The 144,179-nt window shown below is 42.8% G+C and overlaps 1 protein-coding gene and 1 long non-coding RNA gene across 2 annotated transcripts; both read right to left on the bottom strand.

The window, feature by feature from the left end:
- Positions 1 to 12,837: 12,837 nt before the first annotated feature.
- LOC128628440 (uncharacterized) lies at positions 12,838 to 15,408 on the bottom strand. The gene is made up of 3 exons (XR_008392817.1): positions 15,328 to 15,408; positions 14,193 to 14,316; positions 12,838 to 12,914 (listed from the first exon to the last, which is right to left on the bottom strand). It is a non-coding gene; the product is annotated as an uncharacterized LOC128628440 (long non-coding RNA).
- Positions 15,409 to 31,383: 15,975 nt separating this feature from the next.
- ADGRA3 (adhesion G protein-coupled receptor A3) lies at positions 31,384 to 133,210 on the bottom strand. Its single transcript, XM_037140736.2, has 19 exons — positions 132,709 to 133,210; positions 102,402 to 102,473; positions 96,476 to 96,547; positions 91,681 to 91,752; positions 86,699 to 86,770; positions 84,089 to 84,249; positions 82,171 to 82,384; positions 77,588 to 77,752; positions 75,697 to 75,898; positions 74,597 to 74,752; positions 65,030 to 65,191; positions 62,552 to 62,755; positions 55,191 to 55,404; positions 54,777 to 54,985; positions 46,240 to 46,364; positions 44,916 to 45,039; positions 36,544 to 36,689; positions 33,098 to 33,193; positions 31,384 to 32,954 (listed from the first exon to the last, which is right to left on the bottom strand). The coding sequence occupies exons 1-19, from the start codon at positions 132,951 to 132,953 to the stop codon at positions 31,712 to 31,714; spliced, it is 3,954 nt and encodes a 1,317-aa protein (XP_036996631.2). The 5' UTR covers positions 132,954 to 133,210; the 3' UTR covers positions 31,384 to 31,711.
- Positions 133,211 to 144,179: the final 10,969 nt, after the last annotated feature.

The raw sequence follows: 144,179 nt of genomic DNA, 5'->3' as shown, positions 1-144,179 counted from the left end.
ATACAAAGCTTTATTACATCTGTGAGTGTGTGAGTGTGTAGTGATGCATGTGTAGGGGCAGAGGTGAGGAGGCACTGGGAAGAAAAAATAAACAGATGAAGGGCCAAGACAATTTCAGGTATTGGTAAATGCTACTCATTCAGGACAAGAAAAAGCAAGTCACTGTTAGAAGTGACTTCTGAGCTAAGATCAGCAAGAAAACAAGGAGCCATTCATGGGACTATTTATAGGAAGAGGATTTCATTCATAAAATTTAAGGTGAGAGCAAGGTAGACACATTTCCAAACAGAAGGGAGGTGGGTGTACACACAGCTGCAATGACTCATAGCGACTAGGAAGGTACAGAAACTGCATACTCACCAACTATTATGTAGTGGGGCTGATAAGAAAAGGGGACAAGGTGAGGGAAAGGCACGGGACAGATCGTGTTGGACCTTCCAGGTCTTAGACATGTCATGAGAACTCACTGAAAAGGCTTTAGGCTGTAGAACGACATGGTTTGATTTAAGTTTTTGAAAGATCACTTTTACTGCTGTGTGGGGTATATATTATGGAGAGGCAAAAACGAGAGTGGGGAGACCAGGGGAAGGATTATTGAATAGGACCAGAGGAGATTCGCTAGGAGCTTGAATTTGGGGGACAATGACTGGGGAGAGAGGAGACTCGATGGGTTTAGACTTCAGGAGGGTTTGGCTGGACCAGGTGATGGACTGGATGTGGGAAGGCAAGGAAAGGGCCAGCCAGTTCATGGGTGATGCCTAGGTTTCTGGCTTCACCAACTGAGGACACGAAGGAAGGAGGAGTTGGAGCAGAAAACCAAGGGATTTGTCCCCCCCCAGCTCTCTCTTCTATACCAAGAGTAGCCTCTTTCCCATCTGAAACACACCCCTGTTGCTGGACATATCATAGTTTTTGTAATTTGTACATTTAATGGATTTTGAGTCCCAGGAAAATAAAGATCTTGTTTCATTAATATCCCAGATACTACCAAAGTGTCTGGTACATAGTAGGTGCTAAAAGGCACTTATTCAATAATGCATGAATTAACTTAAAATGTTTCAAATCCAGTGACTTGCTTTTTTGGAAAAGCAGTTTCCAAACTACTCAGTTTGCAAAACTGAGCACAGTACATCCTTCTACCCTGATTTATGAACTATTCTGTTCACACTGGAAAACACACGCCACAGAACATGAAAAGGGCTATGATTGCAGTTTGGATGTGCCATTATGAAAAGAAACCTGTGTATGTAAATCAGGTTATATTTTATATAGGCAAGAGAGCAAATAAGCTGTTTATGAACTGAAAATCTCTGGAGTCCCTATAGCACTTAGCTTAGTCCCTCTGAATTTAGTGGAGGTTCAATAAATTTTTATTTAATAAATGGAATTGAATGTGATAGAGCATTTTACCCACGTGCCTTCATTGGTCCATAAAATATATATAAGAAGAGTAATTCAGAATAAACTATTAAAATCTTGGGAGGATTTAAATTTAATACCTTGGGAGAGAGAGCCATTGATATTTAAAGGTCCCAGTAACAAATCAGTCACTTTTTACAACAATTGGCCACTAAAGATTGAACTTTCAGGGACTGTACAGCCTTTGCCATTTCCGTACAGCATTCCCTCCACATAACTTACTGTTTTTTGTTGTTTGTGGCTTCGCTGTATCTCATACTTACAGGGAAATAAAATGTTTGAACCACAAAAACCCAGATCGTTCAGCCCACAGGTGTAAAAAGCAACGTGATACCGAAATAAAACATCAGGTTAGGTTTCGATTAATGGGAAGAGAAGTTTTGATACACACCATGCAGTTTTGAGTGTTCTATATGATTCCCAACTACACAACCATCACCAAGCCCACAGAAATAATTCTCTGATTGCCTTAAAGAATACACTGGCAAAAATGCCGGTCTTCCTTCAGTGACAGCAGCACAGTAGCTAATATACCAGAAACTATAGAAACACAAGATTCAAGATGGGGCAACAGGGCGGATGCAAACTCTGTGGTTTATAGCTAGAAATGGGAGCCAAGACAGGCTGTGAATTCCACGTTTCCTATCTATCGGGGGCCTAATCAATCTGTCACAGAGTAGGATGGGACACAGAGGAGGACAATGACAAAAAGGACAACAGTGATAACAGCGCTATTCATCAGATCTTTTAGCAAACACCCTCTCTGTGACACGCCGGTCACCAGAAGCTTCACATTTGCCCTAATTCCCACGGTCCTCCCATAAGGTAGGCTGACTATCCTCACTTTTAGCTGGAGAAACTACAACTCAGAAATGGTTGAGAAACTCACTCAAAACTGTACTAACAAACAAGCAAGCAGAAAAAAACAAAGACACTGAAATAGAGAACAAGGGGACAATGACCAGAGGGGAGAGGGGAGGGAATTTAAGGGGGAAAAAGGGGAGGGATTTGGAGGAACAAGTATGAAGGACACAAGAACTAAGGGGGGAGAAAATGGGAGGGAGGTGGGGAGCACGGGGTGGGGGGCGGGGCTGGGAAGGGAGAAATAGACAAAACTGTACTTGAAAAATAACTAAATAAAATAAAATTTAAAAAGCTGTACTAGTATGAAGCAGGCCCGAACCCAAACCCAAGTGCTTCTGGATCCAGAGCCCCATCATGCTGCCACTGTACGGCAGCAAGGAGGACCGGGAAACGCTGCTGAGCGCACCTGACAACCGCCCCTCCTGCTGCAAGCAAGGAAACCCCAAGCGTTTAGGCGAACACTGTACTTTCCCCCAGACGGCTGGATGCAGACAACCTCACCGAACCTTTTACTTCGTCCTGCACAATGTTCCCTGCAGTTTAGCTGCTGCCCCCACATTAATGTGGGGTGTGAATTTGGTCATGGCTGAGAGTGTCCGGTTGTTAACGTTTCTTGTTTTGTAGATTACAAAGTGACAACTCATCTAAAGCTAGAACTAGTACATAGCACTGTGCTATTTATCAGAAATATCAGCAGTATCAGAGGTGATTAGGAATGTCCGAGAAGCCTCCTGCTAGTTAAAGGTTCATGGATAATAAAAAGGGAAAAAGGTCATAAGTAATAAGGGAGAGAAATAATTGAATCCAGATTTGCTTGATGATGTTGAAATTTATATGTATTCTTTTATAAATATAAAACCATCTTTATTGTTGAAATACTTATAGTAAATAAACCTTACAATAAATAAACTTTTTGGTCATTTCAAGTCTAAGAATAAAACCCCACCCACTCTGAACCAACTAGTGATGTGAAAACAGATAACATCTGAGGACCCAGAAGAAAACCAGAAACACTCCCTTAGCCACATCTGGCAACGGTTCTGCCAGTTCCTAGAGAGAAAGAACTGATTTAACCCAAGAAGTACAGCACACTGAGAAGAAGCATTGGATAGAATACTCATTGTTTTGTTAATTTATTTAGCATACACAGCTCCTTTCTATGTACCGAGCATACCACCATTGGGGTATCGCTGAGAAGCATACCTGGTAAACTAGCCCATCTGACCATGGCAGTCAGGGTTCCACTCCCAGAGGGGCAACGGTGAGCAGAGCCCCTCAAGAAGGTGTTAGCAGAACCGCGTCCATTGGTACCCGAGGGTGCCACACTTTACAATAGGTAAAATTATTCTCCCTCCCCGAGCCCCCCTAAACTGTAAATAGCTGAAGCATTTAGCATCTATCTATACATGTTTGTACTAACATAGCTTCTCTGGGATTGCTTTCTTGGAAGTGTTCTTTCAAAAACCATGCTAGGCCCCTGAGTGAACCGAGGGGGAAATGCCAAGTCAAACACGAGCTTTCTGCCCATGACCTGAACCACCCCAAACACATGCCATCGCTCCTGAAGAAACACCACGCAGAGGGCCGGGCCCTGAGGACCACTGGGCTCCGGAGTGAGCAGAGGGAACGTGTGGTGAGCATCCAGGTCCCCCGACCCCAGAGCTGACCCCCGGGTGACGGCAACATTTCAGGAACTCTTCGTTCCCCCCAGTAACGACTCTTGCATCAGTTAGAGATTCAGTCTCTGCCACGCACCTTGGTGAGAACTTCAACTGGTTTCTTCTAACACATGGCTATTCTTACCTTCGTGGAAGCAAAGAATAGTGTTTAAGACAGAGGGAAAATTATTTTAGGGGATATGGGGAATTCAGGAAAGAAAGTTGAAGAAGTCCTAGATAAATCTAATAGGGCACGTACATGGGGACCCAGATCATCTTAGACTTGGTGAGAAGGCTCTAGACCTTGGAGAGAGTGTTGAGACAGGGGGGATTTTCAAAGTCAAATAAACTTCATTTCTCATTTCTCATCATTCCCATTCACGGTCTCCTGCTGTCACTCCACTCAAATTTACCAGCCTCCCTGACACCCCTGCACTGTCCCAGGCATGTCACCTGCCTCTGCAACAGATCACTACACAGCTCGCCCCTCAGCCTCTTGGGGCACTTCACAAATGTCACTTACTTCCCTGTGGGGTTTTCTTTGTACCTCCCCAACTCCAAAAACTCCCTAAGCCTTTCCTTATTTTTCTCTTTATCTGTCATCTAACATATATATTATACATTTTACTTCCTCATAAGCAGACTTTCATCTGCTTTGCTCCCCACGAAAGCCCCAGGGCACGGAGAAGTGGCTGACCAGAACAGACTCTGAGTTTTTGTGGACAGAAAGCTTGAATGACTGCACAAATAACAGCCTGGCTGTGGACGGCAGCTGTTTCAGGATTCGACCTATCCTGTCTCCCTTCAGACACTGCAGTTTCACTTTTTTATGTTCGCCAGAGCAAAAGTAAACACTGATCACTTATTACTAAAACAAAATGAGGTGTCACTTTCATGAGAATCTCAGTGCTAGACTAGACACACCAGGCAAAGGTAAGGGGGTGTCAGTGCGGGGGCATGACAGATTCAGTAAACTAGCAAGGGGTGTGTTGTGGGGGGGGACATAGAAAGAGAGAGGTGGGTGGAGAGGGAGAGAGAGATTTGTAGTTTCACTCATTTATGCATCCGTTGGTTGTATCTTGTGTGTGCCCTGACTGGGGATCAAACCCACGACCTTGGCCAACATTCCAAGGGACGTGGACAACATTCCAGTGAACTGAGCTACACAGCCAGGACAAGAATAGGGTCTTAAAATAACCTGCATGACGGACTTTAGATACCAGAAGCCACCTGGCGCTGCTGGCTGCTCCTGAAGCATTGGTTGGCATCAAAGACAGGCGTGAGAACTAGGATTAACTCTGTGCTGGTCTGCACCCGGGCAGCTTCTGCAGCTGGGACCTCCCCAGCAGGGATTCTGGTTTCTTCCTTCAAAAAATGTTTAGGCACAATTTTGATGTCCAGGCAGGACTGGTGAGACAATACATCCCTGTTCTTTACTTTGCCCGCATCCCTCCCCCATGTCTCCTGGGCCTGAGAACCAGCAGAATGTCCCCAGGAGCTAGTGTGCAGCCATGGGTCGGTGTGTCAGGCGTATGAAGCACAGCCCGGGACTGTCACAGAGAAACTGCCAGGGAAAAATGTCAGATGTTTCCAACTTCCACTCTGAGTGGGTCCAGTGCCCAGGGAAGTGGGTTAAACCATTTATAACTCTCTTTTGATGTGAAAAACATTCTCATTTCCAAACAATAAGGTCACAAAATACATTTTGCAAGGAAATTGGTTTCTAATTTGGCACTTGCCTATAATACCGGAGATTTAAAATTTTCAACACAAGGCTAATCACAGATTATGCTGGCAAAGACACGTTTTGACAGGTATACAAGGCAGTTTATGAACAGTTTACATTGGTTTTATTGAAACAGGGGCAGCAGATGGAGGTGGCAGCCTGTGTTTGCCAGTTTGTCGTAAGAGCTCTGGCAATAGCAGCTACCATTGCAGAAGGACAAAGGCCAAAGACGATGGTTGTTGCTTGACACCTAAGCCACCATCAATGGTGGTTTTGGGAACTGCACTTTATTTATTTATTTATTTATTTATTTATTTATTTATTAATATTAAATTTTATTTAGTTACTTTTCAAGTACATTTTTTTTTATCTATTTCTCCCATCCCATCCCACCCCCCCCGCCCGGTCTCCCCCTCCCTCCCATTCCCCCCCCCCCCCCAGTCCTCATCTCTGTGTCTTTCATACTTGTTCCTCAAAATCCCTCCCCCTTTTTCCCCTTAAGTTCCCTTCCCTCTCCCCTCTGGTCGCTGCCCACTTGTTCTCTATTTCAGCGTCTTTGTTTTTATTCTGTTTGCTTGTTTGTTTTATTCTTTAGCTTCCTGTCAAAGGTGAGATCATATGGTATTTGTCCTTCAATGCCTGGCCTATTTCACTCAGCATAATGCTTTCCAGTTCCATCCATGTTGTTGCAAAAGGTAGTAGCTCCTTCTTTCTCTCTGCTGCATAGAATTCCATTGTGTACATGTACCACAATTTTTTAATCCATTCGTTTACTGATGGGCACCTAGGTTGCTTCCAACTCTTGGCTATTGTAAATTGTGCTGCTATGAACATTGTGGTGCATAGGTTCTTTGAAATTGATGTTTTAGGATTCTTGGGGTATAATCCTAGCAGTGGAATTGCTGGGTCAAAAGGCAAGTCGATTTTTATTTTTCTGAGAAAATTCCATACTGTTTTCCATAATGGTTGTACCAGTCTGCAATCCCACCAACAGTGAACTAAGGTCCCCTTTTCCCCACACCCTCTCCAACATTTGTTGTTTGTTGCTTTGTCTATTATAGCCATCCTGACTGGTGTAAAGTGGTATCTCATTGTGGTTTTAATTTGCATCTCTCTGATAGCTAACGATATTGAGCATCTCTTCATGTGTCTCTGGATATTCTGTATGTCCTCTTTAGAGAAGTGTCTGTTCAAGTCCTTTTCCCATTTTTTTAATTGGGTTCGATGTCTTCCTAGAGTGGAGTCGTGTAAGTTCTTTGTATATTTTGGAGATTAAACCTTTGTCTGAGGTATCATTGGCAAATGTGTTTTCCCATACAGTTGGTTGTCTTTTTAATTTAATACTGTTTTCTTTAGCCATGCAGAAGCTTTTTATTTTGATGAGATCCCATTTGTTTATTCTTTCCTTTATATTCCTTGCTCTAGGGCACATATCTGTAAAAATGTTGCTGCGTGGAATATCTGAGATTTTCTTGGCAATGTTCTCCTCTAGGACTTTAATGGTGTCATGGCTTATATTTAAGTCTTTTATCCACCTTGTATTTATTTTGGTGTATGGTGTAAGTTGGTGCTCAAGTTTCATTTTTTTGCACGTAGCTGTCCAGTTCTCCCAACACCATTTGCTGAAGAGGCTATCTTTACTCCATTTTATGTTACTGCCCCCTTTGTCGAATATTAATTGACTGTAGAGGGTTGGGAACTGCACTTTAGAAAGATTTCAGATTGCTGCCCCTTTTGCTAACTTAGGTGTATTTTTTTCCTTAAGCTTTCATCTCGTTTTGGTTCTAGATGGGGGTCTCCTATGAATTTTGTACCTCTTTTCCACATGAAGGTACCACTTGCTATGGGACTCTGAGGATGTCTATGAGGTTTTCCCAGGGGTGTTATTTGCACTAAAGAGAAGAGGTTTCCTCAACAGTCCTCAAATCTCCAGTCATAAGAAACACTTCAGATACTGCCCTTGCCACCCAGTCCTGGAGCTGGAGGCGCCTCACATGGAGAACTGGTCGGAGGCAGAATGAGTGAAACAGACTCAGAATTGTAATTACACACTGAGCTTTCTCATCCCCACCTTTTCCCCACGTTGGATGTTTACCTCCTCATAATTGCAAGGCTCCACAAGGCCCTTCTCAACTGGATTTTCCCCTTCCCTCCTCTGCCTCTGGCCCCTGCATCTCTGAACTGTGTGTGCCCTTGGCTATGTATATATGCACCCTTGTAACATTATAGAGGTTGTTTTATGTAAACATATGGTCTTGCTTTATCATTTCTTATGAATTGCATTGACCTATAAATCTGGTTCTATTTCCTTCTTATTTTGCACTCAGCAACACACTTTCAAGATGTACAGAGTCAGCTGCAGGTAGCACTCTGAGGACTGCTTCTAAAGGCGACATACATAACAGGCCTTTGCGTGCATCTGCCTCGTTTTGGCCATTCTTTCCCCAGTGTGAGTCCCTCCAGTTCCTCGTTACTGCAGACGGTGATGCCATGAACACCCTACACTTGCCGAAGAGGAGTTTATAACCCAGAGCAGTGTTATGGGGCTTTGGGGTGCACACATACATTACTTCATGGGGTACTGCCAGATATCTCTCCCCAGTGTTTCAGCCAGTGTGCACTTTCTCCAGAAGAGTCTGAGGCTTCCAAGTTCATTACCATTACCAATGTCTGCTATTATCCTAATTTCTAACTCTTTCCAATCTGACCAGTATGAAGAATTATCTCATTACTTTTTACACTTACATTTCTCTGATTATTATTGAGGATAAGAAACTCTCATATGTATAAGACATTTAGGTTTCCCTGTTTGTGAACTGCCAATTCACATCTGTTGACTATTTTCTATTGTTTTATTTTAATTGCAGATTAATACATATTTCTATTATGTTCTAGATAATAAGCCCTTGGTTTTTAATGTTGCAAACATGGTTCCTAGTTTGTCAGTTGTTTCATAACCTCCATGTCCTTCACTGGCAACAATCTCTAATTTTGTGTAGTCAAACTCTAACTCACTTACTAAAGTGAGTTTTCTTTTCTTTTTTTTTTAACATTTATGAATTTACATCGTGGAAAGATATCCACAACTATATTATTAAGGAAAAAAAGCAAGTTATAAAACAGCATGTACACTATGATCTTATTTAATGTAAAATGACACATAAGGAATGCCCTGTCTATGGGCTTGTGTATAAAATTAAGTCATGCTTCCTTTACTGTTCAAATTGTAACAACCCCAATCCTATGCCACTTAGTTGAGCAGAAAATTCGGTTTTCCTTCCTGGGATTCCTGCCTCAAGACTCCTCAATGATGTTTCTCAACTTCAGTCTTATTGATCTTTACACAGAACCAACTCCTGATTTTGTTCATTTTTCCCCTGCTATCTTCTATTCTTTTTTATTTATTTTGTTATTCTTTGTTGCATCTATCTCTGCATTATCTTTATTATTTTTTCCTTCAGCTAGCTTTGCCCAACCTTCTTCTGACTTTTAGGGTATGCACTTTAGGGTGTTGTCCAAAAATAATATTTTTAAAATTTAGATTTCTAATTGGTATAGACTTTAAAATTCCAAATTTAATTTTCCCCACATAAAAAGCCAATTTCTTCATTGCAGACTAAAAATTCCTTCCTTTCCCCATGATTTTTGGTGCAACTTGTACCACATAATAAAAACTAGATTCTGAATTCTCCATGATATTCCATGGGTCCTTTTAAATTTCTTTATTCTATTATCAATTGATTTATTTCACAAATATTTATTGAGCATCTATGACAACCAGACATTGTTTCATGTGATGGAAATAGACAAAACTTCCTGACTACTACAGAGCTTACTGTGGAAGTGAATAGTGTAGAATGTTAAAGGCCCCTCTAGGGATTTTTTTTCCCTAAAATAACAATAATAGCTGACACATATATTGTACTACTTTTTGCCAGGCACTGTTCTAAGGAGTTTACACATATTAATTTCTGGAGTCCTCTGAATAATGCTTTGAGAGACTTCTCGCTATCATGCCCTGTCTTGCAGATGAAGAAACCATGCATGACACAGCAAGCTTAAGAACCTGCCCAAGATGGTACAGGTGGCGAGTGATGAAGCTGGGATTCAAACCCCATCAGTCTGGTTCCAGGGCCTGTGCTCTACATACTGCTCTGTACTGCCTCTGAGTGCGATGGGAAAGCACTGCAGAAGTAACATGATTTACCCAGATGTTCGCTTTACTAAGGCGGCTATATTGTGACTAGGCTGTAGGAAGGGCACGAGTAGAAAAAGAGAGCAAGACCTGAGGGACTATTGCAATGGTCTAAACAAGAGATAATGGTGATTTGGACTAATGAGTAGCAATGGAGGAGGTAAGGAGTCAGATTCTGGATTTGTTGACAAATGGGCTGTGGAATATGGAAGAAAGAAGAATCACTGATGACTCTAGAGTTTCTTATCTTGAATTGCCCGAAGAATGGAATTGCCCATTACCGAAAGGGGAAGACTACCTAAAGAATAAATTAAGGGGCGAAAACTCCCTAAATCTTTTAGACGTCATTAGACACTAAAGTGGGATTTGAATAGACACTTATATATGTCAGTCTGGAGTGCAGAAGCAAGATAGTCCTGGAGATATAAATTTTAGCAATATTACCATATACACTTAAAAGACTGGAGTAAATCACTAAGAAAAAGAGAATGGGGGAGAAAGTGGCCCATGGACTGACCCTGGTATGCTCCAAAATTTCTCCAGAGATGCGGAGGAAATGAACCAGAAAGATGCGGAAGAGGAGCCCGTGAAGGTGGAGTCAAACTTCAGTTGTAGAGAAGTCAAGTAAACAGAGGTTTGGAGGATCTGATCTACTTTATCAAATCAATGACAAGGTCAAGACAGAAAAGACTTGAGAACACACTACTGGGAGTCACTAGTCACCAAGGAAAGAATGGTGCAAGATTGTGGGTTTGAGAGGCAAAGAAAGGAAAGTCACTGGAAATGAGAAAAGGCACTGTTTCAAGGGGTTTTGCCTTTAAGAGAGACAAGACAGTGGGGTGGAAGCTAAAGGTGGATGTGCCATCAATAAATAGAGGATTATTCCTAAGATCTGAGAATTCATAAAATGCCTGCATGCCAATGAGAAATATTCCAGGATGAATAAAAATGGAGAATTGCAGTCTTCTTGATTAGGTGAGAGATTACAATTTGGTTCTGCAGGGACAAGAAGCACAACTATTTCACCCATAATAACAGGAGAGAAGGCAATGGACATAACACTGGTGATGCTTGGTACTCCTGTTTGTTTTTGTAAACCAATCATATATTCCCCAACAGCGCCTCAAGATCTTATTAATTATACTAATCAGTCTGTTGCTTTTTGTGTAGTTCTTGTTCATTTATGGAAAACACTCACGCATCTACAAGGGAGAACAATTTTGTATCTTGTCTTCTTTTCCAATATACCTCTGTAGTAGTCATTAGTAATGCCCACCGATATTTCCACACCTTCCCCTTTCTGGGTCAAAATTAAGGCTTTACTTCCTAGCTCTCCTGTTCCTGAGCGGGACTGGGTGACTATTTCAGCCGATGGAGTTTTGAGCCAAGTTACATGTATCACCTTGGAACCTGCAGATGCCAGGCCCTCCCAGCTTGCAATTTTCCTTTACACACAATAATTGGCAATGCTAAAAATGGAGGTATTCCACCAGCCTGCTCTCTGAGGGCTGAGCCCAGTCCCTCTGCCAAACCATGGAGAGTTTAGCATGAGCAGGAAATGAATTCTCATGGTTGAGCAACTAAAATGTTTAGTTTTTATGAACTGGAGCATAATCTAGCCCATCCTGACTGATATGTCTCCTATTTGTTCTTCTTATCTGGTTGCCTTGGTCAGGACTTCCAATACGATAATTAAGAACAGCAATTTTCAATGAGCGCGCTACAAGAATTTTTAAAACATGCAATACTATTTAGTCAGGGGCACTGGCCTCTTTTTTCTCTTAGATTGTCAAATTTTAAAAAATGACAATAGGAAACACAGCAATAGTCATTCAGTGTGAAAGAAAAAAATTATACCAATTTTTTGTCAGATCAGCAAAAACTGTATTTTTTTGGTGTGCTATGGAATTTTAGTAATTAGTTTACATGTTCCATGAAATACAAAAGGTTGAAAATCACTGATTAAAAATAATGATAGGATTGTAATTGCTTTTATTATCAAATGGCATTAAGTAATGTTTGTACTTGGTTTTTATCAAGTTAAATAATTTTTCATTTATTTCTAGTTTTATATAAATATGTATTTTTATCATAAATAGGAATTGGGTGCTAGCAAATGAGTTTTCTGCTTTGGTTCAGAAGACATTAAAATTATCATGGTAGGAATTATCTATTTTATGATAATTTGATAGAACTTAGAAAAAATGTCCTATTTTGATTTATTATTTTTAAATAATTATTTTAACTTTTGGTTTGATTAATGTCCTCTATTATTTTTACTCAATTACATTGACTTCTATATTTATCTTTATTATTGTGAATCAAGTGAGTTAAGTATTAACAATGCCTGGGTCAGTAAATATTAAATATATTTTAATTTTCTTCTTTATTTCTTGTTTGCTCTTGTTTTGTATATTATTCATTATTTTCTTAATTGAACAATCAGTTCATTTGACCTCAGTTTTATTAGAATAAATGTCTTTAAAGCTATAGATTTCACTGAATACTGACTGAGCTATATTTCATAAATTTTATGTAATGATTTCCTATAACAGTTCTAATTATTATATAATTTTAGCATTATTTGTGGTTTTACCCACAAGGTTAATAGTATGATTTTTGTTTCCAAATATGTTTTAGTTTTCTAACTTTCCTTTTGTCCTTGATTTCTAATTTTATTGAAATCATCTATGTGAGTGTTGATTCTTTTTATTTACTGGAACTTCTCTATCACAAAGTATTTGTACACTTTTGTGAATATTTTATGAGTGTTCAACAATACTCAATTTTTTCTGTGTATACTTTACATATCTATTTATGTATAAATCTATTCTCCTGGGATATTATTTAATTATTTTATTTTGTTTAATGTCTGTTTGAGCAATAAGTTTCTAAAAACATGTGCTAAAACACTGCTTGTCTTTCTTTATGCAGCATTGCTGTCAAAACTGATCCCCTTACCTGCCTCTGATGGTCAATGCTCCCAAACTAAGCGGAATTTGGGCCCCACTTGAACTTGACTCCACGGACTCTAGCCAGCACTGAGCTGCATCTGTGGGCACAATGGTTCAGGCATAAACAACAAGGCACCAAGTTAAAAATAAAAACTAGAAAGATTCCCCAATCTCTTTCCCACCCATATCACTCTGTATACTCTTCCTTACATCTCCCAGAAGATTCTTACAGTTTTACATTAGTTCCTCAGTTTTCAACACAACGTACGTTCTATAGAGGTTCACATTCAAACTCAATAGGCATAGAAAGACCTAGAAGGTGATTAAACAGAGTATTGAATAGACTTCTCTAGTCCTATTCGATCCACAGCAACTTTGGAGTTGAGTTCCGGTGGGAAGTCTGTGGCACAAGCAAATCTGCCGTTTTGTCAACTACAGCACTCAACATGTCTCTGTCCCTGTTCCTCTGCTTAACTGGGGCAGGGGTCTCTACTGCAACACCATGTGTCCCTACTCTGGGGTCTTGCTCCGCTAATCACTTCCCTTTTTTTGTTTGCGTGATAATCTCTCTACTGGCTTCATCTCTTTGGCCCAGAAACATGTTCATATCCTTCCATATAACTTGTCATTTCTTTCCTTATTCCAGGACTCCATTCAACTATTTTTAATGACACCAATACCACATCACTTTGTAGTACTTTGTACTTGGGCTAGAGCCACGGGATGGGGTGAAGACAAAACAAGGGTGGAATCAAGGGTCCCTGAACAGGTAGGGCAAGTCCAGGTAAAGTGGAAGGGAATTGGGACAAGGTGTGGCAGCAGTGAGGATGGAGGAGAGGCCAAGGGTCAGAGTTTGGACTGAGTTTGGTACCTCAGAAGTGAGGTCCTAAAGAACACTATCAGGATGGTCCAGCAATGCTGTGTAACCACTAGAGGTTAATGAACATAAATTTACCAATATATCTATTTTCCCACTAGTATGATTTTCTCAGACAATTCGCAGGTGCATGGATATGTCAGTCGTGAAATTAGTAAATGATTTAAGAATCCATGGTCAGCTAGCCATCATTTTTAGATTAATCTTCTTAAATTAAGTTTGATTTACTTTATTTCTCTGTGGAAATATGGACAGTGGTTATCTAGCTATTGTTTACAAAATAAAATCTAAATATCTCTTGGCTTGGCATTCAAGATCTCTCCACAATCAAGCCAAAATTTAAAAGTTCACCTCTACCTTTTCTATACCCTTTTCTTCCTGTCACATTGAACCACCTGTCATTTTCAAAACATATCCTACTATTCTTTACATGGCTTTGATACTGCCTTTCCATACACTGACGAGGACTTCGACTGTCCTTTATGCTTACCAGCCTTACCTCTCAAAATCATCCTTAACGTCCAGTTCTATCCCATCTTCTCAGTGAAGCTCTCTTCTGCCTTCCCAAGGAGTTTGGGCACTTTATTGTTTTTAAATCATCATCCAAGGATATGTTTATTGGACTTAGAGAGGAAGGGAAAAAGAGAGGAACATCAATGTGAAAGAAACATTGGTTGCCTCTCCTACATACACACAACCTGGGTATGTGCCCTGACTGGGAATTGAACCCACAGTGTTTTGGTGAACAGGATGACAATCCTACCAACTGAGCCACCCAGTCACGGCAAACTTAGGCACTTGTACATGCTGCTGCCTTAATTGTAGTTATCTCTGTTACCTGCCTTGCCGGTTCCTCAATATATCACAGGGTAATGCAGGAACTAGGGATCTCTTGATTTATTTTTTTCCCCAGAGTTCATCTCTCTTTCCTCTAGCATCTGCACTTAAATTTTCGCTTGGAAACCACCTTTCCTAGACTTTTACTCCATGTAATTTTGGAAGAGATGCCCTTCTAGTGTGAGAGATGCATATAAATCCAGGTAAACACAGGATAATTAGCCAGGGAAGCAGATCTGTCCCTAAAGCCATGGGAATTAGTCAGTGAGCCTTAGTTCCAGAACTGTTTCTGGTAACACGGAGCAGGATAAGCTCCTTCCTGGCAGTGACACAATGTACTTTGGAACCAAGTGACAATCGGGATCCCACAAAGAGGACCATACTGAGAATTAAGCCAACAGAGGAAAAACTGCCAGGATCAGGAAGGAAACATATTCTGGGTAACATCATTCATGTCCTTGGGTACTCCATTCCAGAAGGTAAACTCCTGGGTTTTTTTAGCTGTATCACTGATGAATTTCCTTTGTTTATATGTTCGAGTTTGATTTTTCAATCCCTCTAATCATAGAACCTCTACAAACAGCCCCCCACTGCATGCTCTCCCAGCTGCACACCTGAGGCATCTAGCCTGTCCGTATAGCCGCCATTCAATATTCTAGACCAAGTGGGTTATTTGGTCATTTATCTGGTCACTACACTGCCTGCCTCCGCTCCTAGGAGCAGGTTATCTGAGAGCAGTTTCCTGCAGACCCCGAAGCCAGACTTCCTGGGGTTTGAATCTTGACTCCATTGCCTACCTGCTGAGCGATACTGAGCCAAACACCTCCCTTCTTTGTGCTTCTGATTTGTCATCCATAAGATGCGCAGTTAGAATGGTTAACACCTGAAAAACAAAAACAATAACAAACAAGCAAGTGGTTAATGCTTCACAGATGGTAAGGAGATAGTAACTGCAAAGCCTCGGAAAAGTATCTGGTACAAAATACATGCTGCACAAGTATGTCCTGTGTAAGTGGCAACTATTTTATGACTATTACTGTCACACTGATGATCATTATGATTATCACTATTACTTGTAACTCTAATGCCTGATGCAGTGCCCCTCAATTGAAGAGAGTGAATGATTCTTCAGTATTACATGACGGGGTTTTACTACGGTACTCACCCGATCCTGCAGTTCACCCATGGACTAAACAACCGAGGCAGCATGAGGGAGCTGCAACCACCTCAGCCGAGAACACTGCGAAAGTCCCCAGTCTTCCCGTCTGGTGCCTGCTACTCTCCTCACCCTCCCCCCACCCTGCCTGTGCTCGGTTTCTTGCCCTTTCATTCCATCTCTCATGCCCAGGGTCCAAGAAGCTCTAGAACCTGATGACAGAGTTCTCCTTGGTCATTTTGGGGTGTCAGTTCTCTCTTTTATCTTTCTCTCCATCTTATGAGAGTTTCTTTGCATGACTTCTCCCTGGGCTTCTATACCAGGGGATCAGCTATCAATACAGTACAAGAGCATCTACCCCATAGTAAGGCAATGAGGCTATCATCGGGATTCAAAATGTAACCCCCAAGACACAGGAAGTGTCTAATACCATGTATTTCAAAATGGGTTAAAAATGAAAGTATAATTTCTCTTCACCTAAGATCCCCCCTCCCTATGTCTGCTTTCTCTACAAGTTCAAGGACAATTTCCAGGTTAGGTAGCCCCATTTCATGCCAGCAGTAGTCAGTCACTTAAGTAGGATCAGGATGCTGATGAGGTCACATGAGCCACTTATAATCTAAGGAAGGTGGCCAGAGGGAGGAGGGGCCAGTCAGTTTGCAAACCACAGGGCTCACCGAAATCCATTTAAAAGAATACAAGACATATTTACGACCTGGCCATTTGCTCCATGCTGTCCCCAGAGTGGATGCAGAAGAAACAGCTGTCATTCAAAATGTCACCTGAGACGACACGTGGGATATATTTAGCAGAAGGCACAAAAATCATAAAAATATGTATGATGTAAACATGAGACATTTCCAAGGTGCTAAATTTGGAATGATCTGCTTCTCCATGGTCCTGCTGGAGGAAATAAAATGCTGGGAGATGAAGAACGGAAACTTCAGTGTTCTGCTCCTAGTGCCTAAGTCACAGGGGCATCGCATACAGCACGGTGACTGCAGCTGGTCCCACACTGCGTACGTGAGAGCAACTAGGCGAGCGCATCCCGAAGGTCCTCCTCACCAGAAAAAGTTCTGCAACAATGTGTGGTGACATTACCAGGATTTACCATGTCGATCATCTCATGATATATACAAATCTCAAATTACACGGTACCCCTGAAACTAATACAGTGTTATGACAGTTATGTCTCAAATAAAAAAAACAACCTCAAGATACTATTGAGAACAAAAAGGGGTAGGAAAATATACTGAGAACAAATATATTAATGACCTAAGAAATAATAATGGCTAACTGTACAGAGGGCTTACTATGTGGTAGACATTGGTCTCAGTATATATGTAATCATCACAACAAACCCACGAGCGAGGGGCAGTTATTTCACTTTATTTTATTTTTGCCATTTTACAGATAACGAAACTGAAGCACAGGGAAGGTAAATATCCGTAGGTTACTCAGCTAAGAAGCCGAGAATGGAATTTTGAGTCCAGACCATCCAGTCAGTTCCAGAGTCAACACTCCTCATCAACACGCTACGGGGATATAATTGTCTTAGTTTGGCTGAAATACTGTTTCTCCTAATCATGACAATAGTTCTGGGTGATATTTCAAAAGCAGGTATTAGTTGAAAAATGAAGATTCTTTGGCTCCTCTGCTGTTCTGGCTCCACAAGCATAAAGTGTAATTGTTGATGACCGGTGAATGCAGTCATTCTGAGGACACTCCCGTTAGATTCCGAGTGGTGCAGCGGTAAGTGATTACATTAATTACCCTGATTTACCAAACTGCCTGTAACTGGCTGTGCAAGTGTCTGAGTGGTTGTTAGATACATGGAGAAATGTGGAAACAGACAAAATAGATTTGTCTCAGTTGTGTAATTTCAATAGAGATTTTTAAATAAGTGCTTTACACAGTACGCAAGCGATGTGAAAATCATCCGCGGATGTATAGCCTGGTTAGGCCACGTGGCTTCTCAGGTGGATAATCACAGTTACCTCCACAAGTACGCTGTAACTATCTCAACATTCGTGAAGTCTTCCTGAGAGAATCTGCCATGGAGAAAAATAAATAGAGCTACGGCGGTAATACTAAAAAATGGTAATTATTTCTTGGTTTCCCACGGCATTTCTCTATAGAATCATTCCCCTTAATGTAGGCAGTAGCTGAAACAGTAATTCTCAACCTCTAGCTTATGCATTCAAAGAAGCTCATTGTGTCTTTAGAAGACAGATTCCTGGGCACCTCCAAGAAGTCTGACTCATTAAATCTGAGCAGGGCCCCAGAGTCCATATTTTAAATGAGTTCCTCTGAGGATTCCGAGGCAGATTCAGGTTGCACCCAGACAGAAGGCTGGACACCCGGCTTTGCTGACTCTTCAGACCAGCCCCTGCCTGAATGGCCAGTATGGAATGTTTGCTTACACTAACTACTGAATAAATACATAGCACAGACTTTGCTCTGTACTCCAGGTTCCATTCTTCTAAACGCAACCATGTGTTGATTATTGAAATCTCAAGTCATTGACCCCTTCAGCAATGGTTCAGAGGAATGGCTCTGCTCGGTCACTTTTGCTGGTTTCCCAGTGAGTCACATGGTTAAGCTGAAATTCAAGAGGTAGAGAAATAACTCCGTGTTTTGAAAGAAAAATCTTTAAAGCATCATGGCTCTTTTGCAATCTGTCACTGTTTATCTTCTAAACAAAATCATTTCAAACCTTCCCCAATGTAAAATAAGTAAACCCACATCCTCAGGACCCTCAAAGTCTCAATTGATTATGGCATTAGATTCAAGGCCATGATGTCAAGACCTATTTTGAGTTCAGATGCAGATGAGTCTACTTGGATGCAAAGGATCAAAGGACAGGAACCTAGTCAACAAAACAAGCAAGCAAAATATAACCAAAGACACTGGAATTGAGAACAGGCTGACAGTGACCAGAGGGGAGAGGGGAGGGAATTTCAGAGGAAAAGGGTGAAGCGTTTACAGGAACAAGTATAAAGGGCACATGGACAAAAATGGGGGTGGGGTGGGGGTGGAAATGGGAGGGAGGTGGGGAGGGCTGGGGGGGTGGGGGGGAAGGCAGAAAACTGTACTTGAACAACAATTAAAATTTAAAAAACTAAATTAAAAAAAAAGAGCAAGTCTTCTTGAACCAGAGACCCGAAAACTAAAAAGAGAACTTAGGGCCTCTCGTCAATGAACACTGGTTGATAAGAAAAGAACAGGATGACCAATGATGGGAATAAGGACACTCCCATTCAGAAAGAGGGACATGAGGAGACAAACAGCAGTCACTGCTCTGTCAGTGAGTCAGTGCCCGGACCGCCAGGCAGGCCTTGTTCACGAGGCAGGAAACAGCATTTCTGGGGGCCCAGCTCTTCTCCGTGGCAGTGGTTGCTCTTTCCTCCAGCTTCCAAATCCTTGGCTCCGCCCTCTGAAATGTGACTTTTCAATGAGAAATATTTTTTGTTTACAGATGATGGTTTTCAGGCTTCTTCCTGACTGTAGAAGATGGAAATTCCAGAAGCCTTTCATCTTTTTATTGTTGTTCAATTACAGTTGTCTACATTTATGACCCCCCACCCCAGCCATCCCCACCTCCCTCCCCTGCTTCCACCCTGCCCTTAGTTTTGTCCATGTGTCCTTTACAGTCGTTCCTGAAAACCCTTCCCCCCATTAATCCCCTCCTATCTCCCCTCTGGTTACTGTCAGCTTGTTCTTCATTTCGACGTCTCTGATTATATTTTGCTCGCTTGTTTGTTTTGTTGATTAGGTTCCAATTAAAGGTGAGATCATATGGTATTTTTCCCTCACTGCCTGGCTTATTTCAACTTTGTCCTTTTTAGTCCTAGCTGACAGTCCTTCTCCTAGCATAATTCCCTTAAAAATTAGGTGCATATCCCATGAAAATTACTCCATACCCTAAAAGCCACATCCACAATTATTCCAGAGAGGCGTCTGTACATCGGGCCACACGTGAAATACTGAAGCAATGACCGTGCTAAATCGGATACTTGGGTAGATTTGTTTCTGGTTCTGATTTTTGTTATTCCTGAATGGCTGTGTCCACACTAGTACCAGTGGTGTAAAAGCTGGGTTTCATCTTTAAGGTCCCTAGATTTAGAGATTTATATTAGGTTTAAGAGGTCGAGAATGGGTATGACAGTAAATACAGAATCTGGTACACTTAGTAGCCTTTTGTTTGTTTGTATTTGTTTTTATCTATGGGAATATGGGCTCCTTTAACTTGAAAGAGTTTCCTTGCTTCATCCAAAATTGTCTAGCCTTTTATATTTTCACTTATTATGTGTCTAATATTTTAAAAACCTGTGAAAATCAAGTTTCCATACTAAAGATGAAAAGAACCCAAATCTATAGCAGGCTCCATTTGATTTCTCTAAATGAATAAATAATTCCAAATTAATGTTCCCTAAGGTTCTTTAAATACAGCTAAAGAAAGAAAAGAAGTTGATATCATTTCAAATTACACAAGTTGGTCCAGAAAAATAAGGGTCTCTAAAAGCCATGTGAACCAAGAACTAATGGTGCCCCAAATATAATCAAGCTTAGACTTCAAAAAAAGATGAAAATCAATGACATGAAGGCATAAGAGCACACAGATCCTCAATAATGATGCTTCCTCAGTCCATCTCATGGTGCTTAATTATGTGATTTTGCCTTAACTGAGAAACATACTTAATAGCAGCTGACACTTCCACTTCTGCCTTAAGATCAGTAGTTATCACAACTAGCTCCCCTAATTTTCAAGAGTTAATGCAGCTTTTATTTTATGAATAGGAAATATATTTTGAGCAAACAGTTTGATATAGCTTGGTTATATACAAAGCAAATTAATAAACCCCATTATAAGTTATCTTAAAACATAACGGAATAGGAGATTTCACATCCGGTATCCAGATCGGACTTGCCCACCCATCGTAAAGAACTATACACATGCACAACATGTGTGAAACAACTGTTTTTTAGATACTGGAGAAGATGCAGCAGCAAACTACCATTCCTAAGAGAGGAGAAACAAGCAAAGCAGGCAATACAGTCACCCCAGCTTTTCTGCTTGGAGGCACCATGCAGACCAGGCTGAAATTCAGGGATGCTCCTATGGCTGGAATTCTGGGAAAGAATCAGAGATGAGAGGCTATATAAAAGAGAGTTTCAGGAACCTGCACAGGGATCTACTCCAGACTATACTGAACACTAGTTTGTGCACACATAGGGTGACATTTCACCAAGTCAGGACAGAAAATTGAGAAATTGTAAAAGCTCACATAGGACTGAGAGATGTTTGAGTTTTAACCAGCCAGTGAGGAGAGGCTGTGTTGCCCACCTAGAGTGGAGACCTGAGAAGTATTACTGCAAAGAAGTAGGTGTAAACTGGCCTTATAACAAAGGCTACACAAGACAAGCCCTTAAAAGCAAATCTATTTAACTTAAACAAATCCACAAGCAACTTAACTGCCTTCCAGAAAAAATAAAAAAAGAGAAAGAACCCAAACCAAAGCTCCATAAGAGAGACAACAAACACTCAACACCATAGAATCACAACGCACAACCTCCAATTAAAATTACTAATAAACTAAGAAGCTGAAAAATGTGATCTAGTTACTAGGTGGGGGGGGGGAATCAGTCAATGGGAAAGAACACTAAAAATGACTTATTTAATGGAATTATCAAACAAACTTAAAAAGAGCTATTATAAAGATGATCAATATTTTATTTTAAAGAAAAATATACACATAATAGAATATGCAAAGAAAAACCAAAATAAGTTCTACAAATGAAAAATACAATGATTTGAAATGCAAAATTCACTGGATGGCCTTAATAGAGATTAGACTCTGCAGAAGGAAAGATTAGTGAACTTCCAAATATAGCAACAGGGATTACCCAAACTAAAGCACAGAGAGAAAAACAGACAAAAAATGAACAGAACTTCAGTGATTTTTAGATAATATCAAGCTGAAAAATATTCAAAAAGGAGAAAATATCCAAAGATATAAGGCTGCAAATTTTATAATTTGATAAAAACAATGAACCCCAAGAAATACATACAGAAAGGAAGAACACAGAAAAGCCATAATGAAATTGCTAACATCAATAATAAAGAGAAAAATCTTAAAAGCAGAGTAAAAGAATACATTTCATAATAAAATGATCAATTTATTAACAGGCATTATTGTCCTAAGCTTTGGGGTACCTAATTACAGTTTCAGATACATGAAGGGGAAAAAGTGACAGAACAGAAAGAACAGACAGATTCAAAATTATATTTGGGAAATCAATACCCATATCTCAACAAGTGCTAGCACATGTGGAGAGAAATCAGTAAGAGCAGCATTTTGGAAAAAAAAACCCATAAATCTAATGAATCTGATTTACATTTACAGAATATTCTGTTCAACAACAGCATAATGTACATTCTTTATACATGCTCCTAAACTGTTCAGCAAGATAGATCTATGCTGGGCATAAAATAGATCTCAAATTTGAAAGGACTGAAGATTTACAAAGTTTGTTCTCTGATAAAAAAATTAAATTAGAAGTCAACAACAAAGATATATGGAAAAAGCTAACACACGTCTAAGCAATACATGGGTCAAAGAAAAATCAAGATTTTAAAAAATATATATTTATTTATTTTTAGAGAGAGGGGAAGGGAAGGAGTGGGAGAAAAACATCAATGTGTGGTTGCCTCTCATGTGTCCTCCACTGGGGACACAGCCCGCAAACCCAGGCATGTGCCCTGACCAGGAACCGAACCAGCTACCCTTTGCTTCACAGGCCCGTGCTCAATCCACTGAGCCACACCAGCCAGGGCAGAAAAATCAACATTTTCTTAAATGACTTGAAAGTGAAAAAAATTGGGGAGATGCAGCCAAAGCAGAATTTAGAAGAAAATTTATAGCTGTAAATGTAAGAGTCTTTTGTCCCCTACTGTTTATACTTTATTCAATGAGAGAAAATGTATTCCCTACAAGAAAATTCTGGAAGGTACTATGGTCCCTTTACATCATTAAAATTTCTTAAGTAATTAGAAAATCCAGTTCAAGATCGTAAAGCTATAAGTTTGCTTTGCTGTCCAATCTTCTACTGTCTTCCAGGTTGTTGGAGCCGCTATACTTCAGAGCCTGCAGTAGGAAAGGGGTGGTGGTCAGCTCTCCATTTCTGCATCTTGTCTCCCTCATCGATCTGAAGGGGCACTTTGGGAAAGAGGCAAGGAGTTTTACTCAAATCAGAACTCACATGTTGGTATTGAGCTCTCTGAGTCCTACTCTGCTCCAGTTTCCCTAAACTAGATGTATGCTTAAGGTCATTTAGAATCCCATTCTTAACAGCAAGTCAATGGCATACCTCCAGACTCTTCCTGGTAAGACCACCTTGCTCCTACAAGAGGGCACTGTTGAATTAGCCTCTCAGAAAACTTGCCATTCCTCTCCTGTGAGGTTCATATCTGGTCCATGGAAAATATCTGTTCCTCTCTCCCCACACTAAGTTCCAGTCCACCTACATCACAGCAGCAACACTTTGAGCTCTGTCATCAAAGCACCTGCCTACACACTAATTAGCATCACAACAAATTGCACAGATTTGGTGTTTTACAGTCATGGAGGTCAGAGGTCCAAATTATTTCCCTAGGTTCCAGTCAAGGTTCTGGCAGGGCTGTGTTACTTCTGAAGGCTCTGAAGAAATAGGGAAAACCCATTCTTGCCTTTTCCAGATTCTGAAGGAAGATTCCCTGCCTCACGCCACATTGCTCTGATCTCAGCCTCCATCCTCACATCTCTGACTCCAACCCTTCTGCTTCCCTTTTCAAAGGACCCTGTGATTTCACTGGGCCCATAGTTTACCCAAGATAGCCTCCGCATCTCAGGATCCTTAACTTAATCCCACCGGCAAAGTCCTGTTTGCATGTGAGGTAATGCATTCCCTGGTGCCAGGGATTAGGATGCAGACATGTTTGGAGGGCCATTTCTTGAGGGTAAGGGTGAACTGGACCCCAATTTGTTATGGAGGAAGTGGGGGCTCACAGCACCCCTTTCCTGAAAATGGCAACAGCTCTGCCTAAGCTCCCTTTCCTTCAGTCTCCTTCACAAGTCTATCTGAGCTCTTCTGTGACCTATCTGAGCATGTCAGACAGGAACAGACTTGCGGAACAAGGTCCTCTACACTTCCTTTATAAAGTTTGCACGTGACGCTTTCACTCCGTTTGCTTTCCTAATATTCAGATTCATCACCTTAGTTAAAATTGAGGCAGCGGAGTTCCATTCTAACATCTTGTCTACAACAATTAGCTTAAAGTAGACATATTAAATTATAAATAGATCATGAGTTGTTTACTTCTTAAATGTCTTCTATTTTGTGACAGGAAAAAATGTGTTTGATGAGTCAAAAATAATTTCACTATTCAAAGGTGAATATAAATGAATAACATTCTACAGAATACAAAGATATTTTTAGGAGAGTAATTTTTGCATCTGAAAAGCTTTTTCAGTCAGTGATACTGGTGCTTCTTGAATTAATAACTATCACTCAACCAATCTTTTGTTCATATGAAAAAGAGTAATTTTGGCTGAAGAGCCAGCCTCACCTGAAAAATGTTAAAAGTGGTATGTGACGTTGGCATACTCTTTATTCACTAAAGAAATGTCTTTTTTTCATTCTTATAACTCTCTCCACTAATGGCTAAAATCATTTATAAAACCCACAAAATAATGATGCCAACAATTATATTCACATTATACTAGACATTTTTACTCAAATGATGAGAATGAATTAAGAGTGTTTATCCAATACTGGAACAGCAGCATTTAATCGTAAGATCTGAGTACTTCTTCCATCAAACAGAGGCGTCTAATTTTGGAGAACATGAACAGAACAAAATGGGAAGAAGGCTCTACCGGTGTATTTCCTTGAATTCCTGGGATGGAAGCAACAGGAAATGGCAGGTTTAACAACAACAGCAACAACAACAAAGTAGTGGTTGGAGAGACTGAATGACAGAGTGTATGTCACAGAATTCACAGGTAGAAAAGACTTCAGGGAATTTCTAAACCCAGGCACTCAAAAGTATTTGGGACTGTTCCTTGTCTCCACTCCCTCTGGTTCTTTACACTGTTCTTTCTGGCTGCAGGGTTGCATGGCAGGAAATACAACAGGTTTAAGGATCCTGAGTCTTTAAATGATCAGTCAAGTGACTAAAAGAAACTTCTTCATTCAGATTTCCAGACAAGAGTTCACCTGCCCTGGCATGGGTCATTCGTGTCCATGTAGATGGGGGGCAAACAGGAGGGTGTAGAAAGAGAACCAGGAGTCACCCCACAAGTGTCTGGATAGAGTAATGCTGAACACCTGATGTGTGCACTGGCTCACAGTGCCCGCGGTGTCATGGATGAGGCATGAGACAAATTGATACAGACTACCACATCCTATCAAGGAAAAGGGACTGCACAGCTACTCCCTCAAGGGGGGGGAGCGCCTCAGAGCAGCTTAGCCACTCTCTCAAGGGGTGGCTGACCCTTGCCCAGATAGGCTTTTATTGGTTTTTTTGCACAGGAGTTCAGGTACAACTTATTAATCATTGTCAGGCAGTAAACAGTAGATAGTACACAAAGAACCATTAGGGCTTCTAAATCAGGGTCTATCAGCTAAAAGGCTATGGAACTTTGGGAAAACAAACTCATTTTCAGCTTGGGCCTTTATCATTTAACTAAAAGCATTCTAAGCAAAGCAGGCTTCACAGGATTGTTAGGAACTCTTTCTTATGCCTGATCACCTCAGACCCTGCTCTAGCTGGCAAAGGGCTGCACCGCCTCCCCCATCACAGGTTTTCAGACTTAAGTGGATTAGAGCCAGGAAGTACTTCTCCCAGAGGACATGGGGACTGGACTATGTCAGAATAGCCAGGGGGCGAGGGTCCAACACTCCCTCTTTATTGCAGCCCCCCAAGTCCTTCCATGATGGCCTCCCAAGTGATCGTGTCTGGCTTAGTTTGCCCCTCCTCCTCTGAGGGGTCTTACCCGTCATTGACCATCGACCATGCTTTGGGGGCAGGGGAGTTAAGTCAAGGCAGCGTTTGCTACCAGAGACAAGCTTTGTCTCTTTACTGGCTTGCATTCCGGAGGTTGCTCACTCATCCTTATGGGGGGGCGGTTTACAGCTCTTGAAACCAGGCAGAGCGGTTCCCAACAAACACCTAAGAGGCTCTTCACTTCTGGGCACAGAAATCCTACAGGTTGTTGAGGGTGGGCATTTCCAGGGTCACATTTTGTTTGCTTATTCTGTCCACAGAAGTGGCACCTAGCGAGGCCATAGTTGAAGTTATCACCTCTGGGTGGGGATCATTATGAAAGGATGCAAGCAGTAAAGAATTAAAGACCAACCCCATGTGGTTATAAACTTGCAGAGACAAACCAGGGCCCAGGCCATGACTGATGACCTTCCTTGTTTTCTATCCCTAAACGTGGGGGGAGGGGGGATTTCTTCCTATAATTGGAGCCTGTGGAGGGACAGCTTGTGTGGAGACATTGCCTGCAAATCCTTGCCTCCCTTGGTACTAAGGCATCTGTCCTGTTCCAGTATGGGTCAACAGCCAAGTCCATGGCCGTCACAGTGTCAGCTTGCCAGTGTAACCCTGAAGTTTGCAAAATGTATGAAATCTCCTATTGAAAACCACTTACCAAACATGGTTTGCATTCAATGTTAGGATCTTTTTAAGTTGTAATGAAAACACCTATGCAACTCAAACCAGTCTTTTAAAAGTTTCCTGTTGCTGTTGATTGTAATTCTAAAGCTACAGAGTTTTCTTCAGTGTGCCATAAAGCTAAACTATTTTGGGGAAGATTGACCAGCATGTCTCCAGAGACATGATTATTACACAAGTACAGGGGGATACTCTGTTAGTGTTTTGCCTACACTGAGGGGTCTGTCATGCAACGTCTCCTCAAATGAGAACACATTCAGGCATCATTAGCACACAAAATTCACCCTGGAAACTCCTAATGACATGCAAGGAAAAAAAAAAAAACTATTGAACTGAGGAGTTATGAGATTTAAGCAGGTAATGGTTCAAAATAAAAAATAATAATAAATAAACTTTAAACAATAAAGCAGTTTCTCACTACAAAGGAATTCAGAAGAAAGAATAATGAATTTCCATGTTATTTGCTGAATTCTTTTCAAAATATCAACCATCCAAAATTTAAACTGACATGAAATCTAGCATTTTTTTGTTTGAAAGCCATAATGCGCCAGTGCTTAAAACTAGGATTTTAATGGTCTAATGTAGGCTAGGTGGGAACAGGCTCACTGTTGTATAAACAGGGAGTCTGGTTATTTGTTTGCCAACCCATCTTTCTTTCCGTTCCTGGGCACACGGCCAGACTACATTTCCCAGCATCCTTTGCAGTGGGCGTGGCCACAAATGTGCTCGGAATGTGCATTGTGGGTAGAAATGCCATACACCATCTCTAGGCATCACGCATACAAATCTCCCAATGTGCTGTCTTCCATACTCAGAGAAAGGGCACTGAGAGGGGCAGAGAGCTGGGTGAGACCCCCTGTCAGCTGGGAAGTGCTGTCAGGTTAGGGATGCAGGGCAAACCATTACTTCAGTAAGAAACTTTTACTGTGAGAAGGCCCTAAACATTTAAAAATAGTTTACAAAGACACAACATTTCCTAGAAAAAAACAACTAAGCAATAAGTTGTTAATCATAGTTGACCACTAAGTTAATACTTTTACTCAGTTGTATAAAGGGATGGATATTGATAACAGAGCAAGCACCCTGTTGAGTGCGGGAGCTCATTACTTTCACATAGAAAGTCTTCCTAACCACAGTCTTCAACCTGAGCTGACACACCGGACCACACGTAGCTCTGCGAGCTACCTTATCTAACATACGTATCTGAACACTAAATTTACCCATGTGAGCAAACCTTCATTAAAATATCACATGCCAAGGCAGAGTTGAAAACAAGATTGCAAAACTGAAGATGTGAGTTGGTAGCTGGCTTCCTTACACTGTTGGAATAACCCAGTTAGAAGTGCACCTGAAGAGCGCTCTGAAAATATTTTGAATATGTTAAAAATACTTAACAATACTTCACAAAAGTCTTCATCAGTACCTTCTCCCATGAAACAGCAACAGCAGATAATGGATTACACTTCCTCCCTCCCTCTCATCTTTTACCATGTTGTAAACATGACACAATTAGGACAGTATGTTTTCCAAACAACATGAAACTAAAGTTCGAAAAATCTAATAAATTTTGACCAGAAGTTTAGCGAAGGTAGCGGTCCATCATGGATAGATGAATGGGGGCTTCTCAATACCACTCTGAGTGCCCATCTGCGAGGCCAGGGCAGCCCCAGTAAAAGGAAGCCCCAAAACAACTACGACCAAAGGCTTCCAGGGGCTTCCCTGCATAGCGAGCTGGGTGCACCAAGGAGGCAGCAAGACAGGACACAATCAGTACACAGGGACTAAACGGATGTAATCCTCACTGTGTGAGTTGCATTTGTCAATCAATGCCTCCTGTAGCGCAATATCGTGACTGGCCAGGAGCTTTAATGACCAATATGAGACATGGTTCTAGACTGGAGGCCCCAAGGTAGAGAGGTTGGGAAGAAGACTCAAAACAATTAATACCGAAACCAAAAAATCAGAATCTTGCTGATTGCAATCTCGCCTTTGTCAAAAGCCAAGCACCATGTAATCAGAGGCGTTTAGTATTGACAGATTAGAAGCAGTTACAAATTTGTCCTTGAAGAGTTTGCTTCATTTACACAAATAAATCAGTTGGATTTATTTTTACTTGTACTTCAGGGAAAAAGAGTGAGTTGACCCACATGACACTATTAATACAAATGTTAGGGAAAATACGGCAAAGTTGGCAAAGTGCTGGAATGACTCAAATCTAGGAAACATTATCATAAGTACTTAAGAATTATCAAATCATCTTTTACATAAAGGGCTGAAGTGAACACTAAAATAATTAAATGATCCTGTGAATCTGAAAAGAACAAAATTAACATTTGCTTTAAATTGTGGATTGTGGTTGCATGAACCACTTTCCTTGACGTGATTAGTTTAATTCCTACATTAAATGCTTTTGGTTAATTTTTTACTTCCTCAGTCTTTATGATTTTAACCCACTCTAGTGGGTTAAGCATTCCGAACTCCATGCCTGAAACACACAAATCCAAATGTTTTAACACTGTTGTTTCTCAATAATGAACACAATCTAAATATCAGCATCTATATATTAGGGACCGTCTGTTTAGAGGGTTACATCCATTTATATAAATGGGGTGAACGTGGGTAGAGTTAGACTAAATTAAATGTGCTGAGATTTAGAAATGACTTGCTGCCTATTAATAGCCTGAAATAATAACATACATTTACACACATCTATAAATCTACTTACAAAAATACTCATATACCAACCCGATTTCTAATTATCACCTAAAACATAGGTTAGCATATAACAGGCAGTTATGGATCTGATGTGTGTATATCATACACATTCTATAGTCTGTAACGACATGATTAAGAATGCTGTCATGGAATAAAAGAATAAATCCCATGTGTGTCCTTCGATAGATATGCCTGGTTATGAAGTTTAAAATCAAAAACATCACTGGGATGAGAACAAATTTTGGTAAATCACAGCGAATAATCACTGCAGAGCACTAGTGGGCGCCTCCAGAGAAACAAGGAGACGGGCCCCTGGTGGCCACGGCCCCTGCAGACGACCCTGGTCCTGGCCGCAGCATGGCCTGCTGCCGCATCCAGCTCATCAGAAATTCTTTGGACCTCAGTTGCCAAAAATTGCGAATCAGGAAAATGCATAAACCAATCTCTAAGAAAACTGAAACATCTCTTGAGAGTTTAGGACTCTTTGAAAAACAGAGAAACTTCAACCAGCAACAAACCATAAATCATAAAAGACAAAGATATGGGTGATATAATGTGTTACCCACTCCTACAGGCAAGCACCACAGTGTCCTTCAATCAAATGCTAAGAGCACAATATGCATAAAAGCCTCACTCACCACTTTTATGCTTTGAGTATCAAAACACCCTGAATATTCTGTGGACTCTTCATTTCATTCCAAGTATTTGACTTTGTCCCCAGTCCGCCACCCCCTGGCCCAAGCTTCAATTCCCTCTGTTATCTATAGGAAGTTATGTTTAAAGTAGTACATATGCTTACTGAATGGTGAACATTTTCAGGAAGGGAAATTCATTACTTCCCATGGAGAGGTAGGAAAAAAAGAGAAAGACATTCTCTCCCTTCATGTAGTACTTGCCTGTGGGTCAGAGAAACAGGTTAAACATTGGAATAATGAATGAATTGCAAAATCACAGAGCAAAATTAAATAGCAATAAAAATAATTATTCGCTCCACTTCTTATTAGTGTATCTTTGCCATTTCTAAACTTCATCCTGTACGTATACATCAGCTCACCAGGAGACCCCAGGCCAGGCAGTGGTTCAATGTCAAAAGGCACATCTATCCATCTGGAGGCCTTGCTCCCCCCACCAAAAAGAACATCTCTATTACCGCCTGAAAGTCATAACTAGAACTCCCGGTTTTATTATTGCACAGCAAAATGATTTACTTCTTCCCAATGCGGTAACCACTGAAAAGAACATTCATACTTTAACCAGTGACCTCATGGTAGCTGTGATAACTGCTATGTAAAAATAAGCAGTGAATCAGATTTTGAGGTTCACCCAGGTACACTTGACTCTGACCATGGCTTCCATGTAAATGTTTAAATCTGATCTTACTTAAACCTCCAGACTGCTGTCAACATGGATACACACACACTGCAATGTACATGATATATTCCAGAAGGGTATACTTGGAACCTCTATCATTTTATTAACCAGTTTCACCCCAATACATTAAAAAAAACACACCCAGACCGAAGCCGTGTCGCTCTTTTCAGGCACGTCTTGTGTGTCAGAGGGACAGCACGCACAAAGGCGTCAGGGCAGACACCGTCTCACCCTCGGGGGCCCCAGGACTGGGCCCGGCGAGACTGGGCACTGGGGACAGAAAAGAACTGTGGTGCACGGGTGACCAATGTTACCTTTCGGATTAGACCTGCTTTGACCTTGGCAACAGAATTAAAAAATCAGAACATTAGCAGGAATCTAACGAACTTCCTCTCTTTAAGAACGAATCAATAGGCAACGTAAGAGCAGAACTGAAGAATCCAGAATAAGTGAATGTGAACTTTATATGGTAGCTCTTCTTTTAACATTAAAAAATAACGTGCTAGGACAAAAAAAAATCAAATAAGAAAATTAAACCCCCAAATAAACCACTGAAAAGCTACAAGAGTGGTAAAAATAGTATTAGTGGGATCTAAGTGATACGGCAAAAGTAATGACATTTAGGAAGAGCTTTTCGGGCATTTGCATTTTCAGAAAGCATTTTGTGATGCTCTAGTAAGCATCTTATTAAAAAACTTGTAGCATTTAAAATTACATTTATAAAATACATCAATCTAAGAGCCCTTTGATTTATATGTCATAATCAGCGGAGCTAATCACAAAAAAACCTGGTAACTGACTTACACATCCATCTCATCAAACTATCCCAATGTATAAACATCATTAAAACAGAACTAGATGCTCCCACTGTAAATAAAAATATACGACTGACACAATGACAAACACCTATTTATTGTATTAAATACAAGTCTGAAATGTTAAGTTGCTATTACAGATTTCAAAACACTACGTCTCAGATTCCCAAAAGGTCCTGCTGGTGGTTTGACAACTAAAACGATGCTTCAGAGGTCTTCTTTCTTTCCTTAAAACAGCAACAACGGGGGCATAGAAAATAAGTAAAATCCACAACTCTGAAGTTAATTCAAATTCCTCTTGAATTCCTAAGGGGGCTGTAAACAGTGTGTTCTGACGTGTTCGTAGCTTAAAGGAATGTGACTTTGCGAGCCCGCTCGGGGCTCTGCCCAGGCAGCCGTCTCCACTACACAGTAGTTTCGTGTTTCCACAACCCAGTCCTCACGTTGCCGGTGCTGTCCGTACCCAGCAAGGCCCCGTCCTGCCCGCTGCTTTGGATCGGTCCGTTCTGAACGGCCAAGTTGAGGCCATAAGACTTCTGCTGACTTTCGAGTTCAACTGCAGTTGGCTTCCTTACAGCATCTTTTTTGCCACTAGTCGAAACTGGCTTTTCCACATTTCTGCTGCTTTTGGGGAGCGTGCTGCAAGCATCGCTGCTATCTGGTTGGGGCGGGTTGTACTGTCTCTCTCTGTAGGCCAGGTAAGCTCTCCGACTCCTCGAGTGGCCCTCGCTGGTGCCCGGCCGACTTTTCGGTAGGCCATTCTGCACGCTGCCCTCCACACTTGTGGGGACGTCGTAGGCGTACTCTCTGAGGACTGTCAGCCGGCTGGCCCGGTGTCCTTTACTTCTGTTTTTATGATGGCGGCTTGGGTGCACGTTTGTTCGGAACTGAACTTCCAGTGGGGCCACGTGCATCTTAATATCGTTGTCCATCGAGTGTTCCGTCAGACTATTATCAAGCTGAGGTGTGGCGTTCAAAGGCAGAGAATTGGCACGGCACTGGGCGGCCGCAGCCTGCAGGTTGGTCAGTTTGCAGCCCTGAGACGAATTTTTGAAGCTCGAGGCGCTCTTGTTGGTGCATGAAGATTCCGCGCTGCTGTTGGTGCACTTCGGGGCCTCGCCATTCGTCCCGGTGGCGTTGGCAGGCTGCACGTTGACCTGCACTGAGTACGAGCTCCGGCCTGGGCAGCAGGTCATGATCCATGCAAGTCTGACGTCCTCCCGATTGACACAGTGGTGAACCACGATGAACGCGCTAAGGCTCAGACACGTGGCTCCGAAAAAGAAGCTGAAAACCAAGTCCAGAGGGTAATACAAAGAGACAGCCAAGGCCCCAAACATCCACAAAGTGACATATAAGAGCAAAGTGAGGCTGGCCCCCAAAAGCTGAGAGTGAAAAGTGTGCTCGTTTTCCAAGGCTGATGTGGAAATCAGAGACAAAGACATCGAATCCGGCTGGTTGACTTCGCCGTTTTCCGTGGCTGCCAACCTCTGTTGCTCCTCCGTGGGCTCCTTCAGCTCATACTTGCGCTCAGGGTGTCTTTTCAGCTGAATAAATATGCTGAGGAAGTACATACAGTTTACGAAAGTGATGAAGCTGGCAGGCCCATAGAAGGCTCCCAAGGAGGGCTCCCACGCCATCCAGCAACTGCAGGAGAGAAAACGGTGAACCAGCTCAGATGCCACGGAGATCAACAGGCTGTTTATGAAACGGCAGTACGCTTTTCTGCCTGGGAAAAGGTTACAAGGGAAGCAACTGGGTCAGGCTCACAGACAATGCAAACTACTCACTAGGGCGCACTTGGCCGACTGCCGTAATTCTTGATGTTTGCTGCTGCTGTTATGCCACAAACAATGATGGGTATACCGCCTCCAATCAGGTAAAACCTGGCAGGAAAAATAAAAGAATAACTTATTGTACAATTAGTTACCATGAAGGCATCTTTTTACTGCAAAAGATTATTCCTTAAAGATCACTATTCCTATTCCAGTAGTAACTGGAAGGTTAACTTTCAGAGGCTGCTGTTTTAGCGGTAATGTTTTTTAAATTTTTATTAAATTTTTGTTTCGATTTCTTTTTTTTCAAAGCCCAAGGTCTACCAAGTTTCCAAGCTAGGAAAGCTGGTCATCTTCTGCCACCCTGTGGACAAGCAAAGTAACGCTCAGCTCCAGCAGGTAGAGTTTTAGCTGACACTTTTTCTTTCAGGGGGAACTAGGTTTTTTGTTTGTTTGTTTTTGCTTTTTTTTTTATTCAGCTCGTGAACTGGAAAGTTAGTCCATTACAAACTGGACTTTCAGATCCCACTGTGCCATAGTCCAGACAAAATACATAACAACATGGTAATTATTATTAATGTCCAGCCGAGCATGCATTTATCCCCAGTCAGCTGAGACACCAGGATCCTGGCAGCCTCCCACAAAGGTTGTGCCCTCCCCGGCCCCTTTCCCACACTTGGACTTGCTGAGAAGAGCAAGACAAACCAGGTGGGGTAGGTGGGCACTAAGCACAGAGGGTGACAGAGTGGTAGCTGGTCCTAGGTACAAAAACTTCTTTTTTCTGGCTGCAGCTTCTTTGAGTTCTCTGAAAAAACAGGCAACTCTGCGCCCTGGCTGGGTCCGCTGGGTACGGCTGGAATCTTAACCCTGCATTTGCTACTTCTTACGGCATAGCCCAAATCCTGAATTGGCTGGATAAAGGCAGTATTCATAACACATTTTTCCATAGATTGTTTCTTAGTCATGCTCACAGGTACTAAAATTCTTAAATATGATGTTAAAATTCTTAAATATGAAAAGCCTGTGAATTATACTATAAAACCATAACCCTGTCTTCTATTTCACACATCCAGGGAGGTTAACATCTGTGACCCTCCCTGCTAAATTGTTTCCCGTGGGCTTCTTCTAGAAAAGAAGGCATCGTTTCCCAAATTAATCACAGGTTCTGCATCCCTTCCTGCCCCTCTTACCCCTCCCACGACCAGGACGTCCTGTTATCAATTAACCCTCATTTTGCAGCTTAAAAATCTTCTCCACTGCCTCAACTTTCAGCCTAGATGCTGTCCAAGTTTTCTCCTCTCTTCTGAAACTTGCCTTGACCTACCACCTTCTCACTCTCTCCCTTCCGTGACAAACTCCTGGAAATAGTACCATCATCTGCTTCACCTTCATAACCTTACTGTGAGGCCATTTCCAAGTAGTGCTACTGAAACTGCCCTCTCTGGGGATAGGGGAGACACAGGCTCCCTCTGCCCACCCTCCAGGGGCCAGGCTGTTGGGCCTTCCTCAAGCTCAAGGTCATGGGATGAAGGACATACTAGAGGGAGTAGCTTGCACTGTCTAAAGCTAAAAGGGGTACTTGGGGGTCTCAGTCAGGGACTGCATAGGGTTCGGGGTCCAAGCTGTGTTCTACTTAACCGTTTGTGGTTTTTTTCTGAGAACTCAACAGACAGGAACAGCTGCCTGAGGATAAGATCCCCAAGTCTCTTAGCCAAACACCGTCTCCCAGTTCTTACAGTGTAAGTGACAGAGGTGCCAAGCCTCACACTCCATAATCTGAGTCCGGCCGGGCACCACTGCTGCCCCTCGTTGTTCTGCTTGAATCTTAAATGTTCTCCTGCAAGTGTTATTTTTTTTGTCATCAGAGTATTCTTATTTATTTTTAAAACCTTATTTCATCTTATTTTTAATTAAATCCATTGGGGTGACACTATGCAATCAGATTATATAGGTTTCAAGAGTACGTTCCTATGATTCATGATTCTCCCTTTTATTTTCTATGGCCTGTCTACTAAACATACACAGAGCCCAGGAATCACTCTTTCCTTAACCACCTCTCTCTGCGGATCTCGTTCACAGGACCACACACATAAATATGTCCTGTCCCATCTATGGTATGTCCAGCTCGTCTTCTCTGCTAAGCGCCAGGCTTCCAAAAATGTCACCTTTCCCCAAAACAGGAGTGCTGAGCCTATGTCCCCTGTGCTTACCCATTCCCGCCCCCCCCACCACCTCCCATTTACTTTTCTTACAGGATTTTCTCAATGGATGGAAGCGCCTTCGGCTGAGCCAACCTAGCTCCCCGGAGTAGACAGTCTGCAGGCATCTTTGTGTTTCTCTGCCTTGCTCACCTCTTAAATCCGGCTGGCCGTAGCCCCTGGAGAAGCTGCCCCAAGTCTCCCGAACATGTGTCCCCCCTGTTCCCTATGTCACTGTTTTGGTTTCAGCCCTCATGGGGCCCCCAAATGCCCTCAGTGGAGTTCTTTATCCTCAGGCATTCCAATTTACCGTCCAGACGAATGCATGCTGTCCTAAAAAGCCACCTTGCCGGGTTATAATCCCTTAGAGTTAAAATTCTACAACGGCTGCCCCCATATTCACACCCATGCACCTGAAATGCTGAATTCACCCCAAATTCACGCTACTGTATGTCTTTCACCTCAGTTCCAGCCGAAGTGCATTTCTCCAAGTTCCTCACCACACAATCCTGTATCTAAGATGCTGCGTCTACCCTTCGCTCTCAGCACCAGCGGAGGTTTGTGCCCGAGGCCAAACGGTGAGTAGCAGGCCTCCGCTTCCCAGCCTCCCGTTCACAGCTGCTTTGTTGCACTTTCAAAAAGCGTACCCCACTGCAGTTCTTCAGCTGTCATCGGTAAGTTCTTCACACGCCTGTCTCCTCAAAGACTAAACTCCTCAAGGAAGGGAGGGTTTCTTTAAGTCAAGTACATATTCGGCATTCAATAAGCTCAGAGACATTGATCAATTTTTTACTCATCAAGCGTGATAACCCCCTGACAATTTTTTAATGATAATTGGTAAAAAGGGCCTAACTCCAAAACTATTTTGTCTTTTGCAGAGAATAATAAAACGGGTGCATGCTTGAGCAGATTAAACTCTATGACCTGACCCTGGGAAAATAAAAACAGCTGACATCGTCACAGAGCCTAGTGTGCAGTCAGCACCTTCTCCACTGCTCTACAGATTAACTCATTTCTTCTCAAAACAGCTGTCTCGGGGAGAATCGTCCCCACTTTACAGAGAGAGACAGGCACAGGGAGGGTCAGAACCCCAACAAGGACTCCGGGCTGGAAGAGACACAGCCAGTATGCAACACCAGAAGCCCGCCTCTAAGTCCATTCTTCCACTTTCCGAAACTCCCGCAGGAGCCAGGAGTTTTGTTAGGACGACGCTTCGGTGAGCGTGACAGGTACCATGATGCACTTCAGAGAGATACGAGGTACCTGAGCATTGGTCTGGGGGGAGGTGGCAGTTCATCAGGATCCTGGCATCTTTTAGCTTTCTTCGTGACTTGTTTGTAGATGTTTCGGGCTGTTACCCCCACCCATAGCACCGTGGCAAGGGTAGAATAATGAAGAAGTATTCCAACCTGGAAAGAAGATGAAAAAAAAAAAACCATAAACTATAAAAGACAAGTACAATTCTCCTTTTCCATCACAAAGCATAGTAGCTGCTAGTGAGGTTTATCACGAAGATTGATGAGTAACTTTCAAATAGAGGATTCAAAAACAGAATGAAGGTATATTCTAACGATGAACTCCTTTGCCTGCTAATGAAACAAAGAAAGCACTGTAACCAACATATAAGAGAAGACTGTGTCTTCTAAAAGCAAACTGACAGTTGCATGTAGGTGGCCCACAGCTGATACCAAGGTGACCCTTAATACACCATGGAATTGGCTACCGGACAACGATGAACCACAGGCATGTTTCTCAGACATGCAACATTATAAATTAGAGTTCAGTTTCTAAACCCCATTTTAAGGAATAACATAGAGGGTAAGGTAACTAAGTAGAGGGCAAAAGTTACAGCACACAAAACAAGCTTTAGAGTAAGAGACCCAAGTTCTAATTCCGAGCTTTTATGTACGATCGTGGTAAGAGAGCGACATAACATATTGGTGGTTAGGAGGGAGAGATCTGAAATCAGAACGTTCTGCCTGTTCTACCCCTCACCTGCTATGACACCTTACAGCAAATCAACTAAAATCTCAAGCATTGTTTTCCTCACTGGTGAACTGGGAATACCAGGAAAGTCCTGTGAGGTTCAGGTCAATGCTATAAAGCATTCAGCACATGTCCTGGTACATTAAAAGCAATTGGTAAAAAAGATACAGATTTTTACTATAATTTACTAGGCATGTGAACAGTGGGGGGACTATGAAAACCATCTCTAGGGTTTTTGTAGGGACTGAATGGGCAGCATCTGGAACAGAGTAAGTGTTCAATAAACAGTGAATAACTATACTACATGTAAAAGATGACACTAATCCAGTCTCTTTGAGAGGGCTGACCTGTGTTTGAAACAAACCTAGTTAAGGAGACCATTCTAGATGAAGGTGTATGTGAGGCTGAAAGAGCTTTAAAATCTATTTTTTTTAAAAATAAGCATACGTGTCATTGAAGCTTTCTTTGACTAATTACTTACTATCTCTGACCATTTCTTATGTAATTATTATAGGTAAAATTCTATTAATAAAAATCTCCAAGAAAAAGCTTTTCATTCTAAAAGGATGGCTCTCCAATCTCAAGAAAATCAACTTGATGGACATTATCAAACCTAGGTTAATAATAGTAGCATTTAGGCACAGCTCAAAGTTCATTTTAATCAGAGCCAATCTCCAGGTAAAACTTGGTGACATGAAGGCACAAATGTTATTCTGCAGGACAAAAAAGGAGGAGGTCACGGTCCTTGCAAGGACCCCAAAGTGCTGAGAGTGTGGATCCGGCTGGGCTGAAGGAGCAAAGGCAGAGTTACACTCTTCTCAGGGAGAAAAGTGGCTGGTTGGTTCCTGTTCGTTTCCCTGACTGCACTGTGAAAGCAAAATTTACAGGCAGAAGTGGAACAAAAGGCAAAAATAACACGTCGAGTTATCTGGAGTCGCCCCAAATGCTGCACGTAAAAATAGTGTAAGTGGATTTGGCTCACGAGAACAGAAGCAGTCAAGACAAAGTGCTGATACTGACTGAAAATGTCAGGCTCCGCTACCGCTGGTGTTTTTTCTTTGATGCCCGGGTCAAAAGAACGAGACAGGGCTGTAAAGTAAACAAGTTTAAAAATAGAAGTTGAAAACATTTCCACCCCAGGAGGTGCAAGATAGAAAATTCTCTTTATTGATGTGTAACTGACATACAATACCGAATTAGTTTCGGGTGTACATCATAGTGATTCGATATTTGTATACATCACAGAAAGAGCCCCGCAATAAGCCTGGTCATCACCATCCACCGTCGGAAGTTATTATCGTACTGACTTTACTCCTTATGCTATAGATGACGCCCCCATGATTCATTTATTTTTATAACCGGAACTTTGTACTTCTTCATCCCCTATTTTGATTGCCCCTAAACCCCTCCCCTCTCTGATAACTACTGGTTTCCTAAAAATTCCAAAAATGTGTATGGAACCGTAGAAGACATCTTGAAAAAGTTATCTTGAGCAAAACTGGAGGTAGCTTGCTCCCTGATTTCCAACTATCCTACGTGGCTATAGTAATTGCTACCATTTGGTAATATGGTAAGTAGGATGAAAACTGACACACACAGATCAATGGGACTGAACAGAGCACCAGGAAGAAATCCATGTATACATGGTCAATTAGTCTATGACAAAAAAGGCAAAAACATACTATGGGGACAAGACAGTCTCTTCTACAAGTGGTGTTAGGAAAACTGAATAGCTGCATGTGAAAGAAGGAAACTGGATCATTATCTTAAACCACATACAAAACTTCAAAGTGGATCGAAGACCTGAATGTCAGACCTGAAACCATAAACTTGCCAAGAGAAAACAGGCTGTGACATGGATCTTAGCAACCAGTCTCCCCAGGTAAAGAGCACAAGTGAGACCACACCAAACTCAAAAGCCCCTGCCCAGGGAAGGAAACCAGCAGCACAAAAGGCAACCTACGGAAGGGGAGAAAGTATCTGCAAAACCTGCATCCGGTCGGGGATAATTTCCAAACTATATAAAGCACTATATAAAGTGTTAATAACCTTGAGATACAGAGAAGGAGACTGAGGCTGAAAGCAGTCGTCCTCTGCCAGAGGTCACATGGTCCGTGGCAGGACCACAGCTCAGAACCATCAGCCTCCTTTAATCTGGTTCTTGTGGAATATTTGGTGATTTCCTTATGTGGCTGATGACATCAGACTCCTAAAATTCCACTACTGGTAACAATTGTTTAACTGAAAGGCTTTGGTATCTGGTTTCGTAAGTCCACGCCCCTTCTATTATCCATGTTGGTCCTCACTGAGGAGTGAAACCCAGGGACCACCCCTGGGAGCGAGGGATGCTCTGAGTGAGGACCGGAATCTACAGCACGCCTCTGCTGTCAACAGGCCCAGTGATTCGGGGCGAGTGAGTTCAGCCTGTTAGATGCTATTTCTGTACTTACAAAATACATGAGGAACAAGCATATTCTAAAGTTAATATGAATGTTAAGATAACACATTTGCCGTGGTTGGTAAGTAGAAAGCGCACACCATTCCCTGATTACACTTCCCCGATGCACCTCGCATGCCCTGGCAGCAGTCTGAGATAACAGAAGAGGACACTTCGAAGTCAGCTGGTACTATATTTAGTTGATTAAATCATGGAGTGGTAGAGCCACAAGGTCACTAAGATGAGACCCAGCCAAATCCTTTCACTGCACAGCTAAGGAAACCAGGGACCAGAAAATTAACGACCCAGCAATTCTTTGGCGGCACCTCATGACCGGGAACCCAGATCCCTTCCAACTTGGAGTTCACAGCCCCTGCAACTCCATTAACACTCACTCGGCTCCTTTTTGTGAAAGAGAGTTAAAGGTTCTAGAAAACACCCAAGGTACCCCCTGGGACTGACTTAAGAACTACAGTGGGAAATACCTGGCTGGTGGTTCCTTTTATAACCTCACCCAGTCATTGTGGGGTGAAAACTATGCCAGGACCTGGGTGCACTGTTCACAAAATACAGGAGGAGTTCTACAATGGAGACAAGAAAGACGGGACCATACCGATTACGGGCACATAGAAAACTGTGTGTAAAATATGTGTACTTTAGGGTTCGGTTGTAGAAATGGAAGAACCTTGCTGATCACTTAACTAGCCCAACCCATTATTTCAGATCCGAAACACTGAGCCCCAAAGAGGTTAAGCGACTAGCCAGAGAGGCTGTTGTGAGTCATGTCTGAGTCAGAAGGAAGGAGATGAGGTCCTGTCTCTCACTGAAGGCGGGGACATTGTGAAAACTGAAGGAAAGGACAGGGGCAAACACATGAAAACTTGCACTTCCCCTTTTCATGTCAATCTTTAACAAAGGGGCATTGGATCCAACCCATGAAAACTTCCTGTAATTCTCCTTTTCTTTCTAGAGAGGGTATAAAATACCATTCAGGACAATGCCAAGCAGCCATCTTTACAATGGTTTTTTTCTGTTCAAGTCCTCAGCGAAATACACCCGTGTGCCTGCTCCAGGAAGTCAATGAATATTTTCCGATACAATTGAGACTATTACCACCATGGTGTGTTAAGTACTCTCCTAATTGTTTATGCTCAAAATGGCTCCAGGGTTGAACGATTTCTACTGTTTGCAAACAGAGGCCTTTTTGTTCATTCACCCAACAAATATTTGCTAAACACCTACTAAGCCAGGTCCTGTGCTGATCCTTAAATCAAATCAATGTAAGTCCTGCCCCTGCAGAGCTTGGAGGCCAGAGACAATAAGTAGGTAAACACCAGTCAATTACGAAGTTTTGTAGGCACCGTGGAATTTTAATAAGACCACAGGATAATGAGGGGAAGTGAAGGACAGTACCTCTGGAACAGTTACAGTGAACTGGGGCCTGGAATTGGGCGTCAGCCATGTGAGGAGGGGAGAATCAGGAAGCAAGCTCCATTTTCTTTTGGTGCAGGTACTGAATCGACCAGAGAGAGGTCGGCACCTAACTTCTTGGAGGCTCCAAACGAGGCTGCTTTCCAATGTACAGTAACAGCCTAAGACAAGGAAGTGTTCTGCACAGCTGAGAGGCAGCTTCATCAATAAAAACAGGAGGAGGAAGAGCTAACATCTACTGAGCACTTACTGTATGCCAGGTGCTGTCCAGTCATTGAATTATCTCAAAATTCTTATACACACTGATATTTTCAATTATATCTCAGATATAGAATATTGGATAAATCTTCTGCCTTAGGTTCATGGGAGAGGTTAATGATTGGGCTGAGGATGGCCTGCCTTTAATTCGTTGTTTCCTTAGCTATTTTTAATAATGCATATCGAGAATCCACCAGCAAGACAAAAGACCCTGACAAAACCCACATCGATGCACATGACCCCCTGCACCCAAGGTAAGCATCACCTTTTATCTTGTGTTTAGCATCCCCTTGCTCTCCTTGACAGTTTTATTGCACACTATATTAAAAGTGTACCATTTCCTTTTAGTTACTTTTATCGTTATAAAAAAAGATAACAGGAAATGTAATTTATGACACCAAGACATATTCATAGTTATGCACTGTTGTAATTCATTAGTTTTGACTCTTGCATAATATCACAGTTTATTCATTCACTCTCTCAGTGATAGGCATTTGGGCTGCTTCCAGGATTTTGCCGCTGTGTATAGTGCCGCAATGAATATTCATACGCACATGCATACTCCCAGGCACACCGCTGTTACATAAGGGCGAGCTTACTCTCCGAGCCCAGGAGTGGGCGTGCTAGGTCCCAGGGTGCGTGGTGTGCTCACCTGGGGAAGATACGGCCTCCCACGGTCATCCACGGACGTTCCCACACACAACATACAGAACCTGTGGGCCCACCTGCTCGACACCTGGCATTGCCAGGCTAGAGTTCTGCCCACAGAGGAGGCTTAGAATGGGTAACTACTGGTGGTCTTCATTTGCATTTCTGTGGCCACCGATGATGTCGAACATTTGTTTACCTGTATATGGACCCTGTGTATTTCCTCTTATGTCATTTGCTTTTCTACTGCATTTTCAGTGGCCTTCTCATGGATTATATTTGATATATTTTTATTCTAACGCTATCAGTAGTATATATGGAGAACATCGTCTTGTGTTTTCACTTTTGTTAAGGAATCTTAAACAAATGCTCTTATTTTTAATTTAATCAAGTTTTATCTCTTTTCTAGTCAATGTGTTATTTGCTAGTGTCGTATTAAGAAGCCCCTCCTTTCCGCTTTGTGGAGGAGGGTTCCCTTAAACATGACACTAATGCCACATGGTAAAACTGAGACAACTGTAACTGAACAACAATAAAAAAATAATTCCCTACCTAATAAACCATCAATTTAATTATAGAAAAAAAGAAACCCTCCTTATCCCAAGAACTGTAATATCATTGAATATAAACTTTAACATTTTGTTTTAGCCATGTAAGTTTTAATCCACTCAGAATTGACTTCTTTTTATCTTCTTTATTTTTAAACATGGCACAAGGCATAGGTCCACTTTCGTTTTTTTTCCGAAAGGACTTCCCCGGCTCCCTTTAGCATATAGCGGGCTCTCTGTACCCGACCTGTGTCTCACATCACAGTTCCACTCGGGTCTGCTTCTGACCTGTCTATGCCACTACATCAGCCAATTTACGATCTCTAAACCAAATGTTACAGTTTCAATTACGGCAGCTTAATTAGCCCTGATGACTAGAAGAACTACCTTCCCACTCTACACTGCTTTTTCAGAAGTGCCCTGGCTATCTTCAGTGCTTTACTTTTCCATAAATCCTAAAACCATCTGTGGAAGAGAGAAGACTGTGATTGCTGCTGGACCCATGAGCCAGACTGGGGCCAGAGCGGAGATTACTTCCTGTCACCCTCTCCGAGACTGATCTATCATCCTGCGTGCTTGCCTGCTGACAGGAACCAATCCCGCTCCTGTGTCCCACAGCACGCTGGTTCCCGGAACAAGACATTGCCCGGATCTGGTCAAGCGTACGAGGCATCTCCGGCACCTGGGACTGGTGAATGGACCAGCACTGCTGGCCAACCTGCCCGTTCCATGTGATTCTTTGGCACTTGCCAAGCAGAGTGGAGGGTATTCAAGTCATCTTAGCAGAACTTGCCCCTTTCTGACAGTACCTGTTCCTATCTTTGGGCATAGAGTATGTTTTCATGTATGTCTCTTATTACAGATTAAAATTTAACCTGTAAACCTTGAACATCTTTTATTACTTCTAAGTACTTGATATTCTTTGATACCATAGAAATGGTATCTTTTCATTAATTATATTTTCTCCTAATTGCAGTTCTGCATAATAGCAGAATTTTTTAAATAATAAACTTATATTCACTCTGTGCTGTACTTTCCTATTATTTCAAATATTTTTCCTGTAAATTACTTTAGGGTCTTTTTTCTATAAAGAATCATACCACCTGACAACTATTATTATTATTCTTCCCAAATTACAGGTGAGAAAACGGAGACACAGAAGAGTTAAGTACTGAAATGAAGGCTTCGATGAGCCATCCGTACTCCCACGTACCCTGCAGCATCATTCACAGAACCACGAGGTAGAAACGACCTCCACATCTGTCGGCAGGCGGAATGGACAAAGCAATGCAGTACACGCCAGCAATGGGATATTACTCAGCTATTTAAAAAGAAGAAAATCCTGATGTACACAACAGGATGAATGAACTTTGAGGACATTATGCTAAGTGAAGTGAGGCAGTCGCGGAAGGAAACAGACTTCATGACTCCACTTACAGGAGATTATCTATGTAGTGAAGGTGACAGAGAGACAGGAAGTAGAATGGAGGCTGCCAGGAGCTGGGAGGAGAGGGCACCGTGGAGCTGCTAGTCAACGGCGGGAGAGGTTTAATCATGCAGGATGAAAAAGTTCTAGGGCTCTGCTATACTTACAGTGAATACTGTACTGTACACTGAAAAATTTAAGATGTTAATTTGCATCTTGTTATACGTTTTTTTTGCAATTAAAAAGAGGATAAATAAATTGCTCATAAAAACAGTTAGTAAACAGAACTGAGATCCAAATCTAGGCAGTCTGAATTCTTAATTACTATGTTGCTTACTATCATGCATATCAAGACAATATGCAAATACAGGTATAAAAATTTACATATTTTCTATTCACATATTTAATCGCTTCAATTTTATGCTTATTCAGCAAGAATGCTATTCACTAAGGCTACATACATAATAATTCATTTAAAATTAAAAGTTTACTATCTTTAACTCTTCATATTTACCACACCTAAGAAGCAACGCTCTACTGTTTTCGTCAACAAATGAAATAATTTTTAAAATCCTACTGTCAGAAAATGCTATGTCCCCTTCAGCCAAAGTCAGGATTTGGTAAGATTTTTAAATCAAATGCTCAGCATTATAATAGACATAACAAGTACCACTGAATTCCGACGGATAAAGAGACCAGCTCTGTAAGTCATATATTCCCTTATGAACTGACAATGCAAAACCTGAAGTATTCTGGTAAACCGTTTAAGTGACATTCAGTTCAACTTAAAGAAAAAAAAAACTTTTAAGAAAACAATTTGCCTTTTGTAGTTTATGCAACATATGAAATTACTTTCCAATATCAGTACCTTCTTCCATTTCGTTTTTTCACTAGGACTTACCGCCTGGCAAACGCTGGCGTTTCTGGTTTGGGTTATTCCTCCCACAAAGACCACACAGGTCAGGAAAATGTGGAAGCACAAGTTCACAAGCATGTGCCAGCCCTTGAGACTGATTCGAATCAAACTGTTAAAAAGAAAACATTTATATTCAGGCCAGTAATCTCAAGCAAGACACTATACTTTTTGCCTTCAAGTTAACTATTTCAATAGCATAAAATGCCACATTTCAATGCTTATACATTTAAGAAAACAAATACCATCAGACCGCCAGACACACGCACGTTTTGAGAAATCATTTGACTCAGTACAGATTCTTAATGTTTAACTTGACACATGAAATAAGACAAGTCATATATGGAACCATTGCCCCCACTAAAGGCTAAAGAAATTCTCCATAATAAGAAACATGTGAGCATTTGTTAGATCCGAAGTCTTATGACAGATGAATTACTTGTTTCCTAGAAATTTCTGCAAGGCACCAATCTCTATTTCCCTGAACTGCTACTTCTCAGGGCCTTTCTTCTTGGCCTTTCCTAATAAAATGTTGAAATCTTTCTTTCTTTCTTGTATTGTAATATCAAAATCTCCTCTTGTTTCTTTACTAAATGTCAAGAAATGCCATACAGGTTCAGCTTAAATACATTCTAGGAAAATACATTCTAGCAAAACCTCTTATAAAGTTTCTGCCCAGTGAATTCTTTCAGTTCACTATTTCCTACCATAAAATAAATTTCTGTAGTTCTGCCTCCAATTAACAAAAACCATATCCCGTGCTTAAATGCCACAAACTTTCTTAAAAATGCCATCTATAAAATAAAGAAGATCACAACAGGGAAAAAGTCATAAACCAGAAATAATACCGCAGTCCGGTCCTCAAAGGCATCTTTCCAGGTAACAAGCCTCCACGTGACCTCACCCACCCCCAGCCCATTGCTCCCCACTGGACCTCCCAGCCCCCCTCCACGTGACCTCACCCGCCCCCAGCCCATTGCTCCCCACTGGACCTCCCAGCCCCCCTCCACGTGACCTCACCTGCTGGCTGCTCCCCACCTGACCACCCATCTCCCACACAGACTTCCCACGTTCTCTCCCTGACACCCACCCAGAAAGCTGACTGGATGCTGTGAATGATGAACTGACCATCTCATGTATTAATTATTTATGTCTCAAACTTCACGGAATGAACAAAGCTTGTATGTATTCTAAAGTAACTGTTCTTACTTTGGAAAGATGGCATGGCATACAACCCAAGAGTCATCCTGTTCAAATGTGAAATAAACACCTCTACATCAAAGTCCTGCACTTGTCAAGCTTTAGTTCTTACCTGTGGTGGTACAGGTAACTGACGATGACCGCTAAGAGGCACAAGAGAAGAATGACAGCCGTGGTGTAGACCACAGGGTGCAGGAGGCCAGCGGCCTGGGTGTAGAGTTCCGATCCTGTTAAGTCCTGAGTGGAGGCGAAAGAGCATCATTCTAGCTGCATGTTTCTGGACACAGAACTACTGCGATTTTCTCTAGTAACTAAGACACATTGATAAACAAGACTCCAATCCTTACATTTCTTCATGGACTAATGCATTGTGCTTTTTTGTCTTACTTTGTCTTCCTAACTTCCACTGTGTTAACTACTCATGGTATGTATATATGTGCACATACACATGCACACATACATGTGCATATATGTGTGTACATGTGCATACATGCATATACTTATATGTATGGGGGTGTGTGTGTGGACACAAACTCTTGTGTTCTACACTCTACTACTGTTGCCCTACATCTGCTCTGTAAAAGTGCTATGAGGCCAATGGAGAGAGAACAGAAGCCTGCGTGTGGGAGACTTAGAAGGGCCGACCAGGCTTCACCCTCTTTAATGTCCTTTCACCCCACTTATCGATCGATCTGCGTATTTACCAGCTGATACGGCAGACGACGGCACCATCTCTAGGTCAACAGAGCTTAATCAGACCTTGCTAACCACCCACAGTCAAGTTGAACAAATATGAATGGACCACACACTGTAAGGCACTGGGGACATAATGGTAAGACATGGTTCCTGTCCTTGAAGAGCTGAAAGTCACAGGGGCGACGGACACAACAAGATCACAACAATGTCTGAGGAAGGTAAGGGCAGCGTGGTCACGGGAGAGAAGTGTTTGAAAACCAGTTAGTGTGAACAGTGACAGCAAGTCACTTACATGGCATTGACCATAATCTGGGCACTGTGCAAGCACTTGGTAGAGTAACCGCAGGAGCTAGATCATAGGATTAGCCCCATTTTATAGCCTAAAAAACTGGGGCATGAAGCGGTTAACTGCTTAAGGATTAGATCTGGAGGAGGGTGGCTGCCAAGTCCATACCCCCCACACAGTGTAGACAGCACCCCCCAAAGAGGAAACAACTGACATCTTAAGGCTTCTTTCCTTGTAAAGGACCAGTGCGGGCCGGGAAAAAGCCTGCATCCTGGAGCCGGCCACGGTGTCTGAGAACTGGGGCAGCAGGAGTCGAAGCTGTCCGCTCACCACACCCTGCCACTAAATTATCTTTGCAAACAGACTGGGGGGTAGATGAAAAAAAAAGGATGTGAACGATAAGGAAAATGAAGATGGTGTGTAGGGAAGGGGATATTCCCCTGAAAGAATCTTTTTTATTTATACCAGAATAGCCCCTCACTGGACCAAATGATGAACGGAGACCCCCAGAGCCCCACAAACATCACAGTGAATCGGAAATTAATGGCACGGCATGGAAAATGCGTACCCCATCGAGCTGCAGTGAGTCTCAAACCCAGAACGCGTCTATGCCTTTGATGAGTGAGTGCCCACCGTGAACAGGCGCCATGCCAAGCACCGGATCCTTAGGAAAACACAGAACACAGGCACAGCCCTTGAGGGCTGACAGTGGGTGAACGGAAGCCTATCACCAGGAATTTGGAACAACTGGCCCTTGTGAGATGCCTCCAAGATTAGTCTGTGGTGTGTGGTCTCAACGTATGTGCATTCTGGTAACGATCCAGATTGTTAATGGGAAAATGGAAAAAAAAATGGAACAGTGAGAACCAGTGAGATACTCGTTAGGAGCAGACACGTTCTCCCTCAATTCCTATGAGAAGTGACTATTCCTGTGCAGAATGAGTAACAGAATAAACTTTCAATACCTAGAAGTTAGCCTCAGGGCCAGTTCCATGCACTGCCTGCTTTGCATTCCTCTGGGAACTGCCCAGTGACATGCAGCCACTTCCTTGCTAGCCATTTAGTTTGGGGGCAGTTACAGTGGGAGACACCCCCAACCTGTTAGGTTTGGGGTAAGGGTCAGAGGAGGGTGTGTGCCTTCCACAGACCTTGGCAGAGAGTAATGCACGAGGTACCTGGATATTATCTAGTAAGACATCAAAGTGCCCATTCAGTTCCCAAAATATATTATATAGTGTATACAATGTCTATGCTTCAAAGAAATCAGCATTTTTCTGAAGCCAAATGAATGTGACGTCGTACAAGAAAGAAAGCAGGTTTTGAAACAGAGGCCAATGACTCCTAATTCAAAGTCGCGACTGGAGAAAAGCACAAGTCCTACGTCCCTGGTCACAGAGGGCACTGCTTCTCCAGGGCCAATCCGGGTTGTCACAACAAATTGACCTGCCCAAGTGCAAGAGACCCCCTGCCAGAGAGTAGATGTTTCAGGCTTCGCAGGCAAGAGGCGAACCGAGGCTATTATGTAGGTACTTATTAACCACGAACCATTAAACAATTCTCAAATCACTCTTAGCTTTCCAGAATTAAATAAAACAAACAAACCAGCAATGACTCAACTGAGCCCATGGGTCAAATGTCTGCATTGACAGGCCCCTGGTTCAGGGAGAGCAAATAAGATACGAAAAACCTATCTTGATGGCAACGAATTCTTGAGAATATAAGACTGCTTAAGACAGTTGAGAAAATAAGGACAGGAAATATGTTAGGGGTCCCAAACAAAAGAGGTAAAGCAGAAATCTGAACCAAAATCATTTTTCACGGTACTAGTAAGCAGATACAGGCTTCGTGATCCTATAACCAAAACATTACTAAATGCACTGTGCCAAAATGGCCACTAGGAGACGCCCACGAGAAGAAAAAGTGAGACTGTCATTCACAGACGCAAACAGTGTAAGACAGGAAGCCTCTGAGGCCAGTGTCTACAACAGCCCGTCACTGAACTACATGGTGACCCAGTCACTCTTCTACATGGTCACGTCTGTGCAGATAACGGAGCTAGGCACTGAGAAGCCCAGTGGTCCAGAAACACTGTGCAGTATCAGAACACTTGGCGGTGTTAAAAATCAGAGATCATTATTACTGAGGACCCCATAAGTGAAAGACGGACTGATAATATTTGTTTTCTTGACAGAGATCCATACCTTTTCAGGTTATCTCTAGCCTGAGAATTACTACATATAAAATATAAAGTCTCTGGCATTTTTAAAGAATTCATTAGCATCTCATCAATAACAAGGATAATTATAAATCAGTAATTCTCTCTAATCTTGCCAGGATCCGAAGAAGTTAAATATATATATATATATAAAGGTACTCTCTGTCAGAACATAAAGAATTACAAAAAGAGCTTACCAATAAATTAAAATGTAAAAACAGATCTGAAATCAGAAACAAACAGTTCCCCCAAGACACAGAGAATAAAGACTGTGCCCGCCCCCCCCCCCCCCCCCGACATCACTATGTACACCAAGTCACTTCAACTCCACTCAGGGGCCTGAATGGGAAAGATTAAACACTCAAACAAACATAAAAAGCACTCGCTATTAAAAAAGACAACTTCAGGAAAATTAAGAAACTCTGTCCATGAAAAAAAATTAAGAGAAAAAGGATAAAGGCATTTCTACAGGCTAAATGTGTGTGCTCCTCTCATTCACATATGTTGAAATCTATTCCCCAGTGTAATGTGTTAGGGGGCGAGATCTCTAGGAGGTCATGAGAAGGCAGTCCTCCCAAATGGGATTGCTGCCCTTACAAAAGAGACCCAAAGAGCCCCCTCGTCCCTTCCCACATGTGAGGAGAAAAACTGGGCTCTCATCGGACACTGAACCTTGGTCTTGCACTTCCAGCCTCCAGGGCTTCGAGAAATAAATTTCTGGGGTTTACAAACTCCCTAGCCTGTGGAATTCTGTTACAGCAGCCTGAATGGACTGGCAGAAGACATCTGCAACACAAAAATCCAACAAAAACTTCTGTTCACAGTTCATAGCAAGAATCCCTATAAGTCAATAAGTAAACAGTAGACAGCCAAACTGAAATAAGCAAAGACATATGTGAAATCTGAACGAAACACAACAAAATAAAAACAAGAACCCTCATAGACAAAGAGGAGAGAGGCAGAGGGTTGGGAGGGTGGGGGAACTGGATAAAGGGGGTCAAAGGCACAAACTTCCAGTTATAAAATGAGTAAATGCCGGGGATGTAAAGTACAACATGATGAATAGAGTTGACATGGCTGCGTACAGTACATTTGGAAGTCGATGACAGTAAATCCTAGAAATTCCCATCACAAGAAAAAGAGTTTCCTTCCTTAAAATTCTTAAGAGATCGTGGATATTCAGTAAACTTATCGTGGTTATCATTTCACCATATGTATAAGTCCTTATGCTATACACCTTCAACACACCCAGAGCTGTATGTCAAAGAAAAAAGGAGTCAACAATAATTTTAAAAAGGTTAAGGCTTGAGCGAGAATGTCACAGAAGGATACCCAAACTGACAGTAGGAAACTGAAGAGGTGCTTAGCACCACTGGTCTCCAGAGAAAGGCAAATCGAAACCACAACGATGTATCATAATTCCAGCACCAAAGACTACAATTAAAGACTCAGAATACCAAGCACTGGGAAGGATGTGAAGCAACGAAAACTCTCATTATGGGTCAGACCGTAAAACCAATACGGCCACTTTGGTCAGCTGTGAGGTATTATCTACTGAAGCTAAAGATAGGGATAGCCTACAATCCAACAATTTTATTCCATCAACAAATATGTACATGAGTAATAGTAGCATTTTCTTGAGAGCCAGAACCTAGCATCAACCTGAATGTCCACCCACAGTGGAATGCTTGAGTTTGGGTATTTTCATACAATGGAGGACTAGGTAGGAATACTGCTACATGAAAAAAACGATATATCTCCCAGACCTCTGTGATGAGAAAGACACTGGACACACAAAAGTACCTACTGTGCAATTCTAATGATACCAGCAACCTCACTGTGACTGGCATCAGAAGGGTGCACATCTCTTGACAGGATGATGGGAATTAACTAATAAGAAACATGGGTGAGCTACCAAGTGCATGAAGTAAGAATCTCGATTCTGATGGCGACAAAATGTGTTTTCAATGGAAAAATATCAGAAAGACACACATTTAAGATCTGTGCGCTTTGCTCAATATCTCAATTTAACAAAAAAAAAAAAGAAAGAAAGAAAAAGTGTTGGTTGATCCCCTGTGACTACAAATTCCACTTAGGAATTTATCCTGCAAGATTTCCTATTAAATGTGTAAAATAATACAGTATAAGCAAATTATTGGAAATAAAATAAATAGGTCAATATTGCTTCTCGGCCTTTTGGCTAAGATCAAGTGTAGGAATAGGTCAATAAATTATAGGAGGGACATAAAATAATATTCAAAGATGAAAGCAAATGAGGAAGCTCTTTTATACTGATGTGAGATTTAGAAAGGAGATTTAGCAAAGATTAAGAACACAAATTTCTGAAATTTGCATTCAAATCTCAATTCCAGTGCTAACTAAATTTGTAAACAGTGGCATACTGCTTAAGCTCTCTATGCCTCAGTTTCTCCAACCACAGACAAAGTTGGGAGGGGGAATGATAACAGTTACTACAGTTCATGAGGTATTATGATGACCACATAACTTAACACACATACAGACTTCAGAACATGCGCTGAGTGAAAATTCGCCCCTGCCATCTCCACTAACATAAGGTCTCATCATCAAAAATCTACTGTCCCGTGGAACCATCATTATCATAAAACATAATTTCATTAAAAAAAAAGCCTGGTTTGCAACAATGTTTGTAGCATGCAGCCTTCCTGTAAAAATGGAAGGAAATGTATTCATTTTGTTTTACTAAACCTGAAACTCTCTCCAACAATATTCAAGAAACTGGTATTAGGGGCTGCCTACTTTGTAAAGACTGTGACAGAAGACAGAGGTGGAAGTCAAGTCTTCACTATACTATATATTAATGTACAGGAATGTATACTATATATTACTGTGAGGAAATAATTAAAATGCCTGCTCTGTCTGAATGTAGCACCTACTTAACAGAAACATGGCTACAACTCATGTTCAATTACAGAGCAAATGGAACCAAAGTTTGCCTTCATTCAGTAAGTTTTACATACACAATATATAAAAGCAACATTAGCGAGATGTAAAGACAAATGAGCACTCTCTAGTTTTATATATTTCTAGGTGAATACAACAACAAGTGGGAATCAAAGTACAGAGGTTATCTTACCTTCACTGCCATTACCATTAAAGCATCAAGCACTACATAAGCGTTTGACCCTAATCATTACCTTCATGCTATTTATGTTTCTTCTTTTTCTTACTGGCCCAGGTCCTAGAATTCTTACCAACAAAACTGGCTACCTCTGATCATCCAACTCAAACAGACCCAATTTCTGCTTAACTTTAAACTTGGTCTGTGGCTCCCACAGACACCTTAGCAGTCTGTCTACAGCACTGAATTACGGTATCTGTTTGAGATTTACAAACAAATATATTCTTTTTGTCTCAGCTTTTAATACAAAATTTTTTAAAACCAGATCAGGAAAAGATTTATGCACTACCTGAAAAAAAAACCAAACAGAAATGTAAGACTTACTATATAAAACCATACATTAAGATACAAGGTTTTTATCTATCATTCAAAATAGTGTTAGGTAAGGAAAAAAGATGTTGATTTCCAAATTTTTAAAGGACATTTCTTGTATTTTAAATATTATTTAAGAGTAGGTATGACTTCATTTAACTGCCGTTAATGTTTAATTAGCAACTCTAAAAATCCCACAAATTTTATTCTACATTTGTCAATAATATCAGGTACATTTCACATTGTGGTCTCTAGGTGGCAGTTATATTTAAGAAAAGCAAAAGAAAGAATATTCTTTAAAAATAAATTTTAAAAAATCTTAGTACTATCTTTTTGCTGATAAGCATTGTATTTTGTATTTTTTAAAGATTAAAGTATGAAAGATAAAAGAATAATTTATTTCTTCTGAAAAGGGATTATACTAATTTAAATAGTTTAAAAGAACAGCTAGGAAGTTCAAAAATAAATGTTTTAAACTGGTATTCAATTAAATAAAAACAAAAGTTTCATACGGTATAGTATGTCATTACCAGTGAAGCTTATAAAATGCATTTTATGTGTGTTTTGTGTTTCATTTATTTCCCCAACTTCTTCTTGTTAACTATTATATAAATTTCAGACAATGCTGGATCTCTATTATCTCTCTTTCAGTATTTCATAGTTTCTAGTTATTTTATAACAAAAACCTGAATGAGAAAATGCTTTTAAACTGAAAGAGAAAATGCTTCATATTTCCATTCATGCTTCATGCTTTAATCAGAAAGGTTACTACAAATTAATAAAATGTGAACATACAGAAACCAGACTCACTCTTAACAGAAATCAAACATCTTCTACTTGTGAGGATATTCCTAAATTAGCAACACAAACTGATCAACAACTTCCGTAAACACAGCTGAGTCTAAACACTATGACTGTGCTCACTGTCCCCTGGGCTGCACAGCACATGTGAATGGATGTCACTGAATAGGCGAGCCTTCCACCTGCTGAACGCCCGGTTCGCTCTTCCTGTTGGTCGGGTATGCCCGGTGAGGTATATGACAATGAGGAGCAAAGGGAAAAGCAAAACTGGAGGAAATCTATTCTAATTCATGCTGGTTTTAAGATCATTTCCAGTGGTAAAGGCTCCTTATTTTTTCAAGAAAAGAATAAATCACAAAAAGCAAAATGTATCACATTTCAAGACTAGTTAAGGCTTTCATGAAATACTGTCTAGATAACAGATTCAGAGCTGAAGGCAGAAATGAAACGTAGGCGTCCTCACTCCCAGGCTAGCCTCGAGCCATTTCTGAACTGTCTTTCAGATTCATTAGTAATTCCTTCCACTAGACTCTAAATACATGTACAGATACCCTAGGATGTTAGTATCTTATAATAACTTATAATATAAAATAAAAATTAGCATGGCTGATTTCATAATCATTAACTCAGGGATTGGGTTCACAGAAATAATTGATTCATGAAAAGATCTGTCCCTAACATTAATAACTGATTACTTTACCAAATATTAATAATGATAGATAACAGGAAATATTGCTTGATTAGCATTAAAATGGAAAAGACATGATTTGTGTCAATTCAGTTTACGTGACTAAACTGAAATTACCACCAGTACTCTTAATTAGCAAGGACACTAAAGAAAAATCACTGTTCACTGTTTATCTTTGGGCAAATGAGTCACCTCCTGGGTTGAGAGCTGGACTGTGTACACCCAAGATGTCCCCAAATCTGAAGGTCAAAGTCTGCGTGAACTCATTCACTTTCAAAGTTTACTGAAAATGCCTATTCCAGAATCAATCTCATCTACTTCACCTGGTCTAAATTTCTCTTTATAATCAGAATTACAACAAAAATCACCTCTTACTTGAAGCAATCTATGCTAAAAGTTGGGGGATTTTTTTTAACCTTCATCTGAGTTTCACCAGGACCAAGTGAAAAATGAGAAGACTGTGTATTTATGAATGCACAGAACTGCTGTACCATTAACACCGCATAGTTGCTGAGGGAGTAGCACTGAATGGTAGTGATATTCTCGTCCGAGTAGAGGATGTGGCACCCGTCCGACTTCCAGCCTCCTTGTCCGTTCAGCAGGTCGAAGTCCCACTGCGCGGCCACCGCATCGGCCCCGTGCGCGATGCGCCGCAGCGTCACATTAACGGGGACGCGGTGGCCGTCCACATTCACGCCGTCTGGGGAAAAGGGGGTAGTAAGAGGATGTCTGAGACCAGCTTATGTGCAACTGAACGCCAACCTACAGTAACGCGCAGTACCTTTGTTCTGTAGTAGTGGCTCATTAAAACAAGAAAACAACAACAGTCGGCAGTTTAAGGAACAGTGAACACTGGAGTCGCACGGCCCGGTGAGCACGGATAACAACACATGCCACATGCAAACCTATTTTGGTGAGAATCACGGGGGTGACCACCGTACGCCGTTTTCCATCATCCGCCAAGTTTGTGGAGTTCCCCGTGGCTGGAAACAGCTTTCCGTTGCGGAAGGCGATGAGCTGGAGCTTATAGAGCGAGTCGTCAGCGGGTCTGACTTCTCTTTTCTGCTTTGGCGAGAACAGCGATGGTGGAAGCTGAATAGACGCTTCGACTATGGTATTCTGAAAGCATGTGAAAAACAACAAAATCAGGTTGCCGTGTTAGTCTGAGTTTGTGGAAACCAGAAAGACTATTTTAGACAACTACAAATGCTTTCTAATTATACGATGAATACTTTTTAAAATATGTACATAAAAGTTAACAGCTAAAACAATTGATCGGTTCAGTGAAATGTCTGAACACCACATAAAAGCAAAGAAGCAAAGTATAAAATAAAAAGAAAATGCAACTCTATTTCAAAGTTAAAGAAGTAAATAAAAAAAATAACTTCAAACCAGAGTGAATTTCCCCATGATAAGACACATTGCTGAAGCAGACAGCATGAAACAGATCAGGAGCCTCTGATCACTCTTTATGTCGATTTTACGACGACAAAATTTGGTAAATAAGTACAAATGCAGCGTATCACAAACGTGAGTATAATTAATTTGGGATTATGGAACTTTAAGTTGATTTATGATGGATTCAGGCTGTCAAACAGCCAAAGAAGAAATTATGCAAACAAAATAGAAGCTTAGATTCAGCAAATTCTTCCTTTAGAAGTTTCTCTGAGACTAAGAAACACATCATGTTTAGAAAAACACAGCAATAAACAGGAATACCAGAAGACGCCAGCTGATTACTGAATGGTTCGCAGACTTCTTTATTAGGAATTTTAACATTATAAATTATTCAGTGTTCAATAAAAAAATAAATCTATAAACCCAGGAGGCAAATAATTAACTATCCAAAACAAAATTCTCTATTTTAAAAATTTATCACAGTCTTTCCTTTGGCACCAGCACCAACCAACCCCCCACCCCCTGCAATCCAATGTTCACGCTGCTGGGGGGAGTTTCATCTGATGAAATAAATGGGATCACGTTATCTAATTTTAAATGACACTTTGTTTCTTGAAGGATTAGGGAAAACTGCCCCCATGCCCTAAGTACATCACCTCATTTTGGATAAAAATGTCTCAAATTCAGCTTTTAACACTCCCCACGCCACAACCTCTAACCCAGCCACACCGGATTTCTCAGTTTTTGAGCATTCTCTTGTTTTTGGGCCACTGCAAACACTGCACAGGCCAGTGTCCTTGGGTGGAATGCTGTCCTGTTCTGCCTGGCAAACTCAAACTACGCAGATTTAATGTTTACCAAGATCGCTCTGCGGGCAAGGTGAAGGGCAGGTCAGGAAAGAAAGGCGGTTGCGGCCAACAGAAGGACTTCACAAAGTCCTTTTTAAATAGGGCTTTTTACTTTTTATTTATTTTTTGGATGATTAATTTTATCAGTCCTCAGTATACTGCTTTAAGAATTGGTTGCTCCCTCCTCTGGCCTCATTGGACATTCTGCACGTATCTCTAACAAAAGCAATATTTGCAGTACCGCAGTCTGACTCACCGCTCCTCCAACTCGCTAATTTCACTCACCTTTCTAGCCCCCTCCTCATGTTACTAATACTCCCCGGCAGTCATATCTGATAAAGGCAGACCACTGCTTATAACATTAGTAAGTCTGTGTGACATGTTTATTTTCTTAAAACAGGTTCTAATTAGGGTCTCTGGTTGGATTCCCAGTCAGGGCACATGCCAGGGTTGCAGGCCAGGTCTCCAGTTAAAGGTGCACGAGAGGCAACCACACACTGATGTTTTACTTCCTCTCCTTCTCCCTCCCTTCCTCTTTCTCTAAAAATAAATACGTAAAATCTTTTTTTAAAAAAGGAGTTCTACTTAAGCAAGTGAATCATTTTTAGAAGTAGCCTCTGACTGCTGTGTTTAGAGTCATGCTGGGACTGGGCAGGTGAATGAAAGCACCTTGGAAATCTGAACGCTGACGGTCTGAAGATGCCGAGAAAACACCAGAAAGGTTTCACCTAAGAAAATGCATAAAGGGATTTCTACTACTCTCACGGACACAATCTGGCGGGGAAAAGGGGGTATTACAGACTCATTCGCTAATACAGTAAATTTCTATTAAGTGTGCAAATTTACTTTGTGTATGTTAAGTCATTCAAAAAAGGAAAAACACCAATGAAAGGAGGGAAAACTGAGAAAGCATAGATATCTACTAAAACTTCCATATTTTAAAATTCTTGAATACAAAATGAGTCAAAAAGTATCGCTCAGGATAAATCACGTGTTTAACAAATCATAGTAATATTTCCTAAAAGACAGCTGAAAAAGAAAGTGACATCTATAATCTCCAGAAGTCCAAAAACTTTTGCTTCAGAAGTTTAAGCTTTGTAAAACCAACCAAAGAACAACAACGATTTTTAAAAAACCCGGGTGACCGGAGCGCACTTTGAGGAACGAGAGCTCCCATCCAGGCCACGGCATCCCTCTGGTCTCCACACCGTCCTTCTGAGTGGGATAAAGAATCCGACCAAATAATGACCACGGGTTCCTGGGACGCAGGGAGGGTTGCCGGAGGAGCAGGCTTCAGCTGTATCAATAATGTTTCCAGTTTTATAGTAAGAATGTGATACCTCCGTATTTAATTTTTTAAAAGAACTGGTCATTTGTTATGAAAAGGTTAAAATCTAATTTTAAAAAAAATCACTAAGAAAAGCTCATTTAATTTTTTTACACTTATCATGATTATACCTTTTGCCACTTGGCCTGAGGAGGAGGACCACAGAGTTTATAATTTCGTTTAAACATATATTTGTTTTTAGAGCATGGATTACGGCAATGAAAACAGATAGAAATACACGAATTGTAGCTAATAAATGAGGAAATTTTCTCTGAAAATCCTCTAGGAAATACATGTTTTTGGTGTCTAACATTTACTCCTGAAAGCTCACACGCCACCCACGAGGAAAGGAACGTGCGACTTGAAACAAGGAACTGGGACCAGGGTCCCCGAGTCACCGCTTTGTAGCTGCCTAACACTCTGCCCGGTCTTGTCTCCCTCTCTGAGCCTCATCCACCAAACACAGCTCCTGGTCCTCCCAACAGATGGAGGTGGGGACCAAGGGAATCATGACCATGAGAGGAACAAAAGGCTACAGGACCGTGGGTGGTATTTTTATTATCATCACTGCTGCCGAGTGGTGAGCGGTCATCGGGAGGCTGGGGACGAGCACGTCCCTGACTGCCCACAGTGACCCAGAACCTCATCACAGGTTTCTTCTACAATTCTAGTATTAATCTTAATACCAGAAACTGTCAAAGGATAAACACACATGAAATCAATGTTATCCTAGAGCTCTTACAAATTTATTTGCTTAATTCATGTACATGCCTCTATTTACAATGACATTAACCTAAGAAGAAAATGTTAAGTATTGTAGGTAATGTTAACTCTCAAATAACCTCCAGATTTTAACATCATTCCTTACAAAACAATCTGGAGTCCTACCCCCATGTAATTAGTAAATTAAATTTTTCTAACATCCTAATTTGTTTATGTCTACAGAATTCTGACAATAAAATTAGAAAGAGTCAAAGAGCCACCTGATTTAAAAGAATAAAATACCAATTTCTCCATGTTTTCTTGACTATCTACACACTCTGTTTTAAACAGATAGATATAATGACATATCCTAATTATTTCCTTATGTATAATTAGTTTTGAACTGCAGACCACCTTCTGATTATCTCACTGCTAAAGATTAACAGGGATTATGTTTGCCTTTAGAATTAATTTCTTAACTGACTTTCTTAACTAATTAAGTATGACTATTAATTTTTATCCAACAACATTTACTGAATGTTTCATTCCTCTGTGTCAGCACCGAGCAGAATCTAGACGCACGATGAAATAAGCCATGTGTCTGCCCTCAAATATTCACAATTTAACAAGAGAAACACCACAACAAGTAAAAAAAAAACAGTAATAAAAAAAGCTAACATTTATTACATGCTTACTCTGTGCCAGGCACTGTTGTAAATGTCTATACGTGTGCCTCACTTAATCCTCTTAATAACCCTTTGAGTACCACGTCATGATTCCTATGGAACAGATGAGGAATGGACATCAGAGAGGTTAAGTACTTGCCCAAGTTTGCACAGCAGTTACCTGGGGCAGCGGAATGTGAACCTAGGCTGCCTGGCTGCAGAAGGGCCACACTCTGAGGCACCGTCTCCTATGGCCTCTCTCCCTATAACTCAACTCACCATCATAACAGCCTCTAATTACTCTGGAGGAAGAGCAAAGCACCGTGGGACTAACAGGCTGTGATGAACTCTGAGGAAGAACTCTTACAGGGAGGACAGCAGGAATGTCCCCAGGCTGGGATGGTCCCGAGGGCTTGGAAAAGGGCAGAAGCAAAACACTGTACATAACTGGTCTGGAAAATTAAACGGACTTCTTTTGGGCTAAAGCCCTAAATGACTGACATGAGGGAAATGGGAGATACGTAGAGGAAAAACTAATTTCTAAAGTACAGTCAAGAAAGGTTTAAAGAACTGGCTTTTTCTGATACAATACAGCTAAATTCAAAACACTAAAAATTTATAAAAGCTTCTAGAGTACATCAAAAACAGGTAATGTATTGTGATGTTAAACATATCTGAATTATGGTGCGGATGATGGAAAGAAGCATTTGGTTATGAAAATATTTTACTTGGCGCTTTGACAGTCAGACAACAAACTGGCCAGACACCTGGGGCCAGGCGCTGGAATCATCGATGACCTCAGCACTGGCTCTGCCCTCACACAGCCCTCAGTCCAGTGTGGGAGGTGGGAAACCCGTCCAGTCCCATGTGTGACATGTAAGGACAGAGAGATGAGCAGAGGGTTAGGGGCAGAGTGAGGTAGAGAAACACGGGACACAGGATGGGAGGGGAGAGGAAAGGAAGTACAGGATGCAATCAGCTAAGACTCCTCAAAGGTGACATTTTTGCTGGGTGTTAACACACAACCACGGCGCTGGGGAGGCGAGAAGAGGAGGAAGAAATTCTAGCAGATGAATTAACATGAGCCTGGCCTGAGAATGGCCAGTGACTGGGAGACAAGGCAAGGGACATTTGCTGTCACTGGACAAAAGGAAGAGGAGGTAGGAAGAGACGTGGAACAACAGATAAATGACAAATGATGAACCCACCCGCAAGCCAGCCTACAGAGAGAGACAGAAGTATTTATCAGAGGAGGTAGGAGGTCAGTTTCCTCATTGGGTAGATCTAAGATAATGCTGACACTATGAACACCCCGAAGTGATGCACACACTGACCATCAGAATGGCCTCCGCAGAGGGGGAGGCTCCGAGAGCCCTGTGCTCCCCAGACACTGAATGCACCTGGGCGGCGTCCCCGGCAGAAGGGCCAGCAGGCTGCAGAGGTGCTCCAGAGACCGTGGTGGCAGCTACTTGTACAGGGAAGGAAGTACTTCAATAATTTACTAACTGGCACGGTTGCATCGGTACTTGTTGGCCACACAGTAGCCCTAAGTAGGCTAATCTATATGAGAAGGATGGATTTTTAAGGAACAGCCAGAGACATTGAGACTCAATAGGTAACCATGGTTTGGTCAACACAGGATGGAAGTCCCTCCAGACCAGGCTGTGACGCTAAGTAAACAGAGAAGGATGCACGAAACATGCAGAAAGCAACCCAAGTAAGGCTCCCATATGCTCAGGACTGTGTTTCTCTGGGTGTAACTTCCTATGCTAGCATATTTTCCCACTGAAGGGGAGTATATCAGTTATTTCATGTTTGAGATGTGTAGTTAGTGCTATCTTCAAGGCATTAAAACACACACACAAAGCATATAAATTATCCTAATACAAAGTTTAAAACACAAAGTTTTCTGTTAATGTGTGAAAGAGCTGTTGACATTAAAATATTTAACTAACTTTGTGTCACAAAAGACATTCCCCTTTCCCTCAGTTCAGTCACGTCCATATATGAAGCGTGAATGTTAGCGCAGAGCACCCTTGGCTTCTAGCCACAAGAGGATCAAAAGCGAGAAGAGTACAAGACTGACAAATCTGCGTGTTCATTTGAAGCTTTCTACTTTAGAGAGCAGAAACTTTTCTTACCCAGGGGGGCAGGTTTGTGAGATTGATTAAATGGATAGGGTTTCACCATTTTTTAATTCCTTTCTCCCAGTGACAACCCCCTCAGATAGAAGGATTCGTCAATTTTTTAAGTGCTCCTCAAAGACACGCCCCTTGAGAGAGCCCTTTCTCTCAAGGGCTTGTGTGTGATGCTGTCTCTGTTCCTTTTGTGGTACATTTTTACCAGTAAAAACTGCAGTGAGGAGAGGAGCAGGTCCGTGGTGGTGCTGCTGGGGGCATCGGGTGCTCTCACGGAGAGCAGGACATCAAACACATCCTGACACTTGTCCTCTGAGCATGCGGAGCCAAGTAAATACCTGAGCACTAGACATCCTGACCTAGTTGAGACCGTCATGCGTGGTGATGGGAACGGGCCCTTTCTAAATTTAGCTAGGTGGCTTTTCCTATGGAGGTCACCAGGTAAAGTATGACGAAATACATTAATTTTTCATTCATTCAGTATTTATTGAGTCCCACAGTGCATCAATACCTAACACAGGAGATCAATTATTATGCAGCCATTGAAGGGACTGCCATCCTGTTTGTGATATACTTCAGAAATGACAGAAACAAAGAAACCACTTAGTAATTAAAATCCACAGAACATACAGTGACCCATGGCCACACTAAGCAAATGGAGAAAATGTGGTTTCATTAGGAGCTGGATTATTTCCCCACTATTTGCTTCAATGTACTCAAATGAAACATTTCTAAACCCTGAATTTTAAAAATCAGTAACAATGCTTTTAATTTTGCTCACTGCAATAAAACACACGCTTTCTGAAGACATATCATGTTTGACTTCCTTGCCAAAATCCTTGATATACAGGCTGCCTGATTAACCACCCTGTCTCAAGGCCAATTTTCCATTAGGTTCAGTAGGCACAAAGCCAAGGGCACAGAATACTTTCATGTCTTGAAAATCAAGAGCAATAAAAATGAAATTTAAGGTCAAAGAAAATGTTTTAATATGTAACATTAATATAGTCATCTTCTTACCACTGTAGTCAGAAAACAGAACTTTGATATTTTTGTGTGGAGAACAAAGTCCAAAGGGCCAAAATGCCTAGACCCATGAAAACTGTAATGTGATTTTGCAAAGCAAAGCGTTTTGAGCATTCTAGTCTAACTGCAAAAGATCTTAACCAATCACAGACCATCACATACCTTCAGCGCCAGGCTGGAAAACGTATTTGACACGTTGCATTTGAAGCTCAGCTGCTTATCCAGGCCTCCGTCTGGGTCCCGCCTCCCGTAGTCGGAAAGGCCGGTGCGGTCAGAGGCGGCCACTTTCTGGAACACGGTACACGTCATCCCAGAGAAGCCGGCAGCCTTGATGACATACGCTTCCAAGGCGATGTTGGGCGAATACTATGAAAGCCGACCAAACGGAAGTTACAGAAGATTTATCAAATGGAAAGAAAAGCCCTTTCGAAGAATTTTCAGACACAGCACATAAATTAAAAGAGAACTCAGGCTCTGAAGAAACAAAGATCCTATGCCCACCAATGGCAGAATTAAAAAAAAAAAAGAGGCTGAAAACAAAAGGATGTCCCAAAATAGAAAGACATCAGTGAAGAGGAAAAGAACAGGTCATGAAGTGTAGAGAATCGGACAAATTCAAAGTCAATTTAAAATAATTTAAAGAGCACTTGGCAGAAAACTGTGCGCTAAAAATGGAGGGTACTATGGAAAAAAATCAGCTAGAGATATCAGTACACCCGTTACTGGTCAAGTACAGGAAGAGTAATGGGTGTGGGAGATGCACTCGGGAGTCGCCTTGTCCAGCACTTCCGGGCATGTTCACTTTTTGTCTTTTATAGGACGATCTAGTTAACTCTTCACATTACGCTGCACAGATAAAAACTTTACCCAGGCTCACTTCTGTCATTATACTCTAAATAGTGAACCCTAAAATGCCACCAAAAAACTACTAACATTGATATATAAATTCAGAGAAGTAGCAGTACACAAAATAAATATACAAAAATTAGTTGCATTTATATACACTAATAATGAACTACCAAAAAAGGGAAACTGAAAAAAAATTCCATGCACAATTACACCCCCCAAAAAATTCCTAGGAAAAACGCCAAGGGTGTAAAAGACCTAACTAAGAAAAGTTTAAGAGACGGAGTGGGAAAACATATTCACAATGATATATCTGATAAGAGGTTAATATTCAAAATGTATAAAGAACTTACATAATTCAATACCAAAAAAACTAACTAATCAAATTTAAAAATTAGCAAAGGACATGAATAGACATGCAAATGGCCAAGATTCAAATGAAAAGATATTCCATGTTGCTAATCACCAGAGACATGCACACTAAAACCACGATGAGGTATCACCTCACACCGATCAGAATGATCGTCATTAATAAATCAGCAAGCAACAAGTGCTGATGAGGCTGTGGAGAAAAGGGAACCCTAGTGCACTGTTGGTGGGAATGCAGACTGGTGCAGCCACTGTGCAATGCAGTATGGAGGTTCCTCAAAAAACTAAAAGTGGAACTGCCTATGACCCAGCGATGCCACTTCTGGGAATATATCCAGAGAAACCTGAACCACTATATTGAAAGAATATAATGTACCCCTGTGTTTGTGGCAGCATTACTTAGAACAGCCAAGATTTGGAAGCAACCCCAGTGCCAATCAGAACACGAGTGGATAAAAAAGCTGTGGTACGTTCACACAATGGATACTACTCAGTCCAACAAGGAGGGAGATCTTACCCTTTGCAACATCGCAGTGGACCTGGAGAACATTATACTAAGTGAAATAAGCCAGTCAGAGGAAGACAAATACCCTGAGATTTCACTTATATGTGAAATCTACTAAACAAAATAAATGAAGAAAATAGAAATAGACTCGTAGATAGCAAAAAGAGACTGATGCCGCCAGGGGTGAGGTAGGGGAGCAGCATGAAAAAGGTGAAGGGATTAAGCAAAACAAAAATCTCATATCCATAGTATACAGTGTACAGTCACGAGTGTGGTGATTACCAGAGAGAAAGGGGGTGAGGGGAGGTACAAGAGGGTCTGGGGGCTATAAATGGTGATAAAAGGAGACAGGACTTGGGGAGGTGAACACACAAATACAATCTACAGGTGATGTAATGTAGAATTGTATACTGAAACCTATATCATTTTGCTAGCCAATGTCACCCAATAAATTCTATTAAAAACTAAAAAAAGAAAAGGCAGGGAGGTACGAATCTAAATAGTAGTAGATGAATAGCTGTTCAAATTAAGCTGGAAAATCACCTGGAAAAGGTGGTACCTGCCCCAACAATTTTAAGAATCTCAAGAGTGAGACTAAACTCAGGGGCCTGCCTAACGCAGGACACGTTGCCACAGCTGCCACACCGACGTCTGCGGGGCGGCGGCATCGCTCCCACCATCCAAACCGGGCCAGAGGGGGCACAGGAAGGGACAGCCTTTCCCACGCAGGAAGACGACAGAATTTACTGTAATGTCTAACGACCACACAACATCTCTCTGTTTCTAAGAATGGTTAGGTCTGTGCCTACTCCACAGGCAAGGTGCCGTTCTAACTACCACATATGCGCAATGCCCCCTTCATTTTAATTTTAAGCCTAAGGACTTCATTTCTCAGAGTTCTAGAGTAACATCGCACTTACTGTGGAATAAACGTGTGCGCCGTTGGCTAGTCGGTGGGTCGCGATCCGCTGCAGGCACCGGACCACTCGGCTGCAGGCTTTCGCCTCCCGCTGCGCCAGCCACAGGACGCGCTCATCTGCCAGCATGATGTTGCTTGCGATGTCCACCATCACGTCCCCGAGCTGGCAGGCAGGGGGAGAAAAGAAGTAGGTAATGACAGAGGCTGTTTTACACTGTGCAGATCCTCCCGGGACAGGGAGACAGGCCCGCAGCCTCCACAGTCCAGTGAAAACCCAACACCTCTGTACTTGTATCCAGGAAACCGTCTGTGGACATGAACGGCACATCCGGTTGTGGCCTTTTGGTAATTTTAGGGCCAAACAGTGTAAAGTAACCCCCAAATCATTTGTGAAAAGACTGGCATGTGGTACTCAAATCCAGAGTGGGGGAAAAGACATCTACATGATCCCCAAACAAAAAGATCTAAACTCTTTTTGTCGAAAACCACTGAGGAACACTTCTTTGTATGTGTTAGGGTGGTAGTATTATTAAGAAACATCCACTGCCCAGTTCATTACAAACTGGTGCCATTCAAAACTCTAGAGGTGTCCAACCTCAGGAAGGCCCCCATCTACGCAGGGCCATCGCACGTCTTTGCACACGCAGCTTCCTCTACCTCGAATGCACCTGTGCTCCCCTTTAAGACCCAGGGCCACAAAATGAATGGATCTGAAGAGGTGCTCACTTTTGCATTGCTTGTTTTATTAAGTTATGAACTGACCTAAAGAAAAGAACTCATTTACTGAATCCTTTTCATTAGCTCAGATCATAACTAACGGATGTAACCATCTGTCAGCAATGCCAGCGAAAAGCCCATGGAATGTTCATGCTGACTTGTGTGCCCCGTGTCAGAGAAATGCACTGAATGTGCAGGGCTGATGAGACAGACCGGTGTCAGGGGGTTGGTATTGAGCAAAATGTTCAGTGAGAAGGAGATCTACAGCAGAAAGAACAACAAAAGCATCACAGGGGTGGGATCAGAGGATTTCGAAGCTGGCTGGTTCTCTAATCAAGACGTACGCATCAAAGGTGTGAGGCCCCAAAGCCGGGCCAGAAAGCCAAGGCTGTTTCAGCAGAAGTCTTTTGATCATCGCAGAAGATCGGGTGAGCCTCCCAACTCGTTCTGCACCCACTCCTCTTCCCAGGACGTATAATTACGAGGGCTGAGGTGGGCTTGGAAAACACTCAGTCTATCCCACCCAGAGTCCTTCACAAAGACAGGCCTGTGCAATCCCACCAGATGCCAACCCTGGAACCATGCAGTGAGATAACTATTGTAAGAACCAGGGTGAAGAACAGGACTTCAAACCCTGACTCCTAGCTGCGCTGGCCACTTAACCTCGTGTCCCTGCCTTTATTTGGATGATGTGGATAATAACAATCCTGTCTGTTCTGAATATTGTGCAGATTACGTTCCATTAACACACGTAAGGCTCCTGAAACCACGCCTGGCATGTGGCAAGCACTCAAACAAATGTGAGCTCACCTTGTAATTTTATTGCTCTTTTTTTTTTTTTGGTTAACCGCTTGAATCACAGTGTAGGCCCTCTTTGAAAATTACAGGCTCTAGAAGTGTTAGGAGGGGGGCGTTTTTAAAGTCTGTGTTCACATTTAAACTGGACCAATGTGTCCAGCAAAACTGCCTTCTCCTCCTCACCCCGCCACCTCATCCAATTAGAAAATCAGTCTACTGACTCTGCACTGCCCTTCACAAAGTGTATCGCAAACTCTTTATTTTCAATGTGAACACCCTGAGGGCAGGGGCAACTCAGTGTCCTACTTACATTTACACCCTCATTCATAGTATAACCCTGGTAGGAAAGCCGATGGTGTACAAAACTCACTCACTCACTAACAAAATATTTACCGAGGGCCCAGGTGAGACAGACACTGTCCTGAATAGTGGGGAAAACATGCAAGCTCTATTTTGGAGCTTACAATCTAGTGAGGAAAACAGGAAATAAATGCATTTTTAAAAAGTGATTTGCATTATAGCCGTGATGAAGGAAATAAGCAGAGGACTATATAATAAAGAGTAATGGAATTTAATTCAAATACCTCATTTTAGTGGACTCACACACTGGCAAAGGGCATTTCCCCCAAACCCAAGACATCAACAGCATCAACTGACAGAGAACAAGGTAGCACCTATCATGAAGCTCTGCAGGATCCCCAGCCTGTCTGCAGGATCCACAAGACACCAGCATCCCAGTACTGATCCTAATAAACAGGCACGGGGTTGAATTTCTTCCCAATGGAAGTGCTTAGGTCTGAAGTTATGAAGAACCGTAGGGCCTCCAATATGTCAATTACTACATTGATCAGTCAGCTGTCTATACAGCAATTAGAAAAATAATGACCACCTCTCAACAGGAGTTCCGAGCAGCTGAAATAATTTGGCTATGTTTTTATTATTTTTACCTATTATTTACCTATTATTATTTCAAACTTTCATACAAAAATGAATAGGGTAAACCAGGCTCCCTGGCTCTCAAAAAAAAAAAAGAAAAGAAAAGAAAAAGAAATTCCCATTGGCTGTAAAAACTTCAAAGAAAAACCGCAGGAAAACACTGATTCTACTCCAAGGGAGCATTTACAGATTAGCACAATTACTAATAGACTTGAGGTTTTAAATATACGAACTTTATGGAGATGTGACATGAGACCTGTCTCCATACAGCATCTCTACTGAAAAATGATGATGATTACAGGATCAAAGGACTCCTGTGGCTACTCGATGATGCCAGTAACGGCGTTTAAAGTGTTAAAAGTCATAAAGAAAAGAAATACCTCTAAGAAGGTATGCAGTTGACCAGAGAGATGGTCTTAGCTGGGAAGAAGCAATGTCTCTCATTATTTCACTAAATGGCTAAGAACTAAGGAGAAAGACTGGATGCGAACAACCCCCCCAGGGCAGGTGATGGTAAAATGCTGTATGCTTGTGTAGCTGGGTTACGGAAGCAGTTCTGAATCCATCACAGTGACAAAAAGGACACACACAAAAATAACGGCGCATGAAAAATTACACCGGACTAAAACAGTATTCCTGAAACCTGACAAAGAGCTTGAAAACCACAGCCAGCATCCCAAAGCCATTGTCCCCTTGACCTCATTCCCTGAAGGCCATTCCAGCCACAGGAGGTCAGAAGGAATCTCGCACCTGCTCGGCCACCTGTCTCACTAAACGGTCAGGGTGAAATGAATATGCCTGTGAACACGCCTGATCAAAGATAAAGGGTAAAGGATGAAAATGCCACATTAATAACAATGAAAATGTTAAATGTCATCTGTTTTAAGAGACAGGATAGTTCTTGCTCTTCTCAGTACAGGGGTGGGCACAAGTTGTTCGTACGGAAAAAGATGCGCAGGTTATGACAATTGCCATAGCTGAATAAACTGTTTCACACAGTCACGATTGTAAACCTACTACTTTTGCCCACCCTTGTTTGGAATTCTGATCAAAATTAGACCAAAATCATCTAAAAATTTCATGCATTTGATCGGCTAGCATAAGAAATACATAAGATGCTGTATGAACTAAACTTGATGATATTTCATTTTAATGTAGTAGGAGCAAAATGTAACATTGAAGGCAGAATGTCTGCATGTCTGGAAGTTAAATATTTCTGGGTTAGGATTTCAACTCGGTCCCAGGTCAGATGTCCATGAGCAAATTATCAGCCTCTCCAAGACTCAGTCTGTTCATCTGTAAAATGAGATCAAGAACCCTATGAAAGGTGGTTGGAACACAGTAAATTAGGAGGGAAAAAAGAAAAGAAAGCAGAAGACAAACACCTGCATTAAGCAATCCATGTCTGTCTTTTTTTTTTTGAGAAAAAACAAGGAATCCAGACCTCTTTAGACCCCTCCCCACACTTCCACTTTCAAGCCTGAAGCAGCAGGAGGTAGGTATCCTTGTTGGTTCTTATAGCCAGGAAAGCAAGAACTGCAGACGCAAGTGTGTATGCGCAGCAGCAAGCCAGGCAGCTGCTCTGGGACCACTAAGACAGAAATGGGGACCACAGGAATTGACATGTAGTCCCAACTTGACTAAATAATAACCATAGCAGCAGCTGATATTATGAAAGTTCAAGATTCCTCATTATTTTCTCCTAGTTACAAATTAGCACATCGAGACGGCACCTATCTTATGGCACGTTCTCCTCTTGATTACTTTTAATGAAGAAACTGCTCTTCTGTGAAAGTCAAGTTTTAAAAGCGTTCATTTGTCACTCTTAACAAGCCCTAGGGTCGTGACGGTGTCCGGTTCCACTAAGGCTTCTCTGCAGCTGGCTCCCGGGGGCTGCCGCTAGTCAACGAGAGGCCTCCTTGGGGTAACCATCGGGACCCAGGGCAAACAGCAAACCTCTGGTTTTACTGGGGCACAGAGGTAAAGGGAAGGAGGAGGAAGATGGTGAAGGTGGAACTGGAGAAACAGGAGAGAAGAGAAGAGGGGAAAGATGAGATGCTGAGAATAATGTTGCATGTGTTCTTCATCCCCTTCCAGGAAGGATTTGAGGGAGCCTAGCAAAAGTTTAAAAATAATTATTTTTAATTAAGAACGCACAAATAAAGAATGGGAAATACAGACACAGGAGAAGAAAAAGAGCCTTGGCCAGGTGGTGCAGGGGGTTGGAGCAGCATCCTGTACACGGAAGGGCTGCGGGTTTGGTCCCCAGCTCCCCAGTCCGGGCGTGTACAGGAGGCAACCTAACAACGTTTCTCTTTCTCTTCCTCCCTCTCTAAACTCAATACACATACCCTCAGGTAATGATTTAAAAGAGGGAGAAGGAGAGAGAGGAAAGAGACACAGACGAGTTAAAAATATGTATCAGAGGCAGAGCTGCCATGACTGGGAGCAGTTGGTTCTTGATATGTTTCCAGTCAAGGCAGTGAAGGTAGTTTTACAATTATCAGCAGAAAGGGGACCACTTCCTCCAGGCAGATGAAGTTGCTTTAGTGGCAGAGTCACAAAACACTTGAGGTACACCAGTCGGGAGAGGCAGGACTTCTTGGGCACCGACCCCAGCCACACCTTCACAAGGCCTGGAAAAGCTTAACATCTAAGGTTCTTCCACCCTCCCCCTGGAAGCAGATTTTGGTTTTTTTCTGAGTACAAACATGTATGCGCATCTCCCTTTTCTGGAAGAATGGCAAACTAAGTACTCTGGACAATTCTCCTGCTAAAAGAGAAAAATGCTGAAGAGAGAAAGTTATCTTTCTTTTTAACTTCGTTTTCTGAAGTGCACTTTATTGATTATGCTATTACCGCTGTCCCATGTTTTGTCTCCTTCACCCCCCTCCCCCCAGCACCCCCACTCTCTTCACATGCACCGCTGACCAGGCAGGAGACCAAAACCCCTCCAGAGGCCGGTGTGGGAGCCCCGGGGGTGAACCCGGCTGACCAGGGACTGTGCTGTGGCTGTGCTGTGACGTGCACACAGGGCCTCGGACCTACCAACTGCCTACGGGAGAAGGTGGGTGCGTGAGCTGATAACCAAACAGGGTACCTCCAGGTCAGGGCAAACCACCAGGCCACCAGCCCCGCCAAGAAGGGGGCAACGAGGAAACTTGAAATGTGCCTGCCCTGACCTCGTCCCAAGGGAGGGGGAGGTAAAAAGTGATTTCCCAACAACTTGCAAACTCCAGTGGACCTTCACATAGGCCTGAGCTTCACCTGACTCCCATGGTCTGAAAAGCTTCCAGCTGAGAACTCGTGTCAAAGCAACCTGCTACCCTGGTACTGACCCTTGGCGCTTGGCGAATCAAACAAGTGTCACCCCTGATAATGATAAACTAGACCAGTCACATTAATATCTGTTACCAGCCATGCATAACCAGAACAACAACAGAAAAGCCATTTTATACAGGAGCAGAAAAACTGATTGTTCTTTTTTGGTGACATTAACACTCTGTCTACAAAATCCCACATACTAAATAAGGCAACCAAAAATAAGGTCTACAATAAAAATAAAAAAAAAAACATAATCAAGGAAAACTGAACATGGACTAAATAGTTGATGATATTAAGGGCATAGACAGAAAGGCTCATTTTGGTGCCATAATAACAATATCATGGTTCTATTTTAAAGTTCCTTATATTGCAGGAAATTACGGGTAAGATATGACATACAGAATTCACTATTAAATGATCCAGAGAAAGAAACAAGAGAAGGAGAAGGGGGGGAGGGAGAAGGGTGGGAAGGAGGGAGGGAAAGAGGGACAGAGAGAGGGAGGAAGGAAGGAAGGAAGGAAGGAAGGAAGGAAGGAAGGAAGGAAGGAAGGAAGGAGAGGGAAGGTGGGTAAAAGAAATACATGGATCAATGAAGTTAGACTGGTAAATACTGAAAGTTGTTGAAGGTCAAAGGTATAACATAGATATTAACAAAAACATTCTCTCTCCTATACTTTTACCATTTTCCAATTAAAAAAATTATAAAAGCTGTTATGAAGTTAAACCCAAAGGAAAAATGGAAACTAGGTAACTATAGCATACAAAGTCTCTATTGAGGTTCTCGAGGCCCCTGCCTTTCTCAGACACGCCACCCAGGGTCCCTGGAACTTCACTAGACACGTGAACTCTCAGGCCCCCTGCGAACTTTGTGTAGCAAACCCTCCAGGTGATAAAGTTTCAGGGTCAAGTTTGAGAAACTGTGTCCAGGAACGGATCTACACAGCCAGCAAACTGGGTCTTTGAAAAGATGAACAATACAGAAAAGCCTGACAAGATGAAGAAAAAAAAAATCAGAAACGTGGAAAGTACACAAGAAACTCACCAGCCAATACAGAGGTTATCACATTTTAAAACGAATGAATGAACTGTATCCATTGTTTAAGCCTGCACATAAAAATGCGCCAAATGACCTCTGTAGTGAACTGCTGCCAGGTGCGAGCCTCACTGCCATCTCTCGCCTGGAGCACAGGCAGGGCGGGGACTCCAACACACTAATGTCGTCCCTGCTGCTCTCCCAGCCACTGACATGGAGGCCTAATGTCCTCAGCACTCTGCGAAACACGGAACACACGCATATGCTGCCTGACAGACAACCTTCAGCTGTTTTTTAGACCCTACTAAACGCGCCGCTTAGGCCTGGCGGTGCGACAGCTTTTCACACCAGCCCTACCCGCCAAATCCCAGCTTGTGTGGGCACAGTTCGATCCCGAGTTAAAAGGCAACTGTTCACAGTATTGCGGCCGTGACATTGTCCATGGGACAGTCGCTTTTTGGACATAAGACAAAAATCAATTTAATTACTTGTCCAATTGAGCTACGTGCATTTTAGGATGCCCGAGCCTCGGTTTACGCTGTAGTGATGGCCGTCCTCAGCCGTCCTGATTGCGTCTCACAGTCCTAACAAACGGTGAAAGGCATGGCCTTCAGTTTGACTTCCCAAAGAACCAGACAGGATGTCCGTCACGGCACCAAGGGTAATGCTGCCTCTATACTTCCGTTTTCCGGTCCTGAATATGTTCCTCTATTTCTCCTGCTCGTATTTAACAATTAGTTGCTATCGTTTGTTTCCAAAGATGCTCGATTCAAACTTTACCTTCCACGTCAACCAATGAAAGTGACAGAACTCTACATCAAACCATATGTTTCTAGAGAAGTAACTAGAACACTGATTGTTTTAAGGACCTCATTCTTAGCTTCTGAGATCATCACAATGTTAAATTTCCTCACCCTATAAAATCACGTCCTGGCTTTGCAACTACTGCACAAAAACGGTTTCGCCTGTATTTTCTCACGTGTGCACTCATTTTGCAAGTTAAGCAGGGCAAGTGTCCCTCCTATTTTTAAAGTAAAGGGCCCAAGGTTAATGAATGACTCACGAAAACAGATTTACCTGCAGCCATCAACGTGACGCTGTCCGCGAAGCACATTCCAAAGCAGCAGACCAGGCACACCACACACTAGTAAACACAGTGCAGTGCACACCCCCAGGCACCACGCCGCTCTTCCCGACCTGCAGGGAGAGCAAAGGCCCTCACCTCGAACCCGGGAGGCATGGGGATAACTATGTACTGTATGGTGGCAAAATCTGTTTCAGTGTGCACATTCCCAATGTCATTCCAATTACTTTAGTGACTCAGAACATCCCACTTCCACAAATGACTTGTAATCCTGTGGGCAGCAAACCTGTGATTAGACTCAAGAAGGGACAGCAGAGTTACCCCAGAGCCAGAATCCAGGCAGCTTCTCCCACGGCAGAGAAAACTTACCACAGGGAGTGGGCTGTGGCCAAGACACAATCAGAAAGCAGGAGAGCTCATTACAATATTGTGATCTGAGGTTCAGATAACAAGCCTGAAACGTTATCTCATTACCAAGTGGCCCCTTGGCCTGAGTCGTCTGGACACACCAAAATGTATCTATTTTCTTTCCTTTAACAGCTACATCATATCAAGTACGGCACCTAATGTACTAGGGCTGAGCTTCCAAAACTTACCTTCAAAATGCAAGACATTGTACCAAAAACATTCCTGGCTTAAATGACAAAGGGAAACAAGGCTTAGTTTTTTTATGTTCTAACATATTCATGATTCTGAGGCGTCCTACATATGGAGTTTGTTTAGCACCGCACTTTCCCCACAGATGGATGCTGAGTGCTTTCGAAAGAGCCCGCAGGGCAACACTGTGCTAGACGGTTCCTGTGAAACTGCAGGAAACTGGACTAGACAGCCAAGGTTCCTGGCTTCTGTGTTCAGCCCTGCCCTAACCTAGCAGGGTAACCTTGAAAAAAATCATTGCATTTTATTTAGACTTTCGTTTATGGCTTGACCTAGGTTTCTTCTACCTCTAAAATTCATTTCTATAGAAGTAATCACATCACAAAAGAAACAGTATATATACGGTTCTCACATAGCTGGGAACTTAAAGCTTAAGAATACACTAATCGCCGTCTTGAAACTCATTCGAAGCACGATCTGCTGCTCATTCATTCTGGAAACTGCTGTTGTCAATGTTTTCCCCTACAGGGTATCACGTGGGCACCAAGTCATCGGTTTTAAAAAGGGCCCGTTAACATGCACAGCTTTGCAAAAGCCACTACATTTCCATCACTTGTATAGTCCCATCATTTGAAATTCCAAGGAAGTTCCTGAAACAGACTTGCATTTCTCCAGGACATTACAAAAGGAATTAAGCAAAAGCCACACACAATCTGGGTGACTGAACCTTATTGAGAAGAAGACAGAGCAGAGGGCTGCGTGGAGAAGAGACACCTGGGAAGCCCGACACACCTGGCTGACCGACCCGCTGTGCGTGGCAAACCTCCTTTTTCCCGCCAGCTACACTGTATCGTGGCACCTCAATTTCTAAGAACTGATAGGTCACCTCTATGCCTCCCAACACAAGGTCACTAATGGATAGATTATGAGTTTCTCAATGATGATTTTGGATGTGAAAAGCCTATTTATTTAGTTCAAATAGAGCAAACATAAACAGGCTTTAAAAATAAAGATTCAAGACAACCACGTGACCATTTGTTGACTTGCAATATGCAACCCGGTTAGAACCAGCAAAATACCTCTTTCGATTTTTCCTCTTTGGTAAATCTCCCAAATTTTTCTATCATTTCAGCCACAAATATAACATCCATCTTGTCAGAAAAGTTGGCCGCTTCCACGGTGTACGCCAGTAATTGCCTGGCCGTGGCCACAGCATTGGTAAGATTGAGAGGCATCTACAGTGAAAATGCAAAAAGCAGCACTTAGCAAACTGACCAACAAAATTTTCGACAATTTTTTCTTTGCATTTCAAAACACTGCAATGAATGCCAACTCTTAAAATTTACTCACCATGGCCTCCCACGACGCTTTTTCAAACCTGAGAAAAATAAAATTTTAGTGGAAACTAACCTGAGGGGAATGTTTCTAAAATTTGGAATGAATGCTGATACATAAAACGGCATCGTATAAACACGCCGCCCCACCTCTTCCTCTTCGCTTATCCAAATTCTACACAAACTCGATCCCAATTGCCTGGTAAAGCCCTCCCTGAGCACTCCAGCTGGGAGGAATCAATACCTCCCTGCGCAGGGGTACGAACCACTTATTCAGCACGTATCTGTAACACCAAGCACGGCCAGGAATGTTTTACATTTGTTTCTTTATTGACTTCAACATGACTCACACCAAGCATTGCAAAAAGGGTCTATTTGGTGCTAAGGATCCTAAGAAAATGTGTAACACAGAAACTTATCTCCCATCTGGTTGTCGTCTGGGGTGGTTTGTAAAAGACACGTAAAAGCAAAGCCAGAGAAAGGCATCTGAGGGGCACAGGTATGAATGCCAAGGGGTCACTTGTGACAAGGGGATTATAAAGCAGAACCCAAGGGGTGGCTCCCAGGCCGATGTGGAAGATGCTGGGATGTCGTCTGGTGGATACAGGTAATACAGGTATTCGAACAAAGGCACGATGCCAGGCCGTGACAGGAAAGAGTAACGCCACCGAGGGCCTTGAACTTCATTTGAGAAGACTGGACCTTATTCCGAACACAGATCCATCAGGTGAAGTATGAACACGAAATCCATATGCTGGACTGATATTTAAAAGATGATCCTATGTATTTTTTTGAAGACCGTGTTTTCCTGGCAACCTCAGTAAATCTGCAGACGTTCTAGTTACCTGATTAAACATATAGAGAACTCTAGTCACATCGTTTGCATACTGGCAGCGAGAATAGTCGTCATCTGCCCAAAAGCCACCTCGGTCGCATCTGCGCCAAGCCTTCCTCTCGTCCTGTGGGTTCCCGGGATAGATCCCGCCGCCGTGGGTGTTCCGCGTGCACTGCAGGTAGGCGGTGATGCCCGCCAGCGTCCGGGGCCACCTGCTCACGGGAGGACAAAACGGCATGAGGAACAGCAGGAGCGGAGAAAAATCCGGGACTGGAACATATTTTTTCAAAAGACCAAAATCTGTGTAAACAGACCAACCCACACTCAATGAAATTCTTATAAATGCCATGGAAGTCAAACTGAATAGTAACTTAAAGCATGTCAAAAAATGAGTAGTTCATTAATTAAGTAATTAGGTTTCTCTTCTACTTCGAAAAATGTACAACACTCAAACATTATGAGAAAAATAGAAAATGTCATAAAAGGAAACATCATATTCTGATTACACAATAAAAGATTTTGAACATAAAAAATTAACAAACATCATCTATTCCAATTTAAGGTATACAATATACATATTACAGATTAACTATTAGTCTATTTAACCGGGTGGTTGGTGGTGGCGCTTGGTGTGCTGCTTGTTTCCGGGCCGGGGCTAGGGTCTGGTCTGTGTTCTCTTGCATATGTTTCTCTTTTGCCCTCCTTTTCCCTCTATCGAAATAAATAAATAAAATCTTTTAAAAAAATATATCTACCAGCAATAATAAGTGCAGACTTCCATATCCATGTCAAGGAAAACTTAAAAAAGATAATATTTTTAAAAACACTGAAGAAGTTGCTGAGCTAGGGATGCTGTTATTGCTCCTTCACCTTGGACTTGAGAGACTACCACCAAAGGATGTTCTTATCCTTAAAATCCAGCTGACAGCCACGGGGTGGCCGTGGCAGCCGGGGCACCAGTGGGAAACAGCTGACTGGTAACCCACGGCCTGCACACACACAGCACTGTGTCTCCCTTCCTTCATGTCAGCCACAAACCCGTGATTCAAATAGAAACATAAAAGAACATTCAGTAAATAATACACTTAAAGATGTTTTAAAGCAACTTAGAAACTAAAGAGAGACTAGGTCAAAGGTGTCACCTCTCACAAATGCTAAATTTCCTACAAAAAAAAATTCCTTTACTCATTATGTTCACTAGGTCCAACGCCAATGGTGCCCCAAGGCCCAGGCCCCAACAGCTTCTGTTTCCGGAAGACTTATCTATTGGCAATAATAAATGTTGATTTCCATACACTCATGTCAAGGAGAGTTAAAAATAAAAACAAAAGGTAAACACATATATCAATTTCCTTACCCCCTTCAGTTCGTCCTACTTTAATTGACAGAGAACCAAATGGGGAGGAAAACTGGGCGTGGTTCTCCTGATTTAGGTGTCTACTTAACCGCCAGTAGTTAAAAGTGACTTGCTAGCAATACAAGGCCTTCCAAAGCTCATCTATAAAAGGACCCTTAAAAATCAATCAAACAAACAAAGGCGGGAAACCCCATTAGCCTGTCTGGGTTCTGTACTATTTTAGTAGAATTTCCAAAGTGTCCTCTTAACTTTTAGGACAAAACCGCCTGTTAAAAATGAACACTTCTGCTCTACCTTCAGAGACTCTTACGTCAACAGATTTGAGATACACTTCAGCCACCTGTTTTGTTTTCTTTTTATTCTCCATAAATGATGTTGAAGTCACTGTTCTAAAAGGTAGTCCTCAGCTATATAAAGAGATATGTAAATGCAAATACATTTCTCCAATATTCTTATAGAGGCTAAGAGACCAATCAGGTGCTTCTACGGATGAAAAGGACGTGGGGGAAATCAGACTTTCTCCAGCTCTGTCCATGCCACCGACCTGAAGTCACCTTTATTGTTCACCACCCTCTCGGGAGGGCAGTACTGTGCAGAGCTTTCCAATACGACGATATCGACGGTTCTCGTATTGTTCCCACGCTTGGTCTGGACGTGACAGCCCCAGTTTCCAGTCGATCCAGCCTGAATATTAGAAATGGTTAGGGCACTGCATGAAGAAAGATTTTAAAAAGAGAGAAAATACGGTTAGGCAAAAAGGGAAACGGCACAGGCTTCTACCACATATTTAGCAAATACATCTGAGTGTGCACGGTGGGCCAGGCACTTGCTGGGTAAAAACGAACTTAAGGGCCCCTCCATTTCAGTACTTCAGCAGCAAGTCAGGGTGAGCAGGTCAGGACTCCTACCATGCCATGGTAAGAACAATAGTGGACGTATGAATTCAGTGCAATGGTACCTAATGCCTGAGACATCTCCTGCCAGAAACAGGGAGGGCGGGGCACAGCGGGAGGGAAGGACAGCAAGTGCAGAAGCAGAACACCGTGGCGCATTCTTCAGCGAGACCGACGGAGAAGTGACTAAGCTACGTCTAGCTTTCTACTGATTCTAAGGAAAATGTTTGAGCATGAGCAAAGGAGATTAATATTGTAAAGTATGTAATTAAGAAAACATTGGAGGTAAAATATTTTGTGGAAGAAGGGTTACACAAGAAACAACTTGTTACGTCTCTAAAAGGATGTAGTAAGTTACTAATTAATTAATGGTTTAACAAAAGGAGTTTCCATGTAAAGGTATACTTCAATTTACAAAACAGCCATATTTCTCAATAGTTATCAGTAAATATAATTGGCAAGAGGAAGTCATAATTGTCTAACATAAAGCCTATTAATTAAAGAGCAAATGTCAGAACATTTAATTAACCTTTATTCCCAACCTCACAGGACAAATTAGGCTCTGCTTTTAAGTAGATACAAATGATAAGTAATTAGACAGAAAGTACCATTGTCAGTAACTTACAAAATTATGTCTTGAAATTCAACACATATTTTTCAAGTCTCCTAAGCCATCGATGGCTACACAACAAATATTCTCATAAAGACTGTGAGGCACCATTACACTGAATCAAAGAAAATGTTTATCATCTCTATTAAGTCAGTAAGAAAACCGATACACTGAAATAAATATATTCCAAGACAGCGTGATGCCAGAGTCTGACATTAAATTTAAATAACCAGAAAGGTTATCAAACTTTCTATGCATATGATTCTACTGAAATAGAAAGAAGTCTGTGTGTATGTACATACATATACACACATATATGTGCATATATATACACATATATGTATATATGCATTTGTGTGTGTGTGTGTGTGTGTGTGTGTGTAGTCATGGAAATTATTCTGTAATCCAATAAATTTCCAAACTTTCTTGGTTCACAGCTCCTTCACTGACTAGGTAACTTTTTCATGGTGCCCCTAGACTAAAAGAAATATCTATGGTGGTGCTAATTACCACATTAAATCCCCAAACTGTGTATCTACGTCCTAATAATTCAGTAGCCATTTGAATAGCACACATGAATTTGAAATACACATTTCCTTCTTTAATAACTACATTTACTAGCTTGTATGTGCCTGCTAAGCACTACAAAATTAATCAAACATCAGACACAGATCAGATAATGATATCGTTCTTTCTTGTTCCGCAATGATTTTTTTCACGTGGTTCTTGCTTTGTACCAAAGTAATGGACAAAAGCCCTGCATCCCAAAGTATGATCGATCATCCCCAGTAAAAGGAACCTGAGTGTCACATGATCGAAAGCGACACCGTAACTGCCTGCAGCCAGCAGTTGTGTGGAGTCTGACAGATGTCCATATCGCTACTCTTCACCAAAACTCAAAATAGCACGCAGCACCCCGTGAGCTCACGGTGATGCGCCGGGTACCTCAACACACCCGTTGGGACCTACAGTCCTAAAATAGTTGGTAAACATTTTTTAAAGATAATTTTTAGCAATAACTCTGGTGTCTTTTAAAAAAACCTAAATTATTGGAATAAAATTTTCAGGTATCCTCAATGCAGCATGCTTGGAGATGTAAGGAAAAAGAGGCAGCTTCAATTTAATCTTTGAGGAAAAGCAGAAACTCTTGGTCTTTCCAATCTAGGATCAGTGACATGAGGAGACAATGAAGAATCAACAAGTATCTCAGGTGGCAATTCAATAACCATCTTTTCTTTTCTACAACGTCCCTGGGTAAAGAGGACTTCTCGGTTTTCACACTGAAGATTTTCACTTTGGGCAGGTGTCCCTACCAATGGAAATATTAGGCAAGGCTGCTATCCTGAGAAGGCTTCGTATTTTTATAGTTTAGATTAAAGTGCGACTTACAGATATAAATGTATCAGTTAATCTACTTTACAGTCATCAAAATTAAAGGCTCTAAATTCATCAAATCTCTTTTATTCAGAAAAAGTGTCCATGTATTTTTAAAGCTCTACTCTTGTATTATATGCCAATTTTTGCCTAATCATATAATAACTGCATAAAACGCACAGTTGATAAGTTTTAACATACATATGGACTTACGAAATTCTCATTGTGGTTAAAACAGTGTAACAGTCAGAGTTTCCTCACTGGGACCTAAGAACCTGTCACTAACCATCTGAGGAGCTATGGAAGGAACACTGCTTCTGGCAATCGCAGAGAAGCGCCCATCACACCGCCCATCACACCATCCTCCCCACAGTTAGTATTTACAAGCTCTAGCCAAATCACCCAGCGACAGCTATCTACATGCACTGAGAGGGACCCGAAGCAAGAGGAAACCAGACCGGCACTGACACTAGGAAGAAGGGGGTGGCCCTGGAAAGGAATCATAGAACTGTTTTTCATGGCTTTTGTTCAAGGACATGCCTTACTCATCTAGAAAGTCACAATGTTACTTGCTGAGAAATCAGAGGACAAAGGTAGAAAGGGGGCTGGCTGTAGCCTGTACTTCCCCACGTAACATCTACGGACATCTCTCTAACCCCCGACGCACACGCAAATGGCGGGGGGGATTTCGGAGGCAGACCACCTGAGAAAAGGCAGGGCTGGGAGTCTGAATTTAGTTGGGCTAACAGCTCAAGACAACAAAAAGCAGCTCTTTTCAGGTGAGCGGAACAAAGTCCAGAGTCAGCAGTGAAACTTTTTCTTCAAAGGCCAAGAAGCAACATTGAAGATATTATACAGGTACTTATTATGTAGCCCTCTGAAGTATAACTGCTTAAAATCATTAAAAAAGGTTCTCAGATCCTAGGCCCAGGCGGCCAGATTTGGCCCATAGGCTGTACTTGGCCAACTTCTCTATAATCAATCATCTGCAATGTCCAGGATATAATCCAACATTGCTAGACATATAAATAATAGTTTTTTAAAAACATAGGAAAATACAAGCCATGTTCAAAAGAAAAGCAGTCAGTGGTGATAACCCCACAATGACGCAGAAGTTAGAATTAGCTGGCAAGGATTTAAAAGCACCTACTGTAAACATGCTAAAAGACATAAATGAAAATATGCTCCTAATAATCAGAGAGAAAACTGCAGTAGAGAACCAAATGATAACACAGAATATTCTACCCCCGCAATTCCCAGACATGATTTTCGGCCCCCGAGAACCTTCAGTTTCTCGACAATATTTTCCTGTCACTTCTGTGGGTCTATTGTGACCCTACCCTAAGGTGCCCCAGCAGAGTCTAGAAACCATACGTCCACTCTCAAAAATTCAAGCAGAATCCTGTCTTTAGGAAACTGGGAGTAAGGAGCCCTGACTGGTGTGAATTAGTGGACTGAGCACCGGCCTGTGAACCGAAGGGTCACCAGTTTGATTCCCAATCAGGGAACCTGCCTGGGTTGCTGGTCAGGTCCCCAGTGCGGGGAGCGCAAGGGGCAACCACACACTGATGCCTCTTTCTCTTTCTCCCACCATTTACCTCTGTCTAAAAATAAAGAAACAAAATCTTTTTTTAAAAAAAGAAAGAACTGGTGGGAAGGAAAGAGATACATGGAGAGACAAACAGACACAAAGACAGAAAATCCAGTGCCTATAGTTAAGATTTTACCGAAATAAAATATATGGCGAGTGATAATATATACATTTTACTTTGCTTTTTACACTTTATAAAGTTCATTTGAATTTAAGAGTTTGGTGCTCACACCAGTCATGGGGTTAACAAGACGGGTGTTACATTTTTTTGTGCCAGTGGGGTAGAGAAAGTATCTTAAAATGTAGCATTAATCACAACACAGCAAAAGTTGGGTGATGCCTAAAAGTAAAAGTGTGAGCTTAGCATCAGGAAATGATTAAAGGTTTACATTTCTCCTCCTGAAACTTTGAACACAAATTGTCCAACTTTTTAACAATGTTCCCTTCTTATCCTGTACTTTCTCCCCCACCCCCTAAAATATCTGGTGGAAAAGATGACTATTAAATTTTACAAGATGAGTAGCCATCAGGAAACCCAATGTTTACTTTGTAAATGCAAGAAGATAAAATAGCAATTCAGCTCCCAAGTACACATCCCGATCCTCCAACGATGACGATTCAAAACCCACGGAGACAACCCTTCACTTAAACAGGTTTACCTGGCAATCAAGGAGCAATTGTGAACCATGTTCTTCTCCACGAAGATGCCCTGCGACTCATCCGTCTCAACTCTCCGCCCGTCCTGGTACCACGAGACCTGCATGTCCTGGTCGATGTAGGAGGCCATGCACTGGAAGGGAAGGCTGTCCCCTTCAAACACGACTTGTCGATGTGAAGGCGTCATGTAGAAAGACGGCAACTCAAGGGGAGGATCTACAGACGGGGAAACACACTCAGTACACAAATACACCACCAATCGCATGCTCCAGAATTACAAGGTCTAGAAATCCTCGTTAGAACGTTAAAAGTGGGAACACAGATATTCCTCAGCTCACAAGCATTCTAACGCTTGCACCAACAAGGCTGCCACGGAGATAAGTGGGTCCCGAAGAAGACGAAGATGGAAAAATTAAAATGGAATCATCCCTCAACCAGTTGTGACAGTAAGAGCTGTTCCTTTCCCGGAGTGCCGCAGGCTGCCCAGCGAGCACAAAAGCAACAGTAAAAGAACAACTGTAAACTAACTCCTGGATCTGGAGAAGGGGACTGGTGATAAGGAAGTGCTGTACACACACAGCTCAAAAATGCCCCTGGGGAGTTTATTACCTTCGCTTACACCACTGGCTTCTGGGTATAAAAGGAATGCACACCCACTGCAGAAAATTTAGGACATTTATGGAAAAGGGGGCATAAATCTTTCAGAACTCATATATTTCAATTACTTTTTAAAAGCTGATATATTTTTTCGGTCAGAAAAACAAAACAAAGAAATGTTAAGTATAGATGCAAAAATGTATACAGATATGATGGGCTCATTAAAGACTTAGTACATGGTCGAACACAATTCTAATTTTAGTGGTCTACCCAAAAGAATAATAGCATAGTATATAAGGAAATTAACGTATAGAAGGAAAGTAATCCTTGCACTGTTTATGGAGTGAGAAATACTTCATTTCAAACTCAAAAAGCCTTTAAAAGCATGAAAATATAATGCTTTGGTCAAAACATAGGAAAAAGGTACAAAAGGTAATATACCCATGTGTCTCTGACATTAGCTATGAATGATAATTAGCAAGTAGATTTATAAAATATTTAAAGTGTATATCATGATCTGATATACATATACATTATTTATTTTCATGAATTTTAATTTTTATCCAATGAGCATATTTTACCTGTGAAACAACCATAAAATTTTAAAGAGAAAAAGAAAAAAAAAATGTTAGGACTGTTTATTTCCAAACACAAAGATTAAGCTAGAATCTCCTCCTATCATTTTAAGGATTTTGTTTTGTTGTGTGTGTGTGTGTGTGTGTGTGTGTGTGTTTTCATTTAACACATGGCAAATGTATCATTTAATTCAAGTCGTTCACTATTCTTTTTTCAATAGCTATGTAGTATCAGTGAACCAACCTCCTATTTTTGAGAATTTCAGATATGCTTATATAAAAAGTCTGAAGATTTACACACATAGCTGACCACTTCCTAGGAATAAACGGTTACATATAGAAGCACTGGATCAAATTGTATCCGTTTCTTAAGAACACATTACCAAACTACTTCAAAAAGGCTGTATCAATTCACTCTCCCATGAATGGGGACTGCATCCTGAGATTTTATTACTATCAACAAATTCCTAATTTGCCAACTGATAAAAATTTGAAGGTCTCTGTTACCATTTGAATTTGTTTTTTATAATGCTGTTCAGAACCTAGGAACCTTAAATACTGAGCGAAAAAAAATCTTTTTTCATTAAGTTGACTTACTTGTTGGCATACACTAAATATTATCGAATCCATAAAGATCAATGGTCATATTCAGTTCCATCTAAGTGTAAAGAGAAGGTTATAGTTTGTCGAGGAAAGCATGGGAGCAGGTAAAATACGGTAAACGCTTCCTGACGTCCTTCTCCCTTACCACAGGTCAGCAACTCCTGCCTCACCCCGGTGACCAGCTGGGCCTGCAGCGACTTCGGGTAAATGCACCTTGTGTCCCGCACAGTGATGTTCCTCTCCTTCACCCAGCGATGCATCCACAGTATGTTACAGTCACACAAGAGATACTCAGTCTGGAATTCTCTGCAGTGCACATGATACACATTAGAGATCAGGGTGAATAAAACGAAACAGCACTTCCACACTGGCTTACACTGGGGGCGGTGAGCACACCGGGCTCCCCCTCACCACACTGGATATCGTCTCCTCTCCAGTGATATGACCTGCAGGGACTCCAACCCCAGCACGGTCCCCCACTGATGCTGAACTCATGCTGCCGCTCACCTTCGCCACACTGGTGACCTGCACCACCGACAGATCCAGGCTCCCTTCCCGGGGGGGTCTGACCCCGCTTGGTCCCTCACTGGTCCTGGACTCACACAGCTTTCAACCCAAGTTGCGTTGTGAATTAAATCTACTCGTTAGCCCTCGTCTCTGCAACAAGCCCCTCAACCCCAGGGGTCTGGAATATCGGAGCCCCACCCTTTGAGTCTACCGGAAGCTTCCCAACCCTTCTTACATAAATGTGTAGCACCACCACCGCCTCTTGGAGCCTTCTCCAATTCTCCCCACCATCACTGCCATGTTCTGGGTTTAAATGCCCACAACTCCCCTGTGAATATGGGCAGCATCAAGCTGACTGCTTCACACGGTCATATTCATCTGTCCGACTGCAGTACCCCAAGCCAAGGACAGGGACGACTTTTGACACTTTGTTATATGCCAGGTGATACTACAGTTCTTACAAACTTCAGAGATACAGACTCAATCAAACAAAAATATAACACCTCATACTTGATATGAGAGAAAATAGAGAATTATCTTTCTGTGCAGCAAGAAGCTTTACAATTTGGCACGTGGGTGTGACAAATAAAGAGAGGACACACACAGCTTCCTTATAAGCAAAACAATCTCTTGCACACTTGTGTTACGAAGCACCAACTATTCATGTGTCGTACGTTTCACTAAGTCCCACTAATAAAAATAAAGGCAGGGGCTGCCCCCTGCCAACCTGGAGGGCATTAGGTAACAGGGGAACGAAACCTAAATACAACAAAAACAGACTGCAACGTGGTCTATACAAATAAACCATCCAAGTGCAAGGAGCAGATATAACCACATGTGCATCTGATGCAGCCCGACCGCTGACACAGGCCGCACCTCGGTTTTGGCCATAGGAGTGGGTGGGGGGGGAGGAGAGTGGAAATGAGATACACAAACAGAAAGTTACTACAGAAAAAGTACCGAAGGGATGATCAGACCGACTTCTGCTGCTCCGGCACCAACTTCTGGTCCTTTTCTAGCACTACCATGTAAAAACACTGGCGATTTCCCCCAATTTGGGGGTGAAATACTCCCCATGTTCCTGTTACGCGGGGTCTCAAAAGCCAGATTATCCTTTGCAGTCTTTTTTCTTTCCTAAACATCACAGTAATGACTGACTTGATCTCACTAAATATGTCAAAAGGAGATTTTCCCCTAAAAAGCCGTCTTTGAGTAAGAACAGGAGTGGCATCAGAAAGAGAGACCAGAGGGCGTTTGATCCAGTGTGACCCTAGACCTAGTGACCCTAGACCTACAGAAGTCCAGCAGGGGGGTCAGGAGCCAGATGGATGCCTAACCTAGGAGCTACGCCCCAACGATACGGCTAATGAGACTTAAGTGGTACATTTAGAAACAGAAAAGTAAGGGGAGGGGACAAGGAGAGGAGGGGAGGGAAAGGAACAAAGGAGGGAAAAGAGAAGGGAGGGGAGGAAAGAAGTCAGTACACACACGGAACAGAGGCATCTGGTAGGGAAGACAGTTTTCCCTGGGAAAAACAGACATAATCCCATGAGTTACACATGATAAAAACTTGAAAAACATTGTATTTTACTGTGATTCCAATAAAAAACAATATAACAATGTTTGAAATATATTAACATTTATCTGGAAATAGAGTTACTTTTAAAAGTAACACCTGTATAAACTTACAGTTAACAAAGCTGTTTTTGGAAGAAAAAAAAAAAAACCCAGCCAATTAACTAAAGCTACAGAGGACTGAGTAAATATGATCTTACGTTGACTTTATGAAGCAGACATTCTACATAAACATTCCTAGAAATGTAGTATGCTGTGATTAAGTTTGGCAAAGAGGTTCCAGGATAAAACTAAATCCCTCAAGTATGAAAACTTGTTAAGCACAAATTCTTCAGAGGGAGGACTATTTACACTCTGGGGATTGGAGTGGTCAAAGAAGAAAATACTTTCTATTTTGAAAACAAAGTCAAAGAGAAAGAATATTACCAATGCATTTACTTGCAATACAGATTTGACAGACACAATATTCTAAGCAGAGGATGGACCGTCACCCCATCTGAGACGAATTATACTAAGGTTTACGGGATGGTTTTCAATGTGAATGCGGGAAAGATTCAAATGTCTACGATATTACAGGAGTTTCCCCATTAACCCTGTTAAACCATATAACAACCATTTTTAACTTTCAAAACCAAAGATATATTTATAGAAACAAGAGAAAGTCCCTACTTACAGAGACCGTAATGAGCCAAGATAATCAAAAGTTCCTTGCGATAATGAAGAAAACAAATTCCCGGAAAGGTTTCTGGGGAACAAAAAAGAAAACAATTTCACTTTTGAAAAGACTAACAAATATATCTTTCTATACTATTCATATTTCCTAAAGTATAGTATCATCATTAAATATTACAAAGAGTTTATAAAAGTTGTTTTAGGTGTTTTTATACAGAGGGAACAAGTAGTAAATATTTGTCCAAGGCTGAAAAACAAAATTGTTCTTAACCTTTCTTACATAAAGCAGTCAACAAAACTATTTACAAATTATTTCTACTACATAAGGATTTTTCCGTCCAATAGCGGGTGAGCCTGCAAGTCGCCTCACTGAACCAGATCTTTAGTTGTGTGCTCACTGCAACCAGATTTCCTCATCAGGTGTTCACTCAGTATCACTTGAGAAAGCAAAATTAAAAAAATAAAGAAAGGAAAAAGACAACCTGCATGATCAGCAACAGCACCCCCAGTAACCGAGTAAAAATATCACCAGAGTAGCAAGAGTCCAGGGTTTAAAGTGAAAGACCTGGGATACAATGCGGTGTTGGCCTTTCCTCTCATTTTCTCTGTGTTAGATGCCTTTAAGAAATACCTGTCTAAACTCTTACAGAGCACTGTATGAATTAAAACCCCAAACACCCCATACGACAATTTGAGTAATCTGTTACACCCACAGTGACTTCACGGAAGTATTTCGTCCACATTTGACTATGAATTTCAGAAGGGGAGACCTGTGTGTCTTATTTATTTTGGGGTAAATCTGACAGCTAGTAACATGCTGAGGTACACAGCAGGTGCTCAGTGGTGATGGAGCCCAGCTTTGGGGGGCTCCTAACATGCAAGGGGACTAAGGGCTCTGGGAGGACGGCAGCATCACCTCCCACCACAAGATCAGGTCTGTGTCTGCTGTGGCATCAAGGGAGACCCTCGTGCACCGTGGCTGGGACTGCAGCCTGGTGCAGCCACTGTGGAAAGCAGTGTGGAGGTTACCTCAAAAAGTTAGAAATGGATCTGCCTTTTGACCCAGCAATCCCACTTCTGGGAATATATCCCAAGCAACCCAAAATACTACCTCGAAAGAACATAAGCATCCCTATGTTCACTGCAGTGTTATTTACAATCTCTAAGATAAAGAAGCAGCCCAAGTGTGTATCAGTAGATGAATAGATAAAACAAGTATGGGGTACTTACACAACGGAATACTACTCAGCTGTAAAAAAGAAGAAAATTTTACCCTTTGCAACAGTATGGAGGGACCTGGAGAACATTATGCTAAGTGAAATCAGCCTGTCAGAGAAAGACAAGTATCACATGATTTCACTCATATGTGGAATTTAATGAACAAAGGGAACCAACAAGCAAAACAGACACACTCATAGGGTAGAGGGTGGAGGGAAAAAGGACTCGTGGACATGAACAACGGTGTGGTGACTACGGAGGCTGGGAAGTATAAGAGGAAAACTGCAATAATTTTAAAAAAAAGGAAGAAATCCGTGGACCTACCAGGAGGCCTTCGGAGTCTGGGTTGAATGCTCCCAGTAGGTGGGAAAGCGACAGTCGGGCAGCCGATTCCCCAGATGCCCAGCAGGGGGAGGAAGGAAGGCTGAGCTGGGAGAAATCAGCTGTCCTCATGTCACCTGCAGCCATGAATTCCTGCTGCCTCAATGTTACACAAATGCCAATCCTCCCCCAATTGACATATAATGAACTTCAATCAGAACATCACTTCTCATATGTCTTTTGATGTAAAAGGCTGGACAAAATGATTCTGCTCCTCACAGAATTGCCTTGGAACTCAAAAAGCAAACAAATAAAAAAGAACGCTTGCACATAAAAAAGAATGATGAAAGAGATGCCCTTTTCCTTTTCTGGCCTATAGGAGTGGCTACCGAATGTGAATTTTGGAAAGGGTGTTGCTGATGGCAGTGTAAATCACTGTGTAACATTTCAAGAAAGTAACTTAGGTGCAATTAAAATGAACAACTGTACCTTTATGAAGGTTTCCTATGTGAAATTATGACTACAGGATTCAGTTAAAATAATGTAGGTAGCAAGACAGGCGATGGGAGGTAAAATGGAAACAGGGCTAAGGCTGAGTGTTGAAACTGAGTCTTTCTTCAGATGTTCGAAAGAGATTCCATAATGGTAACTTGAAAATAAAATCTGTCCTGCAAATACACAGTTTAACCCTAAATGAAATAATTACATCTTACAGGGACCACTGGATTCTAATTAGCATTTTATTCTAATTATGAGCTATTGTTAGATATTTTCCCTTACTAATCCCAGAGGAAGGAATCACAGTGGAGAGAGACGCACCCGTCTCCCCAGTAAACCCCACCACACACCGGTTTTTCCTCCAGGGTGGGAGCAGGCTGCTGTGTGCCTGGCACAACACCAAGTGATGTCTGGCTTTGGTTTAGGGGCCACTGAAACTCACACAAACGTTAAAACACTCCAGCTCTGAGATGCTTACACACAGAAAAGCAAACGGCAACTGCGATGCCAAGGGGCCAGCCAAGTCACTGCTCCCGCGTCCACATAAAGTCGCTGGAAGGAGTGGCAGGTGAACTCTCCATCCCCTGCCCACCCACTCCCACCCTGTGGGCCACTGTTTGTCACCGTCTTGCGTAACTTTTCTTTATTTGATTACTTTCTGTGAAACAGATATATTTGAATCCCTGGGAGTGAAATAGATACGGTACATCGATCTGTGTGTCTACCGGGGTGTTTACCGGGGCAGATTTGTTAAAGGTAGAGAGAATGCAATCCAATCTCTTGTCACAGAGAAAGGACTGACTAAATTATGTTTTATACCTGAAATATTCTGTAGCTGTTAGCAAGCACAAACTAAATCAACAGGTATGCTCTTGCAAAGATTAACATGTTGGTAATTTTTTTTAAAAATGTACATTGCCACCCTGGCTGGTGTGGCTCAATGGACTGAGTACCAGCCTGTGACCTGAAAGGTCGTCCGCTCAATTCCCAGTCAGGGCACATGGCTGGGGTGCATGCAGGCCAGGTCCTAGTCAGGAGTGTGTTGCAGGCAACTCATCGATGTATCTCTCACACATCGATATTTCTTTCCCTCTTTCACCCTCCCTTTTCCTCTCTTTAAAATTAAGTAAATAAAAAATTTTTAAATGTAAGTTGTCAGATCTTTAAAGCCTCATATGCATGCCTATGCATTTGTGGGGGCAACAAAATCTGAAAGTAAATACACCACATCGTCAGTGCAGGCTCTCTCGAGCGGTGTCTGTGAAGTGACAGGGGGAGGGAGTTAACTTTTCCTTCACGTCACTGTATGGTTTTGCTGCTTAACGACATCAGTGATTTTTTTTTATTGTATAAAGGAAGTTCTTATAAATATCATTCCGCAATTATTTCTAAAAGAAAAATATTAAAGTTATACTTCTTAGGAAAAATATAGGTTTTTAACTCATTAAAAAGCAAAAACCAGGAACGCTTCTGGTTTGGTAATCCCGTGAGAATTTCTCTGTAAATGAACTTCCTCAGTGAAGGACAGGTGACTGGCCGGTCCCCGGATCTGTGGTCTGCCAGGCACGTCCCGTGTGGAAGGGATGGGTGGGGACCTCCCAGGCACGGCTGCACTTGTCTGGGCCACGTCTTCCCCCGACTTCTCCCCATCAGCAAAGGCGAGGTCAATGCATAGAACTAATCCACCCCATGTCCACTCCAAACTCACACCCACATCCGCTGAAGCCTGAGGCACATTTATTTTTCGGTATTTCACCCAAACCTCCAAAGCCAACACTTGCTTCCAAAGGAGACGAAGTCTGGGCGACAGCACTGCTGGCCTCCATCCCAGCCTCCTGGCCAAGAGGCCTGGTCAGTCTGAGAGCCGGCACCCCTGGGTGACCCAGAAAGGTCAGCTGAAGAGGTAGCCTAGGAGAGCGCAGGGCAGAGGCCCACTCGAACCCCTGCTCCTCTGTGTACTTCTCCTGTGGGAGGCAGTGAAAGGGGACTCTCCAATTCCCAATTTAAGAAATGTACCAAAGCCCGTTACTTATCAGATGCTCTTTTCCACCTGCTGGGTTGAGAAAACGGTGTATTCTCTAAGTCTAAAACACAGATTATCGCCAGTCTTCACAACAGGCACACGGCTGGGCTCCGAGTGCCCAGAAATCTGGCGGACGCAGCAGCCGGAACAGAACAGGCATCCAAACTAACTCCGGGCCATGTCAACCCAAATTAGTAGGGGCAAGTCCACTGCATAAATTCCTGAATGTTTTCTTTTGGAGTGGGGTTGTGGTGGGGTTTTGCTTATCTTTTATTTTCTTGTGAAAGAATCAGTTCTTTTTAATTTCTTTAAAAAACTAAGATATAATTGACATATAACACTGTAGTAGTTTTAGGTACACAACATACATACATACCTAGGGCAAAAAGATCACCACGGCAAGTTTGGTTAACATCCATCACCACACGCAGTTACAGTTTTCTTCTTATGTGAGAACTTTAAGATAGACTGACTTAGCAACTTTCAAATGTACAAGACAGTCTTGTGAACTAGAGTCACCATGCTGCGTGTTAACGTCCCCAAGACGTCTTTATCTCCTAACGGGAAGTCTGTACCTTCGGGCCACCTTCACCCGTTTTGCCCATCCCTACCCTCCATTCCTGAAGTTTCAGAAGCCACCTCCAATTGACAACTTGTTTTAGGACAGCATTTAAAGGATGTGAATCAGGTACATCTCTGTAGATGCCATTGATTGTTACAGTGTGTACCGTAAGGTAGTATCATGTTCTGATGACACTGTAAGTATCTCCATGACTAAATTCCAAGGTCCCTCTTCCCTACCACTTTAGTTGCTACTATATAGCTGTTGCATGAATATTAACCACATCATAGGTATTTATACATATATGGAAACTGATTCAAATGTTTCCTTATCTCTTAATAGGAAAGAAGGATATACTTACAATCTAACCAGATTGGTGAGTCCTCGAAATATATCTGCATTCAGACATCCTATTCGATTATTTGTCAGATCTCTAAAGGTAAAGGGGGGGAAATGTCTTCAATTAGTTCTCTTGGTAAATGAAGGTTGCACACATTCCATATTTGAAAGAGCAGCCAGGAACCACACAAAACCTTACTTTTCAGCATCTCTGAGCTACCAATATGACGGCACCGAGGAGGCACAAACCCTTGCTCTCACCTACTTCTGACACGTGCAGACCAAACGCTCATGAATTATGTAGAGCGAGTGCCCTTTGTGTCTCAGGCACTGACCCCTGTAAAATGACTCAAGATACAGTGGAGGAGTGCATGTGAGACAGAATCTACTCACTGTCTATGACACAGTCCGCAGACGACCTACACCGGCCTCCGTAGGGACAAGTGAGGGAGCAGAGCCCCATCTCAGCCAACACTTAGCACGGTGGCTTAGTGGACACACAATCAAAATAAACGCTCAGGCTTTCCTCTCCTTAAATACTCAGAAGTTCTCAATGGAAATAAAACACACCTGCGCTAGTTTTTACTTCTCAGATCCACCACTTACGTGTCCACTCTGTGGGCCATTACCTCGCCCTCCTTGGACACTATCTAGGGAAGGGCTCAGTGTTTTCCCCAACACCCCTAAACCTTTACAGTTTCCACCAAATGTTACTTTCTCAATAATTTTTTTTTCTCAATCCATGAAACTATTTCATTTTCATCTATGTAAAGTTGTTTGGTAAACACAGGGATGGGCCAAAGTAGGTTTACAGTCACAATACAATAACGAATAACACAAGAATAAACTCTGCGTTTTGAGTCCACACGACTGTAAACCTGCTTTTGCCCACCTCTGTGCTTTACTGTCTCTTCACTGTATTTTTTCTCACCAAGGGCAGTGAATACAATTTACACTTTAATCTGGCCATTACATTTTAAAAGGGAGAAAATAATTGATAATTTCTAGAACCTTCAAACAAGATGGCATGGCTTTCATCATTTACCAGTGGATTTAGCAAACAATATCCCAAGAAAAACCTAAAACAATGAATCTTCATTTTTGTCAGTTGTTAGACTTAAAATGATTCATTGCTTTAAATTTTGATTAAAAGAATGAACAAGCTTTTTCAACCAAACTTTCAAAAGTATTTCTATCACATTTTCTCTAATGTCCATATTATTCCCTTTCACGGAGAATTTACACTTCCTTTGAGGTACATTCTGAGTCACCCTCTTTAGAGTCGTGGTTTGCACCACCCACTGCTAAAGTTGTTGGAGTATAAATTGTATACCTGGTCATGGAAGAAAATGCTTTGGTCTGATGAGAAACTTTAAGGGTGTGGCATTTGAACTCACTAGAAACTTTTCACCCAGATACCCTGTAGCCTGAGTAACCCTGGAGTCCTGGTATCTCACAGTTCTGCCTTTCTTTTCTTGTGTCAACTTTTGATAAAAGAATCTTAAGCAATATAAGTCTTTATCTGCACTTGCTATTTTCCAGCTCCTCGGACGATTAAAGCTAAGTATTTAATCGTGTGGGCCTTTTTTTTAAAATTCCAGCCAATTTTCCTTTTATTTCTAGGTTTTACTGTTTAAGAAAATGAGGCGTCATCTTGTGCATTGTTGCTTAAACAAGCATTTCTGGGCTCTATTCGTTCTCTTGTCTCAATTCTGAGCTTTAAATAGTGTAATTACCATTGATTCTTTGGGAAACAGTTTCATTATGGCTATATCTATTTAAAATGGTATTTAGGTATTGATAATGAGTGTTCATTTAGATTGAAAATCGGCATGAATTTGTTGATAAAGCAAAATGAGACACCGAGTGGGTCTAGGTTTTACCTACTTCTGGCAGTTTATTCTGCAGAAACCACTTAATCTTCCTGATTCAAATCATCTACAAAATAAAGGCAAAGGCATGGTACACTTACAAAAACACTTATCAAGCAGCTGTCAAGTGAGATGTGCAGTTGAAATGAATGATTTAAGGCCCCATAAGAAAAAGCGCCTGCATCTCGAAGCAACTGTGAAACGTTACTGCGGCAGAGAATCTTTATATCTCATTGAGTTTACATCTAAGACTCTCTCAGCTTGCAAGCTGTATACCATACGTTCTATTACAAGTCAGTGGTTTGAAATGAAGACTACATTTTTTAGTGGGAAGAACATTATAAATGGCAATTATCTTTAGGCAAGAACACAAGAGACTACTTAATGTGTAATGCAATGCAAAATGCTAAGGCAATGCCTGGCATAATATTAGTAATTAAATTAAATGCTACTGAACAGGAAATCTATATATTTATTTTGGATGGTGGTAATTGAAGAGTTATTTACTGAAGGGTAGAGAACTAGATGGAGAACTGAAGATACCTTAGTGTCCTTAAACATCATCCTGAAACTGCTCTATATTAACAGTCCAGTTTCCTTCAATTTCTTTTTTTTTTTTTAAATACTAGGCCCATGATAAGGCCTTCACCTACTTTATTTATTTTTTTTAATATTTTCTTTCTTTATTTTTCAAGAGAGGGGAAGGGAAGGAGAAAGAGTGGGAGAGAAACCTCAATGTGTGGTTTGCCTCTCATACGTCCCCTGCCGGGAACTGGCCTGCAACCCAGGAATGTGCCCTGACTGGGAATCGAACCGCGATACTCTGGTTCGCAGGCCCGCGCTCAATCCACTGAGCTACGCCAGCCAGGGCCCAATTTCTGTCTTGACATGGACAGACTGTTAGCATTAATCTTCAAAATGAAAAAAAGAGAGAGAGAGACGTGCTTCCTTCCAAAAAAGCTGTGACTACAGTGGCGTGGATCCGTGGATCACAGAGGACAAAAATAAATGATCTTGTCGGGCAGTGGGATGTCACACTGCTTCCCCTAGAAAAAAATTTGGTGGGAAAAACCTTCAAATACCCTAGAAGTGTGGACACTTCCGCATCAGAATGACCGGGAGGGACAGTTAAACCAGAGATGATTTGACCTTGGCCCCAGAGTTTCTGAAAGGGTAGATGTAGCACCCAGAGGCCCAAGTCCTGCTCAGGCGCAGGTTGGAGCTGACCCATCCACACATGGGGTTGGGCTGCCCCTGGTAAGAAGCACAAAGAACGTGAGTTGCTGTGACACATGCAGCTGGTTGAGCCACCCCACTCCACTCCACGGTGACGCTGTTTCTGGAGAGATGTGCTGCCTGTTGACAGCTGTGCCCCGCACCCCTTCCGGTGTCAGTCTGGCTGAATCCTAACAGCTGTCAGGGCTCTTGGCAGCTGAACTCGAGCCATGGCTCCACCCCTCTGCAAGGAGATGCCAAGTTCATACCTGGGCTCTTGGTCAGTGTGTATGATTCCACTAAACTGCAGACCCTCAAGGAGCCCCCAGTTACCCTGGTATCTCTCTGGAGCCTGGCTCACTGTCGGGCAAAGACACTCAGCAAAAGGGGTACGATTACATTGATGCTGATCTCTGCCTCTCACTTTATGTTGCTTCACCTGGATGATACAGTTACTGAACTCCACCTTGACCCACTGCAACCCTGATGCCTACCTAACGCCTGCCACCCTCCAACTCTTATCCTCCTTTTCTAGAACTGCAATTTCCATGCCCCACTGACCTACCCCTATAAATAATAAGAAAGGGTGATAAAACCAAAAGAGAGACAGACAGAAAGACAGGGGGACTTAACGGGGTGACCTCTAAAAAGAATGAAAGCATGGAGCTGGCCACTCTCTCCATGGTGTCTTTTGTCCCTGAATCTCTGCACTTACGTGGCTACTCCCCACTGTCATCAGGAACACGCTGAAACGCAGATCTGATCACATCAACTCCACACTCATAAAGTTCTGCCTGCCCCCCACACCCATCTAAACAATCGCTTTGGAATTTTTACAATATGGCAAGAGGTCATCAAAGCCCACAAAAGCCTAGTCCTGCCCCGAACAGCCCAGCATTCTTCTCCCTCTCTCTACTTTAGGCTGTGGCCAAGGAACTAAGGCACTGTCCCAAGAGACACGTTTTCACACCTTCGTCCTCCAAGCTTCTGTTAGTCTTCGCACAGGGAGTGAGGTCGGGTCTAAACGTTCGCTGCCCCCGTGGCTGGCCATCCCCCTCTCAGATCATCCCTCCTTTCCCTGGCAGATGGTTATTATTTTATCTGTTGTAGCACATATGCCTGATGTATTTTCATTATCCACCTATTTTCGCCCCCAAGAGACTGTGAGCTGTTCCAGAGAAGTCGGAGATGGCAAGCAGCCAACACGTACTAAATGCCTTTAGAAGGAATAAAGGATGGAGGGACACATGGCTCGAGTGTAGGGTTACGTCTCAACAACTGGGAAACAGCGTAAGGGGAGGCCGCGGGGGCCAGTTTTCATCTTCAGAATAAAGACTGGTCTTTAGGATTTGAAATAATAATAATAACAATATAAAATAAGATAAAGTATACATGAAAATGGCCAGACTTTATATCATTAATAGAAAGGGACCTCAACTGATACGGGATTTACAACAGACAGGATCTGAACGTGTTCACAGCTTGACTAATGACAGCTGGCAAAGCCAATGCAGCGATGATCTGATTAGCATGAGAGCGACACAACCACCACACAAATCAGAGTGCCTTCCAAGCTACTTACATTAAATATTCTCTGTTTTCTATCCTGGACCTGGCCAGGTGAACGTCTCAACGTCATTAAAAACCAACTTTTTTATCATGTAAGAGTAGATGAACAATTACTTATATAAGAAACAGCTGAAACTCATAAGAAGCAATTCAAACACTTACAATCGTTTTAGCGATGACAGTCCCCAAAAGGCACCTGGGTCTATACTACTAATAAGATTATTTCGAAGGTCCCTGTGAAAAATAAAACAAAACAGATTATTTACACGTGAGCACTGTAACAAATATTTCGGCACATCACACTTAACTACCATACAGACAGCAACAATAACAAAAATAATGCGAGGAAACTGAAGCCCAAAACACTAAACCAAGAACCTAGAGCCAGAATCCAAATGCGAGGAATCAGACTCTAAAGCCATTTGTTTTGGCCAACAGAAGAACAAAGGTATATGTCAAAAAAGATATATGTACCCTGGTAGTATTCAAATCCGCAGTTAGTTGTAAACTACAGTCCTATAAAATACTGTAATTATAAAAGGCTCCAGAATTCGACAACGATAACTGCAGGAACAATTATGTAATGTTCAGCCACTGCGCTAAGCACCATTTTTATTTTTGTAGCCTTCTCCCTCGTTGCCCCTACTTTCCCACGGCATACGGTGCGCGCCAGACAGTGCCAGCTTTCTCAACTCCACCCCGACAGGCATGGCACTTGCACAACCCCTGTCCTGATTTTTCATATATGCTGGCCCTAGTAATCGTGATTACATGACTGTGGTTGAACAAAACCTAGGACCTTGAGGGAGGCAGAGTAACCCTTTCCACTGACTTGATAAGAGGTCGAGATGTGTGCCTGGAACTGCAAGTGACTTTCTTGCTACCATGATAGAAGAGCCTCCTTGATGATGCCAATAGACAAGAAAAGAAAATAAATGCTGAGTCCCTGGGTCCAGCCAAGCCTGAAGTCCAGCTCTCACTCTGGGCGCCTCAGTTACACTAAAATCAGTGAGTTGGTATCTGTCACTTATCATCCCATTAAGATCTCACACTCAGTCCTAGGAGGTATTACTGTGGCTTCAGACAAGGAAACTCATGTGCAGAGAGATTATGAATCTGGCCCAGGTCTTGGTGTCAATAAGTAGCCACATCTGGAAGTAAACACATCTTTCCTACTGACACAGTGAACATTTACTAAAGGAACTGAACAAATTTATTCCTAGAGCAAGAGGGAGTCAGATATACATACCAAAAAGCTGGCCATAATTAAATCAAGGTGCTAGAGATATTTTCTTTCAACAGCTTTGTATGTTTGAAAAATGTTCTAACACGTTGAACCAACTATACCATGTGGTATCATGTACCTGCCAACTACCACATTTTGCTATGTATAATGTGCACTTCTTTGCCCAAATTTTTGAGGGAAAAATAAAGATGCACATTACACATGGGTATAATGATTACATATCATGGGTATAATCCCGTGTATAATGCACACGAAATGTGGGTGTACATCATACACAGGAGCACATTATACGCAGCAAAATATAGTATGTGTGGAAGCCGCCCACTGCTCTGTCCTCCCAAGGGTATCACCCCAGCCCAGGTAATACACCACATAGCTCCGACTGATGTGCGTTCTTGCTTCTCTCAACTCTTCCTCCTTTACATCTTCATAAGCATGAATCTGATGTCTCTGTCTGGCTAAATCCTCCAGAGATGCCACAGTGCCCTTGGAGGAGAGTTCAGGCTCTCTGGGGTAACTTACGGGCTATCCACAGTCCTGACCTTGCCCATCTTCCGACTCTGACTCTCACGTCCCATGCTGCCCAACGCCTTCCTTTAACATTCGCTCACTCAGTCTGTCTTTCTTCATATACACCAGTCATACCGTGAGATGTTTCTAGAAAGAGTCACATTTCTCTCACCTCTAGACCTCTGCATGAGGTTTCCCTGTCCTTGACACACACCCCCGTCTCCCTCATCTCATAGCCTCACCCCTGTCCTGCTTCTTTCTTCTGACTCCTACTCATCCTTAGACCTTGGAGTCCACACCATTCCCTGCTCTGGAAAAATACCTGTGAACAGTGCCCCGTGCTTCCCTCTCATGGCCTCATCCCACTGTACTTTGAGTGCTTAAACCATCTTCCCACGAGACCAGAAGTTCCACAAGGGTAGAGTTCGTGACTGTTTAGTGAGCGTGAGAGAACTCAGCACGCAGAGAGGGGCAGATGGACAGCGGTATGGGGGTGTCCCACCCACAGCCTGTGGGCCTCATGTGGCCCACGATGTCTGGGAATGCAGCCCAACACAAAATCATAAATTTACTTGAAACCTTCTTTTTGCTCACCAGTTTTCATTAGTGTCTGTGTATTTATGTGTGGGCCACAACAACTCTTTTTCTTCCAGTGTGGCCCAGAGACGCCAAAAGGTTGGACACCCCTGTCAACGTCTGCCCCTCTCACCCAAATTCATACGTTGAAAACCTAACTCCCAAGGTGATGGAATTAGGGGGTGGAGCCTTTGGGAGGTGATTAAGTCATGAGAACAGAGACCTAGGGAATGAGATCAATGGCCTCCAAAAGGAGACTTGAGATGGCTCCCTCTCCTGTCTCCAAAACGTGAGGTTTCAGTAGGAGGTGGTCCCTCACTGGACACTAACCTGCCGGTGCCTTCATCCTGGACATTCCAGCCTCCAAAACTGTGAGAAATAAATGTCGTTACAAACTACCCAGTTTCTGGTAGTTTGTTAGAGAAGCCAGAACAGACAGAGATAGATAATAAACGGATGAAAAAGGAAGCCACAGCTGAGAGACAGAATTGCATTTACCTAAGCTTTACTACAGAAGTCGTCTTAGTAAATTATGGTTATGCACGAAATCATTAGAATATTCATGAAATCAGACTACGCGGAGATTACTGCACGTCGTCACTCGGGACACTCACACCTCGTAACGGTACAGGATCCTGTCTGCAACTGACCTTCAAACAATGTAGCTGACTGTGTATGTGTAGGCATATTCCAATATTTTAAAAAGTGACTGCAAATGGTGAATAATTACTGAGTCTGGGTAAGTAAATTGGGGGTATGGGAGATTACTCCATTATTATTTCAGTTTTTCTGTATGTCTGAAATGTTTCATAATACAAATTAGTTTTTGTCGCCAACTTTTTAAGTTCCAGGACGTACAGTCCACCACCAGGCCCAATGTACTACTTCCTCTCCCCCCCTCCCCCTCCCCAGCTGATCCCAACCCTACACCCCAAAGGGAAGGTTTCTGGAGAAAACTCGGTCAGCATGTGTTTGACTGGTATTGTGTAAGCTAAAAATCTCTGCAAACAGAAATACATATAATGTCAGTTCCATTTTTCCAAAACCATGTTTCCCTTTTCAGAGTTTGAAAAACATCCACAACAGGAAATAATTCAGCTAAAGCACAACATGAATCTGCGGTCAATGATGTACTGCGTATGTCTTTAAAAAACACCACTCATGAATAACTAAGTAATGTAATATGATTTAAAGATACGCTTTTTCTTAATAAAAAAATGCTTGACATACTGTATTATATTTAATAATCGTCATATTAATCAGGCATTGCCAAAAGATATTTATAGTCGGGTTCTCTCATTCAACACTTTCCTCACCCACCCAGAGCTTCTCTGGTGAACACAAGTCTGATGTTAGGATGTGCAGCAGAATCTGAATAGGCTGGGTCATTAAAACATAAATGAAAAAAGGTGAACACAAAATGCTTCAACGAAATTGAAGGAATGTTTAAACAATTCTAGGGAAAGGAGTTAGCTCTTAATTTAGGCAAGAATATCAAGTATATCAGAAAAGACAATTTTTTGCTGCAGGTATCAGAAACCCCTACTTGAAAAAGCTTCCTCTAGAAAGAAAATGGTAGCTCAGTGGATTGAGTGCGGGGTGCGAACCAAAGGGTCACCGGTTCAATTCCCAGTCAGGGCACATGCTTGGGTTGCGGGCCGGGTCCCCAGTGGGAGCTATGTGAGAGGCCATCACACATCGATGTTTCTGTCCCTTTTTCTCCTTCCCATCCCTCTTTAAAAAAAAAAAAAGAAAGTAATTCCCTGATATTACAGGAAATCAAGAAGCAGGGCAGCCTTCGTGGTTGGTCCCTCCCTCTCTCAGATCCCTATTCTCACAAGGTCAAGTTGGCCTTCAGGCTGCCCCGACATCGGATCTCGGGTCCAAAAACCACTTCCGAGCACAAAGTCATGGAGAAGAATGGAGGCTTGCTCCTTCTGTCTCCCCAGGGGCTGGGAAGTCTTTCCCCGAAGCCTCACAGCCAACCCCCCTTCATCTCTCATTGGTGAGGACTGGCTCTGCTGTTCACAGGAAAGAGATGCTTTGGTGGCCTAAGACCCACCATTGCGGGGGGAATGAGCACTGAAGAGTCAGACACACCGACCACTGTGCAATTCTGGAGTCAGTAAGGAGAGTGCACACGAGTGACACTAATTTCCGACCAATACGTACCACAGCACACGGATGACGAGACTATATAATGAAGAGGGAAGATAGAGGGGGAGAAGGAGAAATGAATGAGCGTGTGGAAGAACAGATAAATAACAGAAAGTCTCAATTACAAACAGTCTAAAAAGTCTAATACCAAAAAAAAATTTTACCAAAAAATTGAGAGAAAAATGTAGAGGGAGTATAAGTTTTAGACAATTCTTTTCAAAACAATACACAGTGCATCCTCGAACAACACAGTTTGAACTGAGTCCCCGCCAAATTCCTATGTTGAAGTCCTAACCCACAATATCTCAAACTGCAGCTGTGTTTGGAGACAGGGTCAAACACTACCGATGGTATATGCTTAAAACACAGCAGTGACAGAAGCAATGAAGTCCGGTGGGCGCTCAATTGTGGGAGAAGCCACAGGTGACGTGGTCAAGGAAAGGCCACCTGGGAGTCGGGAAAGTGAAGCATGACAAAGAGCTAAGAAAAAAGGAACGTCTGATCCTCAGCAGAAAAGATGGTCACAGAGTGGCTCCCTGTGTACTCTGAAATGTTACCTGAGATGTATGGGTAACGTGGGAATTTGAAACGCGACCCTAGAACCAACAGCATTCGCAAAACAAGCAAACTAAATATCCACCGTGTACAACTCCCAAGGCCAAAGATGAGTACTACCTGGAACACATCTGATCAGAAGCAAAACCGTACCTAACTGCTAGGCAAAATGATCACATTCCGAGACATATGGATAAAATATCAAAGTTTATCCAAAAGTCCCCTGCCCCCGCTTTTATATTCTGTGTGGCTATTTGATAAGGCGTCACAACAGAACTTCAAAAGTGCGCTCTACTTCCTGAGCCAGTGGTCAACAAACCAAGGCTCACGGCCTGTTTTGTGAACAGAGTGGCCTCCACAGAGATTCGCTCATTTATCAGCTGTTGCTGCTCTCTCACTGTAATGGCAGAGTCACGTCACGGTGACAAGGTCATGTGGCCCACAGAGCCTAAAATACGGACTCTCTGGCCCTTTATGGAAAGTTTGCCAACTTCTACTTTAACTAGTTTTTCTTTTTTTAATTGATTTTTCAATTACAGTTCACATATTATATTGTACAACTAGTTTATGCAGCTTATACAACCTTGCAAAGTTACACTTACATTTCTTACAATGTCCCCAACGCCAATGCGCCGATACCCATCTGACACCATACATAGTCATCACAATATTATTGACCACACTCGCTTCTTAGGCTGTACTTTTCACCCCTGTGACCATTTCTATAACTGGCAGTTTGTACTTGCTTAATCCCTCTCACCCTTTTCTCTCGTCCCCCCAACCGCCCCATCTGAGGACCACCCACTTGTTCTCTGTGTCTCCGTGTTTGTTTCGGTTAAGTTTGTTCCTTCGTTTTGTTTCTCAGATGCCTCGTGTAAGTGAAATCACAATTAGTTGTTTTTTAGAATTCAATTCTTGAAATTTCTAATAAAACACTGGAGAAACTCAATTTTTTATTTTGAAATGGGCGTTTAATACTAAATTTACGATAAAAATGCATAAAGTAAAATAACAATAAGAAATGATAATTAAAAAAATACTCACAATCTTTCAAGGAGACTTAGCCCAGAAAATGAACCATTCTTCAGTTCAGATATTTTATTGTTACTCAAAATCCTAAAAAGGACAGAAAAAGAAAAATGTCAGTTGCCTAATATGTGTACACCATCAATGTCAAAGTAATTTAGCTCTTTCTATTTAAACCTATGATGAATTCTAAGTCATTTATTTCCACCCAAATTTTTGAAATACCTGACCAAAAAAATAAATAAAAGGGAGCTTATGTTTTTTAAAAAACCACCTTCAAAAGCTCACCTCTTAAATCGTTCCTACCACGCTGAAGCAAAAATTTAAAATAGAGAAGTCAACACAAAACGGCTCTCAGTTCAATATAAGAATAAAGAATGCCACATACATTTATATAATCAACCAACTTATACAAGTTGAATCCTTATTTAAAAATTGGAAACGTAATAGGAAAATGTGTGTGGTGCTCTATACAATACTGACCTGATACAGATATAAAGCACCCTCTGGAGATTATTGCACTGATGCTATTATTTGTCACCTGACAGCATGCAAATCGAGGTATCTGTGTGAAAATACACTCTCCACGGGCACTTACACACAGACAGAGAGAGTAGCTGTCCCACAATGTTACACCTCCTGTGTCAAGACCATGTTCTTAAAACAATAAACTGAAAACAAAAATTTACTGGAAGTCATACTCAAGCCGCCTCCACGCCCTTGCCTAGGAGACTACGTACCCATATTCTAGCTCCTCTCTAGGCTGCAGGACTGGGCACCTTTGGCGGATTGAATACTAGTGAAGAGACTCCATAAATGAAGTGCAATGCTAAAGCTACCTGCCTTGGGGGAGTGGGACATCAAGATTAGAAAATGAAAACACCAAGGCACAGAAGACTTACATCGATGGCGAGAGATTACACCAGCAAATGACAGAGCCAAATGGTGAAGCCAGGACACTGCCACTCCAACCCCACGTTCTCCGATCTGCGCCCACATTGGTCAGGAGACACTGCTGGCGTCTGGGGCAGAAAATGCTCCACCACACTCAGTGTGGCACAACTTCAGGGGCACCAGTGGCTCCCCTCCTCTCTCCAGACAGCACAGCGCACAATTCTCTACGCACAAGTGTTAACACAATACCTCTGCGCCCTAAACTTTCGGGTACATTTTCACTTTGTCTACTTTCATCATCCTAAAAATTTACAAAAATGTACAAAACAAAAATACCCATTTGACATCTAATTTTCTTTTCATGTAAGTAGAATATTTTTTTTAAAAATCTCTACTCATGCAGATTAACATCTCAATCTCTTGTGTGGGATGATTACTAGGAGCTTCTTAAACCCAGTTAATCTGTGTTTGAAACCTGGCTCTTAAATCATATTCAAGTGATACTGATTTGGGGCCCATCATTCTATCTCTCCATAACAGAGTCCCCTCATTCCTAAAATGGAAACGATAATATAATACCTACCTCATAAACACTAGAAGGAAATTAGAAAATGGACAACATGCTAAGTGTGTACTCCTTAAAAGTCAGATTCAGTTTCCCGGGTTCTAAGACTCCCACCCTCTCTCATTTTAATGTTTCTTGCAATCAAAGTGTATTACTGTGTAGTATTTGGCGTTCCCCACCCCCAAAGCTGTTACTAAAGCAGGGACAAGGGGACTATGAGAACACGATGATCAACAGTATTCTGATTAAAATACAATACTGTGCTCTTGAGCCAAAACTGCAAAGGTTTTTCACAGTGAGGTGGTCGGCATGGGCCAAAGCAAACTCCGTCTGGCACGGGGCCAGCCTCTCCGTGCAGCCTGGTGGTGCACACCCAACCTGCCCTCCACTTAGGCATCGACCCGAAGCTAACAAGCCACCGGGTCTGACGAGAGTATACTCAGTGACCTATTTTAGCATGACTTATGACAGACAGAATAAGAAACTACCAAAGAGGTCAGTTTACGTGGGAGGAAGGGAAAAACTTATTGCGATACGTCCAAACACCAAAAGGTTACCCATCAGTCAAAGTGATTCTTTTAAACGAAACTCGATGAAAAGACAAATGCTCACTACCAGCTATAAAGCAAACAACAAAACTAACACCACCCATTGCAAAGAATCCAGGTGGAGCCAAAAAAAAAAAAGATTTAGAAGAAACACATCAAAACGATCACTATCTTCTGTTACTTTCTCTTTTATTCTTTATAATCTTGCAGTATCTTTTAAAATATCTACACTATGATTCTTATTTGTAAAATATTTTCATTCGATGGTAACATATTTTCTCCTTAATAACTAAGCATAGCTTAAATTGAGTTAATTTTGAATACCATTATATCCAAGCAATAAAAAATAATGTTTTATTTATACTCTGAGATTAACGGTTCGCATTTATTTATATTAAAAAAATGTTTATGCAGTGACTGCAGTTTACTCGGCACTAAAAGAACAGCGGTGATGACTTGTGAAGACCACCAGCAACAGATGGGTCACTTCTGTGGCACACATCGCTTTTCTAGGTCGAGCTCATTTTGAAGATGGAAAATATTAGGCCAGCATGATCGTCAAGATCTCTTCCAGCTTCTCGTAATTTTTCATAATTATTCGTGCTTTAATGAGCAAAGCTGATGAAGTTTACAGTGACCAAGAATTTATAACCAAGAAACCAAAAATAAAGAAAACCACACAATACTTCCTAAGCCCCATGACATTAGTGTCCTGGTGCCACATGAAGAATGACACCCAAATCCGGGAGCAGCTTTTGAGAAAGTACTAGGGAGGCGACTATAGGGCCCTCACCGCGATCAGCAAGCAGCGCGTCAGAGAAAGGACAGTCATTCGCTGACCCATAAAGGCTTGACTACAATAAATGACAGACTTTATGGAGGAGTCAAAAGACGTTTCATCACACTTAAAAAGTTGTAACTGTAACCTTAAAACTACAGTTTACAACCTCGTGTTAATATATTCAGTCTACATATTACTTGACGTGCTTAAGGATTCTGTGCAAGAAAACAGGATCAGTAGGAATAAATCTACCCTGCGGACAGTTTTTATACTCAACTTTGAGACGAGGAACTGTGAAACTAAAAATGCATAATAGCCTGTATCATTATAAGCCTGAAAGCCCACTCATAATCAATATTTTTGCTGACATCTCTGAAATTTCAAACTATCCAGGAGGTAACTAAATAAAGAATATAAAACGTGACCAAAGTTATAAGGCTCATATATACCCATTTCTGTTCTAGACTAATGGTGTTAACATGTATGATGTATGGACCATGCCAAGGAAACACTATTCTGGACTCTCATCTCCTGCATTTTAACACTGGAAGACAAGTCTCGTGTCCACCATTATACCTCAGCATGGATCCAAGATGCTTCGGTATGTCATTTATGCTGAAAATGGAGAAAGGAATAAGACCATGTAAATACCTGTTTTTTTTATAAAATCAGTTTATGGGACAGAAAGAAATAAAAATTGAGTATTACGTGTTCTCAGTCCCTTGCTACTGCAAGTCCCAGAATGGAATGGGGTTACCAGCACCCATATTCTGCGTGGCAGAAGGTGGAGAATAATTCTCCTTTTGAGATGAAATGAAAATATATTTCAAGAGCATTAAATATTCAGATCCAATGTGAGGACTATAACTCTTAAAGTCAACCCCTGGAGGGAAAAATCAGGTAAGGGATCACACAGGGTTACTGTAGTCGGCTGGATTGTGGCCCTCCACAAGACATGTCCATGCGGAGCCTGCGAATGGAAAAAGGGTGTTTGCAATGAAACTAAGGATTTCGAGATGAGATCGCCCTGAATTAGGGTGGGCCCCAAGTCCAAGGCCAAGTGTCCTCAGAAGAAGAGAGGGGCAGGAGACTCAGAGACAGTCAGATGAAAGGCAAGACAGACTCAGAAAGAGAAAAAAGAAAAAAAAAAAGCCGGGCAGGTTTAGAAGCCATAATAAGTAAAGATTTTTAAGACCTAAGGAAAGGAGCAAAGAGACTATACTTTAAACTGTAGTACAGTTTAAAAACTCCTTTTTGAAACTTTTAAAGTCATTAGCAATGTTAAAAGATAAATAACAAATATTTATAACTACTAACAAAAACAAAGGAACTGCCCTGGGCAGGTGGGTCAGTTAGTTAGAGCACTGATCGGGTTCTACTCCCTGTCAGGACACATACCTACACACCGAGGTTGTGGGTTCGATACCCACTCGGGGCATGTGTGGGAGTTGACTGTTCTGTTTCTCTTCCTTCCTCTCTCTCTCTAAAACCAATAAGCATATCCTCAAGTGAGGATTTAAAAAAAAAACAAAACAAGAAACAAAGCACTGATTTTTCAAATACATAAAGAGCTCTTAAAAACACCCCCAAGGGAAAACCTAACAAAGCCCATGAACAGATAGTTCGGTAAAAGTCAACACTGATGGATCGTAATCACAGGAGGGGATCCACAATTCCAATCATGAGAGAAATGTAAATTAAAACTAAAACAAGACACCATAAATCAAGGAGGGTGGGTAAAAGTATGCTAGATCTTTTTTTCCAGAGGGAAACATCTGCTCATATTTTGCTATAAATCAGTACACTCACTATTAAGGGTAAAACTACCAATGCATATATAAGTAGAGTATCTGATCCATTAATTCCCCTTCTGGAAATCTATCCAAAAACTATACTTGACTCACATGTTATGTGTTAAATGTTGCATGATTATATATTTACACAACAAAGTCATTCGCTACACTATTGTTTGTTACAGCTAATGACTGGGTGTTTAGGTCGGTTCCAGAAACGTGGACTTGGTTAACACTGTCAGCACCGTGAGAGGCCATGCAGATGGGGGGCTGCAGAACTGGGGAGCAGATGGTCTCCACAGGTGCTCACACTGAAAGATCAATGACATACTGAGGATGGAAGGCATGCCCTTAAATATTAAAGTATTAAAAGTTTCCGCCCCTTGACATTTATAATTTGCTCAAGTAATGCAAATTGTGGTGATACAGTTTGATTCTGTGTCTTATATTTATCATGCAGATGAACAGTTGTTATTGCTATGTCTTTATCAAGTGCAAGAAAAGTGGACAATAGAGCTAGACTATGCTTTTGAGTCACTAATCTCAACAGGCAGAGGGCCTAAACCTTTACAACCCCTGAGATAAGCTAAAACCAGGAATGCTAACTCCTCAAAAGGAAATTTTTAGCGCTTTGCTTCACTTATCCACTAACGAAAACTGGTTCCTCCACAAATCTTCAGAGTTCTAGTCCTGGGGCAGCCAAACCCAATATTCACCTCTTCTCCTGAGAGACCTCGAGCTATAAGAATGGTTTTTATGTTTTTAAATGGTTAAAAGAAAAATTAAACATAATATTTTATGATGCATGAAAAGTGTGTGAAATTCAAATCTGAATGTTCTGAAGGTTTCACTGGAACACATGGGCGGGGGGGGTGGCGACTTCCTCGTCATGATGGAGTTGAGACGCACTGGCAGACTGGCTGGCTGGCCAGCAGAGCCCCAAACATTTACTGTCTAACCCTTCACAGGAAAACAATCTGTCAACTCCTGATTCAGCACACCCCGTCCCAGTTTATTCTTTGTTTTCAGGCAAGTGAAAATCAAGCGTTGATTTCTAAATTAATTCTCCCTGGCTGGAAAGAATAGGAGAGCATCTACAGGATTCCAGAACTCCCCAGCAATTTGAGTAATCTTTATGTCAAAATCACATTTAATCCCACCTGCCACTGGCAATGACACACATTTTGTCCTCAGTACTGTAAGTCTGGTCACCAGTATGTCTTCCTCTTAACGGCATTCATTCACTCACTCATTCATTCATTCCTTCGGGCAGATAAAATTCTGGGCGGTATCTTTTAGTTCTTGATGTTAAAAAATGTTTTGCCCTCACTTTGCCACGTCACCTTGGTTTAATAGCACTACTTATCATCTGAAATAACTCTGTTCAGGTATTTGTGTATCTACCATGTCTCCCACGTCAAGGTCAAACCGGTGAAGTGTAGAGACCTTGACCATCACCGAATCCCCAGGAAGAAGGACATAATGGTGAATGTCTGAGGGACCCCATTGTGCAGCCACCGTTCTTTATGAGGATATACTACTCCGTCACGCCTCATAAGAACCCCATGGGATCAGTACTGTTGTTTGACCAAAACAACAGCAACAAAAACTTGCAAGTTAAAGTAACTTGCTTAGGTTCACACACAGACCAAGTGGCAGAGCTTAAGTAACTGTTGTGGCGTGCAGTGTGCCCTGCTCAGATCTCCCTGCCACTGTCCAGAAGAGCTGCCTCCGTTTGCAGGCAGACACCACTCCCTTTGAAGGCGATGCCAGCCAAGCACTGAGCATGGCAGCAGTAAGAAGCTCTCCATCTGCGGCCCGTAAAGACTCCATGATGGGCAATTGGCACCACAGCTTCCTGTTGGGCCGGCCAAGACTTTCTTGTAGCTGCCCTGTACCATCTTACCCATCGGTCCTTCCTCCTCCTTTCCTTTCAGAGGTGCCAAACCTGCATCCCATCAAAGGTTTCCCATGCCCGCTTCTGCCTCATCTCCTTGTTTTTCAGTTATTTCTCTAGTAAAAATATTGTGCCTCTAACTTCACCCTGGCATGTGCTTCCCAGAGGATCCGCTGACAGATGCCCACAGTATCTGTTCAGTAAATGAGTGGAATAAAAATACGGCTGGATGTAAGGTTCTATTCATGGTTAAAGATCCCACTCTAAGGAATTAATGATACAAAATGTATGACATCCTGGCACCCAGAGGGGCAGATGAGAAGTACAAATATCAGTCCCCTCTCATTCTTTCTTCCTTCTGAGGCTTAGGAAAAATTGGGGGTGGAGGGAATCAAAAATTGTACCAGAGTTTGTCTAGTTTTCTTTTTTTAATATTGCAACGAGAGCATTCTAAGATACTTCCTCTACATTTAACCCTCCTAAAATTAGGACCCTCTTAGCAATGACATCCAAAGAAATTTCCAGCTGCTGGGAGAAAGTTATGAATTTACCAGTGGTTGTCAATGTTGGCACATACGCAAGCTGTGGTTGAATTTTACGTCAGGATCCTTAATTACGGCTCAATGTTTATACATTAAGGTTTTATACGACACAGCACTGAAATAAAAAGTTGTGTAATAGAAGACTGCATGGTACCTGGCAATCCGCATAATGAAAAGGAGCAGAAATGTTAAATCTCTCAGAATTTAACATTTAGGAGAGGCTGGTGGGATTCACTCATGTGCCGTGGAGAATTATTACTCCAGCAGCTCCCTTCTCCCAGGTGCCAGTTAATTTATAAGGGAAGCAGTTAAACCTCCAGTGATGCATGGTTAGCTTGAATTTGGAAAAAAATAAATAAAACAATAGCTTGTTAAGTTAACCAAGTAAATAGGACAAACAAAACCACATCTTCACAGATATCCAAATTATATTATCAAGACTAAGGTCCTGGCCAGGAAGCTCCATTGGTCACAAAATCATCCTGATACACCAAGGTTGCGGGTTCTACCCCATCAGGTACACACAAGAGTCAACCAATGAATGCGTAATTAAGTGGAAAAACAAATTGATGTTTCTCTCCCAATACATTTAAATCAATACATTTTAAAAATGAAAAAGATATTATTAAGACTAAAGGTGTAAAAAAAAAGTCGAAGTCACTTATAAGAAGCCCAGTAGGTTATGACGTATGCATCATACTACCAAGTGATTTAAAACATATTCATCACGCACTCACAAGCAGAAGAACAACCGATACAGCAAAGGCATAAAATGACAGTAACAGCAAAATCTATACAGGGCTTCTAACTTCCAATCCTGATTCTTTTAACTTTCACATAAGTTTAATATTATTTTCCAATACACAATGCGGAAACCCTTGCGTTAAAATGATGCCATGTGTTAACCAGAAGGGTCCAGTGACTCCCAAGAACTCTAAATGAGAAGGCTGGGTGTCCACTTTGGTCCTGAAGAACTGAAGTGTCACGGTGTGGGGGGAAAAAGAAACATGTTTAGGAAAACCAGCTCCTAAACGTCCTGCCTCTCAGCTTCCTAGCTGGTAAGTCATTCGCAAATAAGCATCCGATCTTCGAGGGCATCTTAGACTCAAAGAAGTAGGGGTCTCCTTTCCCTGCTCCATCTGCTTCTTCGTTGGGTGTTTGTCTCCTACACCCATCCTCCACATCTTTTCATTCTTCCTCCGAATTCTCAGCTTAAACCTGTTGCTCTGCATTTTGGAAGAAACCTCTGCTCAATTTTCCAGACCGCTTTTTCAGAGACATAAGCAGGCTGCATTTTGCTCTTGACCCCATCTCCTGCCCCAGCCAGAGCTTCCTAACCTCGCCTCCTCTCGGTGACCTTCTCAGGCCGTTCCTCTCCTCACCATTTCTTTCTCGTGGCTGCTCTTGCTTTACTGGCTGCTCCCTTGGATCAGAGACCAGGAATGACAACTTCCCTGTCCGAACTTTTCACTGTGCACCCTGCTGATTTCCTCTCAAATGTCTGATGACCCTTGGCTGCTTGCTCACTCTTGCAAATGGGGTCTGGACTGATGGGGCTCCCCAAAACAAGCAGAGGTTTGTTCTTGTTTCAATTTTTTTTAATTCCCTTTATAGGGCGTGAGGAAGAGGAGGGAGGAAAGAAACGAAGGAGGAAAAGAAATAACTGATTTTGTTGTTCCACCCACCCGAACATTCATTGGGCTGCTGCTGGTAGGTGACCTGACCGGGGATCGAACCAACGAACAACTTCAGTGTTTCGGGGAAGTACTCTAACCCACTGAGCTACCTGGCCAGTGCACAGCAGAGGGTTTCTTTAGCACACAGGAGAATAATAGTAAATAAGCAGGAAAAAGAGGTGGGACAACGGTGTGTTTATTGCAAGGTTCAGAAGTCACCTATCCTTGGAAGGTAGGGACACTAAAGAATCCTGGGGTCCCCTAGGACTTATCCTTCCAGCTGCAAGCCCCCCTCAGTATTCTGCCTTGGCCAGTCCCCCAGTTTGCTGAAAACTAAGCTGAACGGCCTTCTCGCACAGGCAAACCCCGCCACCACGCCAAACTCGCTGGAAGCAGAAGAAGAGCAGCTGTTTCGGGCTTATTCATTCGGGGCCGGCTGCTCGCCTTACCCACGTTTGTTGCCACTCCCTACAGATTCAATTCTTGGAAATCTTCCAGGATCCCGTTAGGAAAATTCATCTTTCTCGCTATTCCCGCTTTCGTCTCCACTGGGCTGTAAGTTCCTTGGCTGTGCAATGTCACCATCGATCTGATCCCATCTGTTTTATTTATTCCACAACAGCCTCAGAGCTCCGGGACCCCTGGCACACCTTTCTCATTTTCCAGCCCCATTCGTTATGGGGCTGCTCGTATTTTTATGGGGGTTTTTCCCTGTCATTTTCAACAGAATTTTGGAAGGAAAGGAGAAAAAGTAAACAAACATGATTCAATGTATATCCACTTAGGGAGGCTGTAAAGGGGTCTTTTCCTAAAAAAAGAGGACTATTTCCTCTTCGACTGCCTCTCCGGATGCTAAATGGTTTGGGGGCAGGCTTGGTTTATAGTCCATCCGTTCCCCTTCATGCAGATTGGCTGAAGTTTCCTTTACGAACTCTGCCAAAACCTCAGCTCCCTTTCACATGACAGAATGATGACTGCTAATCACAAGGGTGCCTGTTAAAACAGAACACTTCATATATTGGCCAGAGTTGGAGCCCCAGGCTCCCTGCACACGTCGGGTGTCCCTGAGCACCGCCGTCATCCTGGTCCAACATCCAACTGCCAAGTGCGAAGCAAGGGAGTGAGATGCCAGGCCTGTGGGAGGAAGGTGAGGTTCTGTTCCCTGACCTGGCAACTGGAACCCATCTCTCGTTTGGTGTCACCTTCCAGCCTCTGCTGTGTTCCAATGGCCACTGAGCGTGGGAGACAGTGGCAGAGGGTGGGCTCCAGATTTCAAAGGACCCAAACGTGAATCTTGACTCCAGGATCTGGCTTCGTGACTTCGGACAAGTTCCTTAACCTCTCAATCACTTAATGCCTCATCTGTAAGACATCCTGGGCATTTCCGAGAGAAAATATGGGGCCTTTGTGAAGAGCGTACATGGCATAGCACTTCAAGCACAAGCTGGAGAATTCCAAGTCACTGGAAAGCATCACACCCGGAAAGCGGTGCAGCCGAAACCTACCTGGTTCCACTGAGCTGCGTCTGCTGGTGACCAACTGCCCCCAGCCACTGTGTTGCCTTCTCACAAGATCAACAGCGTCTGCTTCCACCAACCCAACTGCTATCTCACAGCAGTGAGGTTCCTGGACACTTTTCCTAAGGCCTTTTTCCCTATTTTTAACACTGTCACAATAACTAAAAGTACCTCAAACCTGTAACTTCACAGACACTGTTCAAAATATGCCTTTTTAAATTGAGACAATATAAGTACAGTACAAGTGGTTTCAATGACACATTAGGACGATGGCACACACACAACTCACGTTGGGAAGCACTACTAGCTTCAGAAACGAAAGAGCCACAGAGCAGAAGCAGAGTTCAGGGACACAACCTGCCACTGACTTCTGGTACCACAGGCATTCAGAACACACTGCCCGCCAGCCCCAACCCCTACTCAGATATCCGGCGTGTACACTACCACTCTGAATTGAAGACACTTCCTCAAATGTATCTGAGCAATCCTCAAATTTATGTGTCCCATAAACTCTTTAATGCGATAATGATGCTGCAGCCTGCCAAGCCCACTGTGGGGAGGGCTGCGCTGCATGTGTGCGCAAAAGCAGCGGCTGTGGGTCAGGAGCCTGGCTGGGGACCCAGCACTGCCACGCACGTCACGCACTACCAAGTGAGCTGCTCTCCCACCTTTGTGCCGCGGTCCATAAATGGGGGGGCCTCTGCCGATCTGCTCAGAGCCGGGCTCAGCAAACTCGGGCTGTGAACTGTTGTTATGAATAAAGTTTTATTGGCACACAGCCATGTTCACTCATTCATAAACGGGTCATGGCTGAGTTAAGTAGCTGCACACCTAAAAGACTCACTATGGAAGCCTTTAAAGAAACGGTGTGTCCACTCCTGATGGAGAACACGGGTTCTCAACTCTGGCTGCAAACCCCAATCATTTTAGGAGCTTTAAAAAACACCTTGCCCCCCACCAATTACTGTAACTCAAAATTATAGGGCACCGGGGTCCGACATCACTTAGGTTCCCAGGTGGGCTTTGCCGTGTCTGTGTCACGGGCCTGTGGGGGCAGAGAGCAAAACAGCACCCACCGGTCACTCACAAGTTCACTGTGCTCCCAGCGCGCGGAGGGCTCTGCCCTGTGAAGAGGCCACAGGGGGCCCCGTGACCACCTCCGGGCACAGAGAAAGGAGGGGGCAATCCACAGGCGGCCTGTGATGACACAGCACTGTCAGAGGGGACAGAGATAATAATAACACTGCACAAAAATAGAGAGAAAACTAACACAACCCAAGGGGACGCGGGGATGGCATAAAATTTACAACCTTTTGGAAAACATGTCCTGACTTTTAAAATTCAAAAGATAAAGTGGAGACAGTGATGACTGAGAAGCAAATCATGAAGAAACCAGGAGTACACATAAGTAACAAAAGTTCCAAGGGGGCAACAACGGCCATAATTAAAGAAGTCAAAGGGAACGCCGCTGCGGAAAGTGGAACAGGGCTTCCCAAGAGCTGCGGGGGCGGGGAGGGAGTCGGGATTCATGGTTCATGGGTGCAGGGTTTACGTCGGGGATGATGATGAAGTATTTGGGTGTAGAGAGGGATGTGAGGCACACACACTGCGAGTGTCTTCAATGCCACTGAACTGTACACTGACAGAGAGTCACAGTGGCGATGGACATGCATTTTTACCACAATAAAAAACTAACGTCTAACAAATGTACAGAAGCCAAAAAAAAAGAAAGAAATGTCTCCAGTTTAAAGGCAGACTTGTAAAAAGTAATCAAGGGCCAGGGACCCAAGCATATTCTACTAAAATTTTTAAACTCCATGATAAAGAAAAAGATCCTCTAAGTTTCCAAAGAGACATGAAAACATGGGTGTTTTTATTATTTGGTTTTAATTTACAGGGTGCGGTGCAAAAGTATCAAAAATATAATACATAACAATACAAGAATAAACTTGGCATTTCACGGACTCACAACTGTAAACCTGCTTCTGCCTTACCCTGTATTTTCTACAGATTTGGCAAGTCAGGGATCAGGGAAGATTTCCATACACTCCACCTGCTTTCCTGAAGCTGTCTGCAACAGCACTTCTAACCTCTATCTCCGGAAGGTGAGCAATTATTTAAAATGAGACAGCAAGTCAAAGATATCAACAGCTAACATACTACTGGAGGGTCACGACATAGTTTATCATCAGAAAGACACCTGAGAATAAAAGGAGAGGCCATTAACATTCACAGTAAGACCGCAGGTGCCAGCCCAGGCCCCTGGCCACCCTTAACTCCTGACATGGTTCACTGAACAACCTCTCAAGTCTGCAGGCTTTTCTATTAAAGACCTGGCATTTTTAAAGGTCTGTTATTCTTATAATTAGTTCAGATTCTTTATTCAGCAGTTTCACCAGTAAAAAGAAAAAAATCTATTTTTCTGCTTTAGCTTTAAACTGTGAGTTTACATGTGTTTAAAGAGCATTCAGGTGGTTAAGAAAAACGAAAGGGTTTTTATGCCATACTAGATACCTTTCAAAACTGCCTAAAAATGAAAAGCTGTTTATTAAATAATACTTCATCTACTCTGATGAACAAAGCAGCTCCGCCCATTTTTCAACGTGTGTGCATATAATAAATAATACTAGATGCTTAATATTTATGGATGCAATAAAAGCAAATTTAATCGGCCTTTTAAGTGAATGGAGAATTTTCTACTGAGACCCTACTGAGGTTCCTCTAGGATCTTTGATTTTTAAACGGAAATGCATGATGGACCAACTACTCATTCACTGAGAATATAACTGAGCACCTACTATGTGCTGGGAATGACACATTCCCACTTGCACTATGTGCAAGGATCCAAAAACAGACCTTAAGGACTAACAGCACACCTGCTTCCAAGTGCCAGGTGCTACCAGAGGGACGCAGACTGATCCAAAATGAACAGAGATGCAATGTTGCTGAAAAGGACGAGGATTCAGGAAAATGTTTCTGAAGTTTGTTTTAAAAAAAAGTTGAAATGTAAAAGGCAGGCAGGAAGGGAAAAATCCTTTTCAACAGAGATAACCAACCCCACAAAAGTCCGTATGAGTCTTCTACTGCCATTAACAAACTGCCATAAACTGAGTGCCCACACCAACACAACTCACTGGCTCCCAGCCCTGCAGACCAGAGGTCCGGGCAAAGAGGTCCGGGCAGAGAGGTCCAGGCACAGAGCGGCTGCAGAGAACCGGGTCCCTAACAGTGGGGGCACGCTCCTCAGTTCATGGGAGCCAAGGGGAGGTGCAAGTGTGTGCATCACTCATGAAGCATTCTCGTCAGAGTCTCACTCGAATCGGAACTGTGAAAAGTGGGTCCTCATAATTTTAACCTATTTGCATTTCCCATTGTGAATTTGTGCTCCCTCCCTGCGCTGGTCTGGAATGTCCGTGGACTCTGGAGTCCAACTGCCAGGAATCAAATCCTGGCTCCAACACTTACTGCCTGGGTGGCCTGAGGGGACTGATGAGCTTCTACTCCCTCAGGCACACGAGAGGGCTGTGACTAATAATGACCTCATTAGGGAAATATGAGAAGTAACTAATACGAGACTTAAAACACTTCAGACAGGATCTCGCACACTCTGCAGACACTACAAGTTATTACTGGCCCATATTTCTAATCGGCCCGAGTTTTTCCACTAATTTCTAGGAGTTCCTAATATATGGGACCAGCATTTTTCTCCAGTGCAATCCCCCAGAGATCTTTAAGCAGCTGGTCAAATGCTGGGAGCCACTCTCTACCAGAAGGTATTTGGGGAACGCATTTTGGAAACTATCACTAAGGAATGAAATCAACTACTTTTACAAGGATACAACTTACTACTAAGTATAGAATCTAAATAATTCTACTGGTAAGAAATCTCTTGAAACTGTAAATGTAGGTGGCTGAGACATTGCTTTAAAGTAGCTGTCAAGCCCTGGTTGGTGTGGCTCAGGCGATTGAGCACAGGCCTATGACCCTAAAAGTCACCAGTTCGAGTCCAGGTCAGAGCACAGGGCTGCATTGCAGACCGGGTCCCCAGTTAGGGGTGTGCAAGAGGCAAATGGTTGACATTTCTCTCTCATATTGATGTTTCTCTTCCTCTCTTTCTCCCTCCCTTCCTCTCTCTCTGAAAATAATGAAAATAAAATCAGCTGGTGAAACTCTTATGTAGAGCCCTGGTGTGTACACAAAGTCATTAACAGAGTTGTGGGCTTCCAGGGCCATTGGCAAACAATGACATGCGTACCACCTTCCTGTCCCATGCCCGTCACTCATTCTTCAGTCCCGACTCTTTCCTGACTGATGAGCTCACACGACCGTCCCAGTGGCTACTCCCACCTCACCGGCGCAGGCCTTCAGCAAATCTATTTGCCACACTGGTTCCAGCACAGGAGTGACGTCACAGCCAACTAGGACCCGAAACAGACCCTGACCAGGAGCTGGCCTGTTCACCGCAGGGAGGGAGTTAGGGGTGGAGAGTCAACAGGGAACTGCTGAGACACAGAACAGCCAGAACACGCGTGCTGAAGGGTGCGCGCTGGTAAAACAGGCTATGATACAGGCAGTGCAGGACTGGGGACGGGGGAGGGATGCAGGCAAGAAAAACCACCATGTGACAGAGTCTGCAAGACGTCCATAAAGTCTGGAAATAAAAGGAAAAAGAATTATGTGTGTGGGAAGTCATGAAGGGTGTCTTCACTATGCCAAAAAAAGTCTGTTTCCAAACACCGTGGACATGCTGCGCATTCTTTTTGTACTCAGAAATTCCGGCAAGCAGGCTGGTCAGCTCAGTGGGCTGGGGGGTGAAAAATCTATATTCCTAGGAACATATGTTCTAAAAATCTGTCCCAGAGGAAGAAAGAGGGATATGCCAAGAGATAACTAGAGTTCAGAGGCTAAAATAGCTCTCCAAGTGTTCAGAACTGAAAGACAAGAACTCAGGGACAAAAAAACATCCAGTTAGCAGGAGGAGAGCACAGGGCCCCAAGCAGGGATCAGCCCCAGGCACGGAGGGCAGGTCCAGGCAGGGGAGTGGGGACCACCAGGTAAGCCTGGTGAGAAAGCCATGCAAGGCTCTGGATCCACACAGGCCACAGACCCCACGCCCATCTCTGCCCTCCCGAGAAGGCAGCCCCTGCACTGACTCGCTGCTACGGTGCAATGGATGGTTTCCAATAACATGGTCTGTGCTTCATTCAATGAGTCTGTAAAGCCTGTGGATCATTTTAAAATTACCTCAGTGATCTTATCAGGTTTAGTTTGGTTTTATGGGATATGTAAAATCATAGAATTTCAGCAAAGAGACCTTAATATTATCTCATTTAAAACCTCATTTCCACTATTCAGGAAGTGAAGCCGGGATCAAGTATGATCCGCTACAGGTCACAATTCTGCTTTGAAGCAAAGCCAACTTGAGGCCCCACACCCATCTAATCTCCCTGCTATCTCCTCAGTGTCCTCCCTTCTCATCACTTTATCAAGTAAGGGGCAGGAAGGCCAGTTCTCTGCTCACCCAGCACCAATGTGACAGGTGGCAGTGAACCCTCCCTAAACCCGGAGAGTGGTAGGGCTTCTTTTCACCGCAGGTGAAGATCTAAGGAAAATGCAACCACCCTCCTGATGATGTTTTACTTCTTTCGTCTTCACTTGGCATCCAGGTTTGAGATCGGTCATTTACTACTCGAGCAAAAGATTCTCCATCCCAAGGATACAAAGAAGAAAAGGACCGATTATTTAATAGTCAGTAACACCACACTGCAGGCAGGTCTGGGGATGACTGCCCCTGGTCATTCCCAGGGCCACTTGACGATGCTAAAATGGGATGTTAAGATCTTTTCCTCCAACAGTGAGTTACCAGGACAGCAAAGGCACCAGGTGAAAATCCTCAGTGACTCTGTCTGCCCACCCACCGGCCACTTGGAAAGAGATGGATCAGTGCAGACAGGTCCTCTCTATCTTTTCTTCTACAAAGACTCACCCGCACCTCGACTGCCACACTGAGCACTTAGTTGTCTCTGACCCCACGGCTATGACGACAGTAAGAGTTACAGGCCAAGAGGTCACGAGCCTGGGTCAGAGCCTTCAAAGCAAATAATTGGGAAGGATCAACGTACCTGTTCCCACTCAGCCGGCACATCTGTGAAATGGGGGCAGTACTGACCTCATGAAGTCGCTTCAACAACTGCGATGCTGCATTTGGCACAGAACCTGGACAAAGGTCTGGATGCCGACTGTTATTAGAACATTTAAATCAATTAAGGCTGCTTGTATATAGAGTTCTGAAGGCCAAAAGATTCTGTGGACACCTTAGGTTTCCCTCCTCATAGTAGTCCAAGATACTCATGAGATCCACTTTAGGAGAAAGTCAAACTAACACGACTTTCTGCTTCCGCCTCACCCTGCTTCTGTCTCACCCTGCATTTTCTACAGATTTGGTGAGTGAGGGATCAGGGAAGATTTCCATACACTCCACCTGCTTTCCTGAAGCTGTCTGCAACAGCACTTCTAACCTCTATCTCCGGAAGGTGAGCAATTATTTTAAATGAGACAGCAAGTCAAAGATATCAACAGCTAACATACTACTGGAGGGTCACGACCCTCCGGAAAGATATACATTTATATATATGTGTGTGTTGTGTGTGTTGTGTGTGTACATATATATACACACAACATATACACAAATATGTATGTCATGTGTGTATATGTGACATATATATACATATATGCATATGTGTGTGTGTATCTCCTCACCCAAGGACATTTTTTCATTGTTTTTTTGAGACAGAGAGGAAGGGAGAGAGACATCAATGCAAGAAAGACACATCGATTGGCTGTCTCCCGTATACACCCAGAGTGAGGACTGAACCCACAGCTCATGTGTATGGGCACAGAGCCCTGACTGGGAATCGAACCCACGGCACTTCAGTTATGGGACAACACTCCAACCATAAGCCACTTGGGCTAGGGTGGAAAGATACACTTTGTAACTATGTAACTCAATCGTGGTCCATTAAAGCCACATCAAAACTAGAAACATCAGGTCTATCAAGTTAATCTCATCAGAAAGCTAAGAAGTCTTTTCTGATATATTCTCTTAAAAGAAAACCAAGAGAAGAAGACTAGGATCCTTAGATTTTCTTTATTATCCTGCAGCATCCCAATAGAAAAAGGAATACATCACTGGAAAGTAAACTTGGAATAAAATACATGTATAAGGCTTACATACTTTCATTAACTAGCTGCACATTGAAGAAATTTAAAAAGAACCCGAGAGACCCTGAGTGCTATGCTCACCTCCCAGAAAAACTTTTCCAGGACAAAGGAAGACTGTCAGCCCCAACTGAACGCCCAGGGCTCCCCTCTACTTTTAAAAGCGGCCACCATCCGCTCCCCCTTGGGACACAGTCAGACAGTGTAGAAGGTCTCCATAACCAACCCTTCTGTCTCTGCTGCATGCAGTGACACACAGTCACAGCATACCTGAAATTTAAAAGGTTTTATAATCGCTGAAATGGGAAAAGATGGACACCCTAACACAGAGACCTGAGAACACTAACGTGGAATGTAAAGAACAAAGTAAGTGAACAAGCAAAACAGAAACAGACTCGAGACACAGAGAACAAACTCACGGTCCCCTGCAGGGACGGGGGTTAGGGGACTGATGAAAAAGGTGAAGGGACTGGAAAGTGCAATTCGGTAGCTACAAAACAGTCACGGGGATGTAAAGTGCAGCCCAGGGAAGAAAGTTGATAATATTGTGATAATTCCGTGCAGTGCCAGGCGGGTATCAGACTTACTGGGGAGATCACTTTGTAAACATTAATATGTAACTACTATGCTGTACACCTGACACCAATATAAAATAGTACTGAATGTCAACTGTAATTGGAAGATAAAGAAAAAAAATACATTCAAAATAAAACTGCAAATAGTCATTAAAAGAAAAAGGAGAGAGCCCTGGCTGGTGTGGCTCAGCGGTTGCTGGTTCGATTCCCAGTCAGGGCACGTGCCTGGGTTGCGAACCAGGTCCCCAGTGGGAGTTGTGTGAGAGGCAACCACACACTGATGTTTCTCTCCCTCTCCTTCCCTCTCCCTTCCCCTCTCTAAAAACTAAATAAATAAAATCTTAAAAGAAAAGAAAAAGGAGAGAAAGCCTGACAAAGTTTTCAGTCCCAGATAGTCCCCAACTGTGGTTGCTAACTTCTAGCTGAGCTGATGGACAAGTCTTCCGATTTATCCCTGAGAGAAGGACACAAATACTTTCAGCAAAGAACCCTGAAAAACCAGGTCCTGGTAGAACAGTGAACCAGGGCTCCTGAAGAAGGCGGTCGACGCACCCGGAGGACACCCGTGCTCCAGAGCCTCCCTTCCCAGGGCGGGGCCGCACGTCCTAGGTCTGTCCTGGCAGGGAGGCCATGCGGTCAAGCCAGCCCTTTCCTTGGAAGAGCTTCTGAGCCCAAACGACATCAGCGGCCGAAATGCAGTAATTAAGTGCGTGCGATTGCACATGTGGTGACCACCAGCTAAAGGGCCGGAAGAGGGCACGAGCAGTGGTGAATGAGAGAGGTTTGAACCCAGGCCGAGAGTGGGCAGCACTGCCCGAACTAACAGGGAAGGAAATGAACATGGACTCCAGGCTCCTTTTCAAGAAGCTTAATTATAAAGTCAGGAGAGTAACCACTCCAATAAAGCGCTACAAGGGAATATTTCCGGGAGATTTTTTTAATATATTTTATTGATTATGCCATTACAGTTGTTCTATTTCCCCCCTTCATTCCCCTCCACCCTGCACACCCTTCCCCCACTATCCTCCCTTCATGTGTCTCAAGTTCTTTAGATTCTATATTTCCCCTACTATTCTTGCCCTCCCCCCTATCTATTTTCTATCTACTGTCTCTGCTACTTATTTTCTATACCTTCTCCCCCCTTCTCCTTCTCCCACTCCCCTGTTGCTAACCCTCCATGTGATCTTCATTCCTAGAAATGAAGATCAGGGAGATGTTTTTTAACGGGGGAAAACAGGATACAACCATGTATGCCAAGGAGAAACATCACAAACAAGAGGGAAAGTTTAAAATGTAGGAAATATAAGAGGTACTTTTTCAAAGAGTAGAAGAAAATTGGATCAAGAAAACAGGGAAAAAATAAATGTATCTGGGTAAGAAAGAGACACTTTTCACTGTCAAATGAAGAGTGGGAGTTTAAGCCTTGACCTTGTAGGTTTGAGACTTCTGCTTTGAAGAGACTCAGGCTTATCCAGGACAAACAGAAGCATCCTCTGTTAAAAATAATGCAAAATTCTTCTCCTACTCTTACTTGAAGTGGGGTGGGGTGCGGGGTAAAGCGGGGTGGGGGGGAGGGGAATGGGACTTCTTTAAACAAAGACTTCCTGAGTGTTTGTGTGCTATACACTGAGGACACAGAGATGAATGGCCATCATCAGTTCACAATCTGGTGAGCGCCGTAAATGCGTAACTTCAAACAGCATGACAGCTGCAGTAATACAAGCAGACACAAGGTAGGAAGGGTCGAGAGGAAGGGACAGCCAGCCTAGCACTGGAGTCTTGGCCAAACAGGGGGAGTTTGAAACGCTTGATCTTGTTTGGAGCAAACAAACAAAAGGCAGGTTAAAAAGGAGATTAACCTAATAGGCAGCACAGCTGTCACCAACACAGTCCTGGAGAGGAACCCTCCGCCAGTCAGCTCCTCCTTGCCTCTTTCATGAGAAAAGAGTCGGGGAAAAATTGCACCATAAATACAAAGAATGCTTTTAAGTCTTATCTTGATGGGAAGTGAGTCAATTTAATTAGACTAAGATTCACACCGTCTTAAAGAAAGAAAAGTTTAACAATGGCATTAAAAAAAATCTGTATTGCTGTTACACCTCTCAGTCCACTCGAAGGGACTTTCTATTGAATCTAAGGCGGGTTTGGACCTAACTGTCATCGAGTGCAATTTACAGCCTGCTTTCCATCTGGCCACAAGGTGAGGCCACCACAGAAGTGCCTGTTGAATGCCCGTCACTATTCAGGGTGCTAGAGTTGCAGGTGGGTGCAAAATAAAGGCTCTGACCTCACAGAACTGACCGCCTGGACAAAGCCATGTCACATGCTTGGAAGCTTGTTTCCCATTCCAGAAATGTCTTCATAAAAGGAGTGAACTGAATTCATGATCACCTACTGCTCAACATACCCTGTGGTGGGGGGGATGAGGGGTGTGGGGGCATAGGGATGCTTAGACTACCCCAGGGAGTCTCTCCTCCCAGCCCCTGTAGGGAGCTACTTCGGCCTGCAAGAACAATTCTGGAGTCTGTGGGAGCAGCGCTTACAAAGTAGAGCTACCAATGTGCTCAAATGATGTAATAACAAAGCTAAAGCAAAGACTGTGCAGGTGATGGACGATTCAGCATTGTCTGTACGGATTATACAATGAAATTCCGCAGCCTGCCACCCCCCCACCCATGACTCAGGGACCACAGATTTCAAATACACACTACTATTCACAAATACTATATTGTTCAAACTTGAGAAGGCAAAAAACGGGAAGAAGACAACAAAAGATGTCTGCTTTTAGTTTTATTTAAATTAAGAACTAAGAATGTAAATCATCTGAATTGATAACGAGCTAACAACAACTAGCAAATGCCTCACACACCAGCTGATGCGGGCTGGCAGCCGGGCAGGCCAGCCATGTACCGGACAGAGGAAACCTCTTGTGTGGTCTGCCCAGCGTGGTGTCAATCTTAGTCAAGAATATGACAAGAACGCCCACGGTGCCACCTTCTTAGTTCTTACCAAAGCAGCAAGGAAACAGTGAAAAAAACACACTTTAAGATGATGAGTTGTCTCTAAAAATCTCAAGAGTGTCAAGTGGAGGGGGGGCGCTTTTGGAAACAGAGAAGGTTGCCAAATACAAATGGTCCTTTTGTAAATACATCAAAATATATTAATCTCTTATAGTCACAATGCAAATTAAAATACGCTCTTTATTTATCAGATTCGGAAAGGCTGAAAAAAATTTTCCCAGGAGAAGTACATCCTTGGAACATTGGGCCTCTCACTGTCTCTCTGTACTATTTTATGATTTTAGATTAATAGTGCATTTTTACCAGGTAATGAGTCTCTATTTTAAATCTAAAATAAAAGATAGCAGCCACACAAAGGCTGGATTCTACGTGGTTTGCAGCCTGCTCCCCAAGGACCAGGCCTTCCGATGCTGGTTGGGACAAATGCTGGCTGCTGTTGGGCCCTTCGGTTAATCCACTCAGCACCACGCCGCACTGAACCTTGTGAGTTGATACTAAATCCAGCTTCAGCATGTCACTCCCCACTTCACGAAGAGCCGTTTTTCTTGTCTCCTACAAATAAGACCTAGTGTGAAAGCTCTCAGGTCTGTCCTAAAAATGTCTCTTGACTTTGATTCTTCTTTGTTCCACTTGGAGCCATCTGTCCCTCCCTCCCTTCCAGGTGAGGCAGCTGCCCCCAATTTGTCCCTCTATGGTTTCTTCTACCTTCTTTTGTTGCATCCGATGCCCCCTGGTGATGTTGGTTAACCCTCCAGGTTGCTGGCCTGCTAAACAACAGCTTCCCAACCCGGGGGGGGGCATCAGAATCACCTGCAGAGCTCTGAAGGAACACCAGCTTCCAGGTCCCACCCTCAAACAATGAAATTAGAGCAGGAGGTCGGGGGTCCAGGCATCTGAACTCCTAACACTAGACTGAAAACCTCAACCGCAAATTCGCCAACCAGGTTACGGGTTACAGGTAATCACTACACTGTTATCTGTGTCTATGAGGGGTTTTTGTTTGTTTGCTGCTTAATCCCTTCACCTTTTTTGCCCAGCCAGCTGTGCCTGACCCATGGACGAAAGAGGGAAGCAATGATGGTCACTGAATAAAAAGGTCTATCAGTCCCTTCAGCAAGGTTGTTCCTAACCCATCTTTGTGAATTTTCCTTTAGAAATCCAGTGCCTTTAATAATTTCTAAATATCTACCAGTTACTCGCCTATCTCTTGCTGTCTTAGCAGAGGACAAAGGAGGAAGATACAAGATAAATCTCATCAAAAAGAGCCAGGTGGCCCTGGCTGGTGTGGCCCAGTGGATTGAGCACTGGTCTGTAAATCTGCAAATCTGCAAATCAAAAGGTTGCCTGTTAAATTCTCAGTCAGGGCACAAGCTGGAGATGTGGGCCAGGTCCCCAGGTGGGGGCGTGAGCAAGGCAACTAATCATGTTTATCTCCCTCTCTCCCCCCACCCCCGTCCCCTCTCTTAAAAATAAATAAATAAAATCTTTAAATAAAAAAAAGGGCTGGATGGTCAAGTCTAACCTGAGAGACGCCTGACAGACATTACATAGCCATGAGGCTGGGATTAAACTGGTTTAATAACCACCCTGCACCACAAAAAGTCACGCCGAGAGAGCCGACAAGTCACAGAAGCTCACCTGAGTCTACAGCAGGCGGAGCAGGCGGTAGCAATGATTTGCAGGATGAATGCAAATACAAGCAGTTTAAAAATCTAGGGGATGAATTATGAAGCATGCCCCTGGAGAAGAGTAAATGTCAGAAGTGAGTTCTGGTCTTTGGACAGCCCCTGCCACGTGAGGAGGGCAGATTCCAGCCTGGGCTTGTGGCTGCCTATAGAGGAAGAGCAGACCAGGGTGTTGGGTGAGGGAGGGAGTTGTTCTGGACTCTTCTTGTACCAGTCTCCCCTAACCTCCCATCTGTTCCCTGGACAGGAAGGCTCGGAGCACAAGCAACGCTTCCCTGGATGAAGAGCTCCCTCTGTGCAAGGGGTCCGCCGTGGTCCTGAACGTGGCCAAGGCAGACAGACGTGTGCCTCCTGTCAGGTGCCTGCTGTGTCTCTGTCCCACCTCACGCCAACGGGCCAGAGAGTCCCTTACCAGACATGCAAAATCTCTAAAACATTTCATTACAGAAGCAGCAGCAAGCTTGGGAGATACATTGCCTGCTTCATTAACACTCTCTCTTCAGACAAAAATTGCCTGCACTGGAATGTAAATACCAGCTAAACCACTACCATGACGTTAAGTTTCTAAACAAATGGAGTCAGGCAACAAAAACTCACTGAGCCCGTCTGCACCTACCGCTTCCTGATCTTCGCAAAAACCAAGTGAATAAGGTACCAAAATGTAGAGAACTCTGTGTCCTAATTTTTATGTGTTTGAGAAACATGTTCGCACATTAATAAACCAGTGATGTTCTCTAGCCTTTTAAGATTCCTCCACAGAAATAAGCCAACAAAGAACAGGTGCCTTCACAGAAGCAGCTGAGTGGGGAAAGTGTCACTGAGTACTTACAGAAAACCTCACTGTGTCATTTTCTGAGCTACGGTATTTTCACCATGTGTGATGCATATTTTTTTGCCCAAATTTTTGAGTGAAAAATAAGGGTGCGCATGATACATGGGTACTGCCTGAAATACCGTGGATCTTATATTTTGTAATTATTTGTCACACAAAATTTCTTGTACCATAATACGTTCAAAAATAAATGCTTAAATTCCTTAAAGAAATGCTTTGTTAATAACACAAAAGATAAGTATCTAAATATAAATAAATAACTGAATTAGAAAATTAAAAGCTTCCCCCCCCCCCGAAAGTTTGGGCCAAAAACACAGGTGCACATTATAGACGGCAAAATATGGGTACTTTAAAGAGTTTCTACTTCTGTTTTTTGTGGGGTTTTGTTGGTTTGTTTGTTTTATTTTTAACCATCTTTACAGACTCCTGGAAAGAGAAGCTGTAACCAGATTGGGGCAACACTTCCCAACGTTCCTGTGCCCATTCGTCTCTGGCATTTCGATTTCTGGGCCACGGCCAAACCCACCGGCTTCTCCCAGACTTCCCGATGCTGGAGGGCTGTAAGCCGGCAAGAAGCAACAGGACTCCGAGGTGGAGTCATGCAAAACTCTCTCATCGTAATGGAAAAACTCAACACTTGCATTCATTGACCAAATGCCTAAGTGTGCCCAAAATTCCACACCGTTTCTGAGCAACTGGCTAGCATTCTGTCTCCTGGGTGTGCTCACCACACATATAAGATCACGTGGGCGACATGTAACTGTGAATAGAGTTAATATACCCATTTTAGAACTGGGGACCCCACGGCTATGAAATGCTGACCTAAACTCAATAGATAAAGTTCTCGTTTGCCATAATGGGGTGAAACTGGAATCTGTATCCCTCTCCCACCCCACAGCTGTATCTTTCTTAGCATTACTCATGTCAATCAAGATCAAGTTCATTCCCACACGTACTGCAGGCGCCTGCTAATAAGATAGGCCTCACAGTCCTTCTCTCCCAGGGGATGGGTGTTATAGGTGTAATATCAGCATCATATAAGGAACACAAGGGCACAGACGATAAGCCCTGCCTGGGTTCAGAGAAGCAAAGAATCAAAACTCCAAAGAGAGTTCACAGCAGTTGAGTTAGATGGTGAAGGACCCAGAATTTTCTGAAGCAGGGCCTCGAGGCAAGAGTGGCCAATATAGCCAAGGTACACAAGATGTGAAGGACAAACTCTGCTCAGGGACAATGAGGCATACTGTGGTTAGGCAGAGAATTTGTGGATAAGCCTGATCCTTCAGCGAGAGAAGCACCCCGAACCCCTAGCACTCAGCACTACAATATAATAGTACCTCAACTGATGTGCAGGAAGGAAATAATATTTTGTGCTGACTGTTGGGAATAAGGGAAATAAGGCTACAGAGGTATGTAAGACCTTAAGACTGTGAATTCACATATAGAAACCTTACCCTTGACCATGGGAAGGAATTCAGGCCATGGCACCTTGCTGGGCTATTCATGGAAATCACCTTGCTCCTCTCTCCCTCCGATTCATTCACCTGGCAAAGCTGCAGCCTGGCTGATTCCAACTCTCTGCCCCTCTAGGCTGAATGTAGCTGGAGGGAACTACCTGGGTAACCGCCTCCCTTTGATTCTGATCTCAAGCCGAAAGTGGACATGCCACCACCCTGGTGACATTTCTGCAATCCCTGTATGCTCTGCTCATTTTCCCACTTTCCAAGAGAACCACTCCCCTGCTCTCTTACCACCTACCAGCTCCCGTCCTGCCTCCCCAGCCTCTGTGTCTCAGAAAATAACAGCGATGGAGCAGGAACTCCCTCTTCCCCACACCTGTGCTCCCCGTGCCCTCCTGCCCTCCCCCCGCCTGCCTTCCTATCTTTTGGCTCCTGCTCATCACCTTCCCTCCTATCACAGGGATGAAATGTCCCTGCTGCCCCCAAAGGCCCAACCCTCCAAGTGCACCAGCTCCCAGCCCATCTCACCTCCCATCCCCGACTTCTTCCTCTCCTGTAGCCAACTGTATTCAGAATTCATGAGCTCCAACACTCACTTTTTTCCGAAGAAACCTGTTTTTTCTTTCACACCAAACTTCGCCCTCACCCGGCTGCTAGGACCACCATCCTCATCTCATTCTCCCTTCAAGCCACCCCAACCTGCCTTCTCCGGCCTCTGGTCCACGAATACTGCGCATGGCAGGCACCAGGGCTCCAGGCTGTTAACCCTGGTGGTCAGCTCCTTGGTCTAACTGTTCTTTTTTTTTTAATATATTTTATTGATTATGCCATTACAGTTGTTCTATTCCCCCCTTCATTTCCCTCCACCCTGCACACCCCTCCCCCAACCGTTCCCTCCCCTTTAGTTTATGACCACGTGTCTCAAGTTCTTTAGATTCTATATTTCCCCTACTATTCTTGCCCTCCCCTATCTATTTTCTACCCACCATCTATGCTACTTATTCTCTGTACCTTCTCCCCCTCTCTCCTCCTCCCACTCCCCTGTTGCTAACCCTCCATGTGATCTTCATTTCTATGGTTCTGCTCCTGATCTAGCTGTCCCCTTAGTTTGCTTTTCTTTTAGGTGTTCTTGATCTCTCAGCATCTCTTAAGTGGGGCGCCCATTTCTGTCTTCGAATTTGAACTTCTCTTGGCTTTTATGACCAGGCATACTCAGGCTGCTCCCCACCTCACCAGCGGTCCCTTCTCAGGGCCCTGCCCTGCCCCCAGTGTGCTTCTGCTGGGGCCGCCTCCTCCTCCCTGCCACACACTTGCCCCTAAGGGACCTTACCCAGAGGCAGGTTTTAAATACCATGCATGACCACTGGCTCCAAAAACCATCTGCCCACTTCGGTGGGGCCAGTCCATCAGCAGCCCTCACCACAACCCAGGACTGCCCTCTCCCCAGCCCAATCCCAGCACTCCTGCCCTCAGGTCCAGCTCTAGTCCTCCCTTCAGGAAAACAATCTTCCAGGGCCTTCAAAACCCCACCGGTCTCTCCCCTTGCCTGCTAAAGCATTTAAACAGTCAGCAGCACTACGGGATTTATTACTTCATGACAGGCATTCTGTAATTGTTCCCTAAATGCCTTCTTCTTTGGTGGAAATCCACTCCCCCCAACTCAGTTGCTTCTGAAAATGCAAACATTCCTTTTCCTGTGCCTGGCGTGGAGCCGGATACACCAGTGATGTCCAGTTATCTGGGTCAACAGCCAACAAACGTAACATTTTATAAGTAAAAGCCACAACTCATGCAAGTGTTTTTAGTCTGTTAAACAGTCTGAGAAAAATCTGGACTTTGCCCCTGAGTTACTTGACAAATCATAAAAAACAACAACAAAATCTTTGTCTAAAACCGCCATGTAGCACCGTGAGAAAAACACCCACATTTGGAAAAGCAAGGGCTAAATTTGCAAAATTTTCTATCACTGAAGTCCTCACAAATTTTAAAACTTAAGATACTGAGCAGCATTTCACATAAAACGTGAAAATTTAAATTGTTTACTATATTCCTAACAAAAAACATTCAATGTGGTTAAGTTTTTAATCAGTGGGTGTGCAAAAATAATCAATGCAATTTAATCCTGTAACCCAAAAGGCTGCAGGAGATGCGGAGACAAGTGTGGTCATGCCAAGAATTTCTGCTAGACCTCTCCTTAAACGTGGCTTTGGAAAGGAGTGCTGTTCGTGAAGACAGTTGAACAGCCTGCGCTTCAGGCTGTGTTTAAGTCCAATCCATCCACTATGTAGAATTAGCCTTTCTTCATCATTAGAAGTAATAATAACAAATCCTACCCTATCCTTCCCCTTCCTCTCAACCCCCAGTTGGCCACACCTAAGAGATTAAAACTCAAACCAGAGTGCTTGCCTATTCTCCAGCTGGTCCCTACAACAGCCCTCTCACCATGCTGGGCAGCAGTTGCTTGCCATTGACATTGTAGCAACACCCACTTCGAAGCACTGCAAGCCCCACTGCCCTCCTCCAAGCAAGCGGGCCTGCTGGGGTCCCCACCTTCCACCCCCTCATTTCTTCCCCTCACCACGTCCTTCACCATTACCTTTCTCAACCTTCTTAAATTGGATCAGGATCCTCACCAACTGTGCCCCAAGGAAGTCTGGGATGCCTTGCACCGGGTTCCTTTTGCTACATGTGTACCTCAATATTAGAGCATTTACCAGGTTCTGAGACTTATCCATGAATCTTTCTCCCCAAACATCTCCCCAAGTTCCTGGTGAAGAAAGACCACATTTACATTTATATTCAGCACTGACTTACATACTGTATACCAAAAAGTATGTCCAAGTCCTAACTTCTGGTATCTTTGAAAATGATCATAGTTGGAAAGAAACATTGCAGATGTAAATTGCAGGTGTAATTGAGTTACGAATCATGAGGTGGGATCGTCTGGGACTTCGGGTGGCCCCGAAATTCGGTAACTGCTGGTCCTTGTAGGAGACGGGGGAGCGTTTCAGACAAAGAGAGGGAAGAAGGCCAGAGGCAGTCAATTTGCTACAATCCAAGGAAGGTCAGAAGCTGGCAGAAGCAAGGGTTGCCCTAGGGTTTTGGGAAGGATCCTGGCCCTGCTGACACCTCGATATCGGACTTCAGGCCTCGGGAACTGGGAGAGAAGAAAAGGATTTTCAGTTACCGGTTTGTGGGCATTTGCCACAGCTCTGAGAAACGAACACCTCGTCCGAACCTCAGCATGCTTGCTGCCTGCTACCTATGGGACCACTCAACAAAAACTGTGTTGAGCTCAAAGGAAAAGGAGGGCAGCGGGGAGAACGATGGGGAGCACCGGAGATGCAGGACAAGAATCTGGAACGTGAACCTCCCGCTGTTCATTCACTGCGACACCTTGGACAAGTCAGTTACCCACAGGGGCCCTCTGCTTCGTTCCCTTGTGAGAACGAAGGAGCTGGCCCAGAAGGCCCCCTGCCAGCTCTCTGAGACACCTGGGGCCAACTTCATCCAGAACATCCGCTCTACTTGATCCTTAAATAAATTATAAGTTCCTGCCACTAAGTAAATACATTTTATTAATTTTGATTTGATTTAAAGAACTTCAAGGTGCAAAAAATTGGTACAAATAACATTTTAAAGTCACTTAATGAGCACATGAAAAATTCAGTGAAATAACTGATACTATGCTAAAACGTGGTTTTCTATTTTATCTTTTTTTTCCTTTCTACAAAGCAAAATCAACAATTTACAAACAGTTGATCAATCCATCTGGAACTGCTGACGTTTCAGAAAAACTCGACCTAAACTTGAATCAACTTAAGCATCACTGACCCAGAACCCAATGGATGGCTAATTTGTACAAAGTAGTAAAGAGGGGGTGGGGGTGCATCTCCAGCACAGGGGTTTTCTCCAGTTGGCTCAAGACTGAAATTAAGGTCTGTACCCCCCAGTTTCCACTTCAAAGAATCTGGCTAAGAAATAAATAAATACAGCTGCTGCCACTACCAAATGGTCAAGTGTTGGTTGGTAAAGGAGTCAAAGAAAACAAAAACTACCTTACCCATGTTTACACCTCCATAAACAGAAACACACACACACACACTTTCCAGTGTGAAATCTTTCCTAATTCAAACAAATGGAAAGAAGACCAAAGGTGGTAGTAATGAGATTTATACTTATCATCCCCAATATCCTGCTTAATTTGGGTTAAATTAAAAACCATAATTTCCATTTTTCATGGATCAACATCGCTCCCCTGGCCTTTATGTTTTTATGGTATAGTGGCAGCCTTGGTGATTTTTTAATTTGTTTGTTCTAAGAAAATCAACCAAAACAACACAGGGGGATGGGTAGCCAAGGGACTCATATTTCATCTCAATAAAAGATCCATTAGGAACCCTTCAAAGCTTTTCCAAACTAATTCACGGTTCAGAAAATAAAACCAAGAGTCACCGGGGCCAGCTGTCCAGCTGGAATGCCCAGAGCCGCCCTTGCAAAACTGGACCGTGGATCTCAGCACACACTCAGTTATGAGACTAAAAACTTTTTCCTTCCAGGTGGCTACTCCATCCGAAAACCAATCCCTCGAATTGGAAGGCTAACAAACCCACAGTGTTCCCACAGTGTTCAATTCCAAAGTTCTCGGCTTTTAAATCTGAGCTCTCACACACACGAAAATGGAGCTGGCAAGTGCCAGGCTTCATCTCGAATATGTTTCCAGCCCTTCATAACAACTCAATTTTAAAAGCTGCTCTTGAACTGTAATAAAATGAAGATAGCAAAAGGCAAATCAATAATCTGGGGGCTGGGGGAATCACACAAAGGGGCGTTCTGAGTCCGCTGTGGTTCTGTTGTTGTTTTGTTATTGTTTTGTTAAACTGCAAACAAGCATCTGAGTGTAACTTAACGTGCACAGAGTTAAGAGCGGGCAGGCACTTGGAACGAAGTGCAGTTTTGTAAGCCCGAGCGCTGGATGAATGAGCTGTAATTCTGCCAACTGTGCATGTTTACTCGCATCCTCACGTGGCACCGCGCGGCGACAGAAGCGCTGCACCCAGACCGCGGGGCTCGCCGGTGAACCCGAAAACTTTTACTTTGCAAACTAGCGGAGCCAGAAGGCAGCTGGGAAGCAGATTCACTTGCCTTCCTCCAAATGCACCCAAGCCAAGCCCTCCACCCAGCAGCACCCTTGCCTGAAGCTTCATTCACACAAAGGCGAGTGGGTGCCCGCAGGATCCTCTCCAAAGTTCAAGCTGAGAACCAGCGATGGCGCGACCAGAAAGCACCGGAGGGCGAGCCCCAGGAGCGAGGGCTACTCACAGGGTGACCGTGCGGTTGGGCAGCGTATCCGGGGGCAGGACCTGCGCGAGCTCCAGACTGCTGCACACCACCTTGCCCTCCGTGGCACCTACCGCCCTGCCCGCCGCTCGGGGCCGCCCGTCCTGCTTGCAACCCGGGGGCAGTGCCAGTGCGCCACGGCCACCTCCCAGCAGCGCCAGCAGCGCTAGTGGTAGCAGCACTGGCGGCGTTGTCGGGCGGCCCCACCGGCGCCCTGGAGGCTCCATGCTGCGAGCCGGGGCCTGCGGGCCGAGCGGCGGCGCGCTGGCCTAGCGGGCCGGCCCGGCGCCCGGGTTGGCGGGGACGCGGCGCGGGCCCGGCGGTGCTCGGAGCCTCATGGCGGCCGAAGGACGCGCCCTCCTCGGCGCCAGCATGCTCCTTTGTCCACCGCTGCCGCGCTTGGCCTCCGGGGAGCCGCAGGGTCAAGGAAGCGTGGGTCCCAGCGCCGCTCTACAGCTCGGCAGTATCGCTGCTTCCTCCAACGTCGCCGGCGGCAGCCCCTCCCCACCCACCTCCTCCTCCCCCACCGCCTCCTCGCCCGTCTCCTCCCCTCCTCGCTCAACCCACCGCCTGCGGCTCCAGGAAGGAGGTGCGCGCTCCAAACTTGCCTTCCCCTCCAGCCCTGGGGCCGACCCCCCCCCCCCCAGCCTCGGCCTCGGCCTCCAGGCAGGAGTTGTGGGAGCCACGCGGGATTACGGTAACTCGTGGAGAGGATGGCAGAAAGTTCTAGTCCAAACTCCAGCCGGAGTGGCCCTCACACACACCCCCTCCTTCGTTGCCGCCTTCTAGACAAAGCCGCCCTGTGCGCCCCTGGGGGCCGCCTGGAATTCTGCCGGAGGAGCCAGGACCCGGCCTGAGTGAGGGAGCAGGACAGGGCCGAATTTCCTGGGAGAAAGGAGAGACAATCGAAGTGTCCCAAACCAACTATCTTGAAAGTAATCGCCTTCCTATCTCACTCCCCAGGAAGGGATTTCAAGCTTTCTCATGCCACACCTAAGTAGTCTCATTTGTGCAGAATACACCACAGCTAGGAGCAGTTTTCTCACCAGGAAGGGGGACTCTGACACCTTTCTGACCTTAGGCAGCTCTGCCTTTGGTCCCTGCAAAGGATGCATTGGGGCTTCCCTGGACCAGCAGCCTTTTGAAGGGAGAAATTTCCCCGTGACATCCAATATATAACTAGTTAGAGCAATAGTGAGCAAAGTAGCCAAGAAACGCCAGACCAATCAATTATATACTCCTCTGTAAGACTGCCTGCCCCTGCCTTAAGGTCTGCAAGACCAGAGCTCACATACCCTATGTTTAAATATTTACAAGGAGTATATTAAGCTAATAAGTAAAATGCATTCTAATCTCCTGCCTTAAGAAAGATACATTAGCAACAACCTGTAAGACCAGGCCTGTGTACAGAGCTCACAGATACCTTGAAGTTCCATCCAAAAACATGAGAGGAGACAGCCCCCACACCCCACCCTTGGCTCACACATTTCCAACTCCTTTGCTTCCTGTGCCAGCCCCGTTCGTGAACAAGAGGGGCTTTCTGCATGCGTGGACACCCAGCCCACTCAACCAACCTCTGCCCACACCCCTTGGCTGCCCCTTGGACCTAGGAGTGCACAGAGCAGTTGCTTGGACCTCCACTTGGGAGGACAATTCTGGGAAGAGACCTGCTCAGGGCTTGCAAATCACTTTGGGAATTTTCCAGCAGTGAATTCATGGGGCCTGGGTACCTTGGACAAGGTCTAGAAGTAGGAAGGAGACTCAGGCTCCTGGGGAATATACCCATTGGTCCCGGAGATTTTCTACCCCTTGGAAAGAAGAGACAGGATGCTGACCTCTAAAATGCAGAGCCCAGGGCACGGTTTTTCTTGCCTGGGTTTAAGGGTTCAAGGCCAGTACTACCTAAGTCCCCTATGGAGTTTATCTTAGGGACCAATTCCCAGGAATCCATTTATGTAACTGGAATTACCCACACTTTCTCAATAGTGGGTAAATGGCCTTCACTTAACATACACCACTGCACTAATTTAAATAGCACTTCATTTGACCAACATTTTTTAGATTCAACTGTGTAAATCTAATACTGTCCTTCCTCAGTGATAGTGTGTCCTGCAGTAAAATAGTTCTAGGTCTGTGCTGTCCAATATGGCAACTATGGGTAGCTGGCTAACACTTGAAGCTAGAGTGAAGTAAGAATATTATTTCCCATTTTGTTTTATTCTCATTAATTTAAATAGCCCAAGGTGCCTAGTGGCTACCATGTTGGACACTGAGGATCTCAATATTGATAGACAGAAAAAGTGGGGGGCTGTCACAACCATTAAGAAGCTTTAAGTCTATTCATAACCTTTGAAGGCAACGGGGGGCTTCTGTGTTAAGTGGCTGAAATTGATCACATTCCTCTTGCATTTATTTAAAGAATTATTGTTCCCTAGCAAAATCTTTATCATCATTATCTGTTTTCCTTATCAAGATAAAAAATCCTTACTTTAGCAATACAGCAGATTTTAAGAGTCGTACCATTATTGACATAGCCACAAATTCTCATGTGAATGTAGAATCTGTGAATAGTTCCACAGGGTCTATTTCAGCCTATAGTTGAAATAAACATGCATATCTCTTTCAAACTTTGTTTACCAGAAATACTGACATCAATTTGTCTCCTAGCCTCATTCTATTTCAGTATAGGTGAGAAAGTTATATAAAGCATAGAATTATCAGAAGAAAAGAGCTATCTTGATGTTGCCATGACTCCAAGAAAAAATACAGAGGAAAAGTTTTATTATATGGATAACAACCCACAGTTACCATCATTCTGTACAGCGTAGTTCCCAAGTAGTCCTTTCCACACGTACAGAGATCTCGGAGGATGATACTGTCCCAAACTCACTGTCACTTACTCTAGGTCACACTACACTCTTCGCTTTAATTAAGCTACCCAGCCCGGACAGCCTCTGGGAAGACAGGTCTGTCTACTGCTGATCCTCCCCTCAAGCGTCAAGACCATCCCACCATTCGAAATTGTGGGACTAACTAGGTCCTTTCAAAGCTTGTGCTGCGTTTGCGACTGTCCCACTTGCAAACACCCCGTAGAAACTGTTTGAGAGGTTGCACGTCCTCCGTGTTCATGGGCACGCAGTCCAGTAAAAATGCAGTCGCATCAACTGCTGCCCCAGGGACGTAGGCGGACGACATTCCAGATCTGCCAGGCTGCAGATCCCGTCCTGCTGTGGCACGTGAGGCCTGTGGGAGACACCAGGGAAGCCCTCAGAGATGCTCTGATTTCCCTCCTAACGTAGCACTGTATTCATTTTGTGTGTGAGTACATATGTGATAGAGATGTGTGTGTGCATATACACACATGCCGCCCTAGTGATTACCATCTTTTACACGCTAGTCTTCTCTCTTCTCTAGTAGACTGTGAGCTCCTAGAGGCTTTTCCCAACCCCCTTCTTTAATTACTCCCTCCCACCTTCAGCCATTTCCTCTTACTTTACTCTAGAATCTAGACCAATGATCTAGACTGAGTTGAGATAACACGGCTTGTTGGGACCTGAATGAAGGCACCTACCGTTTATAATTTACATTTACATGTTGTTTGGCCTCCCTACCACAATACCAGCTCTGTGACACTCCGTCTTACCATATTTTGCCATGTATAATGCACACCCACATCTTTGGCCAAAACTTTCAGGGAAAAAAAAAATCTTTTGTTTTAATTTTTTAACTCAGTGATTGATTTATTTACATTTAGAAACAAAGCCAATGATCTGATTCCAGGGTATTGTTTTGCATACAGATATCAGTATTGCTTTCTAGAGTTACACTTTCAATTCACGAGCATAAATAAAAGAATTACGAACATTTATACAGATCCAGATTAGTACAACCCATATATAACGAGCATCGTTATTTTTCCCTAAAAATTTTGGGCAAAAAAAGTGCGCATAATACATGGTAAAATACAGTATTTACTTTCTATGGCAGACACTGCTGGATGTTGCCTAAGGGCCGTTCCCAAACTTCTCCCTTAGAGACTGAAAAAACCAGTCATTTCCCAGCCACCCTTCCAGGTACTGGTGGTTATAACATAGTTCCAGCCAAACAGAATCAGTGCTGGCATTGCTCAATATGGTAGACACTAGATACATCTGAGTATTTAAACTCCAATTTCAATTAAATAAAACTAAAAATTCGGTTCCGTAGGCACATGAACCACAGTTCAGGGGCTCGCTAACTATATGTGGCTGGCAGATGCTGTTTGGGACAGCCCAGATTACAGAATGGTTTCAACATCACAGGAAGTTCCACCACCCATACTGATCCATGGGGAAGTCTTCTGGGAAGCCTTAGGATAGAAATTGTTTGTGTGACAAAGAGAGATGTGTAAGAGATTTCTCCACCATCCTCATTCATCTTGCTTCGAGATGGCATTGTGAGGACATGACAGCTGAAGCTGAAACAGGTGTTTTTAGACCACAGAGCAAAAGGCTCAAAGGAAAGTTCCAAAATGGCGAGAGGAAATAGGAAGGCAAAAGCCATTTGGATCACTGAGGTCCTATCCTAGTTGAGCAGATAGGACCTCAGATAGGTCCTGTCCTAACCCAACAGAGCCTCTAGGCTTCTTTTCAGTGACAGTGAAGATCCTGTGTGCCAAGCCTCTGTTACTGCAGTTTTCTAGTGCCTAGAACAGTGCCTGGCACACGGAAGGAAGTTGACTCACATGACTTAAATCTTACTCGTTCTTGTGTTCCTAACATCCAGCATAGTTCTTCATGTACACTGGCTGGTGAGTGAAAGCTTTTTCCAATTAACTATTTTGAATAACTGGGCATAAACTGCCAGCTAAAATCAACTAACTTGAGAAGAAGATCAACTAAAGTTTAGTCTTCTAGAAGCAAAAAATAAAAATAAAAAAGACTGATGAAAGTTTAGTCTTCTGGAAGCAAATTTCATCTTTGCAGTGAAATTGACAGGACAAAGAACAGCCATTTTTAGCACTTGCAATGTCTCCGTGACACTTGCATAAACCCTGTTAATAAAGAGACATTCTCTGTTTATTTTGCATCATTTAATGTTAATGTGTTAATTGTGACAGCTGTAATTTACACTTTTAGTTTTACATAGTATGTGATAGAATGTGTGCTTGGTCGTCATCCAGGGCCCAGTCAGGAACAGCCACAGTATCTCAGATGACCTCCAAGCCTCTTCAGACAGCTCAGCTCCTGTCCTGGCCGGCGAGTTAGTAGGAAGAGTGGCCTTTGACCTGTCTCTAAATCTCACCTTTCAAAATGAGAGTTGGAATTGGAACCGGCTTTCAAGCGCTCTGATTTTATCCTGCTGAACCATGAATTCTTTTCTTGTTTGAGCGCTGCAGCCAGACAATTACTGAAATGTAGCCCTGTGGCAGTTAAATGCTTTTCTTAAATGACCGAATATCTCTCTGAAATGGCATATTCTTTACCCACTGCAATGCAATTATCATCGGTTGTAAAATAAAGAAGAGAAACGAGACAAAAATTGGCCGGCACTGCCACGTGGGGAATTATGTTGGTGTGACTGTTGTCTCCAAGTGCACCACCCAGCATTTCAGTACGTAAGGCTCAGAACAGGAAGGCTCACGGTCCAAATTAAGGTGCTCTTATCACACAGCTAGCTTCCCATGTCCCTTGAAAACACATTCTCAGGTGAGAATATGAAAAGGTGGTGAGGTAGGTTAACCCATAACGAATAGGAGGCAAAGAGATGAGAGATCACACTGCCTGAATATTGGGTCACACAATGTTCGTTTGACAGATCTGAGTTAATCCATCTGTCTGTCTCTCTTCTGACTCAGATATGGCAAACTTCCCCACTGCTGGCGTGGTTATAAAGATGAGAGTTTGAACAAGTTGACCCAACAGATTTAGGATCCCTGGGGCCAACCCCTTGCAGGCTCCGTTAGGGAGCTACTAGGGCCTTTGGGTGTTATTTGTGCTTCTTGGACAGAGGACATGCTGAGCCAGATTGTATGTCACCTGTGGATTGCTGAGGATGCTCAGCCCTGTAATTACTGAGTGCCTCAGATGCCTGGTGCATACTTAGTGAATTATAAATGTTTGTGCATACAGTGTCCTTTCATCCTTTTCTACCGATAGGTAATTTCCACCTTTGTTCCATCATTTTTACCTGTTTACCACACATGTGTTCTTTCCTAGTCTATGTCTACCATGTCTCACAAGCTGTTTGCTTTTCTGCTTAATGTCCTCTATCCTGCCTTTTTCTATTGGTTTATTGCAGAGTTAATTATTTTTAAAAATATTTAAAATATTTTCAAATAATACATGTAAAAAAATTACACGACAGATGAAACAACAGACTTTTGGGAAATTTAGAAATATAATCCATACCAGAGATATAGATAGCTTCCCCAAATAGCAGTATTTCCTGACTATTTCCCTAATATAATTAGTGCATAGAAACTATCTTGTTATATCAGCTATCTGTGTTATTATGTTTTAGTTCTATGTACCTACTATAATGGTTCAAATCTCTCTCAACCAACTAATAACTTTTAATGATAAGCATAGTAGCAAATATGTCAATCATAAAATTTCTATCCAATTTTTTTTTAAGAAAGAGTAGCTTTTCTTTCTTAGTGTCAGTGAACATCAAAATCCATTTGTTAAGGGACTTCTGGCCAAGATGGGGGCATAGGTAGACATACTGTGCCTCCTCACACAACCAAAACAAGGACAACAACAAATTTAAAAATAAAAAACAACCAGCAGTGACAGAAAATCAAACTGTATGGAGGTTCAACAACCAAGGAGTTAAAGAAGAAACATTCATCCAGACCAGTAGGAGGGACAGCTGGGCAGAGAGGACTCCAGGCAAAGCGGCAGTGGAGGACTGGGTGGTCCCACATCTGTGTGCAGCTAAACCAGGAGGAACAACTGTGGAGCAGGACAGAATACACAACCCAGGGCTTCAGTGCAGGGAAATAAAGCCACAAACCTCTGACTGAAAACACCTGTGGGGGTTGAGGCAGCAGGAGAAATTCCCAGCCTCACAGAGAAGTTCATTGGAGAGACCCACAGGGCCCTAGAATATGCACAAATCATCTACCCAGGAATCAGCACAGAAGGGTCCACTTTGCTTGCGGGAAGTGGGGAAGTGACTGAAAACTGGCAGAGAGCAGAGCAAGCACCATTGTTCCCTCTCAGACCGCTCTCCCACATACAGCATCACAGCGCAGCGCATGGGTTGCATTGGTGAACACCTAAGGATCTGCCCCTTAATACGTAACAGATGCTCTGAGACCAAAAAAAAAAGGCCCAAATGAAAGAACAGTTGAAAGCTCCAGAAAAAATACAACTAAGTGACAGAGAGGTAGCCAACCTATTGGATGCACAGTTCAAAACACTGGTTATCAGGATGCTCCAGGAACTCACTTGGTACTGCAACAGCATAAAAAAAAAAACCCAGACAGCAATGAAGATCACATTATGTGAAATAAAGAACAATCTACAGGGAAATAACAATGACAAGAAAGAAACCAGACTCAAATCAATGGTTTGGAGCAGAAGGAAGGAAGAAAGAAACATTTAACCAGAACAAAATGAAGAAAGAAGAATTCAAAAAAAATGAGGAGAGGCTTAGGGACCTCCAGGACATCTTTAAAGGTACCAAAATCTGAATTATAGGGGTGCCAGAAGGAGAAGTGAAAGAGCAAGAAATCAAAAACTTATTTGAACAAATAATGAAGGAGAACTTCCCCAATCTGGCGAAGAAAATAGACTTTCAGGAAGTCCAGGAAGCTCAGAGAGTCTCAAAGAAGTTGGACCCAAGAAGGAACATGCCAAGGTACATCATAATTACATTGGTTAAGATAAAAGATAAGTAGAGAATCTTAAAGGCAGCAATAGAAGAGGAGATAGTTACCTACAAAGGAATTCCCATAAGGCTATCAGCTGATTTCTCAAAAGAAACCTTACAGGCAAGAAGGGGCTGGAAAGAAGTATTCCAAGTCATGAAAAGCAAGGACCTACATCCAAGATTATTTTATCCAGCAAAGCTATTATTGATAATAGAAGGGCAGATAAAGTGCTTCCCAGATAAGGTCAAGTTAAAGGAGTTCATCATCGCCAAGCCCTTGTTATATGAAATGGTACAGGGACTTATCTAAGAAAAAGAAGATAAAAAATCTGAACACTAAAATAACAACAAACTTACAGCTATTACCAACCAAATCTAAATAAAACCAACAAACTAAGCAAACAACTAAAACAGGAACAGAATGACAGAAATCGAGATCAAACGGAGGGTTATCAGTGGGGGAGGGGGAGAGGGGGGAAAGGTACAGAGAATAAGTAGCATAAATGGTAGGTAGAAAATAGACAGGGGGAGATTAAGAATAGTATGGAAAATGGAGAAGCCAAAGACCTTATATGTATGAACCATGGACGTGAACTAAAGGGGAGAATGGGGGTGGGAGGGGGTGTCTAGGGCAGAGGGGAATAAAGGGGGGAAAATGAGACAACCATAATTGCATAATCAATAAAATATATTTAAAAAATTCATTTGATGAGCTGAACAGAATGGAAGATATATTTGAAATTAGACATTTGTCAACAAAATAATTAGCACTTTGAATCAATCTCTCAATCAGTATGTTAATAAGACATTGAATATCTTATTGGATCCAATATATTGTTGGATTTCTATAGTATACTTTTAACACCCTCATAGCACTTCAAAGCCTCAAACATCATTAAATCAAACAACTTGGCTATATAAACTTAATCAATCTTTTAAAATTTTAATTTATATATATTAATAATTTACTCAGATTACATATATTTTGGATAATAGAATTGTTTTGGTTGCATGTCAACCAATCAAAATGCATGTATAGTTTTCTGTATCTTTGTAGAATGCTAAAATATAGAGAAAATTAATAAAGAGGTAAAAGCATTGACTTTTGAAGTCATAATATCTGGATTAATATATTGACTCCAGCTGGGTTTCCTTAGGCAAGTCACTTAAGTTCTTGGTGCCTAGGTTTCTTCATTTAAGTTTTAATTTAAATTTAATTCAATCTACTATGATAACATCAAAAGCATCTTACACATGATTTGCCCATAACAGGTATCTACTGAAAATTAGCTGAACCTGAATCTAACTCATTGCCTCCTGTTTCAGATGAAGCAGCTGAAACCTGAGTTTACCGTATTGTTTGAATTATAAGTCACACTTTGCACCCAAAAATTTGGAAGGAAAATGTAGCAGCGACTAGGCTCCTGCCTCCTGTGGCCCTGCTCCACCACTGTGCCCACCCCCTGCCCCCCACAGCAAGCCAAGTAAGCTACATTTGGACTATAAGAAACACCCCTCTTTCCCTCCAAAATTTGGGGGGAGTGCGTCTTATCGTCTGAAACATACGGTAAATGAATGTGCGTAAGGGCATACCCTTGGTTCATGAGAAACCTGAGCCAGAGAGCTGGGAAAATGTTGCAGGTGTAATTGGTTTCCCTTGTAAACCAGTAATCTGACTTTCTGATAAACCTGGTTGTGCGTGTGATTCCAACAAGTCACTCACTGAATATCCGTTTTCCTACCTGCAATATTGAGGGACTGATAATGGCCCCCCAAAAACCTGGTAACATTGGAAAGGTACAGAGTAATGCATGAAATAAATCACTGGGGAAAACACCCTGTGTGATCCTAACATATTATTATAAACACTATGAACTACAGAACATTTCATTGTTAGCGACACTACATTACAATTTTATACCAGCTCTTTTTGTCTGCAAATTTCTAAATTCCTCCACAGTAAGTGCTGTGAACATCCTTAGCTAATTGTTAGTTCTACTAGCAAGGCAAAATGGAGAACGGAGACAATTGTGCAGAAAATTCAGGTGGAAGCAAGCCCATTGAATCCACAGGGTCTGACTTTTACAGTTCTGTTTGTCCCGTAATTACTGAGGTATTACTCAGTCCTTCTCATCCCTTTTCAAGTGAACACTCACGGCTACACAGATGAATACATGGGCATTCTAAGTTCAGTTCAATATACCTGAGATGCTTCTGAGGTGCGGTCCCCAAAGGGAAAGCTTTTGTCTGGTTCATTACTGTGTCCCCAGCGCCTGAACAGTGCCTGGCAGTGGGCAGTTCACAAGTGTTTGTCAAATGAGTAGGTGAAGGGAGGAATAAATGAATGAAGGAACCAAAGAATGCATAATATTTCTTTATTTATGTTTTTGGTGTGTGACTACCAAATAATTATAATCTAATCGTTGTATGGTAACGTAGGCAAAATTTTCCTTCATGAAGTCAACTCTCAGCTCAGTTGACTGTGCACTCACCTCTTAAAACTGTCTGAATATTTGATGCTCTTACTGCTACCTTATAAATGGTAAAATCCCAGCCATCTGACTCTAAAGCCTGCTCCTATCAGGCAGAGTTACTCATCTAATTGAAGCTTGTTGGGCTGTTAAATCTCCGTATATTAACTTCTAAATACACTTAATTAGCTTCTCTGAGATTCATTATATAAAACTCAGTCCTTTCTCATGGCACTATGTAATCAAAACAACTGGTCTGGCAACTAATACGGTGATATAAAAGGTGGGGTAGAAGTAGGTTCACGTACAGAAAATAATACAATGGTTTATAAATAATAACCCAAGAATAAACTCTGTGTTTCGTGTAGTCACAACTGTAAAGCCACTCTTGCCCCACCCTGTGTAGAGTCTTAGGGGAGGGGAGATTCTGTTCAGAGCATTGTCCAGGACTGTGCCTGCCCTGCACTGGAGAATCTCAGGGGTTATTGGTGACTCAGTCAGCTGAGACTATTTTCTGTTTTTGCTTTTCTTTGCTTTGCGTATCCAGCCCCTTCCTCTCCTCCCACGGTAAGTCCCTGAAAACAGGAGAGTCAAGAGTCACGAATTTTTTAGGTCCCTTGCCATAACACCAGGAAATTCCATCACCTACTTCCTGTTTGTCAAAGCAATTCCAGGTGAAAGTGACAGAAACACAACTCCAACTGGTTTAATCATGTGAACAGGAAGTTACTTCAGCCACAGATGGACTAGAAACTGAAGAAATGTCCCTGGGTCTCTCTCGCTCTCCATCTCTTCCACACTTTGTTGGCTTTGTTCTCCAGCCAGAAGGACTCGCCCAGTAATTGAAGAGCCATGGGCAGCTCCTCCCTTATGTCACCTTTGGGTTGTAAAGTCCCCAGAACAACAGCCCTTTCCCAGGTGTTGCCAGTGAGGGTTGCCACTGGTCTCTCCTGCGTCACATCCCTGAAGGAGGGGTGGGGGCAGTGGAGTCCTCTGCTGCTGACCTGGTCTGGGTTGAAAATACTCCTCTTGGAATGAGTGTAGGAGAGGGTGAGTTCCCCAAATACATACTTGATGGCAGAAAGAAAAAAAACTGTCTACTGTGCTTTCTTTACCTCTAAGAGT

The sequence above is a fragment of the Artibeus jamaicensis genome, unplaced genomic scaffold (assembly GCF_021234435.1).
Source record: "Artibeus jamaicensis isolate MK-2021 breed Jamaican fruit bat unplaced genomic scaffold, CSHL_Jam_final contig_76, whole genome shotgun sequence".
In the NCBI taxonomy this organism is placed as follows: Eukaryota; Metazoa; Chordata; class Mammalia; order Chiroptera; family Phyllostomidae; genus Artibeus; species Artibeus jamaicensis.
Note: the sequence above shows the minus strand (reverse complement) of the source record. Positions and strands in the feature narration are given on the sequence as shown.

Bases quoted from the DNA above. Each gene is read 5' to 3' on its own strand.
- ADGRA3 (XM_037140736.2), bottom strand. From the start codon at position 132,953: ATGGAGCCTCCAGGGCGCCGGTGGGGCCGCCCGACAACGCCGCCAGTG. The intron at 62,756-65,029 runs GTAAGTGCGATG...CGGCTTTCATAG, and splicing joins GCGCACACGTTTATTCCACA to TATTCGCCCAACATCGCCTT. The intron at 33,194-36,543 runs GTACCTCGTATC...TTTTCCTGCCAG, and splicing joins CCCCCCAGACCAATGCTCAG to GTTTTACCTGATTGGAGGCG.